Raw genomic sequence first — 119060 nt, 5'->3', positions numbered from 1 at the left:
GGCAATGTTCAATGAAGAAGAGGTTCTTAGCAATGACCAGTTATGCAGCTTTAACCTCAACTCAGAGTCAAACAACGTTAAACAAGCATATCTCGGTTGTGGTCCACTTGGGTTAGTGAGCAAGCAGGGAGTTTGATGGAATCAGAGCCAGAGGAATGTAGTTTGCTGGTGAGAACTAAACAAGATGGCTTTAAACTTGTTGATATTCAACTTAACAATTGAAGCTTTAGCCAAGGTCATTTAAGATTTGAGCATATAAATATCAGTTTATATTTATTTATATTTAGCTTACAGATCTTCATCTTTACCCGTGCCTTCGGTCACCCTCCTACCCTACCCACCCTCCACTCCTCCTGATTCCAACCCCTCGGTCTTGTTGACATTCAACTGTAGAAAGTTAGCTCTCATCCAGGACGATGTCTGACAGACATTCTGTCAGCACAGCAGTGGTCCTGGAGTCAAGGTGGAGGCACAGAGGTATAGTTGGGTGTCATCCTCATACATGTGGAAGTTGATCCCATGTCTGCGGATGATGTCACCAAGAGGGAGCATATAGATGTTGAAGAGGAGGGGACCAAGGACAGAGCCCTGAGGAACGCTGCACAAGATGGTGCGTGGGTTAGAGGAGAAACCGTTTGTGGAGATGAAGTGGAGACCGTGTAAGAGTAGGATTTGAACCATTCAAGGACAGATTAATGAGAGGAGAGGAGGTGGAGGAAGATACAGAGTCAATGGTATCGAAGGCTGTAGAGAGGTCAAGGAGGCAGAGGGAGTCCTGGTAGCAGATGGACAAAATGCCATTTATCACTTTGACCAAAGCTGTTTCTGTGCTGTGGGCGGGACCCTTAAACATTGAAGAATGAGCAATGGAAAGTATATTCCTCTTGTACAGAGAAGGGAGATTCATAGGTCGCCCTGGGATGCTACCCTGCTTGAGGGGCGCGATATAAATGCAAGTTGTTGTAGGTCGTGGGTGATTTAAATGATAACAACCTTCTCAACAGGAAGCCCATGAAAGGGGAAGAGTTTATGTGCAACCAGGGAGAACTTTGTTTTGATCAGACCAATGAAAACAGTCCAGTATTTTTCCAGATTGAATGAATTGAAAGTCTTTTTTGCAGAATGTCAGTGTATCCTTTTGATTTTTGTAAATTTAATTCATTTCAATACATTATACTATTTTGCTACATTCTTTGTCTTTTTAGCTTGTTCGTTTTGCCTGGTAAAACCTCTAATCTCTGAGGACAATCTTTCACCTAACTGCCAAATCAGACCACAGGTTATGTTTTGATTTCATGGAGCCGAAACATTGACTCACTTTGCTTTCTCCATAGATGCTGTCTGACCTGCTGAGTGTTCCCAGAGACTTCTGTTTTTGTTTCAGATTTCCAGCATCTGCTGTATTTTGCAGTTTTCACAAGTTATGTTTTCCTGCCAGAATTCATTCCGTTGGGTTTGCAGGATGGACTCCACAAGGTACTTGGAACACCTCTCACATTGATCTGTTAGAGAGATTAAAACTAATGCAAAACAAGACTAGTTTAAGACCAGTGTTGAACTGACTTCCCAAAAGAGCTTGTGTTGTAAAATAGGGGTGCCACTCTTGTGGGGCGCCTGGGAGCCAATCACGAGGGCCATGAGGAACTTGCCCGATCTCCATATAGCCAGTCCATTGCTGTTTCAGAGTTTAAAGATAATCTCTCCACAGCCTCACCCCTCCCTACCTCTGTGACCTCCTGGCAGCACCCTCCACACTGCAAACACTGGCCTGCTTTGTGTTCCATGTCCGATCTGTCCCATCATCAGTAGGCACAAGATCCAGCTTTCAGCCATTCTGCCTCTATTCTTTGGAATTCCGTACTAGTCCCTCCACCTCACCTTCTCCTTTTCCATTTCTAAAACCTGCATTAAGATCAGTGTCAATTGTGCTTTGTTACCTTTCTCCCTCCTGCTCAGCAACCCCCCACTCTCCCCCCTCCACCCTACCCCCAGGGCTCGAGCTCTCTGTCATCTTTGTGAAGTGCTTTGTGAGAAGGTGCTATATAAATGTGAATTTCTTTTAGGTTGACGATTGATCAATTCTATAATGCCAAATCAGACCACAATTTATGCTTTCCCTGCCAGAATTGATTAAGTTAAGTTTGCAGGATGGACTCAACAAGGCATTTGGAAAACCTCTAACATGATCTGTTAAAGAGATTAAAATTCACTGCAAAACGCACTGTAGATAGTAGATATTGACGCTCATCCATGGCGATCAAGACTTCAAAGGTGCACTGCTTGTTCGATAACAGACAAACAATTGCAGTAACAGACTTAGCAAATTCTGTCACTTTACTTTCTAATAGAACCCCAGCTGTATTGAATGCTTGGTGGTTGTGGTTTCAGATTCTAGGCTATTCTTTGCTTCCACGGCAGAAGTCATGTTTTTCTTTAGAAGCTCTGGTGCATTATAAATTCCTCCTCACTTCTCTACATGTGCTTGTTTGGGGTTTATACTTTGTTCAGTTCCAATAGCATCCTCACTGAGCAAAAATTCTGTGAAGTGGTGCCAACCTCTCAACACATCACCTGCTTCAATACTGAATCCCGTTGTTTTCTGTGTTACAAATAGGACAATCTTGGATTCATTCCTAATCAACAGCAAGCCTTTCAGTACTTTCAGTTCATTTGCCATGCATAATTACACCAGGAATTCAAGTGACTGAAAACATCAAGAGGATTCACCATTATATTGGAGGAGTTAAAGTTCATTTAACAAAGTCAAGTAAACATGTCGCGGATCACAGATCATAATGACTTCGAACTCTTTGGCTATAATAAGCGAAAGTACAACAGAGAACACTATTTTATTTTTAAAAAGCCAGAAATTTCTGAACAAGAGGAGCAATGACATGCACACACCATTACCCGGTTGTTAGTCGACTGGCTAATTTTATGCAATTTCCACTTTAATAACAATAATAACAATCCTTACATTTGATATACTGCATTATCATGTCTTCAAAACTTGTCAACGGTCTTCACAGAATATACTGTAAAGTGAGTTAATTATTTTGTGAGAGAAAATATAGGGCATGTACAATGCATACACCAAATATTAAGTCCATGGTATATTCAGGATGTCAATTCAATTTTAAATTGGTTGAACTGTATAGAGGGGTTCATAAAATAATCACCATTCAGCCAGACTTAGCTCACTGACTCCTGACACTATCTGCAAACTCCAATACAACCAGTCTTCTGGATTGTCTTACTGCATCCTGGCACTTTATCCCGTCGGAGTATCTACAGATCTGATAGACCATCTCCTGTTGTGGGTTGAGATGCTGAAGAGGATGTATTAGCCTGAAAAGATGACCGTGAATGCACTGAGGCTGACTTGGAAGAAGTTGTCTGGATTCTTGGCTGGCTGCCAACAACATAAACCTGCACTCCTCACATAAGTACTGTGCAAACAATGACCCCACTGGCACAAGCTGCCAGAGTTGTCCACAAACCCCTTATAACAGAGCACCCATTGATGAACTCGGCCAATATATAATGGACACGCACAATTCATGCACCTAATGTTGCTCACCCGGATACTCCATAAAGTAAAACATTTCCAAACCAAACAAAAAATACAAATACGCATTCATTCCAGACATCATTTACTCAGTTGTCCATTTTTAATAGTTCATCAGGTTTCATAAAGCTGACACAATGGAGTGGCCACAATCACAATTAATACACTTACAAATGTACAGAAGCAAAGTGTTTGTTCCTTTCAGGCCGTCAATGAAAGTTAATTGTTCTTTGTTAATGTAGAGGCTGCAGTAATAAATTGTGAGACAGACGGGATAATCAGCCATTGAGGGCACCAGTCAGGTCAGCAGCTACTGATAGTTCATCACACAATTTAGTATTTGGGGCCAAGCCACAAGCACAAAGATAGCTTAGTCAAATTTTACCTTTTTGGTTTTCTTTTTCTTGATTGAACATTGATTGAATATTTCTTGATTTATGCCAATAAAATCAAGAAGTATTCAATCAAGAAAAACCTGGAAACACACTACTGATCAAACATGGACTTACCTAGACTTGTGTGAATGTTCGGGTGGGGGTGGGTGGGAATTCTTGACCTTCCCATGGGCCATGGGTCGGCCACCACTACCTTACAGCACCTCCTTTAAAGTGCTTTGAGACATTGTCCCAACATGAAAGGTGCTATGTTTCACCCAGAAAATATACAGTGAATTCACTTTACAGTATATTCTGTGAAGCGCTTTAAGACATCTCGAAGACTTGATAAGGCGCCATATCAAACGTAAGGATTATTGTTATTACATTGAATGTAAGGATTAGGAATATTTGATTCCTTTCATTCAAGACATTTCTCCTGTTTCTGTAACTGTTACAGTTCAAAGATTACTTGGGTATTAGCACTTCCTGCAAATGTAGGCAGAAGCTAAAAATGGCTCAAAATATATTGTAAACAAGTGGACATCTGCATAGATGCCAAGTCAGCAAATTCAACTAACCAAGTCTTAAATATTAATTTAACAGCCAGAGGAAGGTTTGGCAATGGTTATTGATGGTTAGTCACTGAGGCCTGAAATTCCACCTATTTTAGTGTGAGACAGTTTTGTCCCAAAATTTAAGATTCTACAAGATTATGAAAACATGTTTACAACAACAACAACAAAATTACATTTGTATAGTGCCTTTCACATTGGGAGGACGTCCCAAGGTGCTGGATAGACAGAGTTTCGGATCTGAGCTCGGAGTCAGTATCGGGGAATGTGGAGGGCAGGGGGAGGAGGCTGATCAAAGGCATGGTCAAAGCGGAGGGTCTTGAGAAGTGTCTTGAAGGAGGCAAGGGAGGGGGCGAGGTGGAGGGACTGCGGGATGGAGTTCCAGAGTGGCAGAAGGCCCGCCAATGGTGAGGCAGGTGAGGCAGTGTTGTGAAGCAGGCCGGAGCCCGCTGAGTGGAGGGAGTAAGCAGGATGGTAGGGGGTTAGGAGGTCGCAGAGGTGGGGGGAGCAAGGCCGTGGAGGGCTTTGAGGTGAGGACCAGGATCTTGAAATGTATCCTCTATATGATGGGAAGCCAGTGGAGTCGGGCAAGGATGTGGATGATAGGGTCATGGAGCCTAGTGCGGGAGAGGATATGGGCTGCAGAGTTCTAGATGAACTGCAGCCTATGGAGAGAGGACTTGGGAAGGCCGACAGGCAACAAGTTTGCATAGTCAAACCTTGATGTAATGAAAGCATATTTAATTAGTCTTTTTAATAACTGAAATAAAGGTTCCAAATTAAGACTGAATTGTAACATTTTGTGACTAATTCTGGCAAAATTCAATGGATTAAGATAGTAGAAATGGAGAATAGAGGTTTAGAGAGGCAAAGGCCAATTTCAGAACAGACACCAAGAAATATTTTGTTACCCAGAGGGTGATTGATGACTGGAACAGGTTAACGGGCAGGATGAGAGGCCAGGAAACTGGACTCATTTAAAAAACAGTTTAATGGTGTGATGGGAGGCTGGTAAGGTGGGTGTTCTGAAAGAATGAGATCAAATGGGCCAAAGGGTCTCCTTCATCCAAACCGATCACATATTTAAGTAATAAGAATCCTTGTGTTTGATGTAGCTCTTTATTTTGTGATCAGTGAGAAGGGAGCTTCTCACCATGTTCTGGCCAACAATTTTCTGGATTGATTGGTCATTCATTTTATGAATGTTTAATAGACATTGTTGTGCCCACAATGACTGCTGCGTTTGCCCACAAAAAAAAGCAATCAGTGCATATAACAACAGCTATCATAAAGCACTTTGAGATATTTTAATGCATAAGGTTCTATAAAAAACAAGTTCGTTTTCTAAACTGGTATTTTAGAAATAGATAGTGTTTTATGTATGGAATATTTGTAGCATCCCTTCACTTTCTAAAGGTTTAGCTGAACTGTCTGCAATGTTGTTCCTTTGGTAATTTATTTGTTATGAAAAACGATTTTGCTGTATTCAAGGCTGCCAACTGAACAATGTTTAGTCAACCTGTTCAGCCGTCCCCATTTTTTCGATGAAGCTTCCTACGACTAATAAAAGCAGCTTTGTAGGTGTTCTCAGTGAGAAGAGTGACAGTGCAGATCAAATCTGGTATTAGCTGTGGGGGGAAGCAAAGCTTGTTTATTCTCAAAACACTTTGCAGAATATATTGTAAAGGAAAGCTTTACATTGTGAAAATGTGCAACTTACCTAGTGCATTTCACATAATAAAATCATAATAAATCTTGCATTCGATGTAGTGCTTTATCATGTCGTTGAAATATCTCAAAGCACTCATAGGAGTGTAGTAATTGTGTATTTGTAGGTGAACATGGCAGTTCATTTGCACACTTTTTTGAAAATATATATTTATAAATATAAAGATGGATGTACAACAACAACAACAAAATTACATTAGTAAAGCGTTTTTAACATCAGGAGGACATCCTAAGGCAGTCGGATCAGAACCTGAGCGTGGGGGGTAGGGTTGGGATGGGGGAGGGCAGAGAGATAGGAGGGATGGTCGAAAAGGAGGGTCTTGAGGTGTGCCTTGAACGAAGCAAGAGAGTGAGAAAAGTGAAGGGATTGTGGGATGGAGCCAAATAGTGGAGGCAGAGAGGCTAATAGCCCGGCCGCCAATGGTAGGGAAGGTCGAGCAGGAGACATGCAGCAGGCTGGATCCTGGTGAACGGAGGGAGCAGACAGGTTGCTAGGGGGTCAGCAGGTCAGAGAGGTAGAAGGGGGCAAGGCCATGGAAGGCCTTGAAAGTGAGGATGAGGATTTTGAATTCTATCCTCTGAGGGATGGGGAGCCAGTGGAGCCGGGTGTGGGTGGGGGTGAGGGAGTCACGGAGCCTGGTGCGGGAGAGGCCACGAGCTGCATAGTTCTGAATGATCTGCAACTTGTGGAGGGAAGAGTTGGGGAGGCCATCAAGGATGGACTTTCCGTAGTCGAGCCTTGAGATAATGAATGCGTTTATGAGGGTTTCGGTGGCCTGAGGGGTGAGGCAGTAGTGGAGTCAGGCAATGTTGTGGAAATGGATGAAGGCAGAGCTGGTCAGTATAGAATGTAGGATGCAGATGTAGAATATAAAGGTTGATTTCATAATCAATGTTATTTCATAATTTTCATAATCAATGTTATTTTTTACAATTATATTAATGTACATAGAATTATATAGAACACTAGCTATGCTTGCAACCAAAGGATCCAATATGGAATTTAGATTTCAGTGATACCACTCACAAACCATTTAATATGCCATAAGCACTGTGTGTACACCTTAAGCAAAACTGCCATACACGTGCAATGAGCTTGTTTGGGTCATAGCTCATGAACGATAGAAGATCTTATCAAAGCTACGCTAAATGAAGGGGCTTACTGTGTGATCTGCAGGTCAAGTTATTGCAATGTAGCTGTGCTGTTCTTTGTCCTTCAGTTTAATTTAATCGGCTTTCTTTCTTTTGACTGGCATTTTTATTTGTACGAGAAAGGTTTGATGTTCGTTTAGGCATTTTTATCTTATTGCTGTCGCTTGGCTTCGTCTGCGTGCGTGCTTCCCTCTCCAAAACATCTGCCTATGACACTCCCAAATGCAAAGCCTTTCTGATGAGGTATATATCATGTCTCTATGTCAATCGGTTATTGAGATCTTGGTTGACACATAGACAGACATTGTCGTTTTATTAGTATGGATTACAGGTCCAACTAGTCCAGACCAGTGTTTATAGTCCACATGAGTCCATATCCCTTCTAATCCCTTCTCCCATACGCCGGTATTGCCTTCTCCTTCATGTATGTAATTGTGACTATTTACCACCAATGCTGAGTGAAGGTCACAGTGAATTTCACTATGGTCATAATGCCAGCAAGCACTGCAGTGGGTAAAATATTCATTGAAATAGTAAAGTATCAGGCATTTTCTACAGAAGACACCCAAACAAGCGATCCAGACATGGGAATACGCTGCTAGAATGATTCAGATGAAAGTAGAAAGAAGGAGGATTGAAAATTATCTTAGAAGTGGTTCTGCATGGGTGACTTACTTACGTGACTGGTATTTGAGTTCTGGCTCAGTGATGTTGGAGGAATTCCACCCAGGGAAGACTTGGGAAAAATCATATTGGTGAGCTTTTCCTGATAGCCAGGAGGATGATGTAATGTAAAATTGTGTCTTACTGTGCCTGGTGTTATAGTACAGCCTGTCTTGGGTTCCTTTTTTAGTCAGATGGGTGTCTCACACATGCAGAAAATAATCACCATCCAGACTGATACATAATAATAATAATCCTTGCATTTGATATAGCGTCTTATTATATCTTCTAGATGTCTCAAAGCGCTGAAAAAGCGATCCGCCAATCAACTAACAATCAACTAGGTTCTTACTTACTGCTAGATAAACAGGGGCGTGTGGAGTAAGAAAACTTGCCCAACATTTCACTCTGCCGGGAATCGAACCCAGGTCCTCTCGCTTGCGAGGCGAGTGCTCTAACAACTAAACTATAGGACTCCACATATCCACATAATTAACTCACTTTACAGTATATTCTGTGAAGACTGTTGACAAGTTTTGAAGACATGATAATGCAGTATATCAAGTGTAAGGATTGTTATTATTGTTATTTAAAGTGGAAATTGCATAAAATTAGCCAGTCGACTAACAACCAGGTAATGATGTGTGCATGTCATTGCTCCTCTTGTTCAGAAATTTCTGGCTTTTTAAAAATAAAATAAAACGCATGCAGATTTCCCATTTCAAACCCACTGCTTCAGCAGATCATATTGTTAAGGACTTCACCTGTTCCACATCTAGATCCATTTTATTCTCAAACAATGCAGACCACAATAAATACTTACTCCATTTCAAAATTGCATTACCTTTTATTTATCTATATTGAAATTAAATCTGCATATATTCATGCTAAATTCGACAGGACAAGAGATTGATACTTATCCCATCCAATCTGTTATGGAAAGTCATACATTTTACCCCATAGGAATCTATCTGCCGTTCTGCATTCCATATCTATAATTGTCCCAGATCTTCTACATAAGAACTAGGAGCAGGAATAGGCCATTCGGCTTCTCGAGCCTGCCCCCAAAGGTTATTTATCCTTATTAATTTCTGATATAGCTTCACAAATTTTATCTAGAGGTTTGATGGACAGGACATGGGGGAAACCCGCTTCTCATTCCAAATAGTGCCATGGGATCTTTAACGTTCATTTGAACAGGCAGACGGGATATCGGCTAAATATCTCATCCAAAGAGCATAACTTCCAACAATGCAGCGCTCCCCAAGCTCTCTTTTGCAGCACCAGTCTACACGATATGCGTCAAAATGTCGATGTGGAATTTCAACCCACACCTTTCTGAATCAGAGGTAAGAGTGTTAGCAACTGAATCAGGTTGACACATTTGGATATGCAGCAGTAATCTTGAAGAAGTATTTCCAGTGTATCATTTTGTATAATAACTACATTATTATATTATAATCATTATATTATATATTATATTCAAGGCCGGTCTCAAAACCCTTCTCTTCGACCTTTGGTCTCCCTCCCACCTCTCTGCCTTCCCTCATCCCTACACCACTCCTCCCCCATTCTTGACCCCCGACATCTGACTGCTCAGTGCTTTCGGATGTCCTCCCGACGTGAAAGGCGCTCTATAAATGTAATTTTGTTGTTGTTGTACGTTCTCACTTAATCTCTCTCTCTCCACCAATTGTCTAAAAGCAGCTGTTCCAGGAGAGGTGCTCTGTTTTTGTCATCAGCTACACACATTTTACAGAAACGCTGCCACAATACTGCAATTACAATTGGAAACAAATACCATTAGACTGATTTTTTTTTTAAAAAATCAATGATTCTGTCAACCAGTGTAGAAATGTCCATATAAAATTTATTCCCTTTGGTATACAAGTCTGAATACATTTATTTAAATGCGTATCAAAAGTCAGAAAAATACTTGCTTAAAAAAACAAAAACCTTTTCCATTTTCTTCTGAAAAAATTCTGGACTGTAATCGTAGAATGTCTGAATGGTGCCAACGGGATTTGATTCTAGTGAGGCCTCTTACCCAAAACATGCATGCTCATCTATCTTCTGTGAGGTTTAAAACAGTAATGTTCATTTTCATTAAACCATTGTGGAATTTGACATTGTAGTTTCAAATCCTGGGTTTTTCCTATTTTTTACGTACTTGAGATATCAAGATTTTTATATTTTCCCTGGTTAACATTTACTTTAATATTAATTTAAAGTTTTGCCAATTCTCTGGCATAGGGTGCTTATAGAAGTATTTCCACATGGGCTCATTTTTTAAAAAAAATATTTCATTGGGATCTGGCTCTAGTCAAATGCAGAGGTTGACTTGGTTCTGTGCCTTTGCCCATCTATAATCCTCTTGCTTTTGGCAACAAACATTAACATCTAACCACGTGAGGTCCAAACTTCTATCTATTGTTAACGTGTAATTGGATTAAAGATCCTCCTTAATCTAATAAATTGGTGAAATAGATTCAATGGCCTGAACAGTCTCTTCCTGTTCCCATATTTCTAACTCCACAATGCAATTCACACTTACTTTTGTGCTTTTCACTTCAAGAGGATTTCTCAAAGTGCTCGACAATGTCGGTTGGTCTACAAATTGGGGGTGGGAGCCGAGGTGGGTGTGGAGTGGAGAGATGACTAAAAACATGGTCAAAAAGGGATGTTTTGAGATGGGCCATGAATGAGAGAAGGAGCGAGGTGGAGAAATTCCTGGATGGAGAAATAGGGTCTATTTTGTGTGACTGTGGAAGAAGCGAACTTAATGGTTCAAATAGCCTTTTCTCATTCACTGCTGTAGTATGTTCTACTTACAGAAGCATAGAAATCATAGCACAGAAAGAGGCCATTTGCCCCAATCAGCCTATGCCAGTCACATCTGTAGCGACATCATGAGAATGAAAATGACCCCTGGTGATAGGAAAACAATGTTGATTATTTAGTTCAGTTCAATGTTTGGTCATTTCATAGTTCAAATAATCAGTGTAAAGTAAGTAATAATAATCCTTGCATTTGATATAGTACCTTACCATATCATTCAGAAGCTTCAAAGGGGTTGTATTGTAAAGTATATTTGTAGGCGAAGTGTCTCTAGTTCAGTGTACTAAATGTCCTTATCGAATGGTATCATTTATATCAATTAGTTGATAGATTGTCGTGAAAAAGTTGAGATAAGGGAGTTGTAAGGTCATACTCGAAAAGTGTTTTTCTTTACTTTATGGAGGTAAAGTACTTTAAGAAACACCCACCTTATGTCAATCTTGTTGACAATCATCTAGCCTAAAGAAAAATGTATTGAAGTTTCACTTTGTCACCAGAGTTAAGCGACATTAAGCTCAGGTTGTAAACTTTGACTTCACATTAGCTACCAGCAGGTTACTGTCCACTGAACTGTTTTGCTAATAGGAGGTGGCATTTCAGATTTAGAGGAATTGGAGCCTTAACCAAAGTTGTTTTATTTCATGAAACAGCGGAGAGAATTTGAGCATTTATCGAATTTTGAACTATAAATTTAAAGAACTTGTATTGAGTGTAATTATCCTTTTTTAAAGTTCAAAGATTTTATTACTAATATTCTGACAAGCATTTTATGTTGTGAAGTATTTTATACTCAAAATTGTAGATAATTCGATGGCAAAGACTGATGATGTTGTACCAGTTATAACGGTCAAGTTTATCCACTTGGGACAGGAGGATCAATAGGGAAAGACTGGAGTGTGTGTCAGTCTGGCCCAGTGGTAGCTCTCTCATCTCTGAGTCAGAAGATTGTAAGTTCAAATCCCATGTCAGGACTTGAACTCACAGTCTAGCTGATGCTCCAATGCAGTGCTGGGGTGTGGTGGATTGTTGGAGGTGCTGTCCTCTGGATGAGACATTAAACCGAGGTTCCGTCTGTCTTGATGTTAAATGCACAAACTGAAAAGAGGAGTTTCTCCCGGTGCCCTGGCCAACAATCCCCCAAATAGAACCGGTCACTCACATCATGGCTGTTTGTGTGCACAAATGCTGTTCTGAGTTTTCCTGTAAATACAGCCACTCCACTTATAGTGTATCCTGTGAAGTGTTTTGGGACATCCTCCAGATGTGAAAGGCGTCCAAACGTTAGGATTATAACTTAAGAATCTCAGAAATATTATACTAACAAATATAAACAGAGTTACAAGCAGAAGCAAGAGATGAGCAAATTTAAGGAAGTACCAAGAAAAAACTACTATCACGCTGGAATAACACTAGACGCAAGAATGTAACTGCAATAAAACAGTGACATCAACAGTGGGCAACATGAGCCTCAGTGGTCATATCTGGTTAGTTACCAAACCTTTGAAGAGTATTCATTGTTCAAGGAATGTCAGTTTGGCAGTAGCTATAATGATGGAACTGATTTAAGACACTGTTGGTAAATATTAACCCAGAGACTTGTCTCAAAGAGTCCTTCTCATGGGGGGAGGGGAGGTGTGGTGTGGTGATAGGGGAGGAGTCTCATTTTGCATGACCAGTTATTATTTAAATAGAAAGTTATATTTACATAAAGATTTGCGTTTGAAAATATATTTGTTAAGGTTTAAATGGTTGTTGGGCAAACTGCACGCTTGCATAAATGCACCATAACAAATCTTGAGTATTCTAATAATCATCTAATCCAGATGGGTAATCTTTCCAGTTTATGTAATGACATGATTATGCATTTCTTGCATGGATATAGGGTGTTACAAAGAAATATCTTTGGAGAAGTGAAGCTAAAGAGTAATATAAATTTTTTTTTATTAGTTAGAGACTCTACCAAACCATTTAAACATAACAACCCTGGTTATATTCCCAATTCCTTCCACTCTCTCCATATCATTTTATAATGTTCCTCTTCAAATGTTCATATTGATGTCCTTTCAAATGTTTGTATTATCTCAGCTACTTGTGGCAAAGCAGCCCATGTCCTAACAACCCTCTGTGTGAAAATGTTTCTTTCAACCTCCCTATTAATTCTTCCTGAACTTACGTACCTAGTGACCAATTTACCAACCAGTGGGAAAAAATGCTCACTATCTAACCTCTCAAAGGTCTTACCATACATTCCCACAAAACCAAATCACTATCTCAAGGCTTTCGGAAAACTATCAAAACACATTGTAGATATGACTGTGTACAGGAGTGTATAACAGATGATGGTAAATTTGCCCTGTTCCAATTTCTACGTTTACTTTGTTATAAGTATATTTCCTGAGAATTCCTGTTATAGGTTGGACCATGTGCACAGTTATTACTGACTGTTTTTTTTAAAAAATCCATGAAGGCCAGAACCTAATGGGTAGGATGGTCCTAATAATAATAAAAATCCTTGCACTTAAAATAGCACCTTATCATGTCATTGAGACATCTCAAAGTGATTCATAGAATATATTGTAATGTGGAAAAGAAAGATGGCAGGATTTTAATCATCTTTACAATTACAAGGAGACCTCAAAACATTTTTTAGATTTGCTTCAACTGCTTTTTCCTAATTTAAAAACCATCGTAAACATTTGAGAGTACAGCTGAGGTTTTTGTAAAAAAAAATTAAGTGGTTACAGTTTATTTGTAAAAGGTAAAGACCAAGACCCTCTCCATAGTAAACTTTTTGTTTAAATGCTAACAATAGAAGGTAGTTAAAAAAGTTATTATTTTTATGATTTATTGCACTTAATATACAAGAATATGATGGCTTCCTTGGCGAATCTTTAGCCATTCACTGTATATTCCCATAGATAAGACTGTTGGTGCCTCTATCACTATTTATACGAAAATGTCATGTATGATATTCTGTAAGTGCTGTAGCTCAAATTCCAGTCACTGCACTTGCCTTCAATGAAGTATTTTTTTAAAAAAAATAACATTTACATTTCTAAAATCTAAACTCAGGCACAACTGAATTGATGCAAAAAAAATCAACAGTATTTAAACTTCCAAAATAAAAATATACCATACAGGAGAAGTAGTTACTCAGGCATCTTATATAAGACTGCAACACACAAAAGACTTCACACAAAATTGACATGACCTGAATCCCTGGGCTTATTAAAGCTCCACAAGATGCTGCTATGCAATTTTTTTAATTTTATATAATATATACAAGACTGCAAGACATCAGAGCAGTGTGAGGTGAGCAGGAGGTGATTCCTGGGAGAAAGCGAAGCGAGGGTTGGTGGAAGCACAGTATGTGTGAGACCTGGTGATTTCAACAACAACAAATTACATTTGTATAGTACAGAGATTTCTCTTGCCATTTACCAGTGAGGAAAGTAGCCCCTCTTTGGTTTGTTCATGGGATACGGCCCTGGTTTCCTAGCTTCAGGCCAGCTTCCGCTGAATAAGTTAAGATAGGACGTTTTATGCACCCAACATTGATTTCTGCTAAGCAGCAACCAAAGATGGTGGGACTCAGAACTTTGCAGCCAGGATTGGACATTACAATTGTTCAGAGTTTGGGGGAGGGGTGTTTCGAAATATATTTTAACTTCCTTCCTTAAATAAGGAATCAACATTTTTAAGAATACCATAGTTTTGTTAGCATGATGTGACTGGGATAGGGTTTCACACACTTACTTTCAGATAGATGTGAACCTATACAATGAGTCTTGTACATATTATATTTACTCACATTGTGTGTGCCAGGTCAATAAATGTGCTATAACATAGCGCACACTGTATTGTCAGTTCTTTTCATATCTCAGCAAATGTGAGCTTGTAATTTCCTGCGGCATCTTCAATGTTGAGCTGGAATGTGTCTTCATTAGAATAGTGCTTCACAATATTGTCATCCATGTTCACCAGGATACTAGGGACAACAACAGGAAGGGAAAAAAAATACACATCAGCAAAAGGTTCTGAGGGAAAAGTTCTCCTTGTGAGGAATTTTAATCCTCTGTGCACCAAGGACGAGTGGGATACATCCGAATGTAATAAAGCCATCAAGGTTTCCAACAAGAAATCACAATCTTGCTATTCAATAATAATAATTGTTGCATTTGATATAATGCATTATCACGTCATTGAATTGTCTCAGGTTATACAGTAAAGTGAATTGACTGTATATTTTCTGGGTGAAAGGTGACAGCCAATTGCGCACAGCAGAGTCCCACATTCAAGTAGTTTAACAGCAAACCTAACTGCTTTTGGAACAGGTCTTCACCAAAAAAANGGCCAATTTTCTTATTAACTCCCACCTGGAAAATGGGCACGCAAGCAGGAAATGCAGAATAATGCAAGGAATCAAAATTATATCAGGAGGAATCTATATACTATTTTAGCCCAAATTGACATGAAAGATGCCCTGGAGCTAACGATCTTAAGCTTTGACAAAATGGAATATGTAAAATACATTGTGTTAGGGAAAAGTCAAAATCATTCAGAATTTAGCAATTTGTTGAATTCAGTTTCAATGTTGAAGGCGTTTTCCTGGTGTTCTTAAACACAAACTTTCTGAAAAACACCTTCAAAACTGAAGACTGCATTTAAGAACTTGCCAAATTCTGAATGCACTGAAATGATAAGCAAATGGGGTAAAACTAGACTAGACAAGGTGGAATTTCTACCCTGACATTCGTTTCCCATGGAAAGAAAGCAATTTTATGTTCAAGACACCAATTTACCTTGCTTATAAGGGGTGGGAGTAAAAAGTGACCTAAAAATTGAAATGTCACTAAAATTTACAACATTTCTTTACCCCATAAAAATGATGCTGTTTATGTTCAATACTTTACACTTTTCTGGAATCTAAAAACTCACAATTGGCCAACAAATCCAGTTTGCAAATATTGCACGATATAGATCTTGATATCAATACAGTCTGAAGTTAGAAATGAATTAAATAAACTCTAAAACAAAGGACAAGAGAGACAGATGTAACAACCAGAGAAATTATAAACTGAAGGATAAAGACAAAAATAACATTGAACAAAAAGGTTCATAGAAGGATAAATGGATCATAAAAGTATCAAAGAAAGTTGAAATAGGTGTAGAAAAAAGTAAATGCAAAAGGGAATATATTCATGAATTTATTGAACAACTTTCCACAATCAAACCTGTAGCAAAGACATTTACTCACCCTTTCTTGCATTTCTTGTAGACTTTTACAATTTTGCCAAGCGGTACTTCATATTTTTCTGAAATCTAGAAAGATAATAAACACATAGGCAAACAAAGAAACTTACTTTATGTAAATTATCCACCCCTTGTCTCAGGAGTTTTAAAATTTCATGATTTTTACCCACGAGTATTTTAAATGCTGAGGTGTAGGATGAACCCTTTATTAATACAAAAACACACTGATATCTGATGAGGCGTTAACAGGTCTGTATTTGTTCAGGTGGACATTATAGATCCTGTGGAAATATTCCAAAAGCAAAGGCAGTTTCTCCTGGTGTCCTGGTCAACAAACCTCCAAACAAAATTAGCCAGTCACTTCATGGTTGTTTGTTGGACATTGTTATATGTAAATTGCTTCGCTTAGAAATACATATAGCCTCCACTTTACAGAAAAAGCTCTTTGCACTTTGAGATATTTCAATGTATTAAGGTATTATTCACGACCTTGCTCCCTCCTACCTCTCCGACCTACTATCCCCTACCTACCTGCCCGTACCCTCCGTTCCTCTGGCTCCAGTCTGCTCCACATCCCCCGCCCCAACATCGGTGGCCGGGCCTTCAGCCTCTCAGCCCCAAGGCTCTGGAACTCTATCCCTCAGTGCCTTCGCCGCCTCCTCCCTTTCCTCCTTCAAAGCCGGTCCCAAGACTCTTCTCCTTGATCGTGCCTTCAGCTCCCCTCTCTACCCCCTCCTCGCTCCCTCCCTTCCCTCCCCTCACCCTGACCATTTCCCCCTGCTCGGGTCCTGACCCAACTGTACAGCGCCTTGGGATGTCCTCCCAACGTGAAAGGCACTCTATAAATGGAATCTTGTTGTTGTTGTTGTTGTATATCAAATACAAGCAATATTATTTCCAACAATATACCAAACGTCTATACAAGGTCATGTTCATAAGCTACCTGCAGAGTTCATCAAAGTCCAATACAATAACCTAGTCAGCCAAAAAGTGACTTCTAATCTAGTTTGGGACCTTAAAAAACCCTACAATTATAAATTAGTCACTTCAATCCACAACTGTTTGTGGGACACTGATGTGCACAATTTGGCTGCCGTATTTTGTCCACAAATATACGGTCAATTCACTTTACAGTATATTCTGTGAAGCGCTTTGAAACGTCTAGAAGACGTGAAAAGCTCTATATCAAATGCAAGGATTATTATTATTTTCAAATGCACTCGTGGAAAACAGAACATAGTTTGGGCAAGTGAATGTACAGACTTCATAGCATCATTTTGTTTCTTACAATCAATTATCTTTTTAATCTCGCACAGCAATTAAAGTCAAGTGAGGTATGGAACAGATGTTTTTTTTGAAAAAAAGACGTAACCATGAAAACAAGATAAAAAGGATTAACTGTGGTAAGGGCTTCCTGTTGTGTGGCTGGGAGCCTGGGCGACGTTGGTTCTGGGTACTCTCCTTTAACAGATGGCAGACCTGCACCTGCAACTCCGCTCAACCCCTCCCGCTGGCAACGGTCTTGCCCCCCAAGTAAACTCTGCTCCCATGTAAACCTTCGCACCAGCATAATTATTTTTTGCAGGTCAGAAATGCTGAGTGTACATTTGCAGATTGGCTTGCTTTGCTGTTGGTCAAAACACACTGAAATGTCTGAGCTTCCATCAAAAAGCAAGAAAGTCATTAAAACATACAAAAGCATAGAAAAATAAATGGGAGAATAGCTTTCAGCCTGTTAACCATGATCAACCATTTCAGGTGATATTGTGCATAAAATAACAATAATAATTCTTGCATTTGAGGCAGCACCTTTCACACCAAGCGCTTCACAGAAATTACTGTGCAGTGCAGTGACTGTATATTTTTTATAATCAAATAAAAAATACAAAAAATACAAAATATTGCTTATGTGGCCCGTGGCCCTTTCTCAAATAGGAAAGCTGGCCTGTGGCAGCCAAAATGTTGGGTCACCCTGACTTAGACTATGAGCTCAAATATCTTCAGAGATAATGAATCGTAAAGTTTTGTACTCTGAAGTGATAAAATCAGTGGGGTGAGGGTCCATTGTGGAGTGCAGTTATACATAAGATAGTCATAAATGTAGGCCGTAGCCGACATTTAATCTGACCTATTTATCCCGTATGTATTCCCTACTTCTCCAGTACTCAGCTATGGAACAAAGAAAAATCCCATTCTTTACTGATTACTGTATGATATGTGATTTCAAATCTCCCTCCTCCTTCCCTCCCTCTCCCTTCTCCTTCCCTTCCTTTTCCCTCCCCCACTTTCTCCCTCCCATGATCACAGTGCTCCCTGTCCACTTCAAGTAAGCACAACAAGTGTTGCGACATCAACAAGTGAAACTGAGAGCGGCTCGGAATCTCCTCAGGGAAAGTGAAAGGAAATTAGTAACTTTAACTCTTGTACTTCCTGCGTACCCAGGACAACTCCATTATAAGACACCTCGTTAGAGTGTGTGAGTTCACTTATAACATGCGTCACCTGTGGAACAACCACAACTAAACATTTATATAGCGCCCTTCACACCGCACGGTATCTGGAACTGCAGTTACGGGCGGTGCAGTTAAAGGACTGGCTAACTTCAACAACAACAACAACAACAAAATTACATTTGTATAGCACCTTTCACGTCGGGAGGACGTCCCAAGTCGCTGGACAGACAGAGTTACGGACCCGAGCTGGCCTGAGGGACTGGCATGCACAGTAATCTGGCCAGCCTGCACAGGAAGCTGGAAGTGACGTTAATAGCGTCAATTGTGATCTAACAACCCAGAAGTGAGACCAACGGCCATTATAACTCCCAGACCTGATATAACACATCATTTTATGGTCTGGATCCACTAGGCTACTTTACAATCTAGGGAAAAAAGGGAAAGGAACTAAATATCAGAAGAATGTGGTTCACTGAATGTCGAAGTTCTTAAAAATAGAATTTTCCTTTACTTACAGCCTCCATCAGGCCTTTCAGAGAAGGTGTTTTCAGTAGAACTGCATCAAACACCTCTTCGCATTCCTTCCTGACGTACAGCAAAACTGAAAAGACACGGCAAGAATTAGAATCTAAAGTTATAATATAGCAACCATTACATTTGATACAGACCCTATCTCAAAGTGTTTCACAGGGTTTACTGTGAAGTGTCTTGTATTTTGCCAGTGAACCCGCAGCCAATTTGCACACGGCAATGTCCCACAAATAGTCTTATTAAATAAATGACCAATTTTACCTGGAGGATTGTTGGCCAGGTCACTGGGAGAAAATTCCTTCTCTTTTCAATTAGTTCCGTGGGATGTTTAATATCCACCTGAACAGGGATGTGGATCTGTTATTTTATAAACGTCTCTTCTCTAGTTAAAAAAAAAGCCCTAATCTATCCAGTTTATCCATATAGTAGTAACCTACAACTCCTGATATCTTTCCATCGCTTCTATATCCTTCTAGTAGGTGGCAACCAGAATGGATCAAAGTACTCCAAATGTGGTCTAACCAAAGCTTTCTATAATTCATGTAATTTCACGTGATTCATGTACAAAGTGCTGAGTGTGTGTTACTTGTTATCTTGATTCCTCATTTCAGTCACAACGTCCCGAAGCTATGATTCCTCATCGATATGAATAAGCAGAAGCAGATGCATGTGCAGCTGCATCTCTCAGTGCTATCTGTGGTCTAGACCTAGAGGATGTAGCATTACAAACAGGAACAGTGGAGGAGCTCCAGGACAGAGATTAAGAGGAACTTTTCCACACACAGAGTGTGTGGGAGGGTGGAATTCTCTCCCACAGTCAATTGTTGAGACGGCAACCATATGCACATTCAACAACAACAACATGCACATATATAGCGCCCTCCACACCAGGCTGTGTTCCAGGGCGCTTAACAATGGTGGAGCCAGGGGGATGGGAAAGGTGACTGTAGGCGCAGTCGAAGAGGAAGGTCTTCAGATGCAACTTGAAAATCGGAAAAGAAGGGGCGAGGTGAAGGGATTGAGGGAGAGAGTTCCATAGCTTCGGGACATTGTGGCTGAAGGCATGGCTGCCGATGGTGGAGTGGAGGATTCGAGGGACAAGAAGGCTGGACCCAGTAGAGCAGAGGCAGTGGGTACTGCTGTGAGGAGAGAGGAGCTTGGAGAGATAGGGGAGTGCCAAGGAGTGAACGGATTTAAACACTACAGTGAGGATCTTGGAGTTGAGTGAAGCCAGTGGAGTTTGGCAAGGACTGGAGTAATCGGGGTGCGGAGTTTAGTACAGGTGAGAATGTGGACGGCGGAGTTTTGGATGAGTTGAATTTTATGAATAGTGGAGGAGGGGAGACCAACAAGGAGGGCATTAGGATAGTCCAGCTGAGAGGTGACAAAGGCATGGACAAGGGTTTCGGCAGCTTGTGGAGTGAGGTATTGTCGGAGACGGGCAGTGTAGCGGAGGTGGAGGAAAGTGGTCCTGGTCAGGGACTGGATGTGGGGGAGGAAGGATAACTGGGGATCGAACCTGATGCCTAAGTTGCGCACAGGTTCAGAGAGTTTTAAGGATAGATCAACTAGGTTGGGGAGGTCATGGGACATGGGACAGAAGACATTGATGGGAGCCAAAGAGTATGGCTTCCGTCTTGCTGATGTTTAACTGGAAGAAATTTGCGCTCATCCAGGCCTTGGTGTCTGTCAGACAAGCTTACAGAACATCAGAGGACTGGGGGTCGCAGCTGGAGGAGGAGAAGTAGAATTGAGTGTCATCCACGTACACGTGGAAGTTAATCCCGTGTCTGTGGATGACATCACTGAGAGGGAGCATATAGATGAGGAAAAGAAGGGGGACAAGGATGGAGCCTTGGGGTACCCCACAAGTGACCGGGTGGAAGCGAGAAGAAAAAACATTTGCAGAAATGTAATGCTGGCGGTTTGTAAGTTAGGACTTGAACCAAGTGAGCGCGGTCCCTGAGGTGGATGGTGGAGGAGATGCAGTGGAGGAGGATGGCGTAGTTGACTGTGTCGATTGTGGCAGAGAGGTCCAGGAGTACGAGGAGTCAGAGGGAGCCTGGTCACACATAGAGAGGACATCAAACAAACAAACATTCAAACAAAAACTAGGGATAGGATGCAGGATAGACATCAGCCAGACGGGATGAGCCAAATGACTTCAATCTATACAACCTCTGACTTAATATCCAAGCTGCAGAAAACTGGCTATAAAATGAAGGCTAAAAACATGTGAAATTTCAGGCTTCAGTATTAGGCAATAGTAACATTTAAACAGGCTTTCAAAGGACAAAAAAGACTACTGAGTCCAACAAGCCCGTTCCTTTGAAATTGTTCTCAACTGCAGCTACCTGACCTATCCCCAAATCACATTCCCTTTCCAAAGACATCTCCTGCAATTGCCTCTTGAACGCCTTTATACAGTAATTTATTTAACCTGGTATCATGCCAAATAGTCCAACAGATTTAAATACATTGCACTTGATATAGCACCGTATCAAATTGAAGCATTTCAAATGCTTCACCCAGCGAGTTACTTCGTATATTGACTGTGTAAAGAAAGGTTGAAAGGAAGAATTAAAGTTAAAGACTATAAGAAAGAATTAAAATAAAGAAACATTATGCCGATCATGAGATGAATGAGAGTTTACCAGGAGATATCCCAACTGCTGCAGTAAAGGAGTGGGTCCTGCTCAGAATGTTAGTCTTTTGCTTCATCAACATAAACACTGAGCTATGGGGAAATTTAGTCAGGAAGTTGGACTGTTGTATTGATTGATATAAACTTGGCTACCTAGGTAACTAGGGATAATAATAATAATAATTCTTGCATTTGATATAGCGCCTTATCACATCTTCGAGATGTCTCAAAACGCTTCACAGAATATACTGTAAAGTGAATTGTATATTTTGTGGGTGAAACGCAGCAGCCAATTGTGCATAGCAGTATCCCACAAACAGTCGTGGATTGAGTGAACAATTTATTATTTTTTTTGAAGGAATGTTTACGCCCGGAAAAGCGATCCACCAATCGACTAACAACCAGATTCCTACATAGTGCTAGGTAAACAGAGGCGTGTGGAATAAGGAAACTTGTCCAACGTTTCGTTCTGCCGGGAATCGAACCCACGTCGCTCGCTTGCTCTAACCACTGAGCTACAGGAGTCCACTGTAAAATACTACAAGATTACCAGGATTTTATGACTCCATGGTGTGAAAATGAGAGGATTAAGTGATGAGTTGAACTCTTTACACTTGGTACATCGGAACATGACAGTTCCCCCAAATTCCTGTGAGGTTGTGGAGTTTCCTTAATCCACACGCCTAATAATAATAATCCCTCCAAAAAAACAAAAAACAAAATAATAAATTGGTCACTTTCAATCCATGACTGTTTGTGAGACACTGCTGTGTGCAATTGGCTGCCACATTTCACCCACAAATATACAGACAATTCACTTTACAGCATATTCTGTGAAGCGCTTTGAGACGTCTAGAAGACGTGAAAAGCGCTATATCAAATGCAAGGATTATTATTATTATGATAACCTTGGGGTGTCTCCTGTGTGTTGAAAGGTGAATGAATGAACCAGTTCGGGAATATGATTGGATAATCGAACTGTGAACTCTAATTGGGTAAACTAACTTTTGACTCCACCGTTTTGATACTGTCATCGTGTGATCAAACTTTGGTTATGAATGTTTATTGTCAGTCAAACTTCAGTGTGAGACATACCCGGTGTAATATTGGCCAAAGGCAATGCCAACCTCCTTCCAGAGTAGGTGAAACGATCATTTACCAATTATTCTCTGAGTTAACCTGCACTATATTAGTTATCTTAATATAGATTTGCCATAACTGCACTTGACTATTCTTAGATTGAGATTGTTACCGTTGTATTGTGGATTCATGAACTAACTAACTAACTAACTGACTGACTGACTGACTGACTGATCGATCATTGTTTCACAAGTAACCCTACAACTGTTGTGTGGAAAAGCATGGCAGATAATTTGTCCCAGTGATGCACCATAAACAATAATTAGATTAACAACCTTTGGGGAGTTTTGGAAGAGAATGGATATTGTCAAGGACAGAAGGAGAACTCCATGCTCTTCAAAATAGTGTGACAATATCATTAAAGTTGATACGGCAGACATACTTCACTAGTTATTTTTGCCTACAAAACGCATAATCACATTACGGTAAATCCTGCAAAGTACTTCGAAACGTTCTTCCGAAGTGAAATGCGCAATATCAAATACAAACAGTATTGCTATTTATTATTAATAACGCTTCACATTCAATCAATAGGAGACACAATTAAGCAGGAGCCAACTGGGAAGAATCCCTGACCCCAGTGACCTGTCTGCCCCTCCAAGTCCTGCTGTTCAGCTCGGCTGGTTGGTCTGTCAACAGCATTGCCCTGGAATACTGTGGACTGCCTGGCTCAGGAACTGGACAGAGCTGGCTTGATTCTGACAGTCCATTACCAAACATGTCACCTTGGAGCCAGATCAACTCCAAGAAGACTCCACCTAGACGCCCCCACTCCCTCACGCCTGCGTCCCCTTCCCCACCACCTCCACACAAGGATAGTCCTGATGCTCAAGTGCTTCATTGTACCCGATCAAGAGTGCAAAGCTATGGAGCCCAACCGTTTCACGCCAAATCATGGGGAATGGTGGTTCACGGTTCAGTTGAAACTAATCAATAAATTAACTCAAGTTCCAATATTTCTTAAGAGAACCAATGCGATAAATTGTTAAGCAAATCTTATCACCACAAAGCATGTCTTGCGGAACTTTCTGGTTTACTGTAGCCAAAACAATAGCTGTTTCCCCAGCTTTATATTAAGTTCAGTGCTGACATCAGCAATACATTAGGGCAACAACATGGGGAGGGATGTGGTTACAATAATAACAACATGATTGCTCAGCAACATCTGCTCAGCAGTATCCACCCTCTTTCATTTCCAGTAATTGTACAGAGATTAGATCAACCACGGTCAGTTTCACTTCCCAAAAAGTTATTAAATCACGAGAGTTAATGTAACTCCTCAGTCAATGAAACCTCAGGTGGAAAAAGTCAATTCACTTTACAACAACAACTTGCATTTATACAGCACCCCTCACACAGGGTAGGGTCCCAGAGTGCTTAAGTTCAGTGCTGATATTAGCAACACTTTACAATATATTCTGTGAAGCACTTTGAGACGTTTCAAAAACATGATAAGGCGCTACATCAAATGCAAGGATTACTGTTATTAATAATAATAATTCTTGCATTTAATAAAGCGCTTTTCGTGCCTTCTTAGACGTCTCAAAACTCTTCACAGCATATGCTGTAAAGTGAATTGACTGTATATTTGTGGGCGAAACATAGCAGCCAATTGCGCACAGCAGTGTCCCACAAACAGACGTGGATTGAAAATGACCAATTTATTACTGTTTTTGTTTTTGGAGGGATTATTATTAGGCGTGTGGAGTAAGGAAACTTGCCCAAGGTTTCGCCCTGCCTGGAATTGAACCCAGGTGTCTCGCTTGCAAGGCAAGTGCTCTAACCACTGAGCTACAGGACTCCACAAGGATTACTATTATTATTCAAGAAAGATTTACCTTTTTTGGGTTCGTCTGTCCTCAAGGTCTTGTTAGGGGAAGTGAACTCTTGCTCAGGCAGGTAAGGCAGCCTCTTAATCCCTGATCTGGAAGATGAAATACAACGTCCTATTACTAGAAGTGCTCCGAGACTCGATCCCATGTGAAAGCATGTTGTTGTTATTGTTGTCGAAGTCCAGTCAGATGCCATTTGGGATTTTTAAAAGACTGTTTTGGCCTCTAACATTCTTGCTGCTTGGTTAAAATTTAGATTTTCTTGAAGTTTTCAAACGACGGCTCAAAATAAAAACTGGAACCAAATCAGGAATAGGGTGCATCGTGGTTGTTATCAAGTAGCCATCATTTAAAGAATCGTGGCTGTGTACCCCACGTAGTGTCGCAAACAGAAGTTGAATTTTTGTGGCAATTTTGTCACCAATTCACCACAGCAGGACTACACCAGTGGTCTATGAATGTTCCACCACAGCATGACATTGCCACTACAGTGTGAATGCACCATCCCAGCATAACTGGACACAACAACTGCACACAACACTGTCTCACAACAGTCGTAGATTGAGTGACCAAATTATTTATTTTGTGGTAAAAAATATTATTTTTACTTACTGCTAGGAAAACAGGTGTGTGAAGTAAGGAAACTTGCCTAATATCTCGGCCTGCCCAGGAATCGAACCCAGGTCGTCTCATTTGCGAGGCAAGTGTGCTAACTAATACGTTACATGAAAGTAAGTGGTGCAAATCGATTCAGCCTCTGATCAGAAATTGTTGCATTCCCACTTAAGTATTCTGAAGGGATCAACTTTAATGTTTGCATTAAATAAATTCTTAAGGATGGGCTGAATGTAGGCGTGGACCTTTAAATTAATTCAAGACCCTACTTACCTTTCACCTTCCAGCTCCTCTCCTGAAGCAGACAATCCCTGTAACAGCACAGAGAAGACATCAATGGTTAGTCTGACTTCAATACAATATTGAACTGCTGCAAAACTTCTATTCTTGCAGAATTTCTGTAACTAAACCACCGCCCATTTCACACATTCTGAATTAACTACCTGTGGCTTTGAATAAATCACAATAAATCAGAAATCACAAGTTAGTTATTTCTTGCAATAAAATCTAAATATGACAGGCAGGCACAACCCCGGTTTAACATCTCATCCAAATGACAACACCGCTGACAACACAGCATATCCCCAACACCACATGGAGTGTCAAACTAGACTTGTGGAGTCCTGTAGCTCAGTGGTTAGAGCACTTGCTTTGCAAGCAAGAGACCTGGGTTCGATTCCCAGCAGGATGAAACCTTGGGCAAGTTTCCTTACTCCACACGCCTGATAATAATCCCTCAAGAAAATAAACCAATAATAAATTGGTCACTTCAAACCACGATTGTTTGTGGGACACTGCTGTGCACAATTGGCTGCCGCATTTCGCCCACAAATATACAGTCAATTCACTTTACAGTCTATTCTGTGAAGCGCTTTGAGACGTCTAGAAGACGTCTGTATCAAATGCAAGGATTATTATTCCCTACCAACCTGCCCGCTCCCTCTGTTCAGCGTGCTCCGGCCTGTTCCATGTCTCCCGCCCGACCTGTCCTACCATCGGTGGCCGGGCTTTCAGCCTCTCTGCCCCCACACTCTGAAACTCCATCCCACGGTCCCTTCACCTCGCTTCCTCCCTCGCCCCCTTCAAGGCCGGTCTCAAGACCCTTCTCTTCGATCGTGCCTTTGGTCTCCCTCCCACCTCTCCGCCTTCCTTCACCCCTACACCACCCCTCCCCCATGCTCAGGCCCCAACACCTGACTGTTCAGCGCTTTGGGACGTCCTTCCGATGTGAAAGACGCTCTATAAATGTAATTTTGTTGTTGTTGTTGATGAGGTCAAAGTCTCGGCGTGAGGCTTGAACCCACAATCTATTACACACAATCAAGAGTGCTGCTAACTGAGCCAGACTGATGTGTATAAATAAAATAACTATTTATACTAAAAGTGAAGAAGAAGCATTTGAAACTATTCACATTTACCAAAAAAAAAGCACAGATTTCTGTGCATTGTTCCATTTTTGCATAATACAGCAAGACTTGCATAAGTCTTATCTTCATAACTCATATAAACGCCTAAGTCATACATTCACCCGAGTCCCATTCAGTTTCCTATCAAAACCACTTAGATTTCTTTACACTACTTGTATTACTCTTTTCGTAACTCGTTCCCAACTGATACGATTTATGTGCATTTTACTGTATTACGAGAATGATATACTTAGGTCATTGTTGCAATGAAGGATGTTTGATCGATATCAAACCTAGAGTGAGACGTACATGAGGAACTCGCTGTTGGATGTCAGGAATGAAGAGAACCGGCTGAGTGACCAGATCAGAAACAGACTTGAATATTGTGACTTCACCTTGCTTTTGGCTGAGGAGCAGTGGTATCTTTACCTGTTGGACTGTGAAGAAAAATCACAAGATTATAAACCTCCATACTGTGATGATCTGAGAATAAGAACATTGTGCTATTTGAAAATCTGAACATTTACATATTTAAGGTTCAGTTGCATTTTTTAATGTAATTCGAAACAAAATAAATGAATTAAATAGTAATGTGTTTAAATCTTTGGGCAATTAAGGAGATTTGATTGCTTTTGCAACAACCTAATACTACGTGATCAAATCCTAAGTGCTACTAAGGTTGTCTATTGTAATAACGTTGTGACTGTACGACTAGTTCATAGAGCAGCAGTGCCCTCGGCCTTTGGGTGCGTGCCATTACACCTCTGTAACACAGTACATTAATGCAGTGCAAAGTATTGCCACTGCATCCCTGAAGCATAACTGCTACATATATTGCAAAGCTCATCAGCTTTCAAGACTAAAGACACAAACTCTTGTTGATTTAGGGGTTTTAGCAAAATTCTCAACCATTCTTTTGTTACCTCCCACCTCGACTATTCCAATGCCCACCTCGCTGGTCTCTCCAGCTCCACTATCCACAAAATTCAATTAATGCAAAACTTGACCGCCCATATACTCACCTGCACTAAACTTCATACCCCCATCACACCAGTTCTCGCCAGGCTCCATTGGCTCCCTATCACTGAACAGATTGACTTGAAGATCCTCACACTCATCCACCAATCCCTTCATGCCCTCGCACCTCCATATCTTTCCGACCCGCTTCCTCCCCACTTATCTACCCGCTGTCTCTGCTCGGCTGGCTTCAGCCTCCTGCTTGTTATTCATCTCCTCTCCACCATCGGAGGCCGTGCTTTCAGCCACTACTACTCCCTGAAACTTTGGAACTCTCTCCCTCAATTCCTTTGCCTTGTTCCTTCATTTTTAGATTGCACCTGAAGACCTTCCTCTTCCATCAGGCTTACAGTCACCTCCCCCCAGCTCGGAGTCAGCTCCGCCACTGTTAAGCACTCTGAGACACTACCCTGCATGAAGGCCATTATATAAATGCAAGTTGTTGTAATTTAACTCCTCACAGATGGAGGAATGCAACAACCAAAAGGACAATATCTGTGCACCTGCTGATTGGATTTACAGTATCCCGACACTTCTGGAGATAGTAACAGGACCATAAAAGGATTTATAATCTCCAACTTCTTGCCTGCTGAGCTGTCTGAGTCTGCGCATTGCGGGAACCCTCTCAATCACCAAGCCATACAGTTCTTGCTGTTGTCAGCAAGAAGATGCTTCTCTGGGTGATGGTGGAACACTTCACACTCCCCAACAAACACATGGAAGGAGCATTTGTGAGAAATCAGAACAAATGATGCACAGTCTGCATCTTGAATTGTGGAAATAAAAGGCAAATCTGCAGCAAATTTTCACAGTGTGAGCACCTACAGGGAAACCCCGAGAAATCATACCCAAAACAGCAAGAAGAGATGCCAATCCAGTCAAATGTCAATCCATCACTTGGGATTTTTAAAAGGTTCATTTTTTCCTTCACAACAACAACAATAATAATATTATTATTATTATAACATGTGTTTATATTCTGCCCTTCACAAGAGGTAGTGCCTTGGAGCTCTTAACAGTGGCGGAGCCTTATAGTGAGCCGGGAAGAGGAGGGAGGTAATCATAGTTGAAGAGTTATGATCTGAAGACAGGCAAAAAGGGAGCAAGACAGAGGGATTCAGGCAGAGGGTTCCAGAGTCTTAGGGTGTAGTGGCTGAAAACATGGCCACCGATGGTAGAACGGAGGGGACGAGGCCGCGCAGGAGGCCAGCGCCAGTTGAGCGAAGGCGGTGGGTAGTGGAGTGGGGTATAAGCAGGTCGGAGAGATAGGAAGGTACCAGGGCATGAAATGATTTGAAAGCAAATGTGTAATCGATCCATTGTGTGATAGGGAACCAGTGGAGTCTGGCAAGGACTGGGAGTACGGAGGTTACTGTTTCATCAGTGAGAAGCCCCACAATGAATGCTCTCGCCCTCCACCCCAGGTGATGTATGGCTAGTTTCCTGCTCTATTCCTCCCCCACACAATTTCACACCCCACATAAACACAGTCCGTGTGTGGGTCTAAAGTATTATAATAATAATCCTTGCATTTGATATAGCGCCTTATCACACCTTCGAGATGTCTCAAAGTGCTTCACCGAATATACTGTAAAGTGTAGTGACAATTCCACCATTTATTAATTTAGATAAATAAATTTATTTATTTAACGTAGATAAAAAAGCATCAGGTGAACACAACGTAAACTGACAATGTAAACCAATGTCTGCTGAACTCTGTTAACAACTAAAAAAAAATTCCACAACCTCCTGAACATGTTGAAAATCCATACATTATACGTCAAATTATAATATTTAGAAATTGCTCACATAAATGCCATAATTACCATATTAATAGCTCTCAATATTAAATTCCCTCTTCTTTCTTGGAAGTCAGTGTATAATATTACATATGGCAGCAAGTTTATACTTATTAATGTCTGCTGGTCTCATAACTTATATTTTAGTTTTGTATACTCACAAGCACTCTCATTGGATTTGACCTTTTTACGAGACTGTTTACGCTCTTCATCACGGATCTTCCGTTCTGCGCCCTGTATATCAACACATTTTAAAATGTTCAGTATCAGTAATCTGACCACAATATTCGGTTAGGTGTCAACCTAGCTCAGTTGGTAGCACTCTTGCTTCTGAGTTAGAAGGTTGTTGGGTCAAGCCCCACTTTGGGACTTTGAGCTGAGTCTAAGCTGACACTCCAATGCAGTGAAGGGCAAAGCGTTGTATTGTCAAAGTTGCCGTCCTTTGAACTGTAATAAATCACTGTGTGAATCAGAGAGGAGAAGCAGCTATTTCATTACTGATGTAGGAATTCTGTAATTAATGTGTTAAATAATATCTCAAATTATATTTGCGATGTTTATATAAAATGATCAATCTCATATGATCAATCTCAGATGAGAGGAGCTGGTTATGACGAGCTTCAAAGAAGATCCTTGCTCAAGGAGGAGAAACAAAAGGCTGTTTACAAACAACAAACTGTTTTCATTCCTTATCAGTCATTTTCTCATGGAAAAATGGTCTGCAGCTGGAGAGAGCTGTGTTGCATTTGTTTTTACAAGGGAACCATCTTGCAAAAGACGATAGGAAAGGTCAACAGTAATCAGCAGGTCACCTAAACAACAGCAGATAGATTTGAAAGAGAAAAGGAAGATTATGATTTAAACAACACTAAACGTACCATAATACCTGGATACTTTTGGGTGAGATTGAACTGGAAACCGTACAACAATACTTGGATACCTTTTGAGGACTTAAATTTGGATTCAAATGGGACATTAAATTGGACATTGCTCCTCTATCTCTCCTGGGGCATTTGGTTTGGTCAACTTAAATCATTGTGAACTATAGTATACATGGATACGTAAGCATAATTGGATGGATTCTTTTAATTACTTATAACCATTATTAATCTGAATTAATAAACCATGATTAATTGTACAACATTTGTGTCAGTCCTTACTTCACCGCAGGGTCTTGAAAATAAATTAACCCTTACATTGAGGTGAGTGTGAAAGCTTTACACTAGTGCTGATTAGATAAGGAACAAATTTCCGGCAATCTGTGAAACATTCCTTATCCTAATTATCACAAGGTAAAGGAGCACCTACTGTTTACTCCATTATTAGACAATGTGTCATATAAATGCTAAACAAGATAAGGAGTGTTTCGATTTACTACTCATTATTATTGGCACTCACGAGTTACCAGATCAGCACATCTCATGCCTCTGTATCATTATCACAAGAGTTCTCAATTTACTTGTTGATGTCACCTTGGATCTAGGTTATCAGATTGTCGCAGCGCCAAGTTCTGGAATGAATGTTGATGATGGAAGATAAGTCTGCTCAAGTGAAGCTACGTTGACAGGTCCACCTGCGGGAAATATTGTTGCCCAACTTGTTAGGTGAACTAAACCATATTATTTTCATTTTTCAGAGTTGCGATTGATAACTCACAGAGTTAGCACAGAAGGCAAGCTGTATGGTTTTGGCTGATTAGACTCCAGCAGTACTCCAACCCTCTCTTTAGGGTCCCCAAGCCTTGGTTCTTGTTAACCTATGCCCAATACTCTGTTGAATTAGGTAAATAAGGTGTGTTGTGCCAGGGAGAGAATGCTCATTCCATTTTGAGACCTGAGGAATAGGTGGCCATATATAGGTGGAACTTTCAGTCTGGTTTGATTTGCTTTCTGAATGTGTCAGACACTTCGCTGACCAAACAAAAATGATCACAGAATCATCGAATAACACCTACCTTGTCACAGAAGACCTTGATTTGGCATGTGGCCCTGTGGATGGGTTTGTTGCTGCGTGTATTGTAGCTGTAGGTGTCGATCTGGATGTTCAGAGGCAAGCCTTTGACTCCTTTCTGAGATGAGAAGTCAGTGCTGAGGCAGTTGACAGAGATGAAGATCTGGAACAGAAAATGGTCAGAATACTTATGTTGAAAAGAGTCTGAGATAAGTACTCTGCTGTCAGATTTTCTTTTAAAAAGCTACAGTAATGTCTGGCACATAGTTTTCTCACACTCCTGATCTCAGTCAAGTCACCGGGACAATTAAAAGGAGATGGAAGAAAAGAACGACAGTAAGAAATTACCCATATTATCAGCCACTTCGAGAGATACAACAGAGGTCTTTCGCTGCCCTGAGGAATAGCAGCAGCTTTAAAGAGACAGTGGGCTGAATGGCCTCCTTTTGTACTGAATTTCTATGTGACGTGACATGTCAACATGGGACGGCAAAAAGTTTGCAGGATTCCATTCAGAGCTAAGAGAATGGGGAGGTTTCTTTTTTTAAAAAACACAAGACATTTCAGCATGACATTGATAATACTGACTCCTCAAATGTTAACAAGTCTGTTTGGAAAACAAATCAGAATGAGCTCATACTTTACTTGACAACACGCCCTAACAACAGGTTTGAGATTTCTCCATTCAGTGAAAGACTGAGGGGACCATAGGGGACCTCACAGGGATAGGTTTTGAGACGGGACTTGAAGACGGAAAGAGAGAGGGTGAAATGGAGGTGTAGAGGTTTAGAGCTCCAGAGGGTAGGGACATAGAATCTGATCGCTAGACCCCTGATGGTGGTGCAAGAGATACGTGTAGCAAACACGGGTTAACCAAGTAGAGGAGGCGAACAGAGGAATGAAGTAGGAAGAGATCAGAGAGTGTTAGGGGTGGAAGGGATTTGTAGGTGAGAGTGAGGACTTTGAAGTTGATCCGTGGGTGACAGTGGAGCCTGCCTTAGGTCCCTCGGGATAATGGGAATGTATTTTTGAATGGGTGGAGATGTGGTCAGTGGAATTTAAGTTTTAGATATAAAGAGAAGGCACTCCACAAAGAAATTTAAAAATAAATGTAATGTAGTGTGTGTAAAAAAAGGTGCTGGAAACTGTGAAAGAGAAACATGTTCAAACATGTCTCTTACAGAACAGAAGCTTCCTGCCAACAGGAGTCTTGTGGTTTGAGATGGGGTGAAAGAGAGGGGGTGAAATGGGGGTGTCGACTTCAACATCCTCACACTCACGTTCAAATCCCTTCACTCGCTGGCACCTCGCTCCCTCTGTGATCTCCTTATTACCTAATCCACCATCCGGCGACTCTGCTCGACTGGCACCGGTCTCCTGCTTGTTCCTCACGCCCTCTGCTCCACCATCGGAGGTCACGCATTTAGCCACTATGCCCCGAAACTCTGGAACACTCTCCCTCAATCCCTCCATTTTGCCTCCTCTCCCCTTTTTCAAGTCCCAGCTGAAAAACTTCCTTTTCGACCGTGTTTATGGTCACCCTCTCCCCCCCACCCCATGCCCCTGAGACGCTACTTTGCATGGAGGGCGCTATATAAGTGCAAGTTGTCGTTGTTGTAGTACACTTCTAACATTATAAAATTGGTCATTCGCTTCACAGCTGTTTATGGGACATTGCTGTTCACAAATTCAATTCCAGGCATGGCGAAACCTTGGGCAATCTTGAGCACACGCCTAATAATAATAATAATAACTAATAATAATCCCTCCAAAACAAAACAATAATAAATTGGTCATTTTCAATCCACGACTGTTTGTGGGACACTGCTGTGCACAATTGGCTGCCGCGTTTTGCCCACAAATATACGGTCAATTCACTTTACAGTATATTCTGTAGAGCGCTTTGAGATGTCTAGAAGACTTGAAAAGCGCTATATCAAATGCAAGGATTATTATTATTATTAAAATCTCCAATCTTTTCACTATTTGTTTGCAATGGGGTTTCCTAGTAAAGAAAAGATTGTCTTTAGCAATAATTGATGATGAATCCCACTCCTGTCTCCTATTCTATTTCATTCTTCCCAAAGCCTGGGAGCATTGGATCTCCTAGCTCTGCCATCTCTTCTGCAAGCTACATGGTCCTAAAACCCCCAAATCAGTGTTACCTCACCATTTTTTATAATCATAATAATAATACTTATATTGATATATGTCTGATTATGTTGACAATACCTCTCAAATGCTTCACAGGATTTACTGTGAAGTGTAGTGACTGTATTTGTTGGTGAACTGTGGCAGTAAATTTGTATACAGCAATGCTCCACAAGCAGCCATGACGTGAATGACCAATTTTATTTGGGAGATTGTAGGCCAGGACACTGAGAGAAACTCCCTTCTCTTTTCGAAGAGTGTCATGGGACCAATTAAATAATTTGAGCAGCACAACATGAATAGTGTGCAGGAAATGACATCAGCGGCAACCTCACACCTCGGAAGTTGGCCATTTCTTCATGCCTTGTTTATAACCTGGCCACTGAAACATTGGACCCAGACAAGCGTGTTATAAAGGGGTGTCCTGAACCTGTCACCTCCTACGTTTGGTGCCTCACAACCTCATACTTCATCACAGTATATGCTGCTCAGCAAACACATTCTCTCAAGATTCCCAGCTAAAGCATGAAGGCACACGATAATTTACTGGGGTGATAAGGTTATATAAAATAAACACAGTACATACATGTTAAGATCACCATATTATCAGTTGCGATCTGTACAATGCAGTGACACGGGCAGGCCGGCTGGGGGAGCTTATGAGCTACGAGACCTGTATGACTAGCATTGGAGTCCTGTAGCTCAGTGGTTAGAGCACTCGACTCTCAAGCGAGAGACCTGGGTTCGTTTCCCGCAGGGCGAAACCTTGGGTAAGTTTCCTTACTCCACACGCCTGATAATAATCCCTCAAGAAAAAAATAAATAATTGGTCACTTCAATCCACGACTGTTTGTAGAACACTGCTGTGTGCAATTGGCTGCCGCGTTTCGCCCACAAATATACAGACAATTCACTTTACAGTATATTCTGTGAAGCGCTTTGAGACGTCCAGAAGACGTGAAAAGCGCTATATCAAATGCAAGGATTATTATTATTATCGGGGAATCACTCTCATATAAGGTAACCAGTTTGGTGCAAAAAGGGGGGAAAAAAGTTGAAAAACCTGCTAGTTCATTGGTTAAAGATAAACAGCAGAGATTTAGCCTATGAACGTTGGCAAAGTAAAACATGGCGTATTGTTTAAAAATAATTGTTGACCGTGGAACACACTGCTTGTTCAGCAAGGAGCACACTGCCTTTTCGTGCTGAGCATATATCTACCAAGACCACTGAGAAGCAGCAGATTTCACTCAACAGATGTGTGGAGTGACTGACTTTTTTTAAAATGTTTTACTGGGTCTCACATGAACAGCACAATTTGGTTTAGATTTTCTATACCTAGAGTCCTGTAGCGTAGTTGTTAGCACGCTCGCCTCGCAAGCAAGAGGACCTGGGTTTGATTCCCAGGCGAGGCAAAACTTTAGGTATATTTCCTTACTCTACACACCTGTTTACCCAGCAGTAGCAGGAACCTGGTTGTTAGTCGATTGGAGGATCACTTTCTGTGGGCAACAGTTCCTCCAAAAAACAATAATAATTTGTTTACTCAATCCACGACTGTTCATGGACATTGCTGTGCGCAATTGGCTGTCGCATTTCGCCCACAAAATACACAGTCAATCCACTTTACAATATATTCTCTGAAGCCCTTTGAAACGTCTCAACAAGTTAATATTATTATACTGCTAGGCCGATTTAGATATAAAATTGTGTGCAAATGAGATAAATGGAAATGTGACAAGGTGTGATTTCTTCTCCAAGCACTGGGAGACAAGAAATGAATATCCTGATATGACTGAATTTAGAAGAGACTAAGGGTTAAGGACATTCATGCTTCTTTTTTCCCTCAAGTTGAATAACATTCTCTTTGGCGACAAGTGTGAGATCGGCACTTTGCAATGGATAAAAATACAATATCTAGGCTCTCCTGCATGACATGTTAGGCAGCACATTTTACAAATTAAAAAATAATAATCTTTGCATTTGCTATAGTGCCTTATCATGTCTTTGCAGCATCTCAAAGTGCTTTGCAGGATTTTAATTTGAAATGCAGAGACTGTCTATTTGTAGGTAAACGTGGCAGCCAATTTATGCACAACAATATATCGCAGATAGCCGTGAGGTGAATGATCCATTTTTATCTTAGGAATTGTTGGCCAGGAATTTACATACAACATTGACACCTCCCTCCACAAGCTGCAGGTCATTCAAAACTCTGCAGCTCGTGTACTGTCCCGCACCAGGCTTCACGACCACATCACTCCCACCCTCGCTCGCCTCCACTGGCTCCCCATCCCCCAGAGGATCGAATTCAAGATCCTTATCCTCACCTACAAGGCCATTCACGGCCTTGCTCTCTCCTACCTCTCCGACCTACTATCCCCCTACCTACCTGCCGGTACCCTCCGTTTCTCTGGCTCCGATCTGCTCCACATCCCCCGCCCCAACCGCCCTACCATCGGTGGCCGGGCCTTCAGCCTCTCAGCCCCCAGGCTCTGGAACTCTATCCCCCAGTGCCTTCGCCGCCTCCTCCCTTTCCTCCTTCAAGGCCGGTCTCAAGACCTTTCTCTTTGACTGTGCCTTCAGCTCCCCTCTCGACACTCTACCCCCTCCTCGTGCCCTCCTTTCCCTCCCCTCACCCTGACCATTTCCCCCCTGCTCGGGCCCTGACCCAACTGTACAGCGCCTTGGGACATCCTCCTAACGTGAAAGGCGCTCTATACATGCAATCTTATTGTGTTGTTGCTGCTTAGTCATGTGTGACATCTTAACCTATGTTTTGATTTGGTCCGACTGACATATTCCAGAAAATATTTGCTAACATTGAGCTATTCACTTGTAATTAGGGCCTGGTGACAGTCACGTCAAAAGGCTCCTCTTATTGTGAGTGATAAGAGTTAGTGTGGGAGCCAAAATGAAGACAAGATCATCTCCCAGAGGAGGTGGGAGATTAGCTCCAAAGATTGCAAAGCATAATCTCTTGGAGATAACAAAGGGTTAAATTATGATGGACTAATGCCTGCAATTATATTATATAAATGAAGTTCTTATTCTAGGAAGGAAACTGGGTGTGCTTATATATTGTTCAAACATAAATCAGGTTTGTCAGCTTTTGCTCCCTGCCCCAAAAATTAACCAGCACATAGCCAAATTAGTTATAAAACAGGTTCAATCATCAACTTGCTATTTCTTTGTGTTTCCTGGAATGAGTTGTGGTTCAAAGGACTTATCTTTCAATGTAAGGTGGGAGGTGGCAGTGAGGCTAAATTTAGTCTTTCCCAACCCTCCCATTACATCAAGCCCTTTTTTTAAATGAGTTCTCAACCATCCATAACCAGCACCGTGTAATCTTGGGATTTCAGTGGACCCAAAAGGAATCTATTCCAATTATTCTTGGATTATTCTAGGAATTTGTATGCCACTTACTCCTGCTCTAAATTCTGTTTCAGAACTTTTTTTAAAAAACTGGAAGAGGCGAGAAGGCTATAAAATGAATGCACTGTTAAGGAGTTAAACCATTGAACCTGGAAACGGGAGAAGGCAAAGTTCCAAATGTGAATTCAAAGTCAGGAGGAAAGCTATTGTACTCCTGATGGTTGTATTGTGTACACATCACAAAATAGGCAGGAGGGAACTTCTAATGTGATCACACTAAAACTGTTCAAACTGAGATGATCATTCACTTAAAACTGCTTTTATTCTGCAGAACCAAAGATCTGAAGGCTGGAGCATAAACTGAGCTGGTGCTTTAATATGACCGATGTACCTCCAACGGCAAATGTCTGAATACCTTAATGACACTGCGTAAGAATCACAACAATGTCAAGATAGGTTTGGCACAAATGACCATTTTAAAATTCAGACAGCTTTACTCCAGCTTTCATTGTGACTTGGCTACCGTTAATTGTTTAGCAGAGACAAACTCCCCCCCAAAAAAAATCAGGTCAGATAAGAAGGAAATGTGACTTTGTCAACGTTTTTGCATGATAATAATAATCCTTGCATTTGATATCGTGCTTTTCAAGTGTTCTAGCCGTCTCAAAGTGCTTCATAGAATATACTGTAAAGTGAATTGACTGTATATTTTGTGGGCGGAAAGCGGCAGCCAATTTCGCACAGCAGTGTCCCACAAACAGTCGTGGATTGAGTCAACGGGGAAGTTCACGAGGGCAGGTATAACACTAAAAAGTGTAAAAGATTTCTGAGCCAAGAGATTAGGTCCAGAGATTGCAAAACATAATCTCTTGGAGATTACAAAGGGTTAAATTATGATGGACTTTTATCACATCTCTGTTCTTATCAGATCCCCAGCTTGTACAGTAAGATTCCTTCTTGTTTGTGAAACCTGCCAATGTGCATATTTCCTCATTCCTTGTAAACTGTAATTAACACTCACTGTACATGATTAGATGGAAATGTGTGTTTTTTATATTCTTAAATGATGAACCAGGAAACCATTTCCTCATTTTGGAGTCCTGTTGCTCAGTGGTTAGAGCACTCGCTTTGAAAGTGAGAGAGCTGAGTTCGATTCCCGGTAGGGTGAAACCGTGGGCAAGTTTCCTTACTCCACAGTCTGATAATAATCCCTCAAACAAAACAAAAATAAATTGGTCATTTCAATCCACGACTGTTTGTGGGACACTGCTGTGCGCAATTGGCTGCCGTGTTTCGCCCACAAATATACAGTCAATTCACTTTACAGCATATTCTGTGAAGCGCTTTGAGACGTCAAGAAGACATGAAAAGCGCTATATCAAATGCAAGGATTATTATTATTTTCTGAGCCAGGGCTCCTTACATAGTTTTTACTCTGTTATTATCCCTATCCTGCATTTTCCACCTAGTCTATTATCCCTTCTCCTCTCTGGCTCTGGTGCAGCCAAAATGTCATCCTGTCCGCTCTATGCTGTCTCCTCCAGCCCCCCACTATGTCCGTGGGCTAACCTTGCCCCCCTGACTCATCGCTCGCTATGTCTCAGTCTTCCCTCTGCATCTGTTCTGAATGCCTCATCACCTTGGGCAACTTTAACCTCCACATCACCCCTTCTTGCTCCACATCTGCTGACTTCTCCTCCCTCCTCTCACAACCTCTCCCTCCACATCAACTCCACAACTCACATCCATGGCCACCCGCTATACCTGGTGATCACCCAGGGCTGTACCATCACTGAAAAAGACATTTTAGATTACTATTTAATCTCCCTTAATTCCTCTATTCCTTCCATGAACCCCTCCAATCGGAGTTTCATGCTGCTCCCAGCGCAGCCCTGGTAAAAGTGACAAATTACATTCTGTCCACCTGCGACCAAGGCTCAGTCTGTCTCCTGGTCCTTCTCAACCTCACGGCCGCTTTCCATTCTGTTGACCACTCTATTCTTCTACACCACCTCTCTGCTCACCTCCACCTCAAAGGTTCTGTTCTTGCCTGGTTCCAATCCCACCGCCTGCACTTTGTGGCCACCAATGGCTTCTCCTCTAGCCCCCGCATTATCACGTGTGGTGTCCCTCAGGGCTCTGTCCTCAGTCCTCTCCTCTTCAATCTATACGTGCTCCTGCTCTGCGATGTCATCCTCAGGCATGAGTTCAATTTCCATATGTATGCAGATGAAATCTAACACTACCTTGCCACCTCTACCCTAGACTCCAGGACCATTGATGTCCTGGCTCATTGTCTGTCTGACATCAAGTCCTGGACGAGAGCCAACTTCTTCCAGCGCCTCCTCACCTCAGCCACTGAGACCATCACCATTCACGGCTGTACTCTTCACCTCATTGAACCAATCCGAAACCTCGGTGTCTTTTTCGACCTTCAGCTATCCTTCAAACCCCACATTCGTGCTGTGATCCATTCCGCTTTTCCGCACCTCCACAACATTGCCCGACTCTGCCACTGCCTCTCACCACAGGCCCCTGAGACCCAGATCCACACTTTCATGGGAGAGAAAAGATGGGGAACTATAGACCAGGTAGTCTGACATCGGTGGTAGGGAAATTCTAGTATCCTTAATTAAGGATGTCATAGTGGGATACTTAGAGGATCACAATATGATTGGACAGAGGCAACATGGGTTTACAAAAGGGAAGTCATGCTTAACAAATCTTTTAGATTTTTTTGAGGACATGTCAAGTAGATTAGATAGGGGGGAATCAGTGGATGTAGTGTAATTAGATTTCCAAAAGGCACTCGATAAGGTGCCGCATAAAAGGTTGATCCACAATAATAATCCTTCAGAAACCAAAAACAATAATAAAAAAAATTGATCATTTTCAATCTACGACTGTTTGTGGGACATTGCTGTGCGCAATTGGCTGTCGCGTTCACCCACAAATATACAGTCAATTCACTTTACAGTGTGTTCTGTGAAGCACTTTGGGACGTCCTCCTGACATGAAAAACGCTATATCAAATGCAAGGATTATTATTATTATTAAGATTAGGGCCCATGGAATTAAGGGGAATATATTAGCATGGATTGAAGAATAGCTAACGGGAAGAAAACAAAGAGTAGGGATAAACAGGTCCTTCTCCGATTTGGTGGGATGTGACTAGTGGAGTGCCCCAAGGATCAGTGCTTGGGCCTCAGCTTTTTACAATCTACATCAACGATCTAGGTGTGGACATCGAACTTAATGTATCCAAATTCGTGGATGACACTAAACTAGGAGGGAGAGTAAACACCGAGCATGACATTAAAAAAATGCAACGATATATAGATAGGCTAGGTGAGTGGGCAAATAGGTGGCAGATGAAGTATAATGTAGGGAAGTGTGAGGTCATTCACCTACGTGGCAAAAACAGTAGAGCAGATTATTTTTTAGAAGGGGAGAAACTAGACAGTGTTAAGCGTTCAGAGGGACTTGTACACCAGTCACAAAAAGTTAGTTTGTAGGTACCTCAACAATTAGGAAGCTAACGGTACGTTGGCATTTGTTACAAAAGTGTTAGAATATAAGAGTAGGGAAGTATTGCTGCAACTGTATAAGGCCCTGGTGAGACTGCACCTAGACGATTGTGTGCAGTTTTGGTCTCCTTATTTAAGAAAGGATGTACTCACCTTGGAGGGGTTAAAACGTACATTCACTAGGTCGGTACCAGGGATGAGGTATGAGGATAGGTTGAGCAATTTAAGCCTATATTCTCTAGAATATAGAAGAATGAGAGGTGATCTTATAGAAACCTATAAGATTATTAAGGGGCACTACAGAATAGATAGTGGGAGACTTTTTCCCTTGGTTGAAGAAACTATAACCAGGGGTCACAGTCTTAAAATTAGGGGTAAGCCCTTTCACACCGAGTTGAGGAAAAACTTCTTCACTCAGAGGGTAGTGAATTTATGGAATTCTCTACCCCAAAGGGCTGTAGATGCTTAGTCCTTGAACATATTCAAGACTGAGATTGATAGATTTCTTGTGGATAAAGGGATTAAGGGATATGGGGATAAGGCAGGTAGGTGGAGTTAGAATAGATCAGCCATGATCTTATTGAATGGCGGGGCAGGCTAGAGGGGCTGAATGGCCTACTCCTGCTCCTAATTCTTATGTCCCGGCTTGACTTCGCCAACTGCCTGCTCAATGGACTTCCCAACTCTTCCCTCCACAAGCTGCAGATTATTCAGAGCTCTGCAGCTCATGTCTTCTCTTGCACCAGGCTCCGGGAACCTATCACCCCCGTTCTTGCCCGGCTTCACTGGCTCTCCATTCCTCAGAGAATCGAGTCCAAAACCCTTGTTTTTTTACCTTCAAGGCCCTCCACAGTGTTGCTCCCCCCTTCCTCTCCGAGCTCATAACCCCATATCAACCTGTCCGCTCGGCAAACACCAGCCTGCTTCAGGTCCCGCACACTTCACACCCCATCATTGGTGGTCTGGCATTCAGCATCTCTGCCCCCACGCTCTGGAACTCTATCCCGCAATCCCTCCGTCTCACCACTTCTCTTACCTCCTTCAATTCCCCTCCTCTTCAACCGTGCCTTTGGCCAGCCTTCCAGCTCCACTACACTGCACTACACTCCTCCCATTCTGACCCCAACTCCCAACTTGGTTTCAAAACCCCTAATTGTCCAGCGCCCTGGGATATATTTCCGATGTGAAGGGCTCTAGTGTAATTTATTGTTGTTGTTACACGTCAATTGTACAACTTGTACAACCCAACCTTTCTGAAGACTAAGGGAAAATGTGTGCTTAGATGGATAAAATTGTGTGGATTGAATAGCCCTTGTTCTTGTCGATACAGAGGAATTACGTGGCTAACAAATACTCAATCCCTTCACTCTTCCACAACTGCAGCAAAAATCATGACAAACATGTTTTTTTCTGAATAAAGGTTTTCTTGAGGATAATAATACTTGCATTTGATATAATGCCTTATCACATCATTGCAACGTCTGAAAACTCTTCACAGAAATACTGTAACATGAATTGACTGTATATTTTGTGGGCAAAAAGTGCCACCAGTTGCATACAGCAATGTCCCACAAATAGTCATGGATTGAGTGACCAATTATTTTACTTTATTTTTACTTCACTTTCAATTTTTTGTAACGGAATATTACCCCCAGAAAGCAATCTGCCAATTGACTAACAACCTGGTTCCTACTTACAGCTAGGTAAACAGAGGTGCGTGGAATAAAGAAACTTGCCTAAGGTACTTGAGCAGAGAGCCCAGGAGCGTGAGGAGGGAACGGCGTGAGAATTCTGTTTGGGAATTAGGTGAGAGTGGGAATTCTTCAGCCAGGGAGCAAGAGAGAACTTTCATTCAGCCAAAGAGCAGAACATCTTTGCTGAGGTCGGGGCAACCTTATGTGGAAGCAGGTAAATAAGTCAATTAGCAATTAATCGTAGGCCGGGTAGTGGGGATTAATTCAGTTGCTGACCAGTCAAAACTGAGTGCTTTTGTTTGAGTCCTATGTAAAGGGAGAGATTTGAGAGAGTCCCACTCGAACCCTGGAGTGTGAGGAGGGAATGGAGTGGGAATTCTGTTTGTGAATTAGGTGAGAATGGGAATTTGGTGCAGGTGAGAATTTGTATAGGAGAAACAAAAGCCCCAAGAGCCTGCACAAAAGGTCACATTCCTGTCGTGGTAGGTGTTGAGCAGGCATTTAATATGTAAGGAGTGTGAGGGAGGGAATAAAAGGTGTGAAATTACTTGCTTTTGAACCTATTTACCCCAAAACTGTTGAGATATCTTACAAAACATGTCTGAAAACCTGGCAGGGCAGCTGAAATCCATTCTATGCACATTGTGTGCCATGTGGGAACTCCAGGATGGTTTATGTGTTCTAGACAAACGTGTGTAATGATAATAATCCTTGCATTTGATATAGTGCTTTTCACGTCGGGAGGATAATAATAATAATAATAATAATAATCCTTGTATTTGATATAGCGCTTTTCACGTCGGGAGGACGTCCCAAAGCGCTTCACAGAACACACTGTAAAGTGAATTGACTGTATATTTGTGGGCGAACGCGGCAGCCAATTGCGCACAGCAATGTCCCACAAACAGTCGTAGATTGAAAATGACCAATTTATTATTGTTTTTGGTTTTGGAGGGATTATTATTAGGTGTGTGGAGTAAGGAAACTTGCCCAAGGTTTCGCCCTGCCTGGAATTGAACTCAGGTCTCTCACTTGCAAAGCGAGTGCTCTAACCACTGAGCTACAGGACTCCAGTAGGAAATGTAGGAAATGCCTCTGACTGCTTGAGCTCAGGGTTGCTGAGCTTGAGGAGAGGCTACAGTCACTACATAAGATACGGGAGGCTGAAGAATTTATGGATTGAACTTTTCAGGAGGTGGTCATCCCACAGCCACAGAGAGTTCAGGAGGTGTTCACTCCACAGCCACACAGAGGGTTCAGAAGAAGGGTGAGTGGGTGACCATCTGGTGTGGAGCAAAAAAAGAACAGGCAGTACAGAAATCCCCTAAGAGTGTGGCACTCACAAACCGCTTCTCGGTACTGGATACCAGTGAGGAGGCCTCTGGCGAGAAGAGTCAAAAGGTAATAGATGTTCAGGGGGCAGATTTCGGAGAGGTGCAAAACCAATAGAGTAGTGATAAGGGGAGACTTCAATTATCCTAACATAGACTGAGAAACACATAGTGTAAAGGGCAAGGAAGGGAAGGAATTCCTGAAATGTGTGCAGAACTTTCGGTTGGGTTGAGGAGGCTGTTGGTGATCATTATAGATTAATTCACCTGGTCCGGATGAGATGCATCCTAGGTTACCTACCAAGGGTGGAAATAGCAGAGGCTCTGGCCACAATCTTTCAATCCTCTTTGGACACTGGAGTGGTGCCAGAGGACTGGAAGGTTGCAAATATTACTTCCCTGTACAAAAAGGGGCAGAAGGATAAACCTGAGAACTACAGGCCAATCAGCCTAACTTCTGGAGACTATAATCTGAGACAATATAAATTCTCACTTAGAAAAATATGGTTTAATAAAGGGCAGTTAACATGGATTTGTTAAAGGCAGATCATGTCTGACAAAACCTAATAGAATTTTTTGAAATGACTGAGAGGGTGAATGAAGGTCGTGCAGTAGATGTAATTTATCTAAATCTTCAAAAGGCATTTGACAAAGTGCCACACAAGAGACTTATAAACAAAATAGAAGCCCACAGTATTAAAGGGACAGTAGCAGCATGGATACAAAACTGACTGGGAGACAGAAAGCAGAGAGCAGTGGTGAATGGTTGCTTTTCTGACTGGAGGGAGGTGTGTAGTGGATCGGTATTGGAACCACTGCTCTTTCTGATCTATATTAATGCTCTGGACCTGGATATAGGGAGCACAATTTCCAAATTTGCAGACAATACTATGCTAGGAAAAGTAGTTAATGGTGAGGAGGATAGCACCAGACTCCAAGAGGACTTAGACAGATTGATAAAACGGGCAGAAAAGTGGCAGATAAGGTTAAATGTGGAGAAATGCAAAGTGTTGCATTTTGGTAGAAAGAATGAGGAGGGGCAGTATAAGCTGATGGTACAATCTTAAAGGTGTCAAATGAACAGAGAGACCTGGGCTCCACATAAGCAAATCTCTGAAGGTGGCAGGACAGGTAGATAAAGCTAATAAAAAAGCATACAGGATAGTAGATTTTATAAATAGGGGCACAGAATTCAAAAGTCAGGAGGTTATGTTGAATATTTATAAAATGCTGGATAGACCTCAGTTGGAGTACTGCGTTCAGTTCTGGGCACTGCACTTTAGGAAAGATGTTAGGGCATTGGAGAGGGTGCAAAGGAGGTTTACCAGGATAGTACCAAGAATGAAGGACATTAGTTATGAGGAGAGGTTAGCGAAACTAGGATTATTCTCCCAAGAGGAGAGAAGATTAAGAGAAGATTTAACAGAGGTTTTCAAGATCATGAGAGGATTTGATAGGTTGAAACATGAAAAACTGGCATGTGGGTCAGTAACCCGAGGATACCAATTTATTTTAGTTGTTAAAATAAACAAAGGGGAGTTTAGGAAAAAAAATTCACCCAGTGATTTGTTTGGATCTGGAATGCATGACCTGAAAGGGTAGTGGAAGCCGGTTCAATAACAACTTTTAAATGAGAAGTAGATGGGTATTTGGGGAAGACAAGATTGCAAGGCTATGGAGAGAAAGCGGGCGAGTGGGATTGAGTTGGATTCCTCTTTTTGGAGCTGACGCAGACACGATGGGCCAAATGGTCTCTTTCTGTGCTGTATGATTCCATGATTCTAGGTTTCACCCCGCTGGTTCTCTCGCTTGCAAGGCGTGTGCTCTAACCAATATGCTATGTATGAGTAAAAGGTAATTTGGCTAATTGAGCAACTAGCTCTACACCTTTCATTTTTTGTGGAGTCCTGTAGCTCAGTGGTTAGAGCACTCGCTTTGCAAGCGAGAGACCTGAGTTCAATTCCAGGCAGGGCGAAACCTTGGGCAAGTTTCCTTACTCCACACGCCTAATAATAATCCCTCCAAAAAAACCAAAAACAATAAGAAATTGGTCATTTTCAATCTACGACTATTTGTGGGACATTGCTGTGCGCAATTGGCTGCCGCGTTCGCCCACAAATATACAGTCAATTCACTTTACAGTGTGTTCTGTGAAGCGCTTTGGGACGTCCTCCCGACGTGAAAAGCGCTATATCAAATGCAAGGATTATTATTATTATTATAGAGCACAGAAAATCTAACCTATCAATTACTCCCTCAATCGATTAGAGCTAAGTTTTAGGTAGATACTCTGAAGATCATCAAACAACAACTTCAGAAAATTCATCCAGCCCCACATTTCCACCTTTCAGCCACTATCCTACGAGACTGTTGGGTCCAATTGTCTTCCCCAATAGTGGCTAGCGTGTTTGCCTCACAAGCAGGAGAATTCAGGTTCGATTCCCAGACAGGGCGAAGCCTTGGGCAAGTTTACTTACCTTACATGCTTCTGTTTACCTAGTAGTAATTAAGAACCTGTTTGTTAGCCGATTGGAAGATTGCTTTCCGGGAGTAATAATCCCCCCCAAAAAACTTGACCACTCAATCCATGACTGTTTGTGGGACATTAATGTGCACAATTGGCTGCTGCATTTTGCCGCAACATACACAGTCAATCCATTTTACAATATACTCTGTGAAGCGCTTTGAGACGTCTGAATGACATCTCAATTAAACTTTGAGATGTTTCAATTACATCAAATTCAAGGATGAATTAATTAAGAATGCTGCAGTGTCTGGTTATATAGGCTCCTTAGAAGCTATTGTCCAAGATTCAATGTTTGAACAAATATTTTTAAATGGCAGGAAATATATATCATGTTGGGGGAGGGAGTTGATGAGAGGAAAATCTAACTAATTCAGAGAGAACGTGGCAGTAATTTTCAGCTTGCTGGCTGTTTGCCTTTTAGAACAGTCACTACATTTTCAAGGAATTACCTGAGATGTGCTTTGAGACACTGATATAATACAAGGTGCTATAAAAATGAAGGTGGTTTCTTTCTTTATAATGTACAATGTCATTTCCAGTCAGTTTTTCTGTGGAAGAGGTCTTGGATTTCATTTCTCTCGCTGCACCTATTCAACTGCACAGAGTCTGCCAGCATGAGATGCCTGGGTCACAGACAGCTCTGGGATTACTGCAATCTCTGGATGGTTAGCAAGAAACAGGCTGACAGGTTTCCTTGCTACCTGCTCCACTTTTGATCGGTTACTTTCAAAATTTTCCTCACTTTGCATTATTGTGGCACGTCTCATGATCTGTTTGCACATTATACGCCCTTGTTTACAGAGAAAGCTTTTTGTTTGATAAACCATTACAGCCCCTTTAAACGGTATAACCTAACTTTATTATTTACGGTTCCTCAACGACCTATCCATCAACACATAGCTATTATCTCAGAAATCACAAGCCCTGCACGCCTCATTATTTGCCATTCTCTAGCTGTCTGCCTGTTCAGGTGGATGTTAAAGATCCCATGACACAATCCACAAAGATTTTGAGGTTTTTCTGGTGTCCTGGTCAACAATCTTCCACATTGAGCAAACTGGAGAGCTATGGGGGAAGGCAGATAAATGGAGCTGAAAGGATTGTTCTTTAAAGAGCCAGCACAGAGACAATGGGCAAAATGGCCTTCTTCAGTGCTGTAAATTTCTATGGAACTAAGATTAATTGTCCTCTCCTGCACCAAACTCCGTGACCCCATCTTCCCCATTCTCGCCCGACTCCATTGGCTCCCTATCCTTCAGAGGATCCAGTTCAAGATCCTGGTCCTCACCTACAAAGCCCTCCATAGCCTCACCCCACCCTACCTCTGCAACCTCCTAACCCCCTATCAACCCGCCTGCTCCCTCTGCTCAGCCGGCTCCAGCCTGCTCCACGTCCCCTGACCCACCCGCCTCACCATTGGCAGGAGAGCCTTCAGCCACTCTGGCCCCAACCTCTGGAATTTATACCTCAATCACTCCACCTCGCCCCCTCCTTAGCCTCCTTGAAGTCCCACCTCAAGACCCTCCTCTTCGACCATGCCATCGGCCACCCCCTTCCCCTCTTTTTCGGGTCTGAAATGCTGTACACTGTCCAGCGCCTTGGGACATCCTCCCGACATGAAAGGCGCTATACAAATGTAATCTTGTTGTTGTTGATGATTATTTAAATCATGGCTGTGTGTGGGATGTTGCTGTGAGCAAAATGGCTGCTGCTTTTGCCTACAAAAAACTCCCTTGAGACATTTTGGTGTGATAAAGCTCCATATAAATGCAAATTCTTAATTTATTTTGACCACTCTGCAAATATGACAGTATCACGCAGTTGACCAATTGTTACCATTGGGATTTGGCTTATAGGATAAACAGGAGCCAAGTGGAAAGACTCCCTGCCCCAAGTGACTGGTCTGCTCCTCCAAGTCCTGCAAATGAACGAGGCTGTGCAGTGCTGAGGGAATGTAACATTTTCAGAGGTACCATCTTTCAGATGAGATGTTAAAACCAGCTCCACTACCAGAACGTTTAGATGTACAAATGAGAAGCACAGCCCACACAACGTCTGGTGAAAACTTATTAAAGCTACAGCAAAAGAAAGAAAAAAGGTACAGAACACCCTCCTACCTTAGCTTCTTCATTGATGTCCCATGTGAAGGAGATGGCGTTGTAAGAGATTTCCTCAATGTTACTAATTGTATTGAAGCTTTCTTTGTAATCAGCTGTAGGAAAACATTGAAAATGAAATAATCATGGTCTGATTATTTATGACTTCCCTGCTCACACTAGTTCTATGCGTGTCAGGAACCCTCCCAATATCTTGCCATTCTTCACATTCAACACAATAGAATGTGCCTTGGGACATCCTCCTGACGTGAAAGGCGCTTTACAAATGTAATTTTGTTGTTGATTGAGTTTTAAAAAAAACAGTTCACAAAGGGATTTACTTATAGTGACTCAAGAAAGAGAATCCTGTCAATAACTAACTCTCCTGGGAGAGAGCAGTAACAATAATAACTTTATATAGTGCGCCTCACACAGGGTAATGTCCTAGAGTGAGCTATCGCTTGACAGTGGCGGAGCATGACACCACACCGGTGGTGGGGGAGTTGACCGTAGCACAGTCAAAGAGGAAGGTCTTCAGGCAGGAACTGAAGATTGGGAGGGAAGGCATTGGGGTAGAGGGAGAGAGTAGGGATCCCGCAATTTGGATGTAATGGAATACCAGGTACTAGCAGGATTTCCTGTTAACAATTACACTGCGGAGCTTCAGTGAATGGAATTGGAAACCATTGCTTTTTTTGAGCCCATTTTTAGCAGGATACTTCAGCATGGGGAGCATCATAGCAATGTTGTATCTTGGCCAGGGCAGGCTGAACTCCCAGCAAGATATCATTATTTGGCAATATTATTAAACAGTCGTGGATTGAGTGACTACATCTCTTTTTTTTAAGAACGGTTATTTCAGTCACAACTGTTGGTGAGCTAACTCCACAGAGCTTTATTGTTTGCAAGGTTTAAATGTGCCTTGGATTCCAACCCGCAAGGTAAGTGGGACAGAATCCAGGCACCAAAAGTCTCATTTAGTCTGGAAACTAAAGACAGTATAAATCAATGTTAGAGTTCAGAGTAAAGGGAGATAGAATTTTTATGGTGGTCTATGAGAGCAGATGGGTAACTGCCATCTCACGTGTGGGTGTATTAAGGAGAGAGCAGTAACAATAATAACTTTATATAGTGCCCCTCACACAGGGTAATGACAGGGTAGTGACTGCATTAAGAAACCATTGGAAAGTCCTTGAGGTCAAACTGATATCTGATTGGAAAATTGACAATAACAATGACACCATGGATGGAAATTAGACATTACTAACCCTATAATTATACATTATGTTGCAGGTGTTAGATTACAAGATAGGAGTCAGCAGTTTAAGTGCAAAACAGGAGTCTGCATTTGTGTTATCTTAAAGGAATCAGCTCCCTCGAAGCCATATTTAGACATCTTCCTTAATGTCTTCAGTCATCAAAGATTTTGTATTACCGGGATTGGGTTACAAGCTTCAATTTTTCATCACCTCACACACCCAAACATCTAATCTCAGTCAGGGATACAGCCATAGGAACAGGATTAGGCCATTCAGCCCATCGAGCCTGTTCCACCATTCTATTAGATCATGGCTAATCTGTACCTCAACTCCAAATACCCGCCTTTGCACAATAACCCTTGAAACCCTGACCTAACAAAATCTATCCACCTCAATCTTGAAAATTTTAATGGATCCAGATTTGGCAAGTTCTCTCTACTCCGTCCTTCTCAATTGTGTGCTGATATCGAACCCAACTTCACAAATATCCCTTCTTGCTGTACCAGGGTGAATGTTTCATTTTCTAAACCCTTGTGGCTGGCCTGAATGATCATTCCAGCTCCGTCATCCACAAAATCTAACTGATCCAAAACTCTTGCCACCTGTATTCTCACCTGTACCAACCCGACACCCCCATCACCCCAGCCATCGCCAGAGTCCACTGGCTTCCTATTGTAGAACACACTCAATTTCAAGATCTTTACACTCACATAAAAATCACTTCATGCCTTGCCACCTGCCTACCTCTCTGACCTGCTTACGCCCCACTCCTCTACCCTTTGCTCAGCTGGTACATCCCTTGTCACCTCCACTCCACCACCAGCAGCCGTGCTTTCAGCCACTATAGCCCAAGACCCTGGAACTTTCTGCCTGACTCCCTCTCTGTCTGCCTTCAGATCACACCTGAAGACTTTCCTCTTCGATTGTGCCTATAGTCGTCTCCCTACACTCCCTGGATCGACATCAAGTTTCACCGTTGTTGAGCGCTCCAAGACACTTCCCCATGTGAAGGATGCTATATAAATGCAAGTTTGTGTTTAACCGCAACAGAAGGAAGAGCTTCATACCAATGTCAATGCAGCGCTGCTTGGCAGTGTGCTGCCGGGCATGCCAATATTTCCAGTGTCTGAGCTGCTCCTCACGGCATTTATCATCACCAAATACAATCATAACGACACTCTAAAAGTAGAAGAGAAATCCAGTTACTTGTTAAGATTACACAAATGACATTCTCCCAGGACATGTCTTTCATAGGAAGAAAGTAATGTCCTTTGTCCTAAGCTCAACACAACATAGTCTTCAGGCAAGAAGCACCAAATCACACCAAGTGGATTGTTCCTATCTGGATTCATTGTAAATTATATTTTCACCCACAAAATATACAGTAAATTCACTTTACAACAACAACAAGATTTCAATTATAGAATGCCTTTCACGTCGGGAGGACGTCCCAAGGCGCTGGACAGTTGGGTCGGGACCCGAGCAGGGGGGAAATGGTCAGGGGGAGGGAAGGGAGGGAGCGAGGAGGGGGTAGAGAGTTGAGAGGGGAGCTGAAGGCACGGTCGAAGAGAAAGGTCTTGAGACCGGCCTTGAAGGAGGAAAGGGAGGAGGCGGCGAAGGCACTGGGGGATAGAGTTCCAGAGCCTCGGGGCTGAGAGGCTGAAGGCCCGGCCACCGATGGTAGGGCGGTTAGGGCATGGGATATGGAGCAGACCGGAGCCAGAGGAACAGAGGGTACGGGCAGGTAAGTAGGGGGATAGTAGGTCGGAGAGGTAGGAGGTAGCAAGGCCATGAATGGCCTTGTAGGTGAGGATGAGGATCTTGAATTCGAATTTACAATATATTCCGTGAAGCATTTTGAGACATCTCAATGACGTGGCAAGGCATTATATCAAATGTAAGGATTATTATTATATACTAAATATATTGTACACTAAATGTTATTATATATCTAAACATGCATGAATAATTTTAAAAGTTCTTTTGAGAAACAAATGAAAATGTTATGCATTCAGCTGTCAAAATAATTATTTATAGACAATCAGATTTCTTTGAGAACTGAAAATAACCACTAACCACTTACCCGAACTTTGCTCACTGGTTGATGGATATCTTTGTTGGGGCCCATTTCTTTGAGCTGGATGGGATAAAACTGACCCTTGTTCAGGTAGGACATGGTCCCATCCCCTGTTTTCTGTTTCAGGGACTTGGAGGCTTCCAAAGCATATTCAAATGTCGTTCTATGTTAAAAAACAGAAGATAGTATCATACAGCAGCATTCTATTGTAAGACATTGTTTTATTTCACTCAGACTTATAATAATAATCATAATGATAATCCCAGCATTTGATATAGTGCCTAATCACGTCGCAGAGACATCTCAAAGTGCTTCACAGGAAATGCCTGAACATTTATCTCGCTCTTTATATTCTAAATGCATGTTATTTACTCTTTGAAATAATTAACGTGAAAAATTGAGAGAACGTCCCTGTAATTCATTACAAGAAACAATAACAAATTACATTTGTTGAGTGCCTTTCACGTCGTGAGGGAGTCCCAAGACGCTGGACAGTTAGGGATCCGCACCCGAGCTGGAGGTTGGGATCAGGAGGAGTGAAGGGTAGGGTTAGGAGAGTGACCAAAGGCACAGTAGAAGAGGAGGGTCTTGAGACGGATCTTGAAGGAAGCAAGGAAATGGGCGAGATGGATACTTTATTATAAACTGAAACAGGCAAGTACGGCAATGCAAACAATAGGGTTTAAGCTGTGGAAGGAAAAGCTGTGTTATCCCTGTCATTTGGATAGTGGAGATGGATACTATGGATCAAGGCTTTACTTTATTTTAGACTTGAAATTGTTATGAAGTCACTGGAAAAGTTTTAAATTACTAATGATAAATATAATACTAATAATCCTTCCATTTGATATAGCGCTTTTCACGTCTTCTAGATGTCTCAAAGCACTTCATAGAAGACTGTAATGTGAATTGACCGTATATTTGTGGGCGAAACGCAGCAGCCAATTGCGCACAGCAGTGTCCCACAAACAGTCATGGAATGAAGTGACCAATTTATTATTGTTTTTTTTTCTTGAGGGATTATTATCAGGCGTGTGGAGTAAGGAAACTTGCCCACGGTTTCACCCTGCCGGGAATCGAACCCAGGTCTCTCACACGCAAAGCGAGTGCTCTAACCACTGAGCTACAGGACTCCACATGTAGAATATGTAGAAACTAGACGTGCACATGGTAAAATCCAAAGCAGGGTTTTGATTACATACCCAATTCGATCAAAGCCGTAGTTTTCTGAACCCATGGTGGCCATTCGCATTTGATCATTAGTGAACCCATACACCTGTTGGAAAAGTGCAAGAATATAGGAATACATTGGATAAGAACCATCTTGTCCCATGAAGCATTAACCTGTGTCTCTACCCCCTCCTTGCTCCCTCCCTTCCCTCCCTTCACCCTGACCATTTCCCCCCTGCTCAGGTCCTGACCCAGCTGTACAGCGCCTTGGGACGTTCTCCCGACATGAAAGGCGCTCTATAAATGGAATCTTGTTGTTGTTGTGTCTATAATTATCCTTACAGACTTCAAACTCGCTTTCAACTGAGTGTCAATTTGTCTCTTTTTCAGGGAGTGCATGAGGTTTTGAATATGTGCACGTGTTTTTTCAAGCAGAGAGAGTGAGCCAAGATAGAGGCTGAAGGTGACTGCCAATAGAGGAGCAGTCAGGTGCCTGCAGAGTTGAGGGAGTGCACAGGTCAGTGAGGTTTAATACACTGAGCTTCATTCATTGTGTTCCTGAGTCATCGGTTTAGAGTTGCAAAGGACAATTTCAGCATAGACACCAGGAAGTACTTCTTTACCCAGAAGATAATTAATAACTGGATTGGGTTGCCAGGAAGGGTGGTTAAGGCTGGGACAACAGACAATTAAAAAAAAACAGCATGATCCTGTGATGGGGGAATAGTAGGTGGGGAGGTTCTGGAGGGATATGATCAGATGGAATGAAGGACTTTCTTCCTACAAACCGATCTTGTGATCTAAGGCATGCTGATGTGTGGGGGCACCTAGCAGATTCCAGCTGCTCACTACAGTGGGGTGAGGGGTGATAAATTCAGAGCAAAGCCAACCGTCAGCCGTCTCAGAATAAAAGTGCTGGAGGCTTGAAAACAGAATGCTCATCTATCTCTTCAAGGAAAAGGGGGAATGAAACTGAAAATTAGTTGTTTATTTTTATCCACACCCATTCTCTGCAAATGAATAATAATAATCCTTGCATTTGATATAGAGCTTTTCACATCTTCTAGATGTCTCAAAGCGCTTCACAGAATATGCTGTAAAGTGAATTGACCATATATTTGTGGGCGAAATGCAGCAGCCAATTGGCATAGCAGTGTCCCACAAACAGTCATGGATTATTGTTTTGGAGGGATTATTATTAGGCGTGTGGAGTAAGGAAACTTACCCAAGGTTTCGCTCTGCCTGGAATTGAACCCAGATGTCTCACTTGCAAGGTGAGTGCTCGAACGTCTGAGCTACAGGACTCCACCTGAGCTAAATATACTGTAAAGTGAATTGACTATATCTTGTGGGCATTTTTTATTTATTTATTTTTGAAGGGATTATTACCCCTGGAAAGTGATCCACCAATCGACTAACAACCGGGTTCCTACTTACTGCTAGGTAAACAGCCGTGTGGAGTAAGGAAACTTGCTTAACATTTCACTCTGACTGGGAAATCAAACTTAGGTCTCTTGCTTGTCAGGCGAGAGCTCTAACCAATAAGCTACAAGACTTCACAACTCTCAACACAGAGAGTAGAAAAAGCGTAACCATGACTTGCCTCTTGTGCTCCTTCCTTGTATGTCTCTGTGAAGGTGGTGTCTGGAGTTCTTCTTTGTGAAGATGGCATGGGTGAGGTGAAGTTGTCATAGATTACCGCACGTTCAGAAGGCCCCGTGCAGTACATTCCTAGGGGGGGACCGACTGAAAAGGAATTCGGGTGCATTTCCGTTTTGATAGAATGGCTGGGAATGGTTGCGAGAGAGACAGTTACAGTGGTATCGGGGACTGTAAACCGGTGTGTTTTGTCGTGTTCTAGCTGGTTGTCAGGCATTACTATGTTGACAGGTAAAACCTTTAGATGTTGCACTCGGCTGTCTGCAGTGGAGATCCCTGAGGGAACTGCTGCTGACTGTATACAGTTCCTGAGAAAGACGAGAAGACAATCTGAACATATTGTAATACAGTAATAGTAGCACTGATTCATGTGTAGGAACAAGTGGTCATTCATTCATTCGACTTCCACCATTTGAAACCTACTACTTCCCTTTCTTACATTCTCTCAATTTTCTTCAATAATAATAATCCTTGCATTTGATAAATCAATCAATCCCTTTAGTTCCCAAGAATCTGTGGACAGACAGACAGAAAGACGAATGGGTCTGTCTGCCTGTCTTAAACATACCAAATAATAATAATAATAATAATAATCCTTGCATTTGATATAGCGCTTTTCACGTCGGGAGGCCGTCCCAAAGCGCTTCACAGAACACACTGTAAAGTGAATTGACTGTATATTTGTGGGCGAACGCGGCAGCCAATTGCGCACAGCAATGTCCCACAAACAGTCGTAGATTGAAAATGACCAATTTAATTATTGTTTTTGGTTTTTGGAGGGATTATTATTAGGCGTGTGGAGTAAGGAAACTTGCCCAAGGTTTCGCCCTGACCTGCCTGGAATTGAACTCAGGTCTCTCACTTGCAAAGCGAGTGCTCTAACCACTGAGCTACAGGACTCCACAAATAATATATATTTTTTAAAAAAGGCAAAATACTGCAGATGCTGGAAATCTGAAACAAAAACAGAAGTTGCTGGGAACATGTAGTAGGTCAGAGAGCATCTATGGAGAGAGGGAAATGAGTTAATGTTTCATGTCAATGACCTTTCGTCAGAACTTGGGGATGTTGAAAGGAAGCAGATTATAAGGACAAGCAGAGAAGGGGGGCAGGGAAACAAAGACAAAGAAAAAGTTTATATGGAGGACAGAAGATGATGAGGTCAGAGGTGTTGATGGAGTGGGAGATTATAAAAAGAAAAGCTGCGTCTAAGACCCAGAGGATGTGTGAATCGTTATAGGGGAGAGGGAGAGGCAAAGCTGAGAGAAGGCTGTGTTTAAGGTCTGAAGTGGTTAAAACCAATAACAGTAGTCGCTGGGAACACTCAGCAGGTCAGGCAGCATCTATGAAGAAAGGAGAGAAAGGAAACGTTTCAGGTCAGAACTGAGTTCGAGGACCTCAAACATTGGCTCACTTTCCTTTCTCCATAGATGTTGCCTGACCTGCTGAGTGTTCCCAGCGACTTCCGTTTTGTTTTTCAGATTTCCAGCATCTGCAGTACTTTGTGTTTTGGTTAAAATCAATGTTGAGGCCAGAGGCTCAAGGGCCGGAAGTGACCAGCGGGGCCGACAAGACGTAGTCCCCCTTGAAAGGATCTTTCAAGATCCTGGTCCTCACCTACAAAGCCATCGCTCCACCCTATATCTGCGACGTCCTAACCCCCTACCTACCCGCCTGCTCCCTCCGCTCAGCCGGCTCTGGCCTGCTCCACGTCCCCTGACCTGCCTACCCTACCATTGGCAGGAGAGCACTTCAGTCACTCTGCCCCCAACTTCTGGAATTCCATCCCCCAATCACTACACCTCGCCCCCTCCTTAGCCTCCTTCAAGTCCTGCCTCAAGACCCTCTTATTCGACCTTGCCATCAGTCACCCCCCTTCCCCTCCCCTCTCCCCCCGTGACCCCAGCACGGATCTGAAATACTGTACACTGTTCAGCGCCTTGTGACGTCCTCCCGACGTGAAAGGCGCTATACAAGTGTAATCTTGTTGCTGTTGAACATTTGCGAGTCTAAGTAAGTCCGTGTTCGATTGGTAGTGTGTTTTCATTTTGTTTCTTGTTGGACATTTCTTGATTTAATAATAATCCTTGCATTTGATACAGCACTTATCATGTCTTCTAGATGTCTCAGAGCGCTTCACAGAATATACTGCAAAATGAATCGACTTTATATTTGTGTGCGAAACGCAGCAGCCAATTGTGCACAGCAGTGTCCCACAAACAATCATGGATTGAGTGACTATTATTTTTTTTTAAAGTATTACTATCCCCAGAAAAGCGATCCGCCAATCAACTAACAACCAACTTCCTACTTACTGCTAGGTAAACAGAGGTGTGTGGAGTAAGGAAACTTGTGCAACGTTTCGCCCTACCGGGAATCGAACCCAGGTCTCTCGCTTGTGAGGCGAGTGCTCTAACCATTAAGCTACAGGACTACACATACATCAAGAAATATTCAATCAAGAACATTTATTTTGTTGTTCGACCATAAAGGTTGGCCACCACTGCTATAAAGTATAGTGATTGTGTTTATTGTGCAGGTGTAAGTTGGATATTTTATAAAAATGATGTATTTTCTAAATGGAGCATTCTGTAATAAAAAAAGCATTTTATCACAGGGGAGGAGAGAGGTAGCTGCCCAATTTACCCAGGGTGAATTGCTCCTTCCTCTGAACGATTGCCATGCAACATTTGTGGCAATTGTGAAGACGTCTGCATACCAGACCGTCCTGCCCTCCTTGATCTAGAAGGGTGCATGGTGGTGAACAGCCTACAATCAGAGAGAATGGGAGCAAATTATTTTTTAAAAAATTGAGTAGACTAAGCGTTAATAGAACTTAATTTCAGAAATTATTCTCTAGGCTTTAATATCATATAAGCCGCACTTCACCACAAAATACAGACAATCCACTTTACAGTGTATCCTGTGAAACACGTTGAGATGTCTTGATGATGTGATGAGGTGCTATATCAAATATAAGGATTACTATGATTATTATTACTATGGTTATTATGGTGGGGAGCTCCTTGGGCCTGAACAGATACTGTGGAGATACACTTGATAGGATGTGCACAGTAATTCCTGGCAGTATTGATGATGAGCAGCCTGGCAATGAGACTTGGAGGTGTAGGCATAGCCTCACCTCTACAAGCCAATGGGATCGGACGGATTCAACAGTATTTGCCAGGTGGTAAAATAGTAAGTGGAGTGGGAGAGTAGAAGGACTTAGGGGGTTAGTATACACAAATCTTTAAAGGTGGGAAGGCAGATGATAAAGTTGTTAAGAAAGCAAAACAAATCCTAGGTTTTATAAATAGGGGTATGGAATATTAAATCAAAGAGATAATGTTAAACTTATATGAATCGTTAGTTAGCCCGCAGTTAGAATATTATGTCCAGTTTTGGTCATTTCACTTTAAGAAAGATGTCAAGCCAATAGAGATACTAGGATGATACCAGGGATGAGTGGTTTGGCCTATGAGCAGAGATTGGAGGAACTGGGCATCTTTCTGTTGGTAAAAAGGAAGTAAAATTAAAAAAAAATTGATAGAACTCTTTAAAATTATGTTTTTTTTAATAATAGTCAATAGGGGAGAAATCATTTACACCAGTCACTGAGTTAGTGACTAGAGGACATTAATTTAAGATAGCAAACAAGCCAGGGGAGGTTAAGGAGATATGGTTTCACACATAGAGTAGTTAAGGTATGGAATGTCGGTAGCAGTGGTTGAGGCTGAATCCATATTAAAGGGAACCAGATAAATATCCAAAAAGGAGTAAACTCAAAGGGTATGGGGAAAAGGCAGGTAAATGGGATTGAAAAGACTGTTCTCAAAAGAGCCAGCACAAGCCTGGGATGAATGGACTGAATGGCCTTCATCTGTGCCTTAAATTTCTGTGGTTCAACGGCTGGACAAACAACATGTTGTATGGTAATCATTCCTTGTATAATTTTGGAACACAGAGTCTTTTGTATGTATTCAAAAGATGGTAGCCACATATTCACAACTTCTTATTTTCACAGAAGCTTCATAAATATAGGATAGCACCAGAAAAGCCAGTGAAATCACCATGTGCAGTTTGGCTCACAGACTCTACCCACCCCACTCAGGCTTCATGTACAAAAGAACATTATATGTACGGTTATCAGAATGAAACATCTCAAAGCATCACTGGCAATTTTACTGTCAAGTATTGTAATTCCTTTTGTGGTATTTGTGGTAGTTATTTGCGTTAGCAAAGTCCCACAAACATCAAAAGTTGAACGAACAATAAAAAATAATAACCATCCTTACATTTGATATAACGCAATTCACGTCAGAGAGAAGTCTCGCAGTGCTTCACAGGAAATAATGTAAAGTGGATTGATTGTGTGTTTTGTGGGAAAATGTGGCATCTAATTTGTGCCAGAAATGTCCCACAAACAGCCATTAACTGAATGAGCAATTTTATTGGGGTAATTGTTGGCCAGGACACCAGGAGAAACTCTCTTCTTTTTTCGAGTGGGGCAATTGGATTTTTAACGGCCACATGAACAGGCAGGCAGGATCTTGGTTTAACGTCTCATCTGAGGACGGTACCTCCACCAATGCCATGCATCCCCCGCACTGCATTGGAGTATCAGCTAAGATTATGTGGGGCTTGAACCCACAACGTTCTGATTTAAGGATGAGTGTGGTACCAACTGAGCAGGCTAACATCTAAAAAATGTTTCATAGAATACAGTGAATATTTCCATAAGCAAATCTTTCTGAGAGTCAGTGTGTCTTATAGTTAGCCTGAAGATAATAACACAAGTTTAAAAAAAAGTAACGTGTACAGAGTGCAGATACAGGAGGAGTGGACAACAATTTTTGACTCAATTCAGGTTTAAGGTCCCATTCACTCCTTGTTGTATGCCACTGAAGATACTGTTCTTCCATTAAAAGCCATTTAATCCCATATGGTGTAATCTTCTTATCAAGAAGCTCTTTTAGCACTGCTCACCATCATTGCATTTGTACTAAAGATATCCAAAAAACATGCAAATAAACTCTGCACAAGAGTATGGAGGGGCACAAACAATTTACAATCTGGAGTCCAACATTTACAAAATTGTTAATAACACATATCTTAAATTAAGATAACTATTCCCTTTTACCTTCTATTGTGCTCTGAGTCAGCAATGGGATATTTTTCAGGTGGCATATTCCTCTTGTCTCTGGGAACCTAAAAGTAGGACAAAAAGTTTGAGTTGGTTTCATCTGACCCGGGAGTGTCATTGTTTTGGGCATCAGTACTGCTGGGTGACCATTACTCTACTTCCACTGGTACATGAAGCATAACTGCCTCGACATTCCACTGCCACATTGATATGCAGTTTGATTAGCCATCGTTTATCAATGCAACATGTTTAATTTAAATGCTGAGGCAAAACCAACTGTCACACTACCCAGATGTCACTCACAGCCTCTAGCTATGATGCAAACTATTCTATATACATTGCCTTTTATCCCATTCATTTTCATAAAATTTGGTCTTTCTCAGAAAAGACTATGGGAAATCAGTCATGCCAATGTCTTGTACTCAAGTGATTATCCATTCTAAGAACCTGACACTTCTCAACAACGTGTTAAAGCACTACATCAAATGCAAGGATTATTATTATAACACATTTTACTGCCTTTCCTTCTCACAATGTAATCAAGGACATTGACACTTGAGCAATATTGAAGTTAAGGTGCACTGATGTTGTGCTCTAAATTCATGGACTCAGAGTGACACATTTACAAATATTTGTTCTAACTTATAAATCGTATAATACATTCTGTTTACTCCACGACCCTGAAGGAGTTTGCTCTTTGTAGACTATTGCATACCTGTATCTGCCTCTTCTCTACAAAAGCAATGACCCTGTGTGGAACAACAACAAGATTTCATTTATAGAGCGCCTTTCACGTTGGGAGGACGTCCCAAGGCGCCGGACAGTTGGGTCGGGACCCGAGCAGGGGGAAAATGGTCAGGGTGAAGGGAGGGAGCGAGGAGGGGGCAGAGAGTCGAGAGGGGAGCTGAAGGCACGGTCGAAGAGAAAGGTCTTGAGACCAGCCTTGAAGGAGGAAAGGGAGGAAGCAAGGCGAAGGCACTGGGGGATGGAGTTCCAGAGCCAAGGGGCTGAGAGGCTGAAGGCCCGGCCACCGATGGTAGGGGGAACAATAATGTTACTGCAAAGAAGAAAGATCAGACAGGAGAAGTTCTTCTTGACCAAGAGAAGAGAATACATTAGTCACTCTCTACTCACACAACTGGCAAGAAAGAGATGGGAATCTCCAATTTGCTGAAAATTTAAATATATCCCGAGCTTCCAAATGTATAGTAATTCTACTATGTTTTGGGAGAAATAGTTCATTAAAATTACACAAAAAGAAGAGAAACTTGGAAAATAGAAGAAAAAATATTTTAGTTTAAATAAAAAACAAACAGATTTTTCCCAGGCCTTTTACATTTGCACCTTACTGTGATTTCCCTTAGTGAATCATACGCAATGATTGACGCTTGACAAAACAAACCAGTTCTGCCATAAAGGAACGGCATGCATTGTTGGCAGCAGAATCGCTAACTTAAGCTTATGATCAACCACATTATAATCTATGCACATCTACAAAATTTGCAAATAATCAGAGCTTAGAAAACAAATCCTGTGTTCTCCTCTCCTATGCAGGGGATAAGAACTCCTACTGCCATTTGGTTTCATGTGAGTAAAATATCCTTCAGTATTTTATCAAAGTGAGCATTCTTCCTGTGGGCACCTTGATAGTGAATTGTCTATTTGATCCATGGAAATGGGGTGGGGGGGGGGGGTGGGAGGTAGGTGGGAGGCATCACAGGAGGGCCTGATCCTCCTCTCATCCCAAGCTTCTATCAGCGCTCAATGTATCAGGGGAAGGAACCCTATTCTACAGCTTTTTTTCTATCCCCAATCCTGGCTGATTGCTTTTCCCTTTCTAGCTGAAGCTAATTATAGCACCCCAACTCCTTGCCTAGTTGAGATCAGCTAACAGGCCAGGAATGGATGCTGAGAACCTAGCAGTACATACAAACCTGGTTGTTAGTCGATTGGTGGATTACTTTTCTGGGGGTAATAAATCCCTTCAAAAAAATAGTAACAATCATTTTAAAAAAATGTAGTTACTCAATCCATGACTATGTCAGTGCCTTGGGACGTCCTCCCGATGTGAAAGGCGCTATCAAATGTAATCTTGTTGTTTATGGGACACTGCTGTACGCAATTGGCTGCCGTATTTCGCCCACAAAATATATAGTCAATTAATTTTACAGTATATTCTGTGAAGCACTTTGAGATGTCTCGAAGATGTGATAAGGCGTTATATCAAATGCAAGGATTATTATAACTTCCCAACTGCCTCTGTAGAGATCTCTGGGAAGCTATCCTGCATGAGGGGTGCTATATAAATGCAAGTTGTTGTTGTATGTCTCAGTGCCACACCTGTCAGATCATTCACTATAACTGAGTCATCAGGGAAGCCCATCGCAAATGTTTTTTTTAACATCAACAAAATTACATTTGTATAGTGCCTTTCACGTCAGGAGGACATCCCAAGGCGCTGGCCAGTCAATGTTTTCGACCCGAACTGGGGGTCGCGATTGGGGAGGGCTATTTATTTCAAGAAAAATAATGATTCTTAAAACTGGGAGTGGGCTAGACTTTCAGGCCAGGCCCCATTCCTGGCTGAGGTATGTATTAGTGTGTCGGCTGGGGAGGGTGTCTGCAACCTACGTTCCACCCATTTGCAACTTTAATTTATTTCTAGCTGCAGCCTATAGTTCAGTAACAAGTGCAAGAAACTCCTTATTGCATGCAGTTATTCTGGCAGAACAAAACCAAAGAGTTTAAGGTGCACACAGAAAAAAAGCGTCCTTCCAGCATGAAAGGTGTTATATAAATGTGATTGTGTTGTTGTTGTCTGCTACTGTGATATAAGATTCTATGATACTGACTATCATATATCCCAGCCCCTTGGGACATTCTCCCGATGTCAAAGGCACTATATAATAAAAATAATAATACTTTTATTTGATATAGCACCGCTTTGAGATATCGTTGCAACATCTAATAGCACTTCGCAGAATACTCTGTAAAGTGGATTTGACTGTGTATTCAATCAGCAAAATGCAACATATTTTTAAAAAATGCAAATTTGTTGTTGCTATTCTTTGGTTGCTGAAGGTTAGCCCAGGCCTGTGTAGCTTCTATGATGACCTAACGCAACATCGTCCCAGAGGATCTCAGTCATTTTATACAACATAGGAAACAGTATGCCTCATCCCACCCAACAACGATACATGTCCTTGGCATTTACCGACATCATGAATATCTCACATTATGTGCCTGGTTTCATTACCTTATAATAATCATAGAGTAACCCCAGAGCAGCGGCACTATCTTCATCACCGTTGATGCTCATCATGGCTTTGGTGGCCGCAGTCAAGGGGTTTTCCAGGAACGACTTCCATGCCTCATCTTCACTGCTGTATGAGCGTCGCTGATGGTAATGTGGATCATTCTGTAGCACCAACACTGCTCTTTTACTGCAATAGTAATACAAAGAAAACAAACTGTCACAACGACTTCCTCTGGGAGTTCAGAAGTATTATTTTTTAATTCTCTATTTATTGAATTTTAACGAAAGATAAATGTGCTCATCAACAGATCAATAAATTAATCCACTAAATCCCCAAAGCTGTTGCACTGACTCAGATTCAGACATCTTTTTGATATTTGAGAGTTCTGCTATTTCATATGGTTCGCACATTTCATACTACTTCCTAAATTAGTGTTTCATTTTGATTTCAGATACTCAGAGTCCCTTAAATATTTCACACAAATATCTCACACAGATATTTGAGAATATCAAATAAACCTGTCTTACTATAATGTCTTTGACTTACATAAAGATAATGGCGGCACCTTGAATATCACTAGTACTTAGTACAAAAATTATTTCCAAGTAGGCATTTTGCCCATCCCTCTTTCCAGTCGAGCATGTCCTGAAGATTATGATTTATGACCTTGACAGTACAAAGGAAACAATAACAATGAGATGCTTCATTGGCTTATGCTCATACCATATCTTGTGTTGCTTGTGGATTTTGTGGGGTGGTTCCTGTAACCCTTCTTAATTTTCAAATGACTCAATAGCTTCTGCATGTGTTTAATAACCAACGTTTGCAAATGAAACCAAGTTGGGAGGAATTTGTGGATTCAGAAGACGCAGCAAAAGTCTTACAAAGAGAGCTTGATAGGATGTGGGGATAGGCTGACTACTGGCAAATGGAGTTCAATAGAGATAAATGCAATGTACAACATATAGGACGTAAGAATAGAAACCCATATACTCCATGGATGGGAGACCCTGCTAAAGGGCAAGCTGAAGGAGACCTGAGGGTGTTAATTGACTCATCACTCACCATGTCAAAACAGTGTGAGATAGCAATAAACAAGCCAAACAAGATGTTGGGTTATGTTGCCAAATCAGTTCAGTTCGACCAGAAGTCCTGCTCAAGACATATCATGCTCTGGTCAGACCACACTGGAGTACTCAGAATAACAGACTACAAGATTGGTTCAGATGACCCTTTGGCCCAATTTATCTCATCCAACCAGAATACCCAACTTAACGTCCTCCCATCAAAGCATTACATGTTTTTTAAATGAGTCCAGCATCCTGTACAATTCAGATCACTGTGAGACGCCGTAAAGGGAGTGCAGAAGAGCAACGAGAATGATGCCTAGTGTTAGAGGAATGAACTATAAGCAACAATTTGACTCTTCTGCTAAGTGACATCTAAGAGGGAACACTGTAGAGGTACAGGTATATAAGATTTTAAATGCAATTGAGAAAATAAACTCAAAACAATACTTTCAGATATCTCAGGGCAGCAAAACAAGAGAGCAAGGGTTCAGGATAGTACAAGGCAATTTCTGGACAAACATCACGTATGAAGCCAGGACCCTGGACTCTTTTAAAAATGAGCTTGATGCTGTGATGGGAGGACGATAGGTTTGGTCTTCTGGTAGGATGAGATAAATGGGCCAAAGCGCCTTCTTCATCTGAACCAATCTTGTGATCTATTATTCTGAAGTAACATATCTAAATGGGAAAAACTATTTCCTTTGTTGGGATATTAATGGCAAGAGGATTTTAGCAGAAGAATTTTAAAAAATTTAAAAGAAGGGATTTATTCACTCAAAGGGTTTGGAATCTGATACCACAAGTGGTTATTGAGGATGAATCAATATAACAATTCAAAAGGGAATCAGATAGGCACCTTAGAAGTAACATTATTAAGGGTTTGAGGAAAGAGCAGGAAAGTGGAATTAATAATGAACGGTGATAATAAAGGTACCAGTGGCACAAGGGCCTGAATGGCTTCTTGCTTTACTGAAAAGAACGGTTTCTAATAGACCCTGCTTATAAATAAATAATAATCTTTGCACTTGATATAGCGCCTTATCACATCATCAAGACGTCTCAAAGCGCTTCACGCGATGTATTGGAAAGTGGAGTGACTATGTGTATTTTGAGGGCCAACATGGCAGCCGATTTGTGTGCAGAAGTGTTCCACAAACAGCCATAGAGTGAGTTTTATTTGCGGGATTGTTGTCCAGGAAACTCCCTTCCTCTTCTGGTTTTAACCAAAAGATGACGACTCTGACAATGCAGGGCTGCCACACACTGTACTGTACTATATTGTACTACAGCAGCATCCTACACTATAAGCTCAAGTTCCAATGTGGGACGTGAACCCATAATCGTCTGCTCTAGATGTAAGAGTACTACCAAATGAGCCATCCTGACATATAAGCTATTAAACCTTTTTAGTTCAAGAATAGGTTTTAGGTTAAGTTTCCCATTTCACGGCATGATTGTCAATGTCAGCCACAATAACAGCCTGACTTTCATCTCTCAGTTAATTCAACATTTTCCTATCAGGTTCCGTGTGCTGTGCTTAAAGTTCAATTGAAATTTCATTCAAGTTTATATGCAATCTGTGACTATCGAGCCTTTCCTGACATCGTGGCTGGAGGGTAGCTGAAGATGCAGATATTTAAATAACTCTTCTTCCTTTAATATATATACAGCACACTTTTTCTATATAACTTTTTATACATTCTTTCCTTTTCAGTAATATATTTATCTGGCAATTTGGTGAAAATAAGGGCATGTGGGTGTAAAGATACTGCCCACATCCTCCACTGAACTCAGCTGATATTATCCGGGGTTGTTGTGCCATAATCTTCTCAGGAGGGTGAATCCAACCAAATTGACATTCCCCTGATGTCAAAGTCGCTAGATGAATGTAGATTAAATTGTATTTTTTTTTAAAAAATGTTTTAATTAAACAATTAATTTTATTTAATTAATATAAATTAAATTATATTTGTTCTTCAGTTATAGCAACTGGGTTCTTAATCTGAGGGAATTACTATAAGCATTATCTTCATTCATTGAAAAGTGATCTCCCCATCAGCCATATTTGAGCAAAGTACTTGAAATGATCTGCTAAGTAGATACCCGCAGGCCATTATTAGACTAACTGCATCCAGACACAGTGTCGATTTTGTTATCAAACCATTGGGATAGAAAATGCAATATTCGCAACTTGGATTCACAAAGGATTGTAAATATAATAATAAATGTAATATTTACATCTGATAGAATGCATTAGTACATCAAAACATCTCAAACTGCTTCACAGAGATTGCTGTAAAATGTAAAGACTGAGTATATTTTTTAAGTTTCAATCACAGTCACAAAACACACAGGATAAAACAAAGATGGACAAAAAATGACAAGAGACAATATTCTAAATAAAATCTATACTTCAGTGACTACATTCAGAATCTTCAAAGAAGGAAAGAAATTGCAATTAAAAACACACTAATTTTGATACATTAGTACATCACTCAATAAGCATTTCAAACACACTGGAAATCATTTTCCAAATATCAATACATTTTCCTTTTAGTTCAATAAAAATAAAATAGCAAATAATATTCAGTCAAACTGTGATAGCTAGTCCCTGGGAGAAGTAGCCAACCCCACATAACTAGTCATTTCCTACAGACAGTCAAACATTCAAGAAAAATAATTAGTTATGTTTGCTGGAAATCTATTCCATGCATCCGTTACTCTGCAGGAAAGTCTTGCTTGATGTTTGATAATTTTACATTTATGTCTACTGGTTTTGCAAGAGCAAGTGAAGAGCAATTGTCTGCCATATCCAATACCCCTCTTTGTTTTGTTTCCCCTTTGTTTTTCATTCACTGAAAACATGTTCTTTTGAATCTTCCTTCAAAGCTTGGACTCTAAAATCATCCTGGTCACCGTTCCCTGAACTTTCTATAATGAGTCAATGTTCCTTTCAAAGTAGAGATGCCAAAGCTGCGCAGAATATTCTAAATGAATTAAATAGGGATAAAATAACTTGTTTCAACTTGCAACTGACTGCTCTTCAGATGTGCCCTGGTATTCGATTACCTTGTTGATAAGCTTCACATTGACTAGACCAATATAATATTGATTCAGCATATCCAGTTGTTCATTTTTCTACCCTTACCGATAGATACCTATTCATTATGTGCTTGTATTTTATGTTTTTTTGTTTCCTCTTCCTGCTCATTTATTCAAATTCTCGATAGGATTGAATTTTTTCAATTGTTCAAAATAATCAGTCTGAGCAAAAGACTGCATTTATCCAAGTTAAACTATCACCTGCTATTCCTGTTATCCGTCTGATTTAATCTGAATGCAATTGTTTTCCCTTATGTTGATTACTTATTAGTCTTACCAAATGTTATAACATTACAAGATATAGCTCTCTCTTCCATATTCATGTCAATGTAAACAGATTCAGAACAAACTCACTGCTTCCCAGTTACAGATGTTTCCATTTAACATCACAGTCTGCTTTCTATATTCAAGACAGTTTCTAGTCCAATCAACAACAACAAATTACATTTGTTTCACATCAGGAGGACGTCCCAATGTGCTGGACATTCAGGGATTTGGACCCACAGAGGGGTTTGAGATCGGGGGGTGGAGCGCAGGGAGTGTAGGAGAGTGGCCGAATGCGCAGTCAAAGAAGAGGGTCTTAAGACATGCTTTGAAGGAGGCAAGGAAGGGAGCAAGACAAAGGGACCGGGGGATGGAGTTCCAAAGGGTGGGGGCATGTAATCAACTCAATCTTCTTTATAAACTTCCAATGATAAAGTGAAATCAGATGAGTTAAATACAATACTTGAGAAGGGAGAGAATGGAGTGAAAAGATGGAGCAATCGGAAAAACACACAGAAATAGTTCAGACACATCAGGAAAGGTATATAGAAATGTACTGGATCGTATGCTCAAAGGGCTGAATGGCCTCTTCCTGTTCTTATGTTCTTCCTATGTACGCTAAATAACTGCAAAGAGAATCTACAGCAACTAGATTTGTTCCAACTGAAAAAGAAGCAACCAAACTGCACATTCCCATTATCCAGGCCTTGTCAGGCTCCATTGGCTCTCTTTTGCAGAATGGATGAACTTCAAGATCCTCATACTCACCTACAAATCACTTTGTGCCCTACCACCTTCCTGCCTTTCCAACTTGCTCACACCCCACTTTACCACCCCCTTCACTTAGCTGGCTCTGGCCTTTTGCACATCCCCTGAGTTCTCCGCTCCACCATCGGCTGCTATGCCTTTAGCCACTATTCCTGAACCTCTGAAACTCCTTATCTCAATCCCTCGCCTTGGCCCCTCTTTACCCATCTTTAAATCGTACTAAGGACCTTCCTTTTCACCTATGCCTACAATCACCTTCCCTCTCACCCCAGCTCAGCGTCAAACTCCACCATTGTTCAGTGCTCCAAGATGCTACCACATGTGAAGGGGGCTATATAAATGCAAATAGTTGTTGTTGGAGGAGGAAAATATGTATCACTGTTTAATTCATGAAGAGATGCGGATGAGTTATTCGTAGAACTAAGAGAACATTATCTTGAGAAATTGTTAGCTCAGCACAATACAAATAAAACAAAGCATGGCCAATGTGTTACACCATGGCCTGGATGATCTAAGCCTGTGTGGTCCAACAGGCGGCTCTCGGGCTGCCATCAGCCCGGCGGGTGATTTTATCTGGCCCGAGGGCATTTCCAACATCCCAACCCATTCCCTCCCTCCCTGGTGAATGCCCCCCAACCTCGCCCAGGGCAGTGGTAGGAGCCGGCAGTTGGTTGCTTAGGATGCAGTGGTTAAGAGTCGCATTTGCCTTCCTGATAGACTGCAGTAAAGGCTCTCTGCGCTGCATCCTTCCAACGGCCAGCTCTTTCCACTGCCCTGGGTGGAACGTTCACCAGGGAGGCAGGGAACGGGTTGGAATATTGGAAAGGGTCACAGGCGGGATGTGGCCTGTGGGCCGCCAGCTGGCCCATGCTGTATGTGGCTGCGGAGCTTTCTCAAATAGGGAATCCAGCCCACGGCAGGCAAAAGGTCAGACCACCCTAATCTAAAGCATTGAACTACTGAGTGGAAGCAAGTTACTGAGTAGAAGCAGGTACTTCGCACAGTGAGGGAGGAGTTATCAGGAGGAAGCGATACCTCCACCAGGCTGCTCCAAGATACTTCCTGGTAACCGGCTACAGAGAAGCTTTGGAGGATGCCTGACAGCGGCTCTTCGGGCTGTTGGTTTAACTGGAGAACCAGGGTGGCAGATAGAGAACTGAACGGAGAAGGCTAGGTACAAAGTGCAACTTACTTGATGGACTGACATAGCAAAGACTCAGCTGAAATACTTACAAATGAGACACAAGTACTTATTCAAAATAATGTAAAACCAGCTGGCTTAAACTAGGGCAGGAAAGAAACAAAACAAGTCTAATAAAGCTCCACGCAATGGAAAAAACTCAGTGACCTTGCTGCCCTTTCTCATTCCAACTTTATCATTGTTGCAGTCTTGCTACACGCACAATTCAATGTGGGGCCTGTAGTAATTTGCAATGGGAAAGAGCAGCTAATGTTTTCTACACCAGTAATAGAATCCCCCTAATAAAGTGCAGGGTCCAAGTAAACTGGAGCATTGTCAATAAGCAATCACAATTTAGAGCCTTTCTCCCTTTGCTAGGTACATCACCTGGAAGCCATCTCAGCTAATATCATATACTGTTGTTATTGTTCTGAAAGTCAACACTCAGTCTAACTATTATCATAAAAAAATTTGCTCACTCAATCCATGACTGGTTATTGGCTGCCCACAAAATACAGATTATTATTATCATACTTCAATACAACTTTTTAAATTTATTCTCGCTAATGAAACAACAGCAATGGAAGCCAGGAGCAGCACCAGAACATCAGCCAACTTTGCTTGTGGCTTTTTCTCCACATCCCCTACAGCTATTTTGCAGCACCCAGTTGCAGAAACCAATGTCGCATATCATATCCTCTCAGAAGATACTGCGATCAAATCCTTCACTCAATGACATCCGCTTGCAAAGCATGTCACTTTGTATTTGATGCAACTACACCAAACATTCAGCAATTCGATGGAACAAAACTGCTGGCAATGAAAATCCAGCAGCTGGGAATGCCGGCAATAAGAAGACACGAGGCATCCAGGGGCTAAGATAGATCAACGTAAACCACCTGTATCACTCCAGTTTGATTCATTACAACAGAAATGCCAATCCCAGAAAACCCATAATGTAAACCCATTCTGAGTTTAAAGAGTGTCAAAAACTATTCAAATGTGGGACATCACAGCCAAACCGAACATGGGCCCCTCCTGACATCTACATATGCACAATTTCCAAACAGCTCATTGGAAATCGACCAGAAATGGAAACTTGCTTTGAGTTTTGCCTTCGTTAGGGAACTAATGTCTGCACAACTGTGTATGCTGAGATTAAGTAACTCAGCACAGACCAGGGGTTGAACCCAAGATTTTCCTGATCTGCACGGGTCAGTGCCATATTAGACATTATTTATTCTGGGAACCTTCAGAGAGGTTCAGGTTACACTTCATCAAGTAATATGGGCCAAACATTGTATTACAGAATTATATGGGTAAACAATCTCCATAGGGGATCACATTAGGCAAGGTTTAAATGACAATGAAACCTGCTGCTACAGTAATCAGGAAGCCTAAAACTTTAACCAAAAAAAATACAGTGGGAAATCTGACAGTCCCGCAGCCCGTCTAGCGGCAGCTGGGAGAGAAGAGGAGTCTTTGGGGTAGAGAGCCATCACAGCCAGGGGCTGAACTAGTCCAACGTAAGTTACCGTTTCGCTCCAGTCGACTTGCATCAACAGAAATGCCATTGTTGGTAGACACATTGTCGAAACTTACCCTGAGCCTGAAGAGTTTCAGCAACCTATTCAAGCAGCAGGTGGAGAGGCTTCATGGCCAAACCCAATCCTGACCTGATCTGACACCCACACATACATAATTTCCTCGTCGCTTTCCATCCCAAAGAAACATGGAATCCTGGCAAATATTCCCCTCCTCATCCAAATTTACCCCTAAATTTGAAATGAATTTGCTGTTCATCTCATTGCTGTTTATGGGATGTTGCTGATACAGACTAGTTGCCCTATTTGCCATATAACAACATTCATTCTCATTTCTAATCAATTATATTCCATAAAATCCTTCAAGATGTTTATTTTTTTTTACCTGAATGGTGTCTTCTCTCCCATCACAAACCTATCTGATTCCATATTTAAACTAAAGATATTTGCATCCACCACCTTCCTGGGCAAACTGTTACAGATTGCCACCACCCTCCACATAAAGTAACTATTGTTCTGGAGGTTTGAAACACAGGACAAACTGGAGGTTCTGCTGCATTTTGAGCCCCTGACACTTTTGCATTGCCTCCACACTCAGAGAGCACTCACAGCAAAATAATATTTTGCGCGAGCATGAATGATAGACTTGTAATACAATAGCATTAATTTAAACGTTCCCTTCAATTTCCCCCCTTGAGGTTGAATATTTCTTGAGCTTTAATCAAAATATAAATATTTTGCTAGAGACCAGAGGATAAAGTAACACAGTATTAAAGGATACGGGAAAAGCAGGGGGGAAAGGGATTACCATGCATCAGATAGCTCCACGCGGGGAACTTCTGAGCTGCAAATTTTCTCTGATTTCAGTGAAGAGAAATCTGTGAACGCCGGAATATAAGACGAAAACACCTCGGAAATCCACACCAAAGCAAACAGCAAATGAAAGCAAATGAAATTGATTAATAACATTTTAAGAACAATCTTCATCAGAAGGGAAAGAGAGTCAACTGACTCTTTGGCCTCTCTTCTTTCCCAGCTGCCGATATACAGGCTGTGGGACTGTCAGATTTCCCACTGTATTTTTTTATTCCAGATCTCTAGCATTCAGTTTTCCTTTTATTCTGATTTGTGCGTGAAAAATTCTTTTTCTCGTTCAATTGTTACTGTAACACAGAACTAGAAACATGGAGAAAAGCAAAATCTGGAGAAGTGTTTGAGGTAATGTTGATAGAGTAACAGCTGTAATCTTTTCCATTTCGGCAAACGGTTGATACAACTTATTTCAATGGCGAGTGTCAAAAGCCAAATAACAACCACAACAACAACTTGCATTTAAATAGTGCTCTTTGTGCAGGGTAGCATCCAGGAGCGCTTGATAATCAGGCAAGTCAGTATTCTGAAACACTATTCTGTGTGAGGCAACAGATAAATACAAGTTGTTGTTGTCATAATAAACCATTTGCCTGTTTAGCACTTTTCCTTTACCTATTAACCATTATATTGCTCTAATGAAAATCAATGAGAGTACATTTGCTTTTGCAAAATCCAACAATCTTATTCTTGTCAATGTTGTGAAACTTGAAAGTAAAAAAAAACACCCATGGAACAAACAACTATAGAAATCCCAATACCAAACATACACTGAACATTGCATTTAAAGTCACAGCTTGTAATTACCCCACCCCGAGAGTCCTTATTATCTGTCAAGCACAGTCATCTGTCTCCACCTTAAGCCAAAAATGTCAGTAAAAGTTGATCTCCTCCCACATAGTTTTTTGCTCCTTCAATTGCCAAAAACAATTTGACACCGTTCACATGGGATAATCCTTTTCAGATAAGGTGTGGAATTATAACCCATTAGTCCATGATTCAGGAACGTGTATCATCTTCACTCGGGCTCCTCACCTGTATCTTGGTCACACTTTTCTCAAAGTACCTATATTGCCATGTAATGAAAATCGTTTGAAACTCAAGTAACAAATCACCATCCAACTGTGATCTGAAGAGTTGGTGCGCTGCTCATTCCTTCCTTTCAACCACCAGTGGCCAAACTTTTAGCCACCCACCAGAAATTTCTCCTCAAATCTCCTCGCCTTTCATTTTTCTCTCACTGTCTTCAAAACCTCCTCAAATATCTATCTCATTGACTGTGTCTTTAGTCAACATCCTCCTCTGCATGATACATTAGAATACAATAGAATATACAGCACAGAAATAGGCCATTCGGCCCAATTGGTCTATGCCGGTGTTTATGCTTCACATGAGCCTCCTCCTGCCCATCCTCAACTAACCTTCAAGCATAACCGTCTATTCCTTTCTCGCTCATGTACCTATCTAGCTTTCCCTTAAATACATCTATTCTATGTATTGAAACACACAAGAGCAATCTAACCCTTCATACTGAGCACAGCTCAGAAACATCCCTTCCCACTGAGGGGTGCTTCTACCAGTTGGAATGACAGAGTCCCAACGAACAGCGAACCTCTCTGAATACCAATCAGGGTAGATGCCAAACACTGGGTTTATAAACATGAGTTCACAAACTCAGATCTTCAGTAATATCTTCCAGTAGCTGTCAACAACCCACTCTTTGCAGTTTCTTTGTCAGCTATTTGACTTACAAAGGACAACGTGTTGCATAACAAGATTCTTGAGGCTCAAGTCCAATGCCACGTATCAAGTTTACTCAATACCAACTGCTTAATCCAAATCTTCGGACGGAGAGTCTCGGCAAATAGATATGCCTAAGATTGGCCACTGCTCTTTGGGAAATGCTTTAAGGCAAGTTTCAATGTGAAAAGACACTACATAACATACAAAACCTATTTATTATTTTATTGAAATAATAACCCTGGCATCTGTTATATTTTCCGCATCAACAACAACAACAACAACGGGGACAACATCTCAAAGCGCATCACTGTAAAGAGTAGCAATGGTGTATTTTGTTGGCAAAATAAGCCTGAAAAGACGACTCTTAATGCCTGACAGCAAAAAAAAAAGCACTTTATTGGTGATCCAACCAAACGTTTGTCGGAATCTGGGGGTGGGGGGGGTTTGCCAGTGGGGGGTCGGTGTTCCTCACAGGTCATCACAAGGCAATCGGATGGGCGGTTAAACAAAGTCAAAGGCAATGTTAAGTCGAATCCTTCAGAGCCCTTCCCACCCAATCCCTTTTCGGAGGTGTGTGTGTTGCTGAGCAGCTGCCAACCCCGGACTGACGGTCCGCCTGAGTCAGGGATTTTACACAAGTGATGGCCAACGCCTAACAGGTGCAGTGCTGCGGCTCTGCCAAAGTGTCCTCTCACCGCACGTTCCTTAAACCTCTCTCTGTCGAAACCCAACGCGGCAGCGACAGCCGAGAAATAGCTGACGAGGGGTGACTTCGTTGGAGGAGGTTTTCGCCTCCGGCAAGAAACGCTGCGGTGATTTATGGTTTAATGCCACCGCCAACGCCATCACTTATCGAAGCTCTGCGGCGGCTCAAGAGTGAGAGTGAGAAGAGGGGGAAGAGATTTCGCTGCATTTCACATCCAGTGTGTGTGGCCCACGTGGCGGCAGTGAGAGCGGAAACCTTTCCTCACCTTTTTTACTCGGGAAATGTGCACTCTATCCCGGACTCTACAATCATACACACGTACAACAGTTCAACATCGCAATGCGATCTTCCACTGCACATCGCCGCCGACTTTCCCGACCCCCCGGAGAGAGACAGAGACAGAGAGAGAGAGACAGAGAGAGAGAGAGGTGTTTTCTATTGATTCCGATGAGATTCGGGGGTGGAAATGCAGTGCACAAAAGATGCAAAATACACTGTCCTGAGCCCCGACCTTCACAAGGTCTGACCATAACCCCAGGTCCTGCCCTCCCTGACCAGGGCCCCAGGTCCTGCCCTCCCTGACCATAACCCCAGGTCCTGCCCTCCCTGACCAGGGCCCCAGGTCCTGCCCTCCCTGACCAGGGCCCCAGGTCCTGCCCTCCCTGACCAGGGCCCCGGGTCCTGCCCTCCCTGACCAGGGCCCCAGGTCCTGCCCTCCCTGACCAGGGCCCCAGGTCCTGCCCTCCCTGACCAGGGCCCCAGGTCCTGCCCTCCCTGACCAGGGCCCCGGTCCTGCCCTCCCTGACCAGGGCCCCGGGTCCTGCCCTCCCTGACCAGGGCCCCGGGTCCTGCCCTCCCTGACCATGGCCCCGGGTCCTGCCCTCCCTGACCATGGCCCCGGGTCCTGCCCTCCCTGACCATGGCCCGGGTCCTGCCCTCCCTGACCATGGCCCGGTCCTGCCCTCCCTGACCATGGCCCCGGTCCTGCCCTCCCTGACCATGGCCCCGGGTCCTGCCCTCCCTGACCATGGCCCCGGGTCCTGCCCTCCCTGACCATGGCCCCGGGTCCTGCCCTCCCTGACCATGGCCCCGGGTCCTGCCCTCCCTGACCATGGCCCCGGGTCCTGCCCTCCCTGACCATGGCCCCGGGTCCTGCCCTCCCTGACCAGGGCCCCGGGTCCTGCCCTCCCTGACCAGGGCCCCGGGTCCTGCCCTCCCTGACCAGGGCCCCGGGTCCTGCCCTCCCTGACCAGGGCCCGGGTCCTGCCCTCCCTGACCAGGGCCCCGGGTCCTGCCCTCCCTGACCAGGGCCCCGGGTCCTGCCCTCCCTGACCAGGGCCCCGGGTCCTGCCCTCCCTGACCAGGGCCCCAGGTCCTGCCCTCCCTGACCAGGGCCCCGGGTCCTGCCCTCCCTGACCAGGGCCCCGCACTTAACACATTCTCCTCTCCCTTTCTGTCCTCCCATTCCTGCTCACCCCCTCTGTCTGCCACAGGTGAAGCTTATTTCCCTCTGATCTCCCCATCACTTACATCGTACCCACTTTCAGTGCAGAGCTCTTAAAGGACATCTCTCCCCCCCCTCCCCCTCCCCCCCAGGATCAGTGCAGCCTCACACTAACACAGCCACTGATCTGATCTTAACTCAAAGGGACAGAGTCTCTGTCTGTCTGTCGGTGTCCACCACCTTCAGTGCAAATATCCTGTGTTGAATGTGAATTGAAATTGGATCAGGGAAACCGATATCTAACACTCCAGCAATGTCTTACCCCTCAACTCCATCCTCTCACACTTTAGCCAAATACAAATAGATGCACTGTGTGTGTGTGTGGGGGGGGGGGGGGGGGGAGAGATGACTTTGATCCCCCAGAAAACGTGTGCCCAGATCTTCCCACCACAAATGCTCCTATTTACTTTAGTGGCGCCGACCATTCACAGTAACAGTTCCTTACTGTTGAAATCCTCTCTGGTATCCCGTGTGTGAGTGTGTGAGTGAGTGGTTAGTGCAGTCGCTCTTTGTAACAGATGTGCTCCGCTCTCAGGGTCAGACTGTCTTTGACAGGTGCAGAGTGCATTGCAGTGGATTCCAACACAGCCTCTCACACACACCACAACCCCCCAACCCCCCCCACACACACACTCCCCACACACACCACAACCCCCCCCCACACCCACCCCCACACACACCACAACCCCACACACACACACCACACCCCCCCCCACACACACCACACCCCCACCACACACCCCCACACACACACACCACAACCCCCCCCAACACACACACCACAACCCCCCCACACACACACCACACCCCCCCCCCCCCACACACACCACCCCCCACACACACCACACACCCCCCCCACACACCTCACCCCCCACACACACCTCAACCCCACACACCCCCACACACCACAACCCCCCAACCCCCCCACACACACACCACCCACACACACCACAACCCCACACACACACCCCCCCCCCCCCCACCACACACACCCCCACACACACCACACCCCACACACACACACCACACCCCCCCCAACACCCCCCCCCCCCACACACACACCACCCCACACACACACACACACCCCCACACACACCACAACCCCACACACACACACCACACACACTCCACACACACACCACCCCCCCCCACACACACACACCACCCCCCCCCCACACACCACAACCCCCACCCCCACACACACCACACCCCCCCACACACACACCACCCCCCCACACACACACCACCCCCCCCCACACACACCACAACCCCCCACACACACCACACCCCCCCCCACACACACACCAACCCCACCCACACACACCACAACACCCCCCCACACACACACCACACACACACACACACACACACACCACCCCCACACACACACACCACACACACACACACCACAAACCCCCCCTCCTCACACACCTCACCCCCCCACACACACACACACACCTCAACACCCCCCCCCACACACACCACAACCCCACACACACACACACACACACCTCACCCCCCCCCACACACACACCACCCCCCCCCCCCCACACACACACCTCACCCCCCCACCCCACACACACACCACAACCCCCCCCCCACACACACCACAACCCCCACCCCCCCACACAACACCAACCACAACCGCCACCCTCCCCCACACACACACCACAACCCCCCCCCACACACACCACAACCCCCCCCACACACACACCACACCACACCCCCCCCACACACACACCACAACCCCCCCCCACACACACCAGACCACACCCCCCCACACACACACCACAACCCCCCCCCCCACCCACACACACCACAACCCCCCCCACACACACACACCACACCCCCCACCCACACACACACACACCACACCCCCCCCTCACACACACACCACAACCCCCCCACACACACACCTCATCCCCCCCCCCACACACACACACCACAACCTCCCCCCCACACCTCAAACCCCCTACCCCCATACACACACCACAAACACCCCCCCCCCACACACACACACACACCTCACCCCCCACACACACCTCACCCCCCCTCACACACACCACAACCCCCCCACACACACACACACCTCATCCCCCCCCCACACACACACCACAACCTCCCCCCACACCTCAAACCCCCTACCCCCATACACACACCACAAACACCCCCCCACACACACACACACCTTAAACACCCCCACCCTCACCCCCCCACACACACAAACACACCTCAAACCCCCCCACACACACCTCACCCCCTCCCCCCACACACACACACCTCACTCCCCCCCCACACACACCTCACTCTCCCCCCACACACACCTCACTCCCCCCCACACACACCTCACTCCCCCCCCCCACACACCTCACTCCCTCCCCACACACATCTCACCCCCACCCCCACACCTCATCTCCCCCACACCTCATCCCGCCCCCCCCCCACACACAGACCTCACCCCCCCACACACACACCTCAACACCCCCACACACACCTTAAACAGCCCCCCCCCACACACCTCAACACCCCCCCCACACACCTCAACACCCCCACACACACCTTAAACAGCCCCCCCACACACCTCAAACAGCCCCCCACACACACCTCAACACCCCCCCACACACACCTCAACACCCCCACACACACCTTAAACAGCCCCCCACACACACACCTCAACACCCCCCCACACACACCTCAACACCCCCCCACACACACCTCAACACCCCCACACACACCTTAAACAGCCCCCCCACACACCTCAAACAGTCCCCCACACACACACCTCAAACAGTCCCCCACACACACACCTGAAACACCCCCCCCCACACACATACCTGAAACAGCCCCCCCACACACCTCAAACAGCCCCCCCCACACACCTCAAACAGCCCCCCCACACGCACCTCAAACACCCCCCCACACACACACACCTGAAATAGCCCCCCACACACCTCAAACAGCCCCCCCACACACACACCTCAAACAGCACCCCCCCACACGCACCTCAAACAGCCCCCCCACACGCACCTCAAACATCCCCCCCCCACACCGCAAACAGCCCCCCCACACACACACCTCAAACAGCCCCCCACACACCTCAAACAGCCCCCTTCCAGCTCCACTGCACAGCCAGGAGACCTGGCCACTGAACAAGTCACTTACTTGCACTCAGGAAGCTCTGCTGGATTGCACACACCGGTTCTTCAGGACTCCGTGTAAAAGGCTGACAGCACAGACCCGTGCGATCACTTCACTGACTTGCTTACCTGTCGTGCTCTTGTGTCATCTTCTTTTCCCCCCACCTCGATCGGTCAAACTGGACTTTCTAGTTGGGACAGAAAGGGGATCAGCTCACATTGGCTCAGGTGGTGTCTGGATCAACCTGGAGACTCTCCGATCGGTGCAAAGAGATAAACTGTTTATATATATATATATATTGTTAGAGTTTATGTTACTTTCCCTCCCTCCTTCCTCTCTCTCTCTCTCTCTCTCTCTCTGTCTCTTGGCGGTGTGGCCGAGATGGAGAGGAGAGTTGGTTGTGAATTTGTTTGCTGTTCTGTTGGATTGTCTGTAGGTGTTTCACCTCCTGTGTAGAGAGCTGACCTGATTGGATATGCTAATCAGCACAGGTACTTCGGGTGTGGACTCCACGTCTGTATTGCAGTGTACATACAACACCAGGGATGTGGCAGGCCATCCGGTCAATAATACTTGAACTTGTCCCAACACCCCAACCCAACCGAGGGACGCTGCTGTGCGCAATTGGCTGCCGCGTTTCGCCCACAAAATACACAGTCAATTCACTTTGCAGTGAAAGCGCTTTGAGACGTCGAGAAGATGTGATAATCAAATGCAAGAATTATTATATTCCGTGAGGCGTTTTGAGACAGCTCAACGATGCGATTAGGCGCTGTATCAAATATAAGGATTATTATTATTTATTAACCCCAATAAAATGCATGAAAACGTTTTGGGTGTAACTTTGAACCGTAGTGGCTGTTATTTTTTTTGGTCAGCCTAGCATCCGATCTGTGTGTCAGGTGTGTCAGCTGGCTCAGTTCGTACTTAGGCCTTTGAGTCAACAACAACAACAACTTTGATTTATATAGCGCCCTCCACACCGGACAGCATCTCAGAGTCAGAAGGTTGTGGTTTCAAGCCCTTCTGAACTTTGAACTCACAGTCTACGGCTGTCACTCCATTGCAGTGCAGGGGTTTGCTGTACTATAGAAGGTGCCATGCTTTGTATGAGATGTTTCACCAAGTTCTCATCGACTTGTTCCGGTGAATGTTAAAAAGTCCCCTTCACTATTTGAAAAGGGAGAGTTTCCTAGAGCCTTGGTCAACAATCCCCCAGTAAAAATTGTCATTCACTTCATGGTTGTTTATGACACATTGCTGTGGGCAAAATTGGCTGCTGTGTTCGTCCACAAAAATACCCTGCCACTACTATGCTTTATAATAAATCCTTTGAAGTGTTTTGAGATGACCTCCTGATATTGTAAGGTGTTATATCAAATGCAAGGATTAGTATCATGTGGAAACCGATCACCGTGCTTAAGACTATGCAAACCAAACTGAGAGTTTCACATATGTATGCCACCTACACAAAGAAATTTCCCCGTGTCTGGAATGGAATGCGCTTCAGGGATGTACCTTGCTTCCATAATTCTGGAGAGTATTAGGTGCAGGTTGGCAAGAGCTGAGGTTTGGGGATCGTAGAGTGTCCAACTGCTGCAGTTCAATGAGCTAACACTGCATAGAACTGAGTTCAACTAGCTGCCATTGCAATGCTTGCCTTTGAGATCCCTGTATGGCAAGTTTCCTTCTGCCTGTCCAGCTGGGACCACCTTACCCATTAGGGTTTTGGCTTGGGTTAACAGGAAGTTAGTGAGAAGAATCCCTGCTCCCAGTGATCAATCTGCCCCTCGAAGACCAGGCAACGAACTGGGCTTGCTAGTCTGTCATCAGCAGTGCCTTGGAATTGCGTGCAGATTTCTGGAGGAATTCTTTAGTTGACTGTACTGAAGTTTTGCAATTTACACTATACTGTAGTGGAAATCAAGGCAGCTGATTGAAACAGTCAATCAACCTCAAAACAATTAATAAATTGCATTTATATAGCATCTTTCACATAGCTTAAATATCTTGGGGGCTTATCAAATAATAATACTATAATATTAATCCTTGCATTTGATATAGGGCCTTATCATGTCTTCGAGACGTCTCAAAGAGCTTCACAGAATATACTGTAAACTGAATTGTGGGCGAAACACAGCAGCTAACTGCGAACAGCAGTGTCCCACAAACAGTCGTGGACTGAGTGACCAAATTATTATTATTTTTGATTTGATTTAGTTTTTGAAGAGTTTATTACCCCCAGAAAAGCGATCCGACAATCGACTAACAACTACAACTTGCATTTATATAGCACCCCTCATGCAGGGTAGCGTCTCTGAATGCTAATAACCGGGTTCCTACTTACTGCTGGTAAACAGAGGTGTGTGGAGTAAGGAAACTTGCCTAACGTTTTGCCCTGTTCAGGAATCGAACCCAGGTCCTCTCGCTTGCGAGGCAAGTGCTCTAACCACTATGCTACAGGAATATGACAGATATGTCAAGCAGAAGAAAAAAGGGAGAAAAAAGGATAATAATAATCCTTGCAGTCAGTGAGATGTCTCAAAGCGCTTCACAGGATACACTGAAAGTGGAGTGACTGCATATTTTGTGGGAGAAACGCGGCAGCCAAAAACAAAGAGAAGACACAAATTGCAGAAATTTTGAAAGAGAATTCAAGGAGCAGGGTTATTGTGGCTGAAGGTTCAACCAGCAATGGTGGATCAGAGGGCATGAGAAATGAGCAGTAAAGCTGAATTGAAAAATTGGGGGGTACATGCTGGAGAAAAAGAGTGTGAACAAGAATGAGATTGTATTGCGGTGTGACTGGGTAGGGATCTGAAGATCAGGACATGGATCTTAAAGTCACTTGCTGGGAGACTGAGGGGCAGTAAAGTTAAGTGACGATGGGAGTAATCAATGTGCAGAGATGGGTTAAGGGGGGAATATGAGCTGTAGAGATTTGGATGTAGGAGTCCTGCAGCTCAGTGGCTGGAGCACTCGCCTTGTAAGCGAGAGCCTTGGGTTCGATTCCCGGCAGGGCGAAACCTTGGGCAAGTTTCCTTACTCCACAACCCTAATAATAATCCCTCAAGAAAGAAAAAGCAATAAAATTGGTCAGTTTAATTCAATACTGTTTGTGGGACACTGCTGTGCGTAATTGGCTGCCACATTTCGCCCCCATATATACAATCAACTCACTTTACAGCATATTCTGTGAAAAGCTTTGAGACGTCTAGAAGACATGAAAAGCACTATATCAAATGCAAGGATTATTATTATTATTATTGGGTGTGTTTGAGCTTGTGGAAGGTAGAGCTGGGAGAGTCAGCTAGGAGAACTTTGGACAAGTTTATCTTCAATGTCGATAAAGGTATGAATGTGCATTTTAGCAGTAGAGCAGATGAAGTAAAATAAATAGGCAACGTTCCAGAGATGGTAAAAGCAATGAGATTTGGTTAGGAGGCCAAGCAGATCCCATGACTGCGTACTGGCTGATTAGGCCTGAACCAGTTGCCAGTGAGGTTGTTGGAGTCAGAACCAGAGGCAAAAAAGTGCTGACGAGAACCAAATAAAAAAGGATTTGGTTTTGGTCACATTTAACTGAAGAAATGTAAGATTCATCCGAGGCTTGATGTCTGATCGTCAGAACAACAATCGTGTAATTGAGAATGATGGAGAGTTTGGGAGGGGGAATTAACACAAATGAAACACTGTTAATCCATAAGTGTAGGAAACATCAGGAAAATAAGGAGATTTGCATCTCTCTGCCTGGGGTGAATTTGTACCTGAGGCTCAGAGATAAAAAGACACGTTTATTATGCTGCACTACTCAGTTTCTTCTGCTGCATGTTGCATTTCCTATCAGGAAAGTTATGTTTTGTGGTTTACATGCCCAGAAATGTGCTGCTCTGCATAAATCTTATCAAGTGACCCAAACTACTGTACACTGCACCTGCTACAAATGCACTGTGATGTCTCAAATGCTATACATATTATAACATGTCCTTATAGAAATATATACACTGGTAAAACAGAGTACTATGAATAAATACAATGAAGACACATAGGAATGATACCACACCCAATGCAGCCGAAACCCTCGTCCACACCCTTGTCACCTCTCGCCTCGACTTTTGAAACGCCCTCCTCGCTGGTCTCCCCGGCTCCACTATCCACAAAAACCAACTGCTCCAAAACTCTGCTGCCCATGTACTCTCTCGTACTAAGCTCTGCACCCTCATCACAACAGTCTCGCCAAGCTCCACTGGCTTCCATCACAGAACGTATCAACTTCAAGATCCTCACACTCATTTACCTTCACGCCATTCCAGCTCCCTACCTCTCTGACCTGCTTATTCCCCACACTACCACCCTCAACCTCCACTCACTAGCTCCTGCCTCCTGCTTGTCCCTCGTCCAATCCTATTCACTATGGGTGGCCGTGTTTTCAGCCACTAGCCCTCGAAACTCAGGAACTCTCTCCCTTAATACCTCTGCCTTGCTTCCTCCTTCTCCATTTTCAAATCACACCTCAAGACCTTCTTCTTTGACCATGCCTCCAGTCACCTCCCCCATTCCCCCAGCTCAGCATCACTGTTAAGCGCTCCTGCGTGAAGGTCACTATATAACAACAAAATTACATTGTATAGTTGTTCTTGTTGACATAAACATGCAGAACATCCTGCTCATCAGGTTTTCGGTGAATAAAATCACCAACATTGTTAATTTAACATGGGGAATTTTGAACATACAACGGAAAGACTCACCTCCAATCTACAGAGTAATAAAAAAGGATCTGAACAAATGTACAGGTCCAAGAATGGTCCAAGGTGGCATGAATCATTGATTTCTTAAAATACGTGGAGTCCTGTAGCTCAGTGGTTAGAGCACTCCCCTCTCAAGCGAGAGACTGGGTTTGATTCCGGGCAGGGTGAAATGTTGAGCAAGTTTTCTTACTCCACACATCTCTGTTTACCCAGCAGTAAATAGCGTATCCAAAGCTAGAGAGGTTGTTAGTTGATTGCGGATCACGTTTCTGGGGATAATAATCCTTCGAAAAAAATAATAATTTGGTCACTCAATCCACGACTGTTTGTGGGACGCTGCTGTGCACAATTGGCTGCCGTGTTTTGCCCACAAAATATACAGCCAATTCACTTTACAGTAATAATAGTAAGTATATTCTGTGAAGAGCTTTGCGACGTCTTGAAGATGTGAAAAGCGGTATGTCAAATGCAAGGATTATTTTATCACTATTATACATACATTCGCAAACAAAAACTTCACAAAAGCTGGGTTGACTGACAATTCTTGAAAGGAAAGCTAAATGATCTGAGACATATTAACTGGTATCTTGTAACTGCAAACACAAATGATTCAGTAAAAAACATTGAGATACAACATGCTCAAAGCACTTAATTTCAGAACAACGAAATTGCAAACAGAATTGTTGCATTCTTTGTTAGTCCTATGGAAGGCAGTGAATCTCTGTTTATCTTTCATTTATGCATGCAACCCCAGAGTTCAGCAGGTTTTGATACTCTTGATATATACACTGTGGTGACAGGTTGAGACAAAGGCAATTGACACTTGATTCTACAAGTCACTACATGTTTAGTTTTGCAGTTCCCACTACTAGGAAATTTCTGTGTCACGGATAAATGATTTTGCCTTGGGGTTAAAAAAACAAGGGGTTGGGGGGAAATCACTCCATCATTGTCACTCTATTTATTTGGTCTCTAGTTTTGGGTATGCCTCGCAGTGTATCTGTACTGTGTTTTCCTTCTTTCCAAAAGTATATACACATTCATAAAAATATTAATAATACATTAAAGTGACATGGGAGCAGAGAAACAGAAACTAAATTTAGTTAGAAAACAAGGTAGCGAATTTTTACTCCCACTTTTATTCATATTGCAGTATTTTGTATTTAAATTTCAGTACAAATGAGATTGTAAATGAAATCCTAATATGTAGCTATCAGTTCTCATGGTGTTCTGTCCAATATCCCTCCATCTTTCAAGTGCACCATAAAATAGATTAATTCATCTCATCTCACTGCAGTTGACAGAATATCACTGTTACAAATTAAATGTTACTGTTGCCTAGAACAACTCTGATTATAAATCATTCTGGGAAGCACTTCATAGATCTCAATGTGATAGGTATTGTATCAAATGTAAGTATTATTCATAGTTCCACACAGAATAAGTAACAGTTGGGAATATTGATGCTGTTTTAAGCTTTCTATATTAAAAAAATTGTAAAAGATATAGCATATTTCAAATCTGGAGGTCCTCTCAAAGCGCTTCACAGGATTTTAGTGTAAAGTGTAGTGACTATATTTCTAGATGAATGCAAAATATTGTGCACAGCAACATACCACAAATAGATATTAAGTCAATAATAATAATCCTTGCATTTGATATAGCGCCTTATCACATTGTTGAGACTTTTCAAAGTGCTTCACGGATTATATTGTAAAGTGGATTGATTGTGTATTTGTGAGCGAAACAACCAATTTTATCTGGATGAATGTTGACCAGGACACCGGGAGAAACTTTCTTCCCTGATCAAGTAATGTCATGGGATCTTTAACGTCCACCTGAACAGGGAGCCAGGGTTTCGGTTTGACATCTCATCCGATGAACAGCATCTCCTCCAGCACTGGACTGGAGTGTCAGCCTAGAATATGTGAGCTCAAAGTCCCAACGTGGGGCTTGAATCCACAGACTTCTAACTCAGAAGGTACACCAACTGAGTCAGGATGATACTCCCAGTATAAATAAGTGCTATAAATGAATAAAGGTTGAAGGTAGAGAGATGAACAAATATGCCTAATCTCCAATGTTTAATTAAAAACTACCTAATAATCCACTTTTTCACTGTACCTACCAGTCACAGGAGGAGGTGGCATCAGAGAGAATTCAATCTCCAAAGTCAGGCCCAGTATCTCACTTCATTTTGAGAAACTCATGATGGGAATGACTCTTGAAGCCGAGACAAATGGTGGAAATGCCTGGAATCCAAAGACTAATTGTGCAAACTGAGATAGAACAATAATGCTAAACAATGAGAGTCAAACTCTCTGAACAAGCCTGAAATCTCTTAAGCCAAAAGGTCATAAACCTCAGAGTGCCTGAAGCAAGAAAATAGACAAAATAATAGCCCAGGCTTCTTTCTCTAAATGCCCAGAATTATTTTAACCATGGCACTTTGAGTTTAGCAGCTCTCAAAGAAAGAACCTCAAACAAACAATGCAATTAGTGGAGTGGCAGAAGAGAAAACATTAAATAATCTTTTTGTGTTGCAACCAAATTTTCTCCTTGTGTCTTATGCTGGTGACCAGCTGAGAAGCTGCCTCTAACTACAGAGATCCTTTTCGATCTCTGAGTTAAAAGGCAGCTATGCAGCTGGTCACTGGAAGGTATGCAAAAATAACCCAGTGGTGTTGTACATTCATGGTTCTTGCTGTGCTGCGTGAAAAGACTTTGAAATCATTATCTCTCACACTCCATGGACTTCATACGGAAGGAAAGAGCAATAGAAGGTAGTGAATTTGAAAACCTGATACAATATAATAAAGTGTACAATTGTAATCACCTTTACCCAAGAAAGCTATGAGCGTGCAACTTTATAGGCTAGTGCAGGCTGATCCTGTTTATAACCCGGTGGTTTAGGTCCATAAAATTAGGCCTGATTTATAATGAGGACTGATATATAATGGCTGCCCCAGGCCTTTTCTGGTATTGTACACCTGTCCTACACACAGACCCGCACTCTACCAGGGTATGAAGGCCTCCAACTGTTGGTACTCTTTCAGAAGGTACTGTGTTCTTTCACTGAGCCTCCACATAAGTCACATTTAATCAGAGGAGACTTCTTTGTACAAAATTCACTTCCATCTCCACATTTCTGCGAGTCGGGAAAATTGTTAAAATGGCCATTGTTTTTACCTACCAGACTATTTGGGGAGCACTTAACCTCTGGATTCATTAGGGCCTTAAACAATGGATGTTTCTGTGCTTATCCAAGTTTAATATCCACTCTCATTTGATCTCTGGAAGGTATCACGTTGAGTCCAGGTTTGTGCACACACACTCATATCCAGGGTTTAGCAGCCACCTTGATTGAAATGTAGATAGCTAAACATACATGCTCAAGCTCCACATTCCCAATTGGTAGTACCATCACTCAGAGAATATGTTCAAGCTGTGGGCAGGAGGATGGTGGCAATGCTCTCACACATTTCCTGCTGACCTGTGCTGCTTAACAGGAAGATTGCAGGGAGTTCCTAGGACCTGATAACCACATACTGAGTGCTGAAATCTGTGCTTGTCAAATCCAACGGGGGATAATAGCGCCAAGAAATAGAATTTCAGAATCAAGGTAATCCTCTGGGGCAGTCTCAGCAGTTCAGTTCCTGAGCCAGGCAGGTCGGCAGGACTCCAGGGCACTGCTGATGGTAGACCAGTTAGTCTGGCTCTTCTGCAGGATGTAGAGGGGGGATAGACAAATCACTAGGATTAGGGATTGTTTCCACATGATTACGGTTCTCCTGACAAGCCAAAGCCTAACGGTGGTCTTAGTTGGTCAAGCAGCAGGCAGTGCTCTAAATGGCAAGCTTTGCGAATTTAGCTGGTTAAACTCCAGCAGCCTCCCAACACACCCCAAGCCTTGGCTCTTGCCAGTCTAAGGCTGATTCTCTCCAGAATTAGGTTCACAGGGTGCATATTGCATTCCATTCAGAGGGAAATTTCTGTTTAGGTGGAATGCAAATGTGGCATTCAAAATTCTTAAACATGTATCAGAGACACCCAACTGATCAAAAAAAGAAACACCAGCAATTATCTCTAGCATTGATATTCCCACAATGTATACCGTGCAACGACCCTGGGAAAATCACCCCTTTCCTGCTCATCATTGGGTTTGTATTGGGGTTTATTGGGTTTGTATTGGGGTGTATTGTGGTATGTTGGGGTATATTGGTGTATATTGTGGTGTATTGGTGTATCTTGGGGTTTATTGGAGTATATCGGGGTGCATTGGAGTGTATGGGGTATATTGTGGGCAAATTTCTTTACTCCACATGGCTAATAACAATCTCTCCAAAACAAAAAACAATAATAAATTGGTCATTTTCAATCCACGACTGTTTGTGGGACACTGCTGTGCGCAATTGCCTGCCACGTTTCGCCCACAAATATAAGGTCAATTCACTTTATTTATTTATATATTCTGTGAAGCATTTTGAGATGTCTAGAAGACGTGAAATGCCCTATATCAAATGTAAGGATTATTATTATTATTATTATTATTATCTAATTAACCGAATAAAGGCTTTTTTATAAAATGAAAGAATATATTCCTTGCATTTGATAAAGCGCCTTATTGCGTTGTTGAGACGTCTCAAAGCGCTTCACAGGATATACTGTAAACTGAATTGATTGTATATTTTTTGGGCAAAACACAGTAGCCAATTGCATACAGCAGTGTCCCACAAACTGTCATGGATTGAGTAACCAAATTATTATTTGTTTTTNGAAGGCATTATAATCCCCGGAAAGGGATCCACCAATTGATTAATAATCGGGTTCCTACTTACTGCTAGGCAAACAGAGGTGTGTGGAGTAAGGAAACCTGCATAAAGTTTTGCCCTGTCCAGGTCCACTCGCTTACGAGGCAAGTGCTACAGGACTTGGCACTAATAATAATACATAAGTGAGAGAAAACATCAAGCATTGACTTGTGTGCTTGTAAAGAGACAAGGTGAGGAAGGTAATTTTTTTTTATTCAATACCATTCTTCTTAGTTATGAACACTATAATTATTTCCCTCCTCTTTCAGATGTACTCACGATTGACTACAATAAATTTATAGCTATAGTTAAAATTGTCGAGGGAGAAATGTGGTGGACACAAGATGAAGTTCTCACCCACGTGTAACAGACACAGGTCTGAATGGTTACCTCACAGATAGCGATCCTTGAGAGAAAATCTAAAAGATCGATTGATGCTCTTGGGCATCACCAGAAAAAGGCTTCAAAAAAATATTGTGCATTTAGCTATTTTAATTGCATTGCTAAGTATGTGTGTCACTAATTACAGGGAGTGCAAAAATAACACTGGGTTGAGCTGGCCTGGTTGAACTACAGCAATGATATAAGAAGTGAAACTAAGGCCCCTTTCCAAACAAAACAAATCGGTGGTAAATTCTGACAATAATGTAATGCACCAAACAACTAAGATATTTTAGACTCCTCCTTTCCCCTGGAGCTCTACAAACACTCAGCAGGGCCAAAGGTACAAAATGCTTGAAATGTGCAACAGTCCAATAATTACAACATCAACAACAACTGACATTTATGCAGCACCCTTCACGCCAGGCAGCATCTCGGACACCCCAAGAGCAATTAAAGTTGCTCCTTAATTAGCAACTTAGAGTATAGGTTAACGTTTCAGGTGTTATGACCGCCCTCACTCTCCCTGTCAGTCCTCCCCCTACTCGCCCCCCCATTCCGCCACCAACTGTCCCCTCTGCATCTGCCTACAAAATGTCCGCTCCCTCTCCAACAAAACACTCACCAACCAAGACCTCATAGTCGACGAAAACATCGACATTCTCGCCCTCACTGAAACCTGATCACGCCAGGTGATACTTCCCCCTGACAGAGGACACACCACCCGGCTACACCTTCCATCGTACCCCTCGACCTAACTGTGGTGCGGTGTAGCTCTCATCTTCCGGTCCCTGCTTGGCCTATCCCTGAGACCTGAGTTCAATTCCAGGCAGGGCGAAACCTTGGGCAAGTTTCCTTACTCCACACGCCTAATAATAATCCCTCCAAAACCAAAAACAATAATAAATTGGTCATTTTCAATCTACGACTGTTTGTGGGACATTGCTGTGCGCAATTGGCTGCCACGTTTGCCCACAAATATACAGTCAATTCACTTTACAGTGTGTTCTGTGAAGCACTTTGGGACGTCCTCCCGACGTGAAAAGCGCTATATCAAATGCAAGGATTATTATTATTATTATTATTATTATCCCCTTACTCCTCTGGAACCTTCCCCTCCTTTTGGGCACCAAATCCTTTATCACCACCCCGGCTCCTACCCATCCCTCCCTCCACCCCTTCGAACCCGTCTCCCACTCCTTTCTCACCACCGCTATAACCCACATGAAACCCATCCCTATCTCCCAGCTCCACCTCCTTGCCCCTCTACTCACAGACATTATAAACCTCTCCGTGTCCACTGGTACTGTTCCCACCCCATTAAAAATGGCCGCCATCATTTTTATCCTTAAAGAACCCTCCCTGGACCCATCTCTACTCTCAACTTACCGTCCCATCTCCAAACTCCCCTTCCTCTCCAAGGTCCTGGAACGAGTTGTTGCTTCCCAGCTTCACTCCTTCCTCTCCCGCCACGCCCTTCACGAACCTCTCCAATCGGGTTTCCGTGCCACCCACAGCACAGAAACAGCCCTGGTCAAAGTGACAAATGACATTCTGTCCATCTGCAACCAGGGCTCCCTCTGCCCTCATTCTCCTTGACCTCTCTGCTGCCTTCGACACTATCGACCACTCTATCCTCATCTACCGTCCCTCCTTTCACCTCAACCTTCACGGCTCTGTCCTTGATTGGTTCAAATCGTATCTCTCACACCACCTACACGTCACCTCCACAAACGGTTTCTCCTCTCGCCCCCACACCGTCTCGTGTGATGTTCCTCAGGGCTCTGTCCTTGGTCCCCTCCTCTTCAATATCTATATGCTCCCTCTTGGTGACATCATCCGCAGACAGAGGGTCAACTTCCATATGTATGCGGATGACACCCAACTCTACCTCTCTGTCTCCACCCTTGACTCCAGGATCACTGCTGTGCTGACAGAATGTCTGTCAGACATCAAGTCCTGGACGAGAGCTAATTTTCTTCAGTTGAACGTCAACAAGGCGGAGGTTATGATTGGCTCCCTTCAGCGCCTCCTCACCTCAGGCGCTGACAGCATCACCATTCATGGTTGCACACTCCACCTTGCTAAGCCAGTCCCGAACCTTGGGTTCTTGGTTGATCCTCAACTATCCTTTCTACCCCACATCTGTGCCATGACCCGCTCTGCTTTCCCCCAACTCCACAACGTCGCCCAGCTTCAACACTGTCTCACACTGCAGGCCACCGTAACCCTCATACATGCTTTAATTAATACATTGAGGCTCGACTTATGCAAACTCACTGCTTGTCGGCCTCTCTACTTCCTCCCTCCCAGATCATCCAGAACTCTGCAGCCGTGTCCTCTCCCGCATTAGGCTCCATGACCCTATCACTCTCATCCTCACCCGACTCCACTGGCTTCCCATCACACAGAGGAAACAGTTCAAGATCCTGGTTCTCACCTTCAAAGCCCTCCAAAGTCTTGCTCCCCCCAACCTCCGTGACCTCCTAACCCCCTACCATCCTGCTCATTCCCTGCGCTCCGCGGGCTCCGGCCTGCTTCATGTCCCCTGCCTCGTTCACCCCACTGTTGGCAGGCGGATCTTCTGCCACTCTGCCCCCATCCTCTGGAACTCCATCCCTCAGTCCCTCCGCCTCATCCCCTCCCTTGCCTCCTTCAAGACACTCCTCTTCAACCGTGCTTTCAATCTCCCTGCTTCTCCCCATGCCCTCCACCCGCCCCAATCCTGACCCCCAGCTCGGGTCCAAAACTCTGTCCGTCCAGCGCCTTGGGATGTCCTCCCGACGTGAAAGGCGCTATGCAAATGCAATTTTGTTGTTAGCTCTCATCCAGGACTTGATGCCTGATAGACATTTAGTCAAGACAGCAATGGTCCTGGAGTCAAGGGTGGAGGCAGAGAGGTAGAGTTCGGTGTGTGGAGTAAGGAAGACAATTCCCCTTGTTCTGGATCTGACATTTTCTATCTGTCATAACTGGATCTCCCTGTTCCACCTCCAGTGGGGTGAGCAGTCAAGTCAATCAGTCTCTTCCCTGCCATCCCTGCTAGTGCTTATTGCGTTTTGCCCACAAAATACATAGTCAATTCACTTTACAGTATATTCTGTGAATCGCTTTAAGATACCTCGACGGTATGATAAAGCTCTGTATAAAATGTAAGGATTATTATTATTGCGTTGACACTGGGGAATATCACAGGCCTCTGTTGGGGATTTTGCCTGACCTCTCCACAGTAGCTGTCTCGCTGAGATCTGAATCACCAGTGGAACCCGCTCGATCTCGTCACTGGACACAAGATGCCTCTTGAAATTTTTTTAATATATATTCAGTTATATTTCTGGTCATCCTCTTGTCCTGACAGTTGGTGCTTCAAAACAATCGAGTGATTCCAGAAAATTTTGGAGAGCTTCAATCCAGTTGACAAGTCCTCTTCCCTTGCCACCAACGCATGTCCTGTGGAGTCCTGTAGCTCAGTAGTCAGAGCACTTGCTTTGCAAGCGAGAGACCTGGATTGAATTCCCGGCAGGGTGAAACCTTGGGCAACTTTCCTTACTCCACACGCCTGATAATAATCCCTCAAGAAAAAAAACAATAATAAATTGGTCATTTCAATCCACAACTGTTTGTGGGACACTGCTGGGCGCAATTGGCTGCCGCATTTCGCCCACGAATATACAGTCAATTCAGTTTACAGTTTTTTCTGAAAGCGCTAATAGACTGTAAAGTGAATTGACTGTATATTTGGTGAACTGACTGTATATACGGTGCTTCAAAACAATCGAGTAATTCCAGCAAACTTTGGAGAGCTTCAATCCAGTTGGCATATCAAATGCAAGGATTATTATTATTATATGTGAAAGTTGACCCCATGTCTGTGGATGATGTCACCAAAAGGGAGCATATAGATATTGAACAGATTGCACAATGAATGGACATTTTAAAATAACTTTTCAAACCAATGTATAACACCATTTTTTTACTAAGGCAACACTTGTGAATAAAAGAGAAAAATCTGAGCCTGAAACACAGTAGAGGTAGTTCTTGGTCTTGAAAACTATTTTAACAACCAGCATTTCAGCAATTCAACAATAAACCTTTACAGTAAGTTGCACCACACAGTCTCCCCTCTTTAGAGAATCCACAATCGATTAGCTCTTTTGATCTTCTGCTTCGGTTTCAATAATTTTGCAACATTGAATAGTCCATGTTCTAATTGGCAAACTTCCTTATGCACCATGGTTGAATCCACACTCAGCAGGAAGGAAAACAATCTGAGCACAAATTGGTAGCTTTCAGGAAAATGAATTTCTTCGGACTTGGTTAACTGTTTGCAGCACCTGGTACATGGGGAAAAATGCAATCAGTTATTAGGCAGAACATTCTTTTAGCAAAGACCACGTGTATCATTTATACCTTCTGAGCACTAACTATTCCAAACAGGAGGTTCTTAATCTGAATTATATTTAATGCATGACAATTTAACACAAATTATGTTACCTTTCTTTAAAACATTCTTAGTGGATTTCAACACAAGTCAACACTTTTGAATCAATTATTAGGCAGAAATGATCAGTTATTATCAATTATTAGCCTGTGGAAAAGAGAAAATTCAGAAAATAAGTTTAGAATTAATTAGTTGGTAAAGCCACTACCCAGTGCAAGATTATTCTGTATCAACTGGAAACGACTCAGATTTGATTCTCAGTCTGTATTGTTAACTCGGGTTTTGGTGACAGAGGGGAAGGGAAATTGATGCTTTCCAATGACATGCACTGTCCGATTTCACATGGGCATAGGAGCATGAGTTAGCTTCTTCAGGGGCAGGAGGAATATTAAGTAAAACTAAGCAGAATAATGAATAACACAGAAAATAATTACAAAATTAAAAGCAGCCAATTTAGATATACTGTTGTATAGTGTTTGATAATTTGCTTCACCTCTCATTTGGGTTCAAAGCAACTTTTTGGGGGTTTGATGCCACACTAAGGAAAAAGTACTTAAAAACAAAACTAAAAGCTTTTTTTTTAAATCAATCATTCATAACTTTTGCCCAGGACTCGCACAGAAGAGCATAAAGCAGCAGAAAAGGTTAGTAATATGAAAGCATACAAAAGCACTTGGTAAGTATGTTTACTCTAAGATCTGCATGACTTATTGTTTCTTTCCTTTCACCAATGGCTGGAAATTTCTGGCCTACACAGAAGAATGTACCTGCCCAACAAAGCCGCTGTAATACAACACTGTTTACTTTTCATCCAGCATACATTCATGTCACAGTCAAGGAGTTCAGTTAACTGAAACTGCTTTCAAGCAAGGTATATACACCATACAATACAAAGACAGAAAGGACAGACACTGCTAACAGCAATGTGCAACACACAATATGATGCTGAGCATAAGGCAAATGGTCCTTTATTTTTTGACAACAAAATCCTCATTTAATGCGATTATTGAATTCTCCCAAACAATAAATCTTAATAAAGATTTTTTAAAATCTTTTCTGCTTTTGACTTGTACTTTTCAAATCATATTTGAAACCAACATTATGGGAACCAATATTTTTTTAAAAAAACTCAAAGACTAGCAGAATTAAAATGTATTTGATTTTCGAAATTGGATTCTAAAACTTTTCTCTTCATCAAGATAACAGCTATAAAATTCTGCACAACTTCACGGAAACTTACTATCAAACCTTCCCCTATCCCTCCGTAAAAAAACACATAAGTTCCCATCTGTATGTTCCTATCTGTTTAATTGGGTTGAGAGAACTTTTTCTTGAAATAAAACCAAATACGTACTTTGCTTTGCAAATTTTCTGGTTGCTAAACCAATAGTGTTTATTTATGGTATGAATCAGTTTACTTTCCGTTGACTTATACTCTTCCAGACTGTCTCCATGAAAGCAAGGTTTCTCTGAGTTTCCATCACTCCAGCTAAATGTGAAACTGGAAGGTCTTCTCATTTCTGCCCTTTGATGGGATCCGGCGAGTCGACTGAATTGCTTTTTAAGACTGTGGATCACACCTTAAATTAGAAAAAAAGTCAAATAAATGGAGGAAATGGAACTCCCAAATTTAATTTTAAATGTCATCTGTCAGAAGGTACCTTGCATTCAAATATTTAATGCTGAATTTGTATGTGCATCACAGAGACTGATGTCAAGTCAAATGAAAACAGATTCCAAATTCAGGGACCCAGTTTCGATATCAAAAGGATCCAGATCAGGTAGCTATAAACCAAAGAGATTCGGATGAAGGGCCTTTGGATCACTTGATCTCATCTTTCCTGAATACCAGCCCCACTGCCTTCCCGCTATAGCACTAAGCTATTTCTTAAATGCAGAGTACATTTTCTCTATTCAATAAATTTTCGTATCAAACTGATAGGAACATCCCTAACCATTGATGTGCATCTCCCACATTAGACATTACTGTAAACTGAGAATGATTGCCAATTTGTGGAGAACAGTGAATGTTCATCATCTCTTATCCATAAACACAAGATAAAGTCAATGGTATTTTTGAATAACATCCCAGCAAATAAGTTTTCTTGCAAGAAGGATTCATCAGTGACCTTTTGTGAGATGCATTAGAGATCAAATAATCACATTAACTTGTTTTTTTGTCAATTTACTGTGTCTTGTGAAAACATCCTCATTTCCTACCCCATTCATTTATTTGTCCAGCTAACCATAGATGCTGCTCAAAACAATCACAGTATTTAGATGTGCAACAATTCAGAGTCAGCACAAATCATCAACCTGTCTAACTGAATCCAGCTTCCAGAGAACTGTGAGAGTCACAATTATTATGTTTGTTATTTACAACAGTACAAAGTCCTGGATGTATTAATGGTGAGCCCAATGGCCAATTAGACATTCAAGCCAACTAAGGAAAATGAATCTAATAACTAAAACACCTATTTTTACACCAAAGGATTCATTTTGATCTGACTTAATCCTTAGCCTTTATCCTAGACAATCTTTACAAGTTATCCCAGACACCAAGTCAATTAATGCTCCATCCACTTGTAAATGAATTATACCAGAATTATACAGTATGTATGTATGTGTGTGTGTGCGTGCGTGCATGTATTTATTTCAATTCCTGTCAGTTTTAACTGGTTTGTTAATGTTTTCTTAAATGTTTTCATGAGGTTTTTTTTCTACATTAACTTGGTGTACAGTCAAGTTCATGCATACTGGCTATAATTTAGAAATATCTGAATGCGTTGAAAGATACAAGGTGGAATACCTATTTTACTTTAGGTTCCAGAAAAACATTTATTTTTACGAGCAATATACACACACATATCAAATACTTACGTTTCCTTTTGAAGATGACTAATTTGGCATTTAAAGAATAGAAAATTGCCTTTTCGCTTTTCCAAGGGCGCCTGTTAAAAAAAAGTATTGCTAAAGATAACCTGCATTTTTATAGTGCTGATCACATTAACGCTTTTGAAATTAGTTCACAATTACCATTAGGTATACAATGCTTTGTGGGTTAAGGCGGTAAGTACATCTTTTAATAATGGGAACTTTACCTGGCTGTTTCCTCTTGAGCTTCGTCCTCCCTTTCATCCAAACACTCTCTCATTACTTGATACCATTTGCTGAACTGAAAAACCTTAACTTTTGATTAAAAAAAATCATAAAATTTCTTCCATGAATCTTTAAATCACTGCTTAGGTTCATAAGGTGCTTACATGCTTAAAGAAGGATGCAATTATAGGGTCCAATTAGTCTGCAAACTATATCCAACAGGCAGACATGCACCCCAGTACATGGCACAGTGAAGCACATCATCCGCTTAAATGACTGCCTGGGCTAATGGAACATAACTCATTAAATGTCACAGGGTGATGGCAGTCACTATAATTTTCTTCAATTCTCTACTGAAAGCAATTTTCATCTTAATGAGATAAGAGTTCCACAGGCACCCACTGACCTGCCTCTCATATTCACTCAAATGGTCATTACTCATTCACGACTCTTGCCACCACTTCTAACTCCTCGATCAGAAAATAAAGAGTTAGATTGTCAAATTAGTAATTTTTGCATTCCTGATTTGACGGATGTTTTCATTTACAAAACAATGTTTATGAAGTTCCTTACTTTGCCTTTAAAATGCAAGTGGCATTGTGAGACTGAAATATTAATTGGAGTATAATATAGATTCATATTTAATATAGCCTGAGTGCAACCAAAGGAGATTGTATCAGCAGGCAGGGTGAGTCACATCTGGTTATATGTAAGATTGAAATCATTTACAAATAACTGCAAATAAGACCCCCTTCTAAACTGTCAATACAAAATAGAAAATCAATTATTAAATCAGTAAAACCTATGGAAGCCCCTCTTCAAGGAATGTGGATTCACAAATTCTACAAGAACAAACCAGAATTAATGACCAATAACAATTTACATTTAATTCATTACCTTCAGGATTTGCTTTGCTTATTTTCTTAGCTTCCTTAGACGCAATCCTGTTGAACAATAAAAAAATTATCAAACAGATTCTAACATCCGAGAGCTGGATTGGAAAACTCAATTAATTTAATACTTTCTAACAAATGCACACATTCAGTGATCTCACCATTCAATCTTGTCATTGAGGCCAAACAGCAATTTCAGAGCAACAATGATTACAGCCACAGCTTGAACTTCATAGTTGATGGCTGTGGTTCCTCCGATCAACGGTTGGAAGGTTAAAAACGTTGTCTCTCCAATGCCTATTTGCTTCACCAATTCTCGGGTCCAAAAATGCATTTCCTCTGTTTTAGCAGCAAAGAAAAATTTAAATGATGCAGGATTTTTTTAAAAAAGGGCATTCTCTTCATGATAAATTGTCTTAACATTTTATTTTTGTTTGTGTTGGTAAGGCAGAGCTCTGCATTATTTTCAGCATGGTGTTGTTATGTCAATGTGAAACTGGAATTGCTTTTGTGGATAATTTATAATTATTCCATCATTATGGTTAGCCAAATAAGCATCGTGGGCCCTAATGTGTATGTTTCTGAACTATTATTTTCAACGTTAAACCTTTAAAGAAAAAAATGCACCCAAAATGAGATACAGTTTATAACTATTGCTAGTAGATCAAATTCAAACTCCATTGGCTCCAACACAATTCACATTTATATAGCGCCTATCACATCAGCAGACACCTTAAAACACGTTACACAGCTGACTTGGGGAGGGGGGAAGGGAAGTCAAAGAAAAGGGTATTCAAGGTCGGGTGGGAGAAGGTAAGGCAACAGTAGCAACTACTTGCATTTATATAGCACCCTTTAAGAGGGGCAGTGTCTCGGAGCACTTAAAAGTCATGGAGTTCCAGAGTGGGACACAGGGACTGAAGGATCACTCGCTGATGGTGGGGCAGAGAGGGGCGGGGTACTGAAATGTTTGTTGAGTAGTTGGAGCAGCCAAGCCAGTGTCAAAGAGGTATTTGAGCGTGAGGATGAGAATCTTGAATTTGATATGCTGGTGCATGTGTAGCCGGTGGCTTCGAGCGAACATGGGGCTGTTGGCTGGTGGAGTTTAGTGCAGGAAACAGCGTAAGATGGATGATCTGCAGCTTGTGTGGGGAGAGGCTGCGGAGTCCAGTGAACAGGGTATTCAATTAATGGAACCTGGTGTGATGGAGTGGATGAGGATCTGAGCGCTAGGGAAGAGATTTAGTGGCAGAGGCAGGTGATGTTGCAGAAGTGAGGGAAAGCAGAGCTAGTGAAGGCTAAAATGCAGGGTTTGAAAGATCGTTGGAGGTTGAACACAACATTGAGGAGGCACACTGGCTCTGTGAGGTGAAGTAAGAACCTATTCAGATCAATGTGGTCAGTGCTCTAAGGTATTAATCCACAGTTGACCAACAAGCCACCACTCTTCCCCACTTCAGTGAAAAGATTTCCTTCAGAACAACCTCCTCATATCATTATGAAGGATCTGTAAGTGTTAGTGTCAATGTTGACACTGCTAATAAAATCAATAAACAAGAGTTCTACTTTTTTAAACAGTTAAAACTGAGAATTTGCTTAGTACTGAAGTAGGCAAAACCTGGTTCTGTTAAAACCTGGACTGCCCAGTGCATTGGGACATCCTCCTTATATAACAGCAACAAACAACAAATTGCATTTATATAGTGTTTTTCACATCAGGAGGATGTCCCAAGGCACTGAACCGTTGAGGGTTTGCACCCTTATTAAATTATTTATAATTTATAAGAAAAATATGAAATTATTATTAAATTTATGATTTGTATAATAAATGCTAATTTGGTGTTGTTTGCATCTGGCAGTAACATTGCTGCAAGATACCAGTGTATCCCCTAATGTCAGGAAAATTTTCAAAAGGGTTTATTGTCCTCCAAAGAACAATTGAACACAGATGCAATACGATTTCATAAACTGAAAAGGCTCTTGTTTCAAGGTCTTGTTTTCACAAAATAATGTCAAAATAATCAGTGTATTCTAGGGTGTAACATACAACTATTACCACTCTTATATGAATGAAATCACATGTGCCTATATTTATGCACAAATAATATCAGATAATAGCAAAGGATAGTGTTTTCTGAAACAAACAATTCATGTACAATATTGGCAGGAGGTACACTTAGGGAGAAGCAATCAGGCATGAATAGTACTGTTACAGATTCATGCCTGGATACTCACACCATTGCTTACAGTTGCTTATTGTTTCAAGTTTACAGTTGATAAAAAGACAACTTTATTACTTTCATTAGGACTCAGCACCCATAAAACACAATTACAACAAGATTTCATTTATAGAGCGCCTTTCACGTCGGGAGGACGTCCCAAGGCGCTGTACAGTTGGGTCAGGACCCGAGCAAGGAGGGAAATGGTCAGGGTGAGGGGAGGGAAGGGAGGGGGTAGAGAGTCGAGAGGGGAGCTGAAGGCACGGTCAAAGAGAAAGGTCTTGAGACCGGCCTTGAAGGAGGAAAGGGAGGAGGCGGCGAAGGCACTGGGGGATAGAGTTCCAGAGCCTCGGGGCTGAGAGGCTGAAGGCCCGGCCACCGATGGTAGGGCGGTTGGGGCGGGGGATGTGGAGCAGACCGGAGCCAGAGGAACGGAGGGTACGGGCAGGTAAGTAGGGGGATAGTAGGTCGGAGAGGTAGGAGGGAGCAAGGCCGTGAATGGCCTTGTAGGTGAGGATGAGGATCTTGAATTCGATCCTCTGGGGGATGGGGAGCCAGTGGAGGCGAGCGAGGGTGGGAGTGATGTGGTCCGAAGCCTGGTGCGGGACAGTACACGAGCTGCAGAGTTCTGAATGACCTGCAGCTTGTGGAGGGAGGTGCCGGGAAGGCCGGCGAGGAGAGAGTTCCCATAGTCCAGCCTTGAGGTGATAAAGGCGTGGACCAGGGTTTCAGCAGCGTGAGGGGTGAGGTAGTGCCGTAGTCTGGCGATGTTCCGGAGGTGATGGAAGGCGGTGCCAGTTGTGGCGCGGATATGAGGGAGAAAGGACAGCTCAGGGTCGAACAGAACACCGAGGTTCCTGACTGGCTTTGAGAGGTGGAGAGTGCAGCCTTGGATGCTGATGGTGTCAGCGCCTGAGGTGCGGAGGCGCTGACGTGAGCCAATCAGGAGGGCCTCAGTTTTGCGCACGTTGAGCTGAAGAAAGTTGTCTCTCGTCCAGGACTCGATGTCGGACAGGCAGGCTGTCAGGACATCGGTGGTCGTGGAGTTGAGGGTAGAGGAGGAAAGGTAGAGTTGGGTGTCATCCGCATACATGTGGAAGTTAACCCCATGTCTGCGGATGATGTCACCGAGGGGGAGCATATAAAGGGTGAAGAGGAGGGGACCGAGGACAGAGCCCTGAGGGACGCCACACGAGACAGTGCGGGGGCTGGAGGAAAAGCCGTTTGTGGAAACAAAATGAAGACGGTGGGAGAGGTACGACCTAAACCACTCAAGGACAGGGCCTTGAAGGTTGAGGTGTGAGGACAAGCGGTGGAGGAGGATAGAGTGGTCGACTGTATCGAATGCGGCCAATAGGTCGAGGAGGACGAGGAGGCAGAGGGAGCCCTGGTCGCAGATGGTCAAGATGTCATTGGTGACCTTGACCAGGGCGCTTTCTGTGCTATGGGCAGCACGGAAATCCGACTGAAGGGGTTCAAATAATAAATAGGTGGAGGAAAGAGCGCAGCTGGGATGCAACGACTCTTTCAAGGACCTTGGACAGGAAGGGGAGGTTGGAGATGGGCCGGTAGCTTGATAGCTGCGACGCATCAAGGGAGGGAATTATGTTCAACACTCTCTTCGAGACACTCCCTTCGGCTGCTACTTTGGCTGGAATAAGCAATATAGCTCTTTAATGTTCTGTGGGACTCTCCTCCTCTAACATTTAGTTGAATTAATTTACAAGCAAATAAAAAATAGCTTTTACTGTAAAATGGTAATACGATTGCCCAATAACATTGTATTAAAAACTAGTCATAGAAGAAAATGTTCTCTCCATCCACCTTTCATTTTTAATATCTTCTACAAACAGAACTTTAAAAGAATATTTCTAAACAATAATATTTCTGAAAGAACTCCTTTAAATTGCATTGCTGGTTCAGTTGGGAGCACTCTTGCCTCTGAGCCAGAAAGCTGGGGTTTCAAGCCTCATTTTGAGAATCTGAACTCACAGTCCAGGTTGACACTCCACTGTAGCGCTGCATTGTTGGAGGTATTGTCCTTCAGATGAGAACATAAACCAAGGTCCCATCTGTCTGTTCAGGGGACTTTAATGATCCTGTGGTACTTTTCAAAAATGGAAGAGAGTTTCTCCCATTATCCTGGCAATAATCCCCCAGATATAATTATTCATTCACTTCATGATTATTTGAGGGACAATGCTGTAAGCAAATTGTGTACCGTGTTCACCTACAAAATAGTTACTACAATTTACAGTAAATTCTGCGAAGTCCTTTGAGATGTTTCAAAGACATGATGTGCCATATCAAATTCAAGGATTATTATTATTATCATTGATTTATTAAAATGCGTTTTGTCTTATTGAAGATGCCACTGTTTTACAGAAATCAGTTTACGCTGCAGGTGGAACTCAGTGTATCAGTTTGTGTACATCAGGGTGAGTTCAGAGCTGTGCAAATTTGTTCAGTTATATGTGTACTCAAGGAAATTTAGCCAGCGGATGCTAGTTCACAGTCTCAACAGCTCTATTTGTGTATCAATATATGAACTGGGTAGAACAATCTGTTTGGATCTCTGCTATAAACCTCTGGGATGAACACACTAAATTAGCACCCTGGCTTCGTCCATTCATTGTTATGTGCCATAATCATCCGAAGTACATGGAAAATAAGTGACAACTCAAGTATAATTAGTGGTAAATCATGACTAAAAGATGAAGACATTCAATTCAAAATGGTTGGGACTGGATGAATCATCCAGAATTATAGTAAGAGTTAAAACTGGAGGTGAGTCCTGTTAGGTTCTTATACAAGTTAGCTGTATGGATTGGAGTGGATGTAAGGTCATGAGTAGAAGAGTCATTGAGTCAAATCCTCCCAAGAGTAAAACTATGGTGACCTGGTATAGTAAAAGACTTTGGTGCACTTCACATAATGCTTAAAGCTTACCAAGTCAATGGTGCATTTGAAGAGTAATAAACAGTTACAGTACAAGACAGATATTCTCATAAAATACAGAACAAATTAAGTGGCAACAAGCTGTAAAACCACTAAAAATGAATTGAACAAGTTTGTGTTTAAAACAAAGTTTAAAAAAGGAAAGCATAAAACATTAAAAATGCCACAGGAATACCACAGCACATCCCGTGCCTGTTTGGTAAGAACATACTTATTTATATATTAATAATAATAATAATCCTTGCATTTGATATAGCACCTTATCACTTCGTTGAGATATCTCAAAGCTCTTCCCAGAATATATTGAAAAATGAATGGACTGTGTATTTTGTGGGCAAAACGTGGCAGCCAATTGCGCAAAGCAGTGTCCCACAAACATTCGTAGACTGAGTGAATGAGTGGCTAAATTAAAAATCACAGGCAATAAAATCAAATTTAGTAATTAAGATTATAAGGTCAAACTGGCTGTTATAATCAGATCCGAAACATTGACTGTCCAGCCTTGGAACGTCCTCCCAACGTGAAAGGCGCTATACAAATGTAATTTTGTTCTTCTTGTTAAGTAAATAATAAAATCAAATACAACTCCAACAATTCAACATATAGACCACAGCTCCCTCCACCCAACACACACACACACACATTTATATTTAATTTACTTTTGGTAGCAACCCTGAGTGCTGCCTATGTAGAAACAAACTTCCAGCAAGAACAGGAAGGGATCATGTGGATAATACCCACAATGTTACGGCTTCATTATATCAAACAACAGTCTAATGATTTTTTTCCTGGCTATTCCAGTACTTGTGTATTTCGTACGTGTAAGTCATACAGAATCCAACTTAGACATAATTTTACATAAGTCATATATAATATTTTGAATAAGTCATATTAAATGTATGGTCCTGACTGGTACGATTTATGTGAGGTTTACTGCACACCATTAATCTCTGTGGGCCATATTTGAATATAGTACTGGATCATAAGGAGGAATTATTCTAAATTTCATTATACTGTTGTTACAAAACACTAATTTTAAATCAGATCCCATACTATCAATGTACATTTGAAATTGTTACAAAGCTAACTTTTCGCTCTGAATCAGACACTATTTTTGGACTTCAACTTGATATAATCTACCTGGTAGGTTAGCTTCCATCAAATACTTGATGACCAAAATATCTGGATGCAGGAAACACTTTTCAGATATTGCAGGAAACTCACGCAGGTTCAGAAACACAGCAAGAGAATGCATATTCTTTTGGATTTCATCATAGGATGGAATTGCCTGCAACAGGAGAAATTCACACCAAATTACCAATTCACTGTAAAACATTATTAATGGTCGTAGGAATGACATTAAAGTGACTACATCACAATGTGAATACCATTTATTTAATCAAACAAAAGGTAGAGCTTAGATAGGATGTAACAACATAATGAATAACGTGGATGACATTCCCAAGGTCATGTTATGACTGTACCCAGGAAAGTCTGGAATGGTATGAAAGATCTACTTTTTGTAAATGTGGCATAAAAGATTTAGGAATTCATACAACATCAGGCAACAAAACATTTTGGTTATTAAAACACCACGTGTCTTGTAGGAGGCATTTAAAATCAAGCAACAAGGTGCAACGGAATCCTAAGTACACATTTAATCCAGGTCTGTGGCCGGTGTCTAACGTATACAGAACCCTACACTGCTGACTTGCTTGGCTCAAGAACAAGACTATTGAAACTGCCACAAAGGGTTGGCTCAAATCCAACATTCTGTTTCCAAGCACGTCACCTTGGAGCCAGCTCAACGGCAAGTAAATGTCTCTCCCAAGCAGTAGTTACTAGTTGGTCATATGACAGCAGACAGGTTTGAGCCCTCATAAGAACATAAGAAACTGGAGCAGGAGTAGGCCATTCGGCCCTCGAGCCATTTAATAAGATCATGGCTGATCTTCTAACCTAATTCCATTTACCCGCCCTATCCCCATATCCCTTAATCCCTTTAATTTTTAAAAATCGATCGATCTCAGTCTTGAATATGAACAGGCAGTTGCAGCAGGCATCAGGCATCAGGAACTCCCTTCAAGCTTTCTGACAACCACCACAGGTCAGCAGGAAATGCTTGGAGGCATTGCCAAAATCTTGCTACCCACAGTTGGACACACGTCCTCATCCACTGAGCAATGATTCCACCAGCTGAAGGTGTAGAACTGCAGCAACAGTTGCTTAGCTTTCTGCATAACTAATCAAGGTGGATTCCGAGCTTGAATACATGAGAGTGTGTTCACAAACCCAGATTCCAGGTAACGGCTTCCAACAGCTGTCATTCCAAGCTTCAGAGTTTCCTTGCCAGCTATTTGATGGACATCTGCCTTCAATGTAGTGGGATGAATTTTACAAGACAGTTAGAGGACTAAGTCTAATGCTTACTCAACACCAGCTAACTCAATACCAACTGCTTAATTCAGGTCCTCATGTGAGGGACTTTGACATATGGATAAGCCCGTGTGAAGCCAACTCTGTTTACTGGATGCTCAGATCAGCAGTGAGTGTAAGCTGGACCCCATGTTCCCTACAACTACTTCCTCTTTTCACTACAATCCACCTCACTGCTTGGCCTAGGACTTCACAGTTGAGCCAGAGAAAACCTCTCCATTGCCCACCCAGGAGCACAGAACTATGAAGGGAGACCCATTTGGACACACGTTTTATACACAAGCTTAACCTCCATTGGAACCTTGCAGTAACTGAAGAGATGAGAACAACCAGAGTGCCCTCTGCCCCTTCTCAGAATGGTCCTGAAAAGTAGGGTCCACACAACAGCTGGTGACCAAACACATTCCCCAGATATCGATATGGAGTTCCATAGCGCAGTGATGAATGCGCTCACCTCGCAAGTGAGAGGATCTGGGTTCGATTCCCAGGCAGGACAATGTGTTGGGCAATTTTCCTTACTCCGCCGCATTTTGCCCACAAAACATAGTCAATTCACTTTACAGTACATTCGGTGAAGCACTTTGAGACGTCTCAAAGACATAATAAGGAGCTATATCAAATGCAAGGATTATTATATTATATTATTATGGAGAGAGGAAAGTGAGTTAACGTTTCAGGTTAATGACCTTTTGCCAGAACTTCTCATCGACCTGAAACATTAACGCACTTACCTCTCTCCACAGGTGCTGCCTGACCTGCTGAGAGTTCCCAGCGACTTCTGTTTTTATTTCTCACCACCAATATTCAGGGGTGGCTTGAAGCCCAGGATTGACTGCAGCATCTGAAAATGTGGCAGCATCAGGAACTTGAGGTCAGTATTTAGTCTGTAATTTGTTCCCACGCTTGGATCCGCAAGTTGAGTGCAGATACAGCTGCAGATACCAAGTTGAGTGTAGTATTAGCAGTTAGCACAGAACTCTGCCCTCGGGAAATCTTGTCTCATCACATCCTTACTCTTGCACCAGTTTTGAAAGACAGTTTGAAGTAGTGTTTTGTCTCGGATGTAATACTTATCTCATCTGGAAGATGGCGTTTCAGCAGCAGCAGGACTGAAGAAGCATGAACAAGCTTCATTTACTGATATTTTCTCCCATCCCCCACTTCATAGTTTGTTAAGCCTGAATTCCTAGGCCCTAGTCTTTCTTTCAGCCTTGTTTTTCTGTCCACAAGCACTGCTGCCCGTCCTTAAATTAGGATAAAACGCTCTTAAAGCCAATTTAAAAAAAATATTTTTATCTGAAAAAATTACGTCACGTAATCGAGGTCAGAAAAAGCTGTCTTAGTGGTAGTACCTCATGCAGCCCCTACCCCCCTGCCCCCAACCCCAGAGAATAAGGATGTTAGAGGGCAGTTTAAAGCTGAGAGCAGGAAACTATATATAAAAAAAGGCAGAGGGAGACACGATTCTGGAAATAATTCCATTTTCAACTTCACCAGGAATTCAAATTAAATAGTTTTGTTTTATTCCAATTCCTTCTTCTCACGGGTAGTGGAGCACTTCAGTTACGACTGTGATGTCAGCAGCAGGATGTCAACAGGATAGGAAGAATGGATTGCTTTCAGCACAAAAAACACAAAATCACTTTAACGTAATAATATTGATTGTCTACAGCACTTACAATTTAATTCTTTTTTGAAAAAAGTGGCACTGATTGAAAAAAGTGCTTTAATGCACAGAAAGATAAAAATAGAGCACTCACTCTATCTTGCACACCCTATAATCCAAACCAAGACTGGATTCAGTCTGTTTTATCTCGCTCTTTCATTACTAGTGTTGTTAAATTTGGAGACTGTTGAATTGTACCAGTTATAGCTAGCTGCCTTTGAGTGCAGTGCCTTGATATTCATCAATGTACAAGAATAGAATTTCTTAATGAAGAGAAGAATAAAATGGGGTAAAGTTGCTGCCCAAGAAGGAAATTGAAGACATAGCCTCATTTGGCCACTATTTTCACTTTAACTCATTTTATTTGTTACATTTTATTTTAATTTCACACTCCCCAACCCTGACCCCCAGCTCGGGTCCGAAACTCTGTCTGTCCAGCGCCTTGGGACGTCCGCCCGACGTGAAAGGCACTTTACAAATGTAATTTTGTTGTTGTTAACAGAATGGATTTTTTATTTTAAAAAATTGGCCTGGAGCTCCTTTTGGAAGAGCAAACACACAATGTATTAGGTTCATTTGAAACCTGATATATCTGTGGTAGCAGTGTGCAGTGTTGTAATGAGTGCTGTACTCATATTCAAAGATATGTTTCAAATACTAAAATAGGCCAAACCTATAAACAAGACACGATTTACAAACTTCTCCATTTCAAAATTATAGAGAAGTGGCATATTCAGTGAGAATTTTGAATTATTTAATCTGTCAGTTTCATGTTGCTACACTACAATTCAATTTATATTTATGGAACACCTTTTACATGGGGAGCGCATCTCAAAGCACTTAACCCCATTGGCTGGACACCCAAGTTGGAGGTGGAAGTAGAAGGGGTGGGTGGGAAGGGGAAATATGATTGAAAATAATAATAATCCTTGCATTTGATATAGCGCCTATCACGTCTTCGAGATGTCTCAAAGCGCTTCACAGAGTATACTGTAAAGTGAATTCACTGGATATTTTGTGGGAGAAATGCGGCAGCTAATTGCGCACAGTAGTGTCCCACAAGCAGTTGTGGATTGAGTGAACAAATTATTATAACATTTTTGTGAAGGGATTATTATCCCCGGAAAAGTGATCCACCAATTGACTGACAACCGGGTACCTACTTACTGCTAGGTAAACAGAAGCGTGTGGAGTAAGGAAACTTGCCCAATGTTTCGCCCTGCCGGAAATCAAACCCAGGTCCCCTCACTTGCGAGGCAAGTGCTCTAACCTCTAAGCTAATCAAAGAGACAGGTCTTACACAATCCAATACAAATTTACCACAACGACAACAAACTGCATTTATATAGCGACTTTCACCTTGGGAGGACGTCCCAACGTGCTGAGTTTACATTTGTCTAGCATCTTTTACATCAGGAGGATGTCCCAAGGGTCTTAAAGATGTCTTGAGAAAGACCTTGAACGAGGTGAGGGAGGGAACTCAGGATTGGCGTTCCAGAGAGCTGAAAGCCTGCCTGCTGATGGTGGGACAGATAGGGCAGGGGACGCAAAGCAGGCTGGTGTTCGCTGAGCAAAGGGAGTGGCTGGGCCATAGGGTTCAAGGAAGTCACAGAAGTTGGGTGGTTCGAGATCATAGAGGTATTTGAAGTTGAAGCAAAGTTAATTAAAAACTTATAAAGGAAACATTTGCTTGTCATTTCAGTTTTGAAAAGTGTAAAAAGATAATTTATATATCCCTTCAAGCTTTAATTTTTCTTGCATGTAAATCCCAGCAGAACTGCATCCTTCCTCACCCTGACACAAACGTAACAATCCGAAGTGACTTGCAGTTGCCAAGCTCTGAATGGGTGAACAGCCTGCGAAGGCCCACTCGTGGCTTCCAGTAATGGCATAACAGGAGGACGAGTTTCCGCAGTGTTTTTCAAAACGGCTGTGAAGAGTGTAATCCTAACAACTGTCGTGAGAGAAGGCAGTAATTATTTCGGGCCTGTGAAGAACATTACTCCTGTTTTTGAATCTGTATCAACAGTGCAGCTTTAAAGTAATTCTTTCATTTGATACAGTGAGTTATCATATCGTCAAGATGCCTCAAAGCGCTTCAATTTGTCCAGGGAAAAGGAGCACTGCTCACTGGCCAAGAATTCCTAATATATATATATAATATAATATATATATATATACACACACACACGAAGTTAAAAAGAAGCAAATCGAAAGAGGGACCCCAACAAAGAGACCTGGAACTCCTGTTTATAATTAGAGACAGTGTCACTCTGCCCTCCACAGCCGGTAACGTAACAACTATACTGATTCACCGCATTACAAAATCCTAAATATATTCACTCGGAATACGGATTAGTTTTGTTTTTGTCCTGATATATTCTCTGTCCTGCTGACATCATGAACAGTTTAACGTTATCTCTGAAGTACACTGCTTCAAAATTGGTATTTAAGAGATTACGGTAGAAATTTGTTATTACGAAGATTTGCTAACAGAATGTGAGCCCCATTCGTTGCACAATCATAAAACCAGCAGACTCCCAGGCTACAAAATGGACAATTTACAGGTCACCAGTTCCCGCAGGCTGCAGGAAGTGAGATTATTAGCAACCCAATAACCCAAAATCAACCTTTTTTCAGCATAACAGCCACCTTAACATAAGACATAAGAAATGCTAACCAAAAAAAGACCAAGGTCCATCTAGTTCACCTTCCACCTTCCTAGCGGTCGCAAGTACATATTGACCAACTACCTACACAACAGCAACAACTTGCATTTATATAGCGCCCTTCACACCAGACGCCATCTCGGAGCGCTTGTAGGGAAGTTTGCTGACTAACTATTCACATGTGGAGATGCTGACTGACTATTGCGGACTGCTTGCAAGGTTTGTGGTGATTTTGTGAATCCCAATTGACATCTTGTATTACAGCTCCGCTGTGTTTAGGTTACAACCTGGGTTTATGAGGAGAGAAGGAAAGAGTTCTTATAATAATAATAATCCTTTTTGATATAACGCCTTATCACGTTGTTGAGATGACTCAAAGCGCTTCACAGAATATTCTGTAAAATGAATTGTCTGTATATTTTGTGGGCGAAACAACTGCAAATTCCACACAGCAGTGTCTCACAAAGAGTTGTGGGTTGAGTGACCAATTATTATTATTATTAGTTGAAGGGAGTATTACCCCCAGAAAGGGATCCAATTGACTAACAACCAGGTTCCTACTTACTGCTAGTTAAACAGAGGCGTGTGGTGTAAAGAAACTTGCCTAAGGTATCACCCTGCCCAGGAATCGAATCCAGGTCCTCTCGCTTGTGAGGCAAGAACGCTAGCCACTGTGGTAGTAAGTCACAATGCTGTAGATTTAAACCCCACTTCGGGGCTTTAAACCGACAAATTACTCAAGAGGGGAGGAAGGGAAAGATTATGAAAAGTCGTAATGTGGCCACTAATTTTTTTTAATGGCCGCACAATGATACCACGAAAAAATGTGTTTGAAAACCACTGACCACTGACCTGGACTTTAAACTCAAGTCCTGTGGACTTTAAATTCACTGCTAGAGACAGATGCGATAGGGGCTAGAAACTAAATCAAACGACTGCTCACACTAGATGGAACCAATCTTCTGCTTAATAATTACAAAATATATTAAAAGAAAAAAGGAACAATAGAAACAAACTCTGTTTTCTCCTTGCATTAAAACTTTATTATGACTTGCTTGCAAGTATTTAAAAAGGACTGAAAGTACTTGTGCAATATGTTTGCACAATAGTTTGCTTGTTTTAAAGAATTTTATTTTGAAATGCAAAGGATTAATCCAAATGAATCAGTCCTTACCTGCACTTGAAAGATGTGGGTATCATTTCCGTAGAGGACCATCTCTGCAGGAAAATGCTGGAACGTGTTCAAGTACGGCACATGTTCCATCTCAGCAAATCTGTTGGAAGCAGAACATCATTTTATGAACAATTGAATACTTGCATTAAATTATATGAGGTATTTTCATGGATAAAGTTCTATTTCCTCAACGAGCATTCCAATAAAGCCAGGATTGTGGAGCAATGGCTGAAATCTCACTTTGCTGTGAAAATACATGACTTTGGAGAGAACCTAAAATGTTTTAAGGAAAATTCCTGGAAAAGCATCCAAGTCTTGACAGCAGCAGGTTCGTATGTAAATTGCTTAAGTTGATTCAATTCCATTCATAACTACAACATACAATTTTTTTCCTGTGTAGTGGGATGTGGGCTACCATTAAACTCTGACTGTGTTCACTTTGAATGTCGTTGAACGGTCAAAAATTATGCTGCATTGTAACAGCGTGCTGGGCACTGAGAGTCCAGCACTTTTTGAGTCGCTCACATAATTATTGATGATTACACTCAATTAAATACGTACAATTATTACGCTCATACAATTGATTGATTTACCAATGTAAATGTACTTGAACTGATAAGTTAATTAAGGTAATACTAAAATAATAAAAACAATCATTGTATTTCATATAGCAACTTATATTATCGAAATGTCTCAAAGCGATTCGCAGGATTTTACTGCAAAGTATTTTTTTTGTATTTGTTCTGTGTAATTTGTAGGCGAACGGAGATAATATTAACAGATAAAAACGTGTTAATTGTCAGTAATTAGGTAAAGCACAAGTGTTGCTATAACAAGAGTTAAAAAAAATAGAAAGAGAAAGAATGGGGTAGGTTTTTTTTGGATCAGGCTGGTGTCTGACTTTAGGAAAGAGAGCATGTGGAATAAAAAAGGATTCATATTTTGTGTTTTTTCATCACCACAACTGAAAACTCGCAAAACTGGTCATCCCAGGGAAACCAGAATTCCACAAGTTTCCAAAAAGCTGAAGTGTCTTCATGTCTGTTGCAATTAATTCATCCTTATAAAACAGGATCTTAACTCAAAAGCACATCATGAGCTCCAGTACCAACAAATTATACGAAAGAGGATGAAAGTGAGTCCATTAAGATACCGCCTTACCGTAGTAGGTCTACCAGAGTAATTGACTCTCGAAGCCACAGCAATGCCAAGTAACAAAATGCCAGCGTCATAGGCATAGACATCAGTAATTTCTCACGTTGTGCACCAGATCGATATGTAGAGCCATCAACGGATCCTGATTGTATAGATGCTACTTCATCTTCGAACAAAGAAATACATCACAACATTGAAGTAGTATTTTGAGGGCTTGAATTCCCTCCATTTTTTCCCTACAATTAGTTGCATGAGTATCTCAAAACTATTTTTCATGCAATGCTTCTCCATACCCTGCCACTTCTCAGTAAATTAATTAATAATTGATGTTTGCCTTATCACTTGCTCAAAGTGCATCACAGAGCTTTTCTGTAAAGCATAGTGTCTGTGTATTTGCAGACGAATGTGTCAACCAATTCCCACCAAGCAATCTCCCACACATAGCCAAGAAGTGAATGATCCTTTGTTTTTGTCTGGAGGATTGCTGGCCTGGACACCCAGAGAAACTGTACTCTCTTTCCCACTTGTGCCAAGCAGATTTTTGAAGTCCACTTGAACATATCCATATAGTCTGCCCAGATTTACATTCACAGCACATACCCCATAGTAAATTGCTGTTTCCCAAGGTTTGTAGCATTGTTGCTACAAACACTGATAATATAATAAAAATCTTGATTTGATATAGTGTCTTATCATGTCATGAAAGTCGCAAATCCTTCGCAGGATTTTACTGAAGAGTGCAATAACTGTATTCATAGAATCTTACAGCACAGAAGGAGGCCATTCGGCCCATCACATCTGTGCCAGCTCTTTGAAAGAGCTATCCAACTAGTCCCATTCACTCACTCTTAACACCATAGCCCTGTAATGTTTTTCTTTTCAAGTACATATCCAACAATTATCGGATAGATTGAAATAATTATTGGATAGTATATTTGTAGGTGAACAAGGCAACCAATTTTCACACATACTGCCAGATGAATGACTAATTTTATTGGGAGACTGTTAGCCATGGCACCGGGAGAAACTCCCTTTTCTTTTTGAATAGCGCCAAGGGACCTTTAACATCCATCTGTACAAGCAGATGGGACCTTGGTTTAGTATCTCATCCAAAGAATGGCACCTCTAGCAATGCAGCCAACCCCAGGATTGACACTGGAGTGTCAGCCTAAATCATGCAGTTAACACGAAGTTAAAAGAACTTTCACTAGCTTTTTGCTAATACCTTTGATTGATACACATTTCATGATCTATCGTAACCATAATTAATTGTCTTGTGGTCAAACTGGTTATATTTGCTACTTAGCTAACCCATCTCCTCGATTTACGAACAGTGCTTCATGTAACTGAAAGTCTCATGCCTGAGGCACTCAAATCTTTGATACAATACTTCCTGAGGGAGTACCTTCAGATTTACTTTCAAGGAACAAACAACGATCATCCAAGTTCGAAGAACCTGATGGACTGTCCTGACCGGATGAACAAGAAGTAACGGCTGAAACCTGTATTAATATAAATAACTGATCAGTAAATTCAGCACTAAAGAGAGGGAAAGAAAGAAAACAATGTCAACGAGAAAGATAGAACACTGCATATCAACATGCCAACTATCTGAACCAGTAGTACAAGATGATGAGAATTTGATCCAGGTAAATACAAGACGAAACACACATACTTACTTTATCACTATCTTCATTTTTTCAATGTTTCTCAGATCAAGCTCTCTACTGTATTTCCTTTTACTCATTATTGTAATTTATGACCAAAACAATTATTGGATAGTTCTGACCTGGGAGATCATGCCACTGAGCTTGATCTATCATTAATGCTGCCCTGCAGAACCGTAGACCTGTCTGGCTCGGGAACCAGAACACCAAGACCCCTCACAAAGAATGAACTAGATTCAGTTTTCCAATGACAAGGTGAGTCATCTTAGAGCTAACGCATTCCCACAGGATAGTGAGTATTTGATTATTAGACAGCTGACAAGTGCAGGTTTCAGCTGTGAACCAGACAGCAACAGCACAAACAAGGATTGGTTAATTAGTTGGATTCCTGTTTGACCGGGCTTACGGCCACCTCCCCCCGGGCTTGGAGTCAGGTTCCGCCACTGTTAAGCGCTCCGAGACACTAGCCTGCATGGAGGGCGCTATATAAGTGCAAGTTGTTGTTGTTGCTGTAGAACTGAATTCATAAGAACAGGAGGGGGCAAATTCAACCAATTTCATTGCAGATCTTTTAAAAACCATTTTACTAACCTTTTCTCCATCCCCTTTAAATTTAAACATCATTTGGAGGAAATCATAGAAATTTGGACTGCACAGTGCAACTCTGCTATAATATGCTTCACCACGGCAAACATTCCCTTATAATGCAGTTACACTGTAACGCATTGTACATTTGAAGACAGTATCCTGTTAATTGTACATGTGCGCAGCTGATCCAATTGCTTCACACCCGTCAACCAGCTTTTTGTGCTAAAACCACTGACTTCTGGTTCTTCAGGTCACCAGCAACATCAAATCCATTTCTGCAGAAGTGCAAATGGGATATTATGGATCCCAAACACCATGTTATAACGGGGCTGCATTGTAATATTTTTGCTTTAATGTATCTTGGAAAACCAAGAAAAGATTAAAAAGGGCAGAAAATTATTTTGTGAATAATATTTTACAAAAATAGGCCCATAATACAGTATTATAATTCAGTGTTTGGGACCCATAAAACCTCAACCCTCATGATAGAGCTGTGCATTAGAGGGTTTGACTGTGCATGTGTGCAACCTGTTAGTTCCTACGTTGACATGAAAAAATAGCTGAGTTCTGGATCATCGGGTCACAACATCATCATCCAAATTCTGCACATGTGCAAAGTAACCCATAGACCAAACTGTTTTTTTTTGCACAGGAAACAAAATGATCGACTTCCGATCAGTAAGTCATTGCTGTCGTGTCAACGGTGACCCTAACGAACTGGAAGTTGGTCATTTTAGTGCAAATAAATGGCTGATGTGCAAGTAGCAAGTGGGCCAACTGCATGTATGAACAACGAACAGGATCCACTGCAACACAGTTGTAGGCAAATCTGCACTATAGTGAAACGGGTTGTAATGGCTGCACTGTACAAGAGCGACAGAAATCAAGCATCCCCGAATCTATTCAGCAAATAAGCAACTCCCTATTCAGGACTGTACACAGGGAAAATGTGCACACTTGAAACTCCAACACTACATTCTACCTACCATCCTTTTTTTCTTTGACCCAGTCGGTCTGTTTGTGTATGCCTGTTGACTCTTCTGCAAGTAGGAACGCCAAAGATTGCACAGGATTTCATCCTAGGAAAAGGCAAACACCTCATTACCATGGTGCAATTACAGGAGTAGCTTATTATTGTTCTATTACACTGAAGCATGAAAGGATAGGATGCAGGTCTGAAGCTGTTTCCCTCAGTAATGAGATCTTGATCTCAGCAAGACATCAGGAAGATGCAGTGCAGAGGTGACATTCTCCTACACAAGGATAGGAAGGAAGCAGGGAAAGCCAGAAATCTCTCCAGGTAATTTTCTCACATAATATAATAATAATCCTTGCATTTGATATAAGGCCTTATCACGTCTTCTAGACATTTCAAAGCACTTCACAGAATATGCTGTAAAGTGAATTGGCTGTATATTTTGTGGACAAAACGCGGCAGCCAATTGCGCACAGCAGTGTCCCACAAACAGTCGTGGTGGATTGAGTGACCAATTTTTATTTTTTTGAAAAAATGATTAGCCCCGGAAAAGCGATCCACCAATTGACTAACAACCGGGTTCCTACTTACTGCTTGGTAAACAGAGGCATGCGGAATAAAGAAATTTGCCCCGCCAAATTTAGCCCTGCTGGGAATCGACCCCCAGGTCTCTCACTTGCGAGGGGAGTGCTCTAACCACTGAGTTACAGGATTCCAACATGTCCTCATGTTGGTCTTTCAGAGAAGTTAAACGACTGTTCAGCGCCTTTGGACGTCCTCTCGAGGTGAAAGATGCTTTACAAATGTAATTTTGTTGTTGTTTCTTGTTAAAGATCCAATGGCACTACTAGAAACGAGAAGTAAGTTTCTCCCAGTGACCTAGCCAACAATAATAATAATCCTTGCATTTGATATAGCGCTTTTCACGTCTTCTAGACGTCTCAAAGCGCTTCACAGAATATACTGTAAAAGAATTGACTGTATATTTGTGGGCAAAATGCAGCAATCCCCCAAATGAAATTGGTCATTTACTCCATGGCTGTTTGTGGAACATTGCTGTGCGGAACTGGCTGCTGCATTCCCCAACAAAATATACAATCAATCCACTTTGAGGTATATTCTGTGATGTGCTTTGAGACATCTCAACGATGTCATAAGGTGCTATTTCAAATATAAGGATTATTATTATTCCCAAACTCTCACGTTTGATCTGTGGTCTGTGCCGAGTTAGCACAATCAAGTTAACACAATGACTACTATTTGCCTCAATCCCTCAGATTAGGAAAAGGAAAAATTCAGCCAGGGTTTCTGTTGCTATCCACTATCCAACAAAGGTCTGCAGCCATGTCATTGAATAAACACGTTCCCCTTCCTTACCAGTTTTCAGATCCCACCTGAAGACCTTCCTTTTTGACCGTGCTTACAGTGGCTTCTCCCCTCTCCCCGGTTTGAAGTCAAGCTCTGTTCCAAGTCACTACACTACATGAAGTGTGCTAAACTGTGGTAAAGATAAGTTTGTGGGCAGTGAGACTCTCTGTTCTAGCTGCAACAGCAGTAGTAACAGGAATTGGTCATCTTTATTGTTTATTTACTGTGAAAATTGAATTGAGGAGAGATTATTTCTTTTTAATAATCTCAATTTCTTCTTAAAGTCCTGCACACAGACTTTAAAAAAATGTCGTAACAGGTTAAAACCACTACTTCATCATATAACAGCCCTTATGAAACGTAGCCCCCTGCTGGCGGTTTTCATCTTGGACGTAATAAAAAAAAGGTGCAAAATCGTTGCTTATCATCAACAACAAAATTACATTTGTACAGCGCCTTTCACGTCGGGAGGACATCCCAAAGCGCTGGACAATCAGTGCTTTGTCAGGGAAATAAAGGTAGAAATAAGGCTTTACATCAAGACAAAATATATCTCCTGGACTTGGGATAACTCTGCTCTAAACGCTCTGAGATGCCGCCTGGCAAGTTGTTGTTGTTGCTCTGACCTGAGACCCAGTTGCCATCGTGACAGACATAAACAAGGAACCCAAAGAGCACCCTTGGGAAGGAACCCAAACAAGCATTCGTTCCTCAACCTTAGCAATCGATTTAACTATGGTTTTGTTATTATGAAAATAATTTATCATTTATAATTAATAAAATAACAAATTTCAAAAGTTTAAAAAATAATGTTTGCACAAAAACATCACAGGAAGGAGGACTGCGGATACAATTTTTTTTACAGAGAATTCTTTGTAACCCTTCAATTTCAAATTGTTTAAATCCACAACTGTTTGTGGGACACTGCTGTGCACAATTGCCTGCAAAATTTCGTCCAACAAAAATATACAGTCAATTCACTTTACAATATATCCTGTGAAGCGCTTTGAGACGTCGAGAAGGTGTGAAAAGCGCAATACCAAATGCAAGGATTATTGTGTAAATAAAGTAGTTTATTTATATTTGGCACTTATTGGTACATTTTGAATACGCATCTATAATTTTGTTTTAGACAGAAAGTCTATTTTTTGGAGCAAAATTATCGATTTTCCCAATTTTGTATTAATATCCCTTGCATTTGAAGTATTGAGGTAGGGGGAATCTATGATTGGTGACGATACATGCCAGGTTACACCATTGCTGCCATTCTACACAGAGAATCATAGCTGCTTTGTGTTTACGGCAATCTGCAATGAGAGGCTCAAGTACTTTAATAACTGCTGGAATAGAGCCATAGTTTCTGTAGTAAAGAATTTTCAGTTATATAATTAGGACTCGAGATCAATAACTCATAAGTATACGGTTCTAAGTAAATTGAACCTTCTATTTTGGTAAATTGTAACAATCAGTTATATCATTTATAACAATCAGAACCTCTCACATTGGCGAGGGAGCACTCAAGGTGATAAATTCCCTCTCCCATCTGCTTCCTGCAGCAGCAAACTCACAGTAAGCCATCTTCAAATTCTTGCATTTGGTTGTACAGCTCAACTGTGTACCATAGGCCACAATTTCACAATCCAGGGGACAGAATTTCCCAAACTCTGATCAGGATCTTATTTTCTCACAAGATCTAGACACAGTTTTACAGTACTATACAGTTGGAGTCCTATAGCTCAGTGGTTAATGCGCTTGCCTCGCAAGGGAGAGGACCCGGGTTCGATTCCCGGCAGGGCGACACCTTAGGCACGTTTCCTTACTTCAAACACCTCTGTTTAGCGAACAACAACAAAATTACATTTATAAAGAACCTTTCATGTCGGGAGGACGTTCCAAGGCGCTGGACAGACAGTGTTACAGGCCCGAGCTGGGGCACGAGGTCAGGGAGAGTGGAGGCAGGGGGGGAAGCAGAGAGATCGAAAGCACGGTTGAAGAGAGAGGTCTTGAAGGTGGCAAGGCAGAGAAACTGTGGGATGGAGTTCCAGAGGGTGGGGGCAGAGTGGCGGAAGGCCCGCCCGCCAATAGTGGGGCGAGCGAGGCGGGGGACGTGAAGCAGGGTGGAGAGCTTTGAAAGTGAGGACCAGGATCTTGAACTGTATCCTCTGTGTGATGGGAAGCCAGTGGAGTTGGGCGAGGATGGGGTTGATAGGGTCGTGGAGCCTAGTGCGGGAGAAGACACGGGCTGCAGAGTTCTGGATGATCTGCAGCCTGTGGAGGGAGGAGTTGGGGAGGACAAGCAGGGAATTTGTATAGTCGAGCCTCGATGTAATGAAGGCGTGTATGAAGGTTTCGGCGGCCTGCGGTGTGAGACAGTGGCGGAGCCGGGCGATATTGCGGAGGTGGGGGAAGGCAGGGCAGGTCATAATGCAGATGTGGGGTAGAAAGGATAGTTGAGGGTCAAACAAGACCCCAAGGTTCGGGACTGGCTTAGCGAGGTGGGGTGTGCAACCATGGATGGTGATGCTGTCAGCGCCTGAGGTGCGGAGGCGCTGACGGGAGCCAATCAGAAAAGCCTCGTAAGTAGGACAGTAAGTAGGAGCCCAGTGGTTAGTCGATTGGCGGATCGCTTTCTGGGAGAAATAATCCCTCAAATAGAAAAAAATGTGGTCACTGATTCTACGGCTGTTTGTAGGACATTACTGTGCGCAATTGGCTGCCACATTTCGTCCACAAATAGTCAATTGCCTTACGATATTATTTGTGAAGCACTTTGAAACGTCTCAACGACATGATAAGGCACTATAGCAAATGCAAGGATCATTATTTCCACAAAATGTTAGTTCATTAACAGAGCTAGACGTTTCAAAGCACTTCACAGAATGTAAGACCAGTATTCACCAAATATTTGACATTCAGAGCATTGAAAATAAGCAAATTAGATAAACAATGGAAGATCATAAAAGGGTATGTAAAAGAACAGAGGAACAACATTAGAATATGCAACGCCAAAGAATAAGTTAATATGAGTTTATCCTTAATGAGCTGAATAGCTTTCTCATAGATTGTAATTAATATGATTCTATGATTTGTCCACAAAATATACAGTCAATGCACTTTA

The 119060-nt window shown here is 42.3% G+C and overlaps 2 protein-coding genes and 1 non-coding gene across 5 annotated transcripts; 1 reads left to right on the top strand and 2 right to left on the bottom strand.

Moving 5' to 3' along the window:
* Positions 1–14545: 14545 nt before the first annotated feature.
* grhl1 (grainyhead-like transcription factor 1) lies at positions 14546–79025 on the bottom strand. 2 transcript variants are annotated; one of them, XM_007906491.2, is made up of 17 exons: positions 78822–79025; positions 62804–62990; positions 59545–59612; positions 57051–57173; positions 54349–54712; positions 52778–52851; positions 51582–51738; positions 50566–50677; positions 48261–48355; positions 31543–31701; positions 29750–29822; positions 27082–27209; positions 25640–25677; positions 24758–24843; positions 19120–19205; positions 16156–16220; positions 14546–14886 (listed from the first exon to the last, which is right to left on the bottom strand). In XM_007906491.2, the coding sequence occupies exons 1-17, from the start codon at positions 78839–78841 to the stop codon at positions 14772–14774; spliced, it is 1950 nt and encodes a 649-aa protein (XP_007904682.2). In that variant the 5' UTR covers positions 78842–79025; the 3' UTR covers positions 14546–14771. The 2 variants fall into 2 exon arrangements, with proteins under 2 accessions (XP_007904682.2, XP_007904683.2); XM_007906492.2 differs by lacking the exon at positions 57051–57173.
* trnaa-ugc lies at positions 25986–26057 on the top strand. The gene has a single exon. It is a non-coding gene; the product is annotated as a tRNA-Ala (tRNA).
* A 13566-nt stretch (positions 79026–92591) lies between the features above and the next one.
* taf1b (TATA box binding protein (Tbp)-associated factor, RNA polymerase I, B) lies at positions 92592–114677 on the bottom strand (the record flags this gene model as incomplete). 2 transcript variants are annotated; one of them, XM_042333526.1, is given in 11 exon segments in its annotated part: positions 92592–92967; positions 94429–94654; positions 95955–96025; positions 96176–96263; positions 97071–97117; positions 97228–97405; positions 103384–103531; positions 110189–110288; positions 111350–111509; positions 112749–112845; positions 114585–114677. In XM_042333526.1, coding segments are annotated over 11 exon segments (1416 nt in total), but the record flags the coding sequence as incomplete, so codon positions are not given.
* Positions 114678–119060: the final 4383 nt, after the last annotated feature.

This window comes from Callorhinchus milii, unplaced genomic scaffold (genome assembly GCF_018977255.1).
Source record: "Callorhinchus milii isolate IMCB2004 unplaced genomic scaffold, IMCB_Cmil_1.0 Scaffold3, whole genome shotgun sequence".
In the NCBI taxonomy this organism is placed as follows: domain Eukaryota; kingdom Metazoa; phylum Chordata; class Chondrichthyes; order Chimaeriformes; family Callorhinchidae; genus Callorhinchus; species Callorhinchus milii.
Note: the sequence above shows the minus strand (reverse complement) of the source record. Positions and strands in the feature narration are given on the sequence as shown.

Coding starts and splice junctions, on each gene's coding strand:
- grhl1 (XM_007906491.2), bottom strand. CDS start 78,841: ATGACACAAGAGCACGACAG. Junction 29,823..31,542: donor TCAAGGTCTTCTGTGACAAG/GTAGGTGTTATT, acceptor GTTGATATACAG/GGCGCAGAACGGAAGATCCG. Junction 24,844..25,639: donor GAGGAGCTGGAAGGTGAAAG/GTAAGTAGGGTC, acceptor TTCATCTTCCAG/ATCAGGGATTAAGAGGCTGC.